General features: G+C 41.9%; 5 protein-coding genes, 1 long non-coding RNA gene and 2 pseudogenes across 7 annotated transcripts in view; 4 read left to right on the top strand and 4 right to left on the bottom strand.

Annotated features, from left to right (window-relative positions):
* The window catches only part of TUB (TUB bipartite transcription factor), an 87,631-nt gene extending 81,519 nt beyond the window's left edge, over nucleotides 1–6,112 (bottom strand). For both annotated transcript variants that reach the window (XM_032240654.1, XM_032240656.1), the window contains exon 1: nucleotides 5,931–6,112. In XM_032240654.1, the coding sequence (XP_032096545.1) occupies nucleotides 5,931–6,097 (167 nt within the window). In that variant the 5' untranslated portion in view covers nucleotides 6,098–6,112. The remainder of the gene's footprint in view (nucleotides 1–5,930) is intronic.
* A 20,758-nt stretch (nucleotides 6,113–26,870) lies between these two features.
* Nucleotides 26,871–37,283, bottom strand: EIF3F (eukaryotic translation initiation factor 3 subunit F). The gene is made up of 8 exons (XM_032240657.1): nucleotides 36,759–37,283; nucleotides 31,745–31,815; nucleotides 31,425–31,504; nucleotides 30,575–30,712; nucleotides 28,891–28,982; nucleotides 28,154–28,290; nucleotides 27,906–28,019; nucleotides 26,871–27,336 (listed from the first exon to the last, which is right to left on the bottom strand). Exons 1-8 carry the CDS (start codon nucleotides 37,216–37,218, stop codon nucleotides 27,259–27,261), a joined length of 1,170 nt encoding a protein of 389 aa, XP_032096548.1. The 5' UTR covers nucleotides 37,219–37,283; the 3' UTR covers nucleotides 26,871–27,258.
* Nucleotides 37,284–47,389: 10,106 nt separating this feature from the next.
* Nucleotides 47,390–64,282, bottom strand: LOC116525088. Its single transcript, XR_004257573.1, has 3 exons — nucleotides 64,271–64,282; nucleotides 53,524–53,530; nucleotides 47,390–47,500 (listed from the first exon to the last, which is right to left on the bottom strand). It is a non-coding gene; the product is annotated as an uncharacterized LOC116525088 (long non-coding RNA).
* On the top strand, nucleotides 52,534–56,689 carry NLRP10 (NLR family pyrin domain containing 10). The gene is made up of 2 exons (XM_032240652.1): nucleotides 52,534–53,062; nucleotides 54,607–56,689. The coding sequence occupies exons 1-2, from the start codon at nucleotides 52,786–52,788 to the stop codon at nucleotides 56,397–56,399; spliced, it is 2,070 nt and encodes a 689-aa protein (XP_032096543.1). The 5' UTR covers nucleotides 52,534–52,785; the 3' UTR covers nucleotides 56,400–56,689.
* Nucleotides 64,283–78,642: 14,360 nt separating the features above from the next.
* LOC116525358 (olfactory receptor 10A3) lies at nucleotides 78,643–79,737 on the top strand. The gene has a single exon (XM_032241162.1). It carries the CDS (start codon nucleotides 78,709–78,711, stop codon nucleotides 79,651–79,653), a length of 945 nt encoding a protein of 314 aa, XP_032097053.1. The 5' UTR covers nucleotides 78,643–78,708; the 3' UTR covers nucleotides 79,654–79,737.
* A 13,963-nt stretch (nucleotides 79,738–93,700) lies between these two features.
* On the top strand, nucleotides 93,701–94,709 carry LOC116525357 (olfactory receptor 10A6). Its single transcript, XM_032241161.1, has one exon. It carries the CDS (start codon nucleotides 93,747–93,749, stop codon nucleotides 94,707–94,709), a length of 963 nt encoding a protein of 320 aa, XP_032097052.1. The 5' UTR covers nucleotides 93,701–93,746.
* A 6,477-nt stretch (nucleotides 94,710–101,186) lies between these two features.
* On the bottom strand, nucleotides 101,187–102,044 carry LOC116525356 (annotated as a pseudogene).
* An 18,678-nt stretch (nucleotides 102,045–120,722) lies between these two features.
* On the top strand, nucleotides 120,723–120,816 carry LOC116525383 (annotated as a pseudogene).
* Nucleotides 120,817–131,625: the final 10,809 nt, after the last annotated feature.

Genomic DNA, 131,625 nt, shown 5'->3' with positions numbered 1-131,625 from the left:
ACACACACACACACACACACATATATATATATATATATATATATTTCTTGTATCTCCCCCAACTAGATAGTAAGAACTATGAGACCATGGACTTTGTTTCATCCACTGTTCTGTCCCCAGTGCCTGAAACGTTGCCTGGCATTTAGAAGGTGCTCAGCAAATGCATATTGAGTGAATGGACCCACCTTAAGAGGTAGGTACCATTATTATTGTCTATTTGTTGATGGAGGTTAAGTCACTTGACTAAAGTCATATAAGCAATAATTGAAGGACCTGGGCTCCAAAGCCAGGTCACTTTGACACCAAAATCCAAGTTCTAAGCCCTGATGCTATTTTGTCTCAGAGTCTAAGAGGCCTCTCTCTCTCTCTGTCTCTCTCTCTCTCTCTCTCTCTCTCTCTCACACACACACACACACACCTCTCTCACACACATACACACACACACACTCATAATTGTAAAACAATGCAGTCAAAGTAGCTGCCTGTGGGAAAAGAAATCAATTCACTCCTTCTGGGGGACAATCGACAGTAGCCAAAATTGGAAACTAACAATCCTTCTTCAGGAGTTTAATTGAATAAACAGGCATGAGGGGGAAATGTCACAAAAACAAGGATGCTTAACACAAAATTATTTATAATAGTAAAGAACTGGAAAGAACAACAAAGTCCCCACAAGGGAGTGACTGAAGTAGAGCAGAAATGAAGTGGAGTCAGGAAGTGACAGAAGATGATGCCTGATGTGATCAATTTTTCGCAAAGGAGCAGGAGGCAGGGCCATTTACTTAACACATGGGGCTGTGGATAAGGGACAAGCAGAGAGAGGTCTTGAGAGTGAGGAAGGTTTGGAAGGGCTATTGTGGGCAATGGGAGTGAAGCTCATCACGGAGAAGCAGAAAGACTGAGCGATTGTGTTGGCGGCCTGACTGAAGATGAAGACCATGAAAGTGGTGACATCTTGCACAGGCATGCCATTTTTGTTGTAGGATTCTAGTGTCATAAGAAGAAAGGGGATGGAGATTCTAACACATTGATCCATGCCAGGCTGGAGTTGTGCTGAGCATATGTGAGGGAATTAAAAAGTGCTGGAGTGAGCGATTGAAAATAATCTATCATGTGATACAAGCTGGGAAGAGAAGAAGAGAGGCCGGGAAAAGTGTGGTAGGCCAGGAGAAAATGCAGAGACGAAGGCAGACACCTTTGTGGTGTGGCAGGAGCAATGTATAAGGAACATGCCTGAGGTCAGAGAGTCAGCAATTTGTGTGTATGAGATTAGAAGTGAAGCAATTCCAGCTGTCATCATCTAGGAATTTATCTTGTGAATAACTGAAGAAAAGTGTCTAGAATGGGAAGGTCCAGAAATTGTGAGTAAAGTGTGGTAGTTGGGTCACTGATACGGGCACTGAAGCCTTTGTGGATAATGACTAAAGCTTGAGTGGAGACAAAAAGGTTAATGGGTGCCAAGCTGTGGAAAACAATGGGCTTGATAATACCGACTTTGTGCCGGTCATTTTACATAGATCCTTTCCTTTTACCTTCATAACAATCGGTGGTATAGATAAGGAGATTTGGAGAGTTCAAGGTCAATGTCCAAGTTTTGAGGAGTCCATTTGGCTGTGGATGCTGACTAGAGAACACGATGAGGCCGGGCGCAGTGGCTCACACCTATAATCCCAGCACTTTGGGAGGCCAACGTAGGTGGATCACTAGGTCGAGAGATCGAGACCATCCTGGTCAACATGGTGAAACCCCGTCTCTACTAAAAATACAAAAATTAGCTGGGCATGGTGGTGCAGCCTGTAGTCCCAGCTACTCGGGAGGCTGAGGTAGGAGAATTGCTTGAACCCAGGAGGCAGAGGTTGCGGTGAGCCGAGATCGCGCCATTACACTCCAGCCTGGGTAATAAGAGCGAAACTCCATCTCAAAAAAAAAAAAAAAAAAGAATACTATGATCAGTGAAGGGTCTGATTTTGAACCTGTTGAATTAAAGCTGTTGGCTGAATATCTAGGTGGAGACGTCTACAGGCATTTAGACATGTAGGGCTAAGTCTTGGCAAAAAGGCTGGAGTTGAAAGTATAGATTTCTGTGTTAAATGCATTGCGTTGATAACTGGGACCAGGGAGTAGCCTGAGAATGGAATGGAATGGGACGGAACAGAATGGAACAGAATGGAATGGAACGGAAAAGAGGAGCACTTTGGCATATGCTCAAATGTGGACAGTGGGGACCCAAGAAAAGCCAGAAATTTTTTAAATGTAGGCAATCATATTTTGGTAGATTGGAAAAGTGGCCATAGATTTTCAGCTCCTGTCTTCAAGAGTTAAGGACTATTTCCCACTCCTGAAATGTGGGCTGGCATTTTGACTTACTTTGACCAACACAAGGTGGCAGAATGATGTGCAAGTTCCTAACCTAGGCCTCAAGAAACCCTGCAGCTTCTGCTCCCTCACTGGAATCCCTTCCACCACCATGTGTGCAAACTTGAGTGAGCCTGCTGGAAGATGAGAGAGCACGTGGAGAGAGGGCCCAGCTGCTCTAGCCTTCCCAGCAGGGGCACCAGATACATGAGCAAGCCCAGCCCAGAAAAGCTGAGCCTGGCCCAGACCACAAAACCGGCCAGCTGAGCCCAGCCCAAACTGCTGATCCACAGAATCTTGTGCTAACTCACACAGTTGTTATTTTAAGCCACTAAGTTTAGGAGTGACTTGTTACATGGCAATAGATAACTGAAACACACATGGCCCAGAATCAAGGGGGACAACAGCTTAGACAAATACACAGAAAAGAGGTCAACTTATAGGAGTACTTGAAGGAGAGGTGTTTCCCAGGTTCAAAGATGTGATGGGGGCAGAAATCAGAGACCAGTGCTGGAAAGTGAAAGTTAACTATTAACAGTGGTTCCTTACAGAGTTGGGATGGGATGAGGTCCTGCGTACCCAATGTATGAGTTGCTTGAATAATGGTTGTAACAGCTTTATTGAGGATCGTGTAAATTTTTGAATAATTCAATATTTATGTTTTAAAAAACAAGTACTGATTAGAACATACAGGAGGCGATGTGGACTAATGGTTCAGGAGAGTAGGTAAACCAGCTGCATCACAATCAGCCAGAAAGTTTTATACAAACATTGAGCCCAGAGTCCCACCCCTGGATAGTATGATTCAGTTAGTGTGGACAAGGGCCAGGTGAGTTGTGTTCTTCACATAGTTCCCCAGGTATTGAGGTTGTCAGGGTGAGGAGAAAAGAGTTCTGAAGACAGAACCCCAGAAAATGTCTTTACTTAGGGTTCTGAAAGGAGAAAAATGATTTTCAAACTAAGCTTCTGTGGAAGACTAGAGTTCCAGAAACATTTACAATATGCATTTATAAAACAGCAATTTATACCACTTATTGCATGATTACTAAGTCCCAGGCAATATGATAAGCCCTTTATGTTTATTACCTCATTTATTTATTTATTTATTTATTTGAGACAGAGTCTAGCTCTGTCATCTAGGCTGGAGTACAGTGGCACAATCTTGGCTCACTGCAACCTCCACCTCCTGGGCTCAAGCGATCCTCCTGCCTCAGCCTCCCAAGTAGCTGGGATTACAGGTGTGTGCCTCCATGCCCAGGTAATTTTTTTTTTTTTTTGTATTTTTAGTACAAATGGGGTTTTACCATGTTGGCCAGGTTAGTCTCAAACTCCTGATCTCAAGTAACCTGCCCACCTTGGCTTCCCAAAGTACTGAGATTACAGGTAATAGTTGCCAGGCCTATTACCTTATTTAATATTCATAACACTCCCCCAATAAACTGTGGCCAGGGAGGAGAAGTAGTTTGTCCAAAGTTAGCTAAGCGGAGTCAGAATTTGAATGCAGGTCATCTAATTCCAAAGTCTTTCTGCTTTTGTATGTTTGCTTTTACAGGGGAAAATTATTTATTTATTTATTTGTTTGTTTGTTTTTGAGACGGAGTTTCACTCATGTTACCCAGGCTGGAGTGCAATGGCACGATCTCGGCTCACCGCAACCTCCGCCTCCTGGGTTCAGGCAATTCTCCTGCCTCAGCCTCCTGAGTAGCTGGGATTACAGGCACGCACCACCATGCCCAGCTAATTTTTTGTATTTTTAGTAGAGACGGGGTTTCACCATGTTGACCAGGATGGTCTCAATCTCTTGACCTCGTGATCCACCCGCCTCGGCCTCCCAAAGTGCTGGGATTACAGGCTTGAGCCACCGTGCCCGGCCGAAAATTATTTATTATATGGAATTAGCTCAACTTTAAGTTTTTATCCCATATATGTATTAGACCTTTGGAATATAACACTGTTTATTTCTAATGGAATCTAGACTGTGAGCTCATCTCTGGGAGGAAATTGTCTTTTCATCGCCTTATCTCCAGGGCCCAGGATGTAGTTCACACTCAATACATGTTTGTTGAATAAGAAAATGAATGTGTGGATTTGGGATCTGAAACAAAGTTAGTAGGTTTTGTTATTTTAAGTTTAATATTCCAATAATGTTAGCATTCTTCTCCACGGAGAGCACTACTCTTAAAAAGGCAGGTGCACTGGAGTCATGAGGTGGACAGCAGATTTTCTGGGGCTGTGCAAGGCAAGGTTGATGAAGAAACATAATTAACCAATTCAGACAATTTATTTCCCCGAAGAGGGCAATGAAAGGAAAAAAAAAAGAGGTGGATTCAGTTGCACCCATCTCCAGCAGGGAGACAGGACAAACTTGAATAGGTTTTACAGGCTGAAAAGAGATCACCAGTAGAGGCGAAGATGCAGATGGAGGAGACAGGTGGGATTAATAGAGGGCGAGACCCAGGGAAGGTGAGGAGAGGTCCTACGGGAACTGGTCTTGGGTAGGAGGGACACCTGTTCCTCTGAATCTAGGCAAACAAGGGCTATCAAAGATGCAGGGAGGTTTTTGGCAGAGTGAAGGGAAGGAGAGCACAGGAAGCAGGACTTCACGGAGATGAGAGTAGCCCAGTAAATGAAGTTTCTCTTCCAGCCCTCACCATCTAGGGTCATGGGTCAGGACATTTAACTCCAGAATTCTGCAGATCGATATGGGGTTATGAAACTTAAAAAAAAAAAAAAAACTACTATGTACGATCATAATAGTTTCATTTCAAAAGAGGGGTGGCATTTAACACACCAACCAAAGGTACAACGGGCATAACCTAGGAATAAATCTACTCAGCTTTATGACCAACTCATTCTGCTCTTTTTTTTTTTTTTTTCCATCTCGCCAGGGAGAATGACTCCTTCCTCCAGGACGAGTGCGTGGGGAGCGCGGCTCCAAACCGCCCACGCTGGCAGCAGCTCGCCATCCCCGCGGGGCGGGCGCGGAGCCTGGCAACACGAGGGCGCCGCTCCTGCGCCCAGACAACCGGCCCGGGCTGCCGTCCCGCTCCGCGGAGCAGGCAGCGACTCGCGGGGTCCGGGGCAGCCAGCGGGGCACTCCGCCCGGGGCCAGCCTCTGTCCCCGCCGAGGGCCAGCTGGGAGCAGACCCCGGTGGGCGCATGCCGGAGCCGAGGGCGCCCCTCCTCGCCCCGCCCGCCGGGGGCCCACCCCGGCCCCTGCCCCGCCCCTCCCGGCGCCTCCTCCGCGCCTTTTCTCGGGGTCCCCCCGCGGAGCGACCCTGGCGGGGCAGCTGGGGTGGGGGAGGGGTGGGGCAGAGGTGACAGCTCGCTGGCCCCAGTGCCCGGGTGCCCTCCTCACAGCTCTGCCCGGTGGATGTGGGGACACCACCCTCGCTCGAGCTCCAGTGCGCGTACCCGAGGCTCTGGGTCGCAGATGCCCGAGGGTCCCCGGGTGCCCGAACCCACCCTGGGGGTCGGGACGCTGGCGCCGGTCCTCGCCCCCGGAGGCCCGCTTCTCCCGCAGGAGAGCGAGGGTCAGCAGGCGCTCTCGCAGGGCCACCCTTCGGGCGCCCTACCTGTCGTAGCTCCAACGGCTGTAGGACAGGGTCCGGTGGCTGCTGACTCCCTCCATCGCCGCCTCCGGCTCCACTCGGGGCTCAGCGGGCGGCGGCGGCGGCGCTGGGCTCGGGGCTGGCTCGCTAGCTGCGGGCCGGGCCGGGGCGCGGGCGGAGGACTGTACCATTCGCCCCCCGGGGGGTGACCCCCCCCACCCTCCGGCTCTGCCAGTGGCGGGGACTCGCGACTGCGGGGACCCGGGCCCGTGAGGCCCCCTCCCCCGCGCTCGGGTCCCGCGGGGGCGCGGCTGCGGCAGCCTTGGGCGGCTTATTTATTTATTTCTGAGGTGTGCTCCGCGTCGCCATGACAACCGCTCCATCTTTTCCGGCGTCACTAGGGCACCGCCGCTTTCAAACCTTCCCGGGACTGGGGTTGCTAAGAGGCTGCTCCGGCTTCTGCTCGCCTGGGAGTCCCGGATCTGCTCTCGCCACTCAGGGCCCTTCTGCAGAGGCGACCTCCTTTCCGGCGTGGGAGTCTTCAGCTAACCTCCCACAATCAAGTCCCCCCCCTGCTCGGGAATGGGAATAGCCATCCCCCAATTTCCTAGATTTCCGCCATCTCCCCGCCCCTTCTTCCCCAGGGTGGAAGTCTTGAAACCACCGTCCCTTCCTCTCTTCAAACTGCCTCCCTCCTTACAGAGAATGGAAATCCACTCCTCCCTCCCTCTCTCCCGGGTGGATTCCCTCGGCTCTGCTATCTGGTCTATTATGGCCCTCTTGGGTTCCGAAGACCAAGCTCTGTAAACACTCCCATTTCTAGGCCACCTCGTTCTGTTTATGTCCCTTTGTGCTTTCTCTCCATTACTACTCAAAATCCTTTGGAAAAAGTCCGGGTGTCTTGGCTCAGCCAGGGGAGACTTAGTCTGACAGTGACCCAGGGAAGACTATGGCAAGAAGGCCCGCCTGGGTGGGGCGGTTGGGGCAGGGAGAGCTGGCGGGCGCCTTCTTGTCTGCCTGGCCTCCATTCCTTTCCCTTCCCCCACCTTAGGCTGATGGCTTTAGGGATTTACAGGTATAATCTTCTTGCAGAGGTCACAAGAGCCTAAGAAGGACCTTTCCGGCGGTTGCTGTGGGGTGGCTGGCTAACTTCACGCTAGGGTCAGGGTCGGGGTGGAGGTGCTGACGTTCCCAGGAGGAGTGGAGGGGGAAGTAGGATTTGTGCCACACTAATCCAAGGATCCTGACAACTCCTGTGAACTGGAGTTAACCCTGTGGGTTACAGAGGTTGCAACTGGCAGTGCACCTGTTGCATCCAGCCCACAATCACAGGGGAAAAATGCTTTTCATTGAATAAACTGACAACACTTAAAAATTGGGAGATTTAATTAATATATCTAGCTTTCTTGAAAACTGAGACTATTTGGCAGTGCTGGGCCAGTCTTCAGCATGGCAGGCATAAAGCACAGAAGTGGCTGTCCTCTGCCCCGGGAGCAGGGAATCTGTTGTTCTATAGGCCTCTGGCCCTAGCCGGCCAGCTTTTCTTACTTACATAACTTGCTTGGTCCTTATAGCTTTTAAGCTTGCCACTTGTGTGCAATACAGTCATCTCTATAGCCCTTGAAGTGCCCAACTTGCTCACAGAGCTACCCAAATGCATCATTAACCAATATTTACCAAGGGCTAGGTACTGAGCAAAATGCTTTATGTACCAGGCAGACACTGTTACTGCCCCTTGTGGAGTTTACAGACTGATGTGCAAGGACTGACTTCCCCAAAAAGCCAGTGTTGCTGAACCACATCTGGACGGTGAGGCTCTTGGCACACCCATGACCTTGGCAGTAGGGGACTGGAACTCCAGAATCAACTTGTTGCAACTGTGTGAAGCCTTATTTCATTGTTTAGGGGTAGAGGTCAGAGGCGAGCTTCCCTCTCTGGAGAAGGTGCAGGAGTTGTGGGCTCTCCCACAGAAACTGCAGGACCAGAGGCTACTGCTCCTGACTTGTCATAAGACAAGTCCTAAGGATGTCCCTTCTCCAGAGGACAGGCTCCATCCAGCAGCATTACCCCAGCCCAATCCTGCTGGCTCAGACCAGCAGTCACAGAGCCCTCCTGAGACTGACATTTGGCACTGGCTGCCAGGTGCCTGCAGCCTGCCTTGGTGAGGCCACTGCAGCTGCAAAAGCCAGTAAACCTGCTACTGGCTCTTAGAGCCTCCAACTCCAAATCCTGAAACCCTCTAGAAGTGCAAGCAAGAAGCCCAAGGCTGAAAGCTGTAGAGAAGCTATACCCCAGACATCCCAAGGAGAACTCTGGGCTAGGCAGTTGGAGGAGCCCAAACAAAGCCCCTATGTGTCATAGCTCCAGTGGCTGCAGGACAGGGGCCAGTGGCTGCAGGACAGGGGCCAGTGGCTGCTGACTCCTTTCATCACCGCCTCTGGCTCCACTCATGACGGGGGAAGGCTATGGCAAGACCTTTTGAGGTAGGACCTGTTGACCCTTATCAATGCCAGGAGCTGTGCATCAGCAATCTGTAGGAGGAGGACGTGTGGCAATGTTAAAGCATGGCCACAACATCTTTGCCATTCCTCTCGTTGAGAAGCAAGGTCTATGTTACCTCCCCTTTAATCTGGATGCTATGTAACTTCTGAGGTTAAATGATGAAAGGCCCTTCAACATCCCCTGTTCACTGGACCCCTGAGCTGACATGTTAGAAGTCTGACTACTGTGAAGCTGCCATGCTGTGAGAAAGCCCAAGCTACAAGGAAAGGTCATATGTGGGTGCTTCAATTGACAGTCCCGGCTGAGACCAGCCTTCAAGTCCCGGCAGCCATTCACCAGACATAGGACTGAAGAAGCCTTCAGATGATTACAGCCCCTAGCCCTTTAAGTCATCCCAGCTGCTTGAGCCTTCCAGCTGAGCCCCAGGCATCACAAAGGAGAGACAAGTCATCCTTGCTCTGCCCTGACCTGACCCAGAGAATCTGTGAACACTATGAAACAGTTGTTGTTTTACACCATAGATAACCAGGCAGGCAGAATTCTTCTCAGAGGAGCTGGTTCTTTTTCCTTGAAAGCTGATTCATGGGCCTTTGGTTATGACAGAGGGGGTCCCAGTTCGTCTGCAGAGAAGAGCTGCAACAAGGAAACTGTGGATTGTTCTGAAGAGCAATAGGAATTCAGGAGTTGTCCTTCGGTAGCTAGATGATGAGAGGTAGGGGTAAGACTGGAACTGGGAGAAGAGAGGACACAGGAGAAAAGCCTGAATAGAAAGAAGGTGAAATGGCAGAAAGCTAGACTCTAAGAAGTAACTGGTGAGAAATTCTGAGGGTAGGGATGGCCGAAGAACTTGAGGAATGGAGATGTCTGATGTTCTATTTTACGTTGGTTCCTACTCCTTGGTGCTGCTCTATGACCTCCAAACTTTCAGAAAAAATCTGATATGTATATGCCATCACCTCCTATGAATGATGCTTAGGGAATGCAGAAGGTGGGGCACTGTCTGCAGTGGGACACTTTGTGGGACAAAGTGGAGTAGGAGGACAGCAACCCTGGCAGCTTATTGGAGACTGAGAAGTTAGGAGCAGGAATGCAATGCAGAGGAGACTAGGAGGGCATGCCCCTTCTTAAGAATCTCTGGGAAGGGATCTTGGGAAGAATCAGAGAGAGTACTAGGCTTGCCCAGATAAAAGGAGACAGACTAGAGATCATCTAGGATTTTAAAGGAAAGCGTAAACATAGAAGGCTGGAAGCTTCACACCATGAAGATGTGTGCCCAGTGGTCCTGGAACTAGGGGTCTGGCTACTCTGCAGTGGCAAACAAGCAATGAAGAAGCCCAAAACCAGGGCCTAGGACCAAGGGCTCATCATGGCAAAATGAGGAACAAGGATCTGGGCGTCTATATCCTCAAAGAATAAAAACTGGAAGGAAAAATCCCTCGTTGCAGCAGAGATGGAGAGTTACAAAGAAAAACTGCTTCCCAGGCTGAAACATGGTCTATACTCTTCAGAGTAAAGCTCTGGGGAAAAAAATCTGCTAGCTAGAGCCAATGTGCTCCTAAGACCCACCCTTTGCCCTTAGTTTCCATTCCCACTGCTGCCACCATGTTTTACCCCAAGGATCAGTGGTTTCCCTTTAACATTCTGTGTTTAACATCCCTTATCACAATCCCTATGTTCCTCTAGGGAAGCTAGGAAGGGCTAGCTTCATTAACTTTAGAGGAAAGACACAGGAAAATACAGAGAGTTATCACATGAAATGCATAAATACAGGGTCCAGGACCCTGCACCATGCCACTGGTCATCTGCAGATATCTATACTCTGATTCCAAAAGATAGACTTGCCTATGGGATTTCCTTCCTAGACATCCTGACAGTACCCAAAGTCAAGAAGTGAAGAGGCTCATTTCTGTTCTGAGAGACAGGCTGCATGTCCAGATGACTAGCACCTTGAATGCCCTCACCAGCTGATGGTTTCTCCCTACTCTCACACTCACAGAGGGTGGCTTCATCTTCACCAGCCCAGCTGAATAACCGCATTGCAATCTAATCGTTCCTGCTATGGACTGAATATTTGTGTCTCCTCCAGATTCGTAGGCTGAAACCTAACTCCCAAAGTGATAGTATTAGGAGGTGGGGCCTGTGGGAGGTGATTAGGTAATGAGGGTGGAAATGGGATTAGTGCCCTTTATAAAAGAAGCCCGAGAAAGCCCCTTCCACCATGTGAGGATACAGTGAGAAGACCAACATCTATGAACCGGGAAGCAGGCCCTCACCAGACACTGAATGCTGCTGACACCTTCATCTTGAACTTCGCTGCCTCCATACTGTGAGAAGTAAATTGCTGGTGTTTTTGTTGTTGTTGTTGTTTTGTTTTTTAGGCACAGTTTCGCTCTTGTCACCCAGGCTGGAGTGCAGTGGTGCTATCTCAGCTCACTGCAACCTCCGCCTCCTGGGTTCAAGCAGTTCTCCTGCTTCTGCCTCCCTAGCAGCTGGGATTACAGGCACCCACCACCACGCCTGGCTAATTTTTATATTATTAGTAGAGATGGGGTTTCACCATGTTGGCCAGGATGGTCTCGAACTCCTGAGCTCAGGTGATCTGCCCACCTCGGCCTCCCAAAGTGCTGGGATTACAGGCGTTTCTGTTGTTTGTAAACCAGCCAGGTTATGGTATTTTTGTTTTAACAGCCCACCTAGACTGAGATAACCCCCACCCCTTGCCTCTCCCGCTTCTGCAAGTGAAGAAAGGAAAGGAGACAGGGATCTGAGAAGTTCACATAAAGTGACAGGTAACTTTTCTTAACACTCCTCACTCTGCTGCCTGAGGAAGGGGCAGGCCTTCATATCTCCGTAGGTATGTGCCGTATGTGATCACTCCAGCTCTCAGTGAGTGGTGGAGATGCCTGCTGTGGGCTATTTGGAAGCCTGAGCAAGGGGCAGGTGGGGCTGGCAGCTGCATGGGCAGCTGATAGACATCAGTGTGAGTGTTTAGCCATTTGTTCTCAAGGTGGGACGGGGTGGAGGGAGCTCTGAAAATTCATGGTAGAGTCAATCGTTTTGAAAGCCATAGATTTTAAGGACAATTGCAAGACTGGGACTGTTTATGCAGTGAAAAGGTTTGTTGAGTATCAGGGGTTAAGGTTCTGGCATTAAAAACAATTTGGAAAGGATTTACTTATATGCTTTCTGTTGTTGTTCTGTTATTTTTTTTCTACTATCGACAGGAGAGACAGAAACTATAAACTATAATTTGGTTTCAATTCAGGTCACTAAATGCCACTTCTGGCATCCCTGAATTTGTAAATGACCAATGATCATATGATCATGTGGGTTACTATTATCTCTAACCTGTGTACAATAGCCACAGCATGAATTAGGTAGGTCATTTAGATCTATTATTAATATTGAAATATTTGCTCTCAAATATTGGCAAGCATATTTTAGGTAGAATTTGGAGGAAAAAAAATGCCTCATGTGTTTTGTAAGTTTGGAATCTACCATATCTGTTTATAATTGCATGACTGTATGCTGCAATCTATATAATCGTGAGAGCTTTTAATTATGTATCAATTGTTAAACATTTTCCGACAGTTAAATCTGAAAACAGAGAGGCAGTTAATTCAAGTAAGTATTAAGAAGGAGTTACCCAGGTAACTTTAGAAAGAACATCACATTCTTTCCGAAGCCACAAATATTTATACTGATGTAAATAATAAAAGGCCGCATATAGGAAGAGCTGGGAGAAGAGAAGCCCCAGTGGAGGTTGTGGGAACCCTGTGGGTGCTCTGCTTCCAGCATGGACCCCGAGGTGGGCCCGTCAACGAAGGCTAATGGTCCTAAAGGCAGGGCCCTCACAGCATTTCATTTCCTTAGCTTGGTGTCAGAAAATGCCATAGAAAGTTCTGGGCCCCCCAGGAGGCAGTTAAAGGCTAAAAGGACAAGTGGACCCAAATGCTTCAATGTTTGGGTGAGGAAGATGCAAAGCACCAGGTGAGTAGACAGATGATGCTGGGATGGCAAACATGACAGAGGTAACTGGTTGCAAATCAGGACCAGGTGGGACAACGTAGGTAGTTCTTTTTCTTTTTTTTTTTTTTTTGAGATGGAGTCTCACTCTGTTGCCCAGGCTCTAGTGCCGTGGTGCAATCTTAGCTCACTGCAACCTTCTGCCTCTTGGGCTCAGGCAATTCTCCTGCCCCAGCCTCCTGAGTAGCTGGGATTACAGGAGTGCGTCACTACACCCAGCTAATTTTTGTATTTTTAGTAGAGACGGGGTTTCACCGTGTTGGTCAGGCTGGTCTCAAACTCCTGACTTCGTGGTCCACCCGCCTCGGCCTCCCAAAGTGTTGGGATTACAGGCATGAGCCACCATGCCCAGCTGAGACAAGGTAGTTCTTATGGAGGAGATGATCATGGATCAGATACTTTCCTTTCTCTAGGTAGCAGGATGACACAAAAATCCCTCTTTCTCAGGAGTTTAGGAAAGAAAGCGTCAGGAGTCTCCCAAACCATCTTTAGGTTTGATGATTCACTAGGAGCACTCACAGGGCTCAGCACAGAGTCATATTCATGACTGTGAGTTATTGTGGCAAAAGGATTCTGTGTCAGTGTCTCTAAGACCAAGCTCAGCCTCTATGATTCACTAGAATAACTCACAGGTCTCAGAAGCAGCTGTTATACTCACCATTATCTCTTATTACAGTGAAAGGATACAGAGTAAAGTCAGTTTTGGGGTAAAGCCAGGAGAAACCACACGCATTCGTACAGGTGACCCCGCCTGGTGGGGCTGCATGAGGACTCACTTCATTCTTCCAGCAACAGTGTGTGATCATACATGGTGGTGTTGCCAATTGGTGAAGCTCACCCAAGCCTTGGTGTCCAAAGCTCTTAATGTGGAGTCAGTCATCGAGACGTGAAAAGCCCGTATAACTGGCCTCAGCTGCCCCAACAACTCCCTCTTCCCCCATCCCCAGAGCAAAACTAAGAGTTCATCATAAGTCATTTAATTAGGATAAACTTATCTCGTCAAACTGATACAGCTTCTCCCAAGGCCCCCAGCACACAAAAACACTCATCAGGCAGAATATTCCAAAGGGCCCCCAAAACCCAAGGACCTGCACCTCTTCTCTAAGGACCGCCTTCACACAGCCGGAACCACTTTGCTCATCTTTAAAAAGAGCCATGATAGGTACCTAGGATCTGCGTCCACCCTGGGATGGCCCTTGCCTAAGCCTGACAGATGCAGGAGCGAGAGAGTGCCGCATTCTTGCCTTGCATGTAGATAACACTGAGATGTAGCTTGTACTCCAGAGTTTCCCTGTAGGATAGTGTTGACTGTAACCTCTATGAGACTTTGCCTGAAATCACTCTCTTGCTTGGCTTCTTTTTTTTCTTGTCCTCCGACACCTGGTCCTTTTCTTATCTCCCTAGCTGTGTTTCAGTGGTGTGCTGACACTGGCTAGTCCCAAGAGCTGACTGTTATCAACTCTTCCCAACTCCATGCTCACAGACGTCCTGTTGGTAGCTTCAGATTGGTTGTGGTGGATGTGCTCACTATAGGGTATTTGGGGAAATTGTTGAATGCTTGATGTATAAATCAAACTTATTTATTTTCTTTCCAGAGAGCCACTTGCTACTCTTTTACTATCACACCAACTAAGCAGTCCTTTAGTAAATCACTTGAATATGAATATTTGTCTCAGTGTCTGCTTCTGCAAACCCAATCTAAGAAAGTAACTACCTTGGAGGTTTTTTGAGAGTCAGGAGGCTCAGAGATGTCGGTTAAAATATATTTATTATATGAGGCCAGATGACCCACTATTTAAGTTCTAAGTGGACTAAGGCAAGAAAGGAATCTTCAGTGGGTTGAAACTGAGGTGCCGGCTGCTCCAACTCTTGGGTTTGATGACCTGAAAGTCCAATAGTGCCAGAGGTATCTGTTAGATAAGAGCCCTGTGTCGGGTCTCAGGAAAGTCATGTGGAGCTTTTAGGTTTGGGGTTGGGCCCTGCCTTCTGCAGCAGAGAACTCATATTTGCAAGGAGAGAGCTCACAGTGTGCACCTGGGCCCTAATAGAGCTTGAATACCTGATGTAGGACATCAGGACACTATATGACTAGATCTGCCCTACTGCTCTTGGACACCAGTCATAAATGCATCCAGGCATGGACTGGGTGTTTTATGTTTGCCAGTTCACCAGTTAGAAATTAGCAATTCATTGAATGATGACAATGATTTCGCGTTGGATCCAGATAGGTACAGAAGGCACAAGTAAATTATGTGAAGACACAATTCGAACTCGATGTCATCTATCCCTTTTGCACCAACCTCCTTCCTGTGGAAGTGTCCCATGCCACCAACTGTTGTAGGAGGAAAAAATCTGAGCCTGATGCATGGCTGAATACGGTGGTATGAACCAAAAATGAATTCCAGCCGTTCTACACACCCACTTAGGAGAGATTCTTAAGCTGAGTGTAGGGGACATCCTCCCAGGGGGAAGAAACTTGGGCAGTAAGCTGGGCCATCCACTTTGCATGTCGGAGGCATGGCCTGAGGCGACAGTACACGTGGACCTCTGGGCACCAGAGAACAACTCACTTGGGAGGTCACAGGCCTGGATGAAGCAACACTGGAGAAGGAAGTATAGGGGAGATGCATGTGGATGGACGGATGGAGTAGGACCAGAATGTGCAGAGCTTTATGCCTCCTGTCAATGCCCATTAGAGAGCATCTGCTGTGCAGAGGGCACTCAATGACCAGGTATGGAGAAGTATTTGTCTGGTGAATATCAGTTGGTTTCAATCCTCAACTAAGAGCTTGAGCCCATGAAGGCAGTGGGAACAAGGCAGAGATGAAAGCTCTGTACAGGCCCAACCACAGGGACTCCCTCTCACCAAGGCTTATTTACCTGCCACTGCTGCTGAATGCAGCAGACAGCCTGGATCCTGGCTATGGTGCATTCCTTCATGGGACTGCCCCAGCACCTGGTGGAAAGTTAATGAAGTCAGATTCCTTCCACCCTGAGGGGGCAGCAGTCTGTCCTTATTGACAAAGAAAAGATGGACACCTCTTCTGATTTATCTTCCTTTCTTGTTGTGCTTCACCAGTGGTTTACAGAGTATCTAGTTTATCACCATGGGATCCTGCATAATGAAGTCTCAGCTCAAGTGTCTGTTTTATGATAAAGGATCATGACAGTGGTCTTGTTAAAAAAAAAAAATGGGTCGGCCAGGCACAGTGGCTCATACCTGTAATCCCAGCGCTTTGGGAGGCCAAGGCAGGTGGATCATGAGGTCAGGAGTTCAAGACCAGCCTGGCCAAGGTGGTGAAACCCCATCTCTACTAAAAATATAAAAATTAGCCAGGTGTGGTGGTGGGTGCTTCTAATCCCAGCTACTCGGGAGGCTGAGGCAGAGGATTGCTTGAACCTGGGAGGCAGAGGTTGTAGTGATCCGAGATCATGCGACTGTACTCCAGCCTAGGGGACAGAGTGAGACTTCATCTCAAAAAAAAAAAAAAAAGAGTTTTCTAATATACTGGATTACTTGGAAACAAGGGGTAGAAATTGTGAGTGGCCTATTAAAGTCCAGGGAAGGAACCAGCTTTGGGATGACTCCCTGTGGATTGGGTCACTGTCCTCCAAGATGTAGTATATGCACTAAACTATCGGATGATGTGTAGCGCTGTGTTGGGACACACAGGGCCAGAGTAACCAACAGGTAGAAATAGGACTGGCCCCTTTCAGCATCACTCCAGCCAGCTCCTTGCAGAAACTGTGCTTTGTATTTCTGCAGCAGGCTTCATTGCATCAGAGGTTCTGATTCTCAGGGGGAAATGTTCCATTGATTAACATGAGAAGTTTCCATCGACTCTATTGCTGGGTCACTTTGCACTCCTCCTGCCAGTGGACCATCAGGTAAGAAGAGTGACCATATTGGAGCTGACAATCAACCCCCATCCTGAGAAGCTAAGGTGGCTGTTGTGTAATGAGGCAGGGAGGATTAATCTGAAACTTGGGCGCTGGAGTGTCTCTTGGTGCCTTCAGGCAGAGTGATAACGGTGCATAGGCAATCACAGCCAGCAAAGTAGGGTAACGGCGAGACAGTCAGGGGCCCAGGCTCTCAGGAAGAGCGGCCCAGACCAGCTTTAGTGTTGAACAGGCATGAGAGAAATCTGGAATTGGTGGGTTGGGGAGGGCGCAGGGAGATGATGAATATTAATTGTGGCTGAGGACCAGCTGCCACGGGGGACTATGGTTGATTCCACTAATCCTACTCTTGAAAGTCCCTTTTCTTTTTTTAAGAGCTTTCATACTCTTGAAGAATCCACACTCTAAAAGAGTCGGTGATAGTGTGGACTTGCTGTGTGGCAGGAGCAGATCTGAGCAGAGTAAGGGGGGTGCCCTCTCTAACACTGGGGTGCCGCCTTCTTTTCAGCACTGTGGTGGCGGACAGTCCCAAACGCAGGGTTTGCATCTCACCTCAAGCTCTCTTAAGTGGCTAGTGGGGGAAGCAGCTCTGTTATGGTTGTAGCCTCTAAGTATGAGGAAGTTAGCCAGCCTTCTAGGAGAATTCTTCAGCCAATGGGGGAACTGGCTAAATGCCCCAGCCTTCCAGTTCCTTAGTGGGAGAATTCTAAGGGCTAGGTCACACAGCTCCTTAGAGGTTCCTCAGTGGGACTCAGTCCCTGTTGCTGCAGAAATAACCAGCTTAATACCTTAGGTTGCGCTAACTTCTTCCCATCCTTGTCTCCATTTGCTTTCACTTCTAAGATCATATTATGGATGAATTTTGTCCCCCTCAAAAGATATGTTGAAGTCCTGGCTGGGTGCGGTGGCTCATGCCTGTAATCCTAGCACTTTGGGAGGCAGAAGAGGGAGGATCATGAGGTCAGGAGATTGAGACCATCTGGCCAACATGTTGAAACTCCATCTCTACTAAAAATACAAAAATTAGTTGAGCATGATGGTGCATGCCTGTAATACCAGCTACTTGGGAGGCTGAGGTGCAAGAATCACTTGGACCCAGGAGACGGAGGTGGCAGTGAGCTGATATTGCACCATTGTACTCCAGCCTGGCAACAGAACAATACTCTGTCTCCAAAGAAAAAAAAAATCCTAACCCTTGGTGCCTGTGAAACCTTATTTGGAATCAAGGTAAAATGGGCTCATTAGGGTGGGCCATAACCTAAAATAACAAGTGATCTTATAAGAAGAGGGACATTTGGACTTGGATGCAAAAGAATACCACGTGACCACAGAGACCTAAATGCTGTAGCTGAAAGCCAAGGAAAGCCTGGAGCTACCAGAAGCTGGGAGAGGCAAGGTAGGATCCTCTTCTAAAGGCTTTGGGGGCTGGGTGGTGGCTCACGCCTGTAATCCTAGCACTTTGACAGGCCAAGGTGGGCGAATTACTTGAGGTCAGGAGTTCGAGACCAGCCTGGCCAACATGGTGAAACCCCATATCTACTAAAAATACAAAATTAGCTGGGCAGGTAGCTCATGCCTGTAATCCCAGCTACTCAGGAGGCTGAGGCAGGAGAGTCACTTGAACCCAGGAGGCAGAGGTTGCAATGAGCTGAGATCCTGCCATTGCACTCCAGCCTGGGTGACCGAGTCAGTCTCTGCCTTAAAAAAATAAAAATAAAATAAAATAAAGGCTTTGGGGCAGCAAAGATCTTTCCTTGATCTCAGACTTCTAGCCTCCAAGACCGTGAAAAAATAGGTTTCTGTTGTCTTAAGCTACCAAGTTTATGCTACAACAGTGCCCTCTTCTTCATGGTTTATCCACGGTTTTGCTTTCTGCAGTTGCAGTTACACGCAGTACAGTACAGTAAGGTATTTTGAGAGGGAGAGGGGTAGGGAGAGAGAGACACCACATTCATATGACTTTTATTACAGTATATTGTTGTAAGTGTACTGTTTTATGTTAGTTATTGTTGCTAATCTCTTACTGTGCCTAATTTATAAATTAAACTTTATCATAGGCATATATGTTTAGGAAAAAGCACAGTATATAGAGTTTGGCACCAAGCATGGCTTCAGGTATCCACTGGGGGTCTTGGAGTGGATCCCGCATGGATAAGGGTGGAATGTTGTACTTATTATGGTAACCATAGGAGTTGCATGCAAATCACCTCACACATAAACTATTTTCCCCCGAGTCTTTGTCAGACATTCTGTTGCAATGGGACCCAAACTATGTTCTGCCTCCAGATGAATTTTTAGATCTAAATCTGGGGCTCTGTCTATCCCTTGCACTTCTAATCAATAAAGTGATTTTAGTGGGACAGTTGGACAGGACCCTATCTTATATCTCTCACTTCTCTAACCTCCAGAATTTGGCAAGAGTCCCTCACTTCCCTTTCCAGAACTCTAGTACCATGTGGAAAGCACGGGTTCACTTACAAGCATCACCCTCTCCCTGAAAGGAAAGCTCCAGAAACCTCATTTTGGTTGTCAGGTCCTGGGCTAGGGCTTCTCCTGGGCAACAGCAGCTCCAGAATTTCTGTATAGAGGGGTTTGTAGATTAGAATCAGATTGGAAGGGGAGTGGGCCCTAGTAGATTTACTTGAAACTGTGTTATCAAACCACATTTAGAAATATTATGTGTTTATTTGGAGTGATTTTGGGGGGTGGGGTTAGAGGAAGATGCATTGATTTCATCACTCTAGGGCTCAAAGGTGGCCAAGAGAGGCAGTTCCGAAAACTCTGGTCACTTTTTTTTTTTTTTTTTTGCATCATCCTGGCATCTCCAAAGTGGAAGGTGCTTTTTCTGGGCAGGCCCTCAGAAAACAGCTCAGGAACTATGGGAATGCCACGGGCAACCTTTGGCCTTTAAGTGGTGTAAGGGTGTCCTCTAGTGGCCATGACTCAGAAAGCCTCTGGCATAGAGCAATGCTCCTGAGACGGGTGGCCTTTACCATCGTTGGGACCAACACTGTGGGACAGAGACTTACAAAACTGATGACCATCAGCATGGGACAGAAACATAAGCAAAGGGCTGGAAGACCCTAATGAGACAGAAAACACCTTCACAGGCGTGGCAGAGAAGATGGATCAGACAAACTAACGTGGGACAAACATCTAATTCACAGCTGAGATCATTGTCACAGGCAACTGCTTGCCTTCTGGGAGACATCGCTGGTGATAAGGGAGACAACCGGAATTTTGTCAGCTTGCAAGGACTTGAATTACTGAGTATGCATGGATTCCTAGACTTTGCAACGAGAAGCAAGTTAGTGCTGGCAATTAGGTTCCTGTCTTAAACAATGTGGGTTTTCTTTGAACACCCCTGAAAATGCTGACTATCTAGTATGTGGGGAAAATGCCAGTTTCTTCATCAGATATGCTCAGAACCTGGAGTCATAGTTTCAGGCTGCACCAAGTAAATTTTCAGTTAGAACTGATTCCTCGACGTTCTAAGGAGAGTGGAGTGAAGTTTGGTGGGGTTGAGTCTGGCAGTTGTTGGGAGCTCTGTGGGTGCTGGGAGGGAAAGTGGTTTCTCTATCTGGGATGGGTGGGCTGGAACAAGGCCAGATGCCAATGCCCTGCTGAAGCCCTTGTCTCATTACACTGTCCTGTCTCCGGGAGGGGAAGACTCAGTTTACCTGTTTAATCCTTCTTGTCGGAGCAAGAATCCAGTAAAATCCCCGCACGTGCTTCCCTTCACAGATCTCTGTGGACCACATTCTTCCCAGCTTTACAGCTTTCTGGTCCTTGCTAGAGACCCTCTGTACTGGCTTCCCAGGACCCTCCTGGCCCTCGAGGGACAAAACCCTAAGATAATTCTCTCTCTCAGGATTCCAGCAGAGGTCAAGGCCTTACTTGCCTTCAACCAGCCCTCAGGCTCAGGACGGGCCATAGATTGTGGGTGGGAAAAGGGAACAGCGATCAGATTCCCATGTCCCTAGAATCTCATTTGCTCTTCAAAAGTTGATTTGATTGGGTTCATTTTCATGAGGGCTCTGGCTCTGGCAATGGAGGAGTGGGGAGGTTTACAGTATGGGCTTTGGAGGCCAAAAAAGTGGGGTAACATTGTCTCTGGCCCCTGTCATCTTGCCATGCCCTGCCTCCACAGTGTCTGAATCCTGTGGAAAGGTGGCATGCAGAGCCAAAGGTGGATTTTCATGATGGTCTCCTTCAAACCCGGAGGTTGAGCAGCACGACGTGGGCATCCCACGTCACAAAGTATGACACAGAGAAAGGGAGAGAGATTGACCCAAAGAAGCAGAAACTCAGACATTCATGTTTGTACATAGTTGTTGACCATGGAAGATACCTATTAGCACAAAATCAGAAAGAACTCATATGCCCAACACTGGAAAATCACTTAAGTAAATCATAGTTTACCCATATCGTAGGAACCCATAAAACTATTTAATATAAGGTTTTTGAAGATTTAATGACTTGGATAATGATCATTCTAAAATGTTTAGCTTAAAAAAAGACAAAATGCAAAATTCAAAACATTGTTTTAAAAAAAGTTATTTGCAGAGAAAAGGGATTGGTAGGACAAGTTAACAACAATGATCGTTGAGGGCAAATTTGAATTATTTCAGTTTTCTTCTTTTTTTCTATATTTTCTAATCCTTGAAAATAAATGTTACTCATAACAATAAAAATATCATTGTTCAAAAAAGGAGATTGAGATTTTGTGAGCTGATTTGCCCTCCCTGTCTGGCCCTACACACCAAGGTCATTGTAAGGTCACAAATATCCCTTGTCTCTTGTTAAGGTGGTGAAAATACAGTGCAGTCCTCCAGTAGACCAACTTGGCAACAGGAACAGGGGGTCCTGTCCCCACCCTCTGCAGAGAGCAAAGAGACAGGCTCACTGTGTGTGCTTCACCTGATCCAGATGGAACCACAGACCCTGGGATCCCTCCTGAGCTCGCTAAGAGGAAAGGGGCCTCAAACCCTCCTTCCTCCCACCAGCTCAAGATAGACACAGTCTCCAAAACTGCCTGTTTCCCCTTTTCCTCTATCCCCCAGTTATCATAATTTATTCATTCAATGCTAACAATATTTGGCAAATAATGAAGCCCAGTGAAAGCTAAATGAATAAATAATGCTTATAGAGCAAATGCTGTTAGTGTACCTGGGGTCAGTGGGCCAGTGAGATGCTGCAGTGACTCATGGCCACCTGAGATTAATCTGCTTGCTGGTCGAGGGCCCACAGAGGCAGAGTTCTTACAGAGCCAGTATGCACAGAGAGTCAGTGTTCCTGGGAACGATATGTTCCCTTGGGGTTGACATGTTCCCTTCTGAGTCAAGTGATCAAGATGGCCGAGGTTGCGGTTCCATGGGATCAATGCATCCATGGGCTTAGTGTCATGTTGTCCACTGGATAAGGATTCCCCTAAGGTAAAAATGCTCATGATCTCAGTGTAAATTGAAGCCCGTCGGGAAGGTACAGGAACATACCATTTATGCCTATAAAGCTAATGTTCTCTGTCAAAGCAACCATCAGAACAAAGTTCATTGCCACTGGGTAACTGATGCTGAGCAGATTCTCTGGGGAATAGAGAGTGAGAAGTTGTGGGGTGGTGGGCCCATGGCTTAGTAGGGCAGGGTGGTTGGCATGGTATGCAGGACTGGTTGAAAGGATCAATTAATTTAAGTGGCTCAGATCAGTGGAAAGATGTGATAAAATTTTGGGAATAAAATGGATTAATAATTTGAGGGTTCTAGTCAGGAAAATGATTGGCTAGGTAGTTCTTGGGAAGCTCTCTGAAGGGCTGGATAGGAAGAGATTTGGGTAAAATTGTTGACAGCCTTGAAAAGGGAGATGACTGTGGTAGGGTGGACAGGCAGCTGGGGGCAGGAAGCCTAACGGCTTTGGAATAATACCTTAGTTATAGGTGTTGTGGGCTTGTCCTAATTTTCTGTATACTGTGGAAATTCCATTTGAGCCAAAACTTCCCAACTGCTCTCAATGGTCACTGCTTCCACTTCCTGCTCAGCGTGTACTCCAGGTGGGGAAGGTGTTGGGAGAGCCTATCTCAGGAAGGCTGGGCCACTGTTTCTCTTGAGTGTTTCTGTCTCTCCATTTCCTGGGCCTCATCCCGCTCTAGGACACCTTTACTGCTCATTTGGATGACTCCAATTCATCTTTCAGACTGCCAGTGGTGTGATCACCCTGAAAGGCACCCCTGCCCTCTCTTCCGAAGCTTCTGGGTGCTCCTTCAGCTATCTGGGCACCAACGTGCCTTCACAGACCATTCTCTTAGTCTCTTCACTGTGTCTGGACCACAGCTTACCTCTGCCTTGTTCAGCCTAGTCTCACTTCCAGGTATGCCTCCTGGCCGTCCTGTAAGCTCTATTCCAGGGCTTTGCTTCCATTTCCTCAGTGAAATTCTTCCTCCATGCCTTCTCTAGGCTCCTGTAGCAGTCTACAATCTCAGTTCCAGGAAAGAGGGCCTGCTTTTGGCTGTCTTTGGCTTGAACAAGTTAAGCTTCTTGAGAGGTGGTCAGAGTCTCAGTTCTTCTGTCCTCCACTTCTCAGAAGAGGGTCAAAGACTCCAGGCTCTGAGCAGCCTCTAAGGAAAGAAGGCAGGCATGGATTTTGCACTTGGACCCTGAAGTGTTACTCAGGAGGTTGAACAGGGAGTGGAGGAGGCAGAAGAGCTGTGAAGGGGTTGAGGCATGGGGGTAGCCCCGTGATGGAGCACGGGGCACTCTGGAAACAAAGATGAGTTGGGTAACTTTCAGTTCTTGTTCATTTCTGAGCCATTTCACATACAAATGAAAACCCATGTGGAGGCCTAATTTTCTGGACACATGGTAAGTTAGTATGTACATCTTCCCAAGGTAAAGGTCGATTCTCTAATTTTTAATGAAATATTATGTTTCCAGAAAATTATAAATAACGTTAACAAGTACTTCTTCTGTTGATGGACACTGAGGTTGATGAATTGGCTATTGTGAATGATGCTGCAGTGAATGTGGAAGTATCTCTTCAACATAATGATTTCATTTCCTTTGGACACATGCCCAGAAGTGGGACTGCTGGATCATGATAGTTCTATTGTTATTGAGGAAACTCTATACTGTTTTCTACAATGTCTGTACTAACTTACATTCACACCAAGTGTATAAGGGTTCCCTTTTCTCTATATCCTCATCAACACTTGCATTTTCAATCTACTGAACTGTTTGGTTTTATGTTCTTTTATGAACCATATTGCTTTAATTACATAGTTACATAATATATTTTACTATCTGGAAGGGCTAGTTTCTCTCTGCAGGGACTTTTTGGAGACATTTTTATTTTTCCCTACATATTTAGAAACAGCTTGCCCAGTTCCAAAATAGCTCTTTGTATTTTATTGTAATGATGACAAATATGTAGTTTAACTGGGAAAACTGACCCTTTAAAATGAATCTTCTTATTCACAACATGATATACCTTCAAGTGATTACATCTCGTTTCTCATGAGCATTTTAAAGTTTTCTTCAAACAAATTAATGCGGTAGTACTAATTTAAAACAAAAAACCTCCTCCTTTGCACTTTCTTTTTTCTTGAGACAGGGTCTTGCTCTGTCGCGCAGGCTGAAGTGCAGTAGTGCGATCTTGGCCCACTGCATCCTCCACATCTGGGTTTAAGCAATTCTCCAGCCTCAGGCTCCCAAGTAGCTGGGACTACAGGTGCGTGCCACCATGCTGGCTAATTTTTGCATTTTTGATTTTTTCCAGTAGAGATGGGGTTTCACAATGTTGGCTAGGCTGGTCCTGAACTCCTGGCCTCAAGTGATTCACCCATCTTGGCCTCCCAAAGTGTGAGCCACCACCATGCCCAGCCCCACTTTATTTTCAGTATCTGTATCTATTTTCTCTTGTTTAAATGCAATAGCTATTAGGTCTAGAACAAAGCTAAGTAATGATAACACCACACTATGGTCATTAGTTCAGGTTGGGCTATTTATAATATAATCAATACCCATGATGAAGCCACTGCCCAACCTCAAACTAGATCATTGCCAATAACAATATTTATTTTACTTGCCTGCCTCTTCTCACCACCAAAGTAAACATTACTGAGAATTTTTACTTACTTTTGCTTTTTGGTTTACACACACACACACACACACACACACACAGAGTCAATTCTCATTTCTTTGCAGATTTCGTATTTGTGAATTTACCTCTGGCTAAAATTTATTCCTAACTCCAGTATCAGTACTTGCTGGGCTTTTGCAGTCACTTGCGGACATGGAGCATGTAGAAAACTTTGAATTCCCTGCTCTCCATGTTCCCAGCTGAGGTGGAACAAGGCCTTCTTGTTTCAGCTCTCATAAACAAGTATCTTTTCAGTCTATTTAGGGCGTCTTTTGCATTTTTATGGATTTTGCTGCTTAAAGTGGCCCCCAAGCACAGCACCAAGTGTTCCTAACTGCAAGAAGACTGTGAGGTGCCTCCTGGAGAAACTGAGGTAAGCTTCATTCAGGAATGTTAGGTTGCCTAAGTTCAATGTTCATGGGTCAACCATATATATACTAAGTTGTCTTCAAACACAAAAACATGTAACAAGTTTACGTACTGATTGGTTGATGAAAACGTGACCAGAGGCTCATAGGAACCCCACCCTGTATTTCCCTCGGGAATGGTTCAGTACTCTCGAATTCAGTGTTCATAGTAAATTATAGTACTATAGATAACAAGAACAGACTGTACATACATATACACAGTCACCTCTTAGTATCCATGGGGGATTTGGTTCCAGAACCTCCCACAGATACCAAAATCCTAATATACAGCATTTGCACATAACCTGTACATGCCTTCTCATATACTTCTAAGTCATCTCTAGATTACTTATAATACCTAATACAATGTAAACACTAATACTTGTTGTATTGTTTAGGGAAAAATGTCTCTACAGGCTTAGTCCAGAGACAATTTTCCCCTCAATATTTTCTTTTAAATTTTTTTATTTTTTTTTAAAGACGGGGTTTCACCATGTTGGTTAGGCTGGTTGTGAACTCCCGGCCTCAGGTGATACGCCTGCCTTGGCCTCCAAAGTGCTTGGATTACAGGCGTGAGCCACCACACCTGGCCTCCCCTCAATATTTTCAACCTGCGGTTGGTTGAGTCCATAGATGTGGAACCCACATATGCAGATGGCCAACTGTATGTCTAAACAAGTTTCACCTGTTTTTGAACTTTAGGAGTATCATGTCTTCCAAGACCAGCTTTTTGCATTCAACCTTTTATTCACATTCACCTATATTGTTATTCACAGCTGCAGGGTAACTTTATGTCCTTGTTTTAGATGTGTCTCCTATAAATAGCATGATTGGCATTTGTTTTAATATTCAATGTTCCCCCCTTGGGCTAGTTTAATACTTTTACATTTATTGTAATTACTGATGTATTTGGACTTGTTTTGGCATCTTATTTTGTTTTATCCACCTTTTCTATGCTTATTTCTCAAATTTAAAATTTTGTTTCTTCCCTACTATTCCATGATCTCTCATCACTATTCATTTAGAGATTATATATACTTCTCGTAACTAACCATGGAATTTTATCATGTATACTTAAAAAGACTAAGTTGATATTAACTGGCTCCTCCCAAAAATATAAGAATACTGAAATACTTTGATTAACCTTCTTCCCACCATGCTTTCTACTTTTAACCTCACAATTTGGCCCGTCATTAATTATCATTTTGCAGATAACCTCTGTTTACATTTCCCTACCTATAAGAAAGTATCATTACTATTCACACTTTATGATTCCCATAACTTGTATTTCCTAAGGTTACGCATCTCAGAACTGAGTTCCAGGATGGGGTTCATGTTGCTTATTACTTTCAAACTGTTCAGCTTCAGACATCATAATATCTACCACCTATGTGTGCTTACTACATACCAGGAACTATTCTCTGCAAGTGTTGATTAACCTGACATTTATTAATTAATTGAATCCTCCAAATACCCTAATGGGCTATGTTAATGATGCACATTTTTAACTCTTATAATTTATCTTTCCTAAGGCTACACATAACTCAGAACTAGGATCCAGGCCTTTTTAATTCCCCATTGCCTTTATTCACCTTTCCACTCCAGTATGTAATTTCCTCAGTCCTTGAATAGTGATTTCTTTCTAAGACATAGAGTGGCAAGGTGGAACTTCAGGATACCAGATGAAAGGGATGTCTGAAGTTACACAGGCAAGTACTCTAGCATACAAGGTCCCTGGGAAATGCCATCTAGTCTTTGCTTAAATTGAGCCACTAGCAGACCTCAATATAACCCAACACTGCACTCTCAAGTTACAGACAGCACCTAAGAATTTTCTGAAGTTTTGGGGAAATCTCTTTCATCTTTAACCCACAGATCTTAATTCTGCCTCCCTGAACAAAAGTGGCAAACAGCTCCATCTAGCTATTAATGTATTTTAAGATAGTAACTACACACTCTACTCTTTCAGTTCAGATTAAGCATCCAATTTTCTCAGGTATTTTTTCTCCATGGATTCTTATTTTCATTTCCTGTAGAAATCACATGAATCTTCAAAAAAAGATTCAGTTTTGCCAAAGGACACCTTTCCATATTGAAAACCAAAAGAACAGTTTGGTAAAGCACTAACATGCCAAACACATAACCAGCTTCTCCACCTATAATAGTTACTTCCTGGTTTCTGTGTGATCTAAAACATTTTCCTCCCTTCCACCCGGCAATAAACTCACGTAAGATGAAACTAACTTACAAAAGGTAGGCTATGTTTATTAGAGTCACAGGTAGTTGACTGCCTCAGTGTGACTCAAGACCACAAAAAACCCATTTTCCTTCACTTCTGAGTCCTGGGGTTGAGACCCAGACCGGCAGGTATACTGCCTGGGGCCCATTCACAGGTTTACAAGTTTCTCATTGAGGGCAATCTGTGACTGTGTGAGGTTGGCCAGGTAGGTCACCATCAGCAGGTCCTGGAAGACAAAGAATACAAAATGAGCGAGGGGTTGGATGGAAAGGGAGCACAAAGGCTGGCTTTGGCCAGCTCCATGGTGGACACTGTGAGGACAGTCATGAATAAATGACAGCTAGGATATACTGAGTAAGAGTCAAAAAGGTAGAAGACAGAAAGGCAATGCTTGAGAAGACTTTCTTATCTCTACTGATACACTTATAGACTAGGGGTGCCTTAGCTGAGACCCATGGATGGAATACAGCGGGTCTGTGAACTCAAACGAGGAAAATAATTGCATTTTCATTAACCTTTGAATTTTAGTTTTTCTTTCCATCACAAATTTAGACAGTAAGTCACAGTAGTATCAGCAGTAACTGAGACAATGGAATCAAGGGAGGAGAAGGAAGGAAATCTTCAACCATGCGTACCACAGCTCTTCCTTCCTCCCAACTTGGACTTCATAGGGGTTATATAAGTGAAGCCCTGTATTGTACTCCAGGACGCCTCGCCCAACTCTCTTCACATTTGAGTGTACATGCTGAGGCAGGGAAGAAACCAGGCAAGCAAGGGCTCGGGAAGGGCACTCACATTGATGTTGCTGTTGAGCATGGTCTCAAAGTCATCAGGAACTATTTTGGGTACTTGGTTAACCAGGCTCATCAGGAATCGGCCCACAGTATTGTCAGCTGACACCTTTCCAGACTGATCATCAAAACAAAGACTCAATGAGGCAGTTAATTATAACCACTGGGCACTACCATTTCATCAGCATGTGCCTCAGTGATTCCAGGATGGAGACCTATGTCCTCCCCTTTGTTTTTTCTTTCCCCTCTCACCAGTACATCCTCTGCGTATTGCAACACCGTGCTCAGTGCATCCTGGATGCGAGCTGATGCTCCTCCTACTTGCTGCAAGTCACTTGAGAGTCCAATCACTCGGTTGGGGCTAAAGCACGTCTTCATAATCAGGTCAACTGTGGAAGTTGGTTGGCAGGATGGCAGTGGCAGTGGTGGGCAGTTAGAGACAGAGAGAATTCAGTCATCCCACTAGGAAAGAGATGGTCCTAACATCCTGCTAACTCTGCTTCCTTAGAGACATAGAGAATTCAGTTATCCCACTAAGAAAGAGATGGTCCTAACATCCTGCTAACTCTGTTTCCTTAGAGACAGAGAGAATTCAGTCATCCCACTAGGAAAGAGATGGTCCTAACATCCTGCTAACTCTGCTTCCTACCTCCCCTTAGACTCAGTCTGCTCAGTCACACTCCTTGCAGTGCCCTTATCAGTTTTTGTTCCTCCTAACAAAGCTCAACTCCTTTCACCTGATATGCTCACCAATGGTTCTGGTCTCATGTGAATGGTCATGTGGCCTCTAGTACTGATAATTTCCCTTTAATCGTTTTTTAAATAATTCCTTAAATTCATTTATACAAGAGATGACTGTGACTTCTACAAAGCTTAGATTAATAGTCCCTTTTTAAACCACCCAAGGTCTCCCTCCTTGTTACAGAACAGCAGCCCCCTTCCTGGAAAATTCCTAAGATGTCCAAAGAGTGTATGGAAAACTTACTCACCTCCAATTCGTTCAGTGTCATAGTATGCATATTTCACTGTCAGAGGTGTGAACATCACTCCCATGGTCCTCCCGGGGACACCCATTAAAGTGCTGAGGAAGGAGAAGCCGAGGTAAACAGATGGCCTTGGGAGAGGGTTTCCATGTCTATTCTGGGCTGGGAAAGCAGACACAGCAGGAATATGGCTCCCAAGGTTCTGAGACAGGAAGGGTGGGACCAACTGACCCCAGAGGTCTCATAGGAGCAAAAGTTACTTTCTCCCTTTAGCTTGTCCCACATACCAAACCCTTGGCCTGTAAGAGGGGACTCAACCTTTGGACTTGGCCTGGTCCTTTCAGAGGATTACTTCACACACTGTGCATTATCAGTGATCAGAGGACAGAACTCAATTACTCCGTGGAGCTGGCTGTCTAGATATCTGCTCACCGTGGAAAGAAGACAGAGACAAGTCTTTTCTGGGACTAAGCCCTTCATCAGCATTGAAAAAGGAAACCAACTCCTGTCCGCCAAATTAGATTGGGTGCTGTAAGTAATCTCACTAAAGGTGTTGTCTTTACTATGTCAGTCACATACCCAGATCTATACTTTAGTATGTCAACTATATATATCTGCATCTATCTACATATAGATATATATAGTTGGATCTTTTTTTTTTTTTTTTAGATGGGGTCTTGCTACATTGCCCAGGCTGGAATGCAGTGGCTATTCACAGGTGCGATCCCACTACTCATAAGCATAGGAGTTTTGACCTGCTCCATTTCCGACCTAGGCTGGTTTACCCCTCCTTAGGCAACCTGGTAGTCCCCTGCTCCCGGGATATAGTTGGAACACACACACACACACTGTATATACTGGACGGACGGACACACACACACACACACACACACACACACACACACACACACACACACACACAATCTTGAGGAGTCTGAAATACCTGGAAAGGCTAAGAAGTCAGGCAATGGCTAGTGCTCAGTGGTATGCCAACTGGCTCATAAAGACTTGGCATCCACCATCTTTGTCTTACCGCCTAAGAGTAAACTGGCTATATCAGCGTCAGACACAGAACCAGCACAATGCCAACAGCGTAACAGATGCCTTCAGCATGCCACCAGGGCCTTTCCCAGCATCCCCCCATAACTGGCATTTTAACCACCTGCAAGCTCAATGTGTTAACTGTAATGTTATTGTCATTAAAACTGCACTCAATCCTGGGTTAATAAATGTGTTCAAAATAAGGACAGTCATCCTTTAATCGGTATTACCCTGAGTACTGTGCTGAGTTCTAGAGATAATGATATACTAATGGGTAACTTAGAAAAATAATGAATGTGGTGAAGGATTATGACAAGAATACCATATGATGACTGGCTGTAAGAACTATGGATAGTTGAGTTCTATAGAAGATGACTTGATTGCTTGCTCGAATACTTAAAAGGGCTGTCATTTGAGACTGGTTAAGAGCAATGAGTAGAAACTGGAGTATAAGTAGGATCAGCAGATACAAATTATAGGAACAGATTTTGTTTCAGAGTAAAACTTTTTGAGTAACTGTTGAAAGAGAGGAATAGGCTTCTTAAGGACACAGCAAGTTCCACACAGAAGGAATTAACCTTGCTTGGGGTGGGGGAGGGATGGCATCTAGGCATGGTTTTATGCCCTTGTGGCCCAAGACTGTGGTCACCTGACATAGGCTTTGATGCTCATGCGGCCGTTCTGGAGACTTGTGTCCACAGTGAGGTGGATGGGGTTGGGGGCCTCCCGGCTGTAGTACTCATGGATCAGCACAGAGTGCTCTGTGATGTCATGGCCTGTAGCGTACCTGCAAAATGGAAGACAGTTGTCGACAGTTGTCTATATGTAACACCAATATCAAACACAACAGTGGCAAGGGTGTCTTCAGGGTACCTGATATCGCTGTGGAAGGGATACCTAGTGATACCAAATGCCAAGAACAATATACACGTAGAAAACTATGTGAAATCAAATCAAAGGCTGAGTGCTTTTGAAAAATTTCAAGTCTCTTCCAAGGTGATTCAAAATAAATATCCTGGCCCAACAGGATCGAACTGCCAGCAAAACCCACTCAATTCACAGCTCCTACAGGTAACACTTTTAACATTTTTTTTTTTTTTTTTTTTGAGGCAGGGTCTCAATCTGTCACTCAGGCTGGAGTGCTGCAGCATAATCATAGGTCACTGCAGCTTCAAATTCCTGGCCTCAAGTGATCCTCTAGCCTCAGCCTCCTAAGTAGCTAGGACTAGAGGTGTGTGTCACCATGCCTGGCTAAGCTTTTAAAAAATGTTTTTGTAGAGACAGGGTCTCACTACTTTGCTCAGGCTGGGCTCAAGTGATCCTCCTGCCTCAGCCTCCCAGTTGGGATTACAGGCACCAAGCCACTGCTTTCAGCCAGTAATACACTTGCAATACTCTGTCTCCAAAAGGAAGAGGATAAGATCCAGTCTGGTGGCAAAAGACACTGGCAATCATGGAGAGACCTTCCATTTGCCCTAGTCCCCACCTCCACAACTTACCAGCCCAAGATGAGTTCATTTGGAGAAACTTTTTTATGCAGTTCATACATGTTCTTAGCAAATTCCATGTCAACAGCCACCTAATAAGGCAGAAAAGCAAGCTAAGAAGCTGGAAGTCCAAAGAAAAACTGGTTAAAAGGGACAAGAAGCCACCACCCCCAATAACCAGAAGAGGCCCAGGAAGTAACGTACAAATAGGAAGCTCCTTGGCTATAGGAGCTCTAGTTATGAGTCAATATATAGTGTAGGAGGGGCCATGAGGGGAACCTAGCAAATGAACAGCTAAAAACAGCAGAGGGACAGCTTGGATTCCCACTCACTTCATCTTCTGACTCATTGTGCGGCACTGAAAAGCAATTGGTGACCTCCACCGAGTGTTTGTCGACTGTTCCTGTGAAAGAGAGAATTGTCCACGTGTTATATAATACTAGGGCTCCCAACAACCTCCAGCTACTTTTGAAATGCGTTTGATGCTTTCGTCAATGTCAATAAACACCTAACTGAACTCATTAGCTCTAAGTTTAGTCCAGTGCATCAATGGGACCAGAGTTCTCCAGGGAATTAAAACTCTCGCATGCTCGCCAACTTCTCCCTGTAAACATCACCATATAGGGTTTATTCTTCCTTTACAAGGTCTCCTTTTGCCTGTTATTTTCCACTACTAACCTATTTCAGACTTTCACTCTATGACCTTTGTTTTTCGGCCTCTAGACTTTCACCCTGTAATTTAATATGCAGAGCTACCTGGAAGATTTTAATGGCTACACAGACTGCTGATACAGTGGCCAAGTTTCAGACATTGAGATGCTGCGAGCTTCATCTGTACCTTCCTTTAGCCATCTGGTCCCATGGTCATTGCCTTAACCTTACCATCATCCAGAAACCTATCTGCGAACCTGAGATGTGAGTATATCAGTCTTTTACCACACACTTTTCTAGTTCTGATACCTTTATTCCCACTACATTTCTTTTTTTTCTGAGACGGAGTCTTGCTCTGTCACCCAGGCTGGAGTGCAGTAGTATGATTTTGGCTCACTGCAACCTCTGCCTCCTGGGTTCAAGCAGTTCTCCTGCCTTAGCTTCCCGAGTAGCTGGGACTACAGGTACATGCCACCGTGCCTGGCTAATTTTTGTACTTTTAGAAGACATAGTGTTTCACCATGTTGGCCAGGCTGGTCTTGAACTCCTGACCTCAAGTGATCTGCCTGCCTCAGCCTCCCAAAGTGCTGGGATTACAGGCGTGAGCCACTGCGCCCAGCCTATATTTTTTTGGTTTGTTTTTACTTTTATTACTACATTTGTTTCTTGACCTCACTAAGACCACTAAGTTGGCTTTTCCATTCTCTTTTAATCTATTGGAACCTTCCACCCCAGGATTCAAGGGTTTCCCTCTCCACCAAAAACCACAATGTTGTCTGTATCTACCAGTGTTTGTCTAATTCCAATTCACTATGGCTTCTGCTCCCTTTGCTGAAACTATGTTCCTAAACCAAATGCACATATATCCTTTATCTTATTTGACCTCTTATCAGCACTGAACAGACTTGACCACTTACTTCCCCCATCTTAAAACTTTCCTCCCCACCTTTCTAATCTTTTTTGTTGACTACTCCTTCCGCTGACTTTTCAAGTTTTTGGGGTTTTGTCTTTCTTCTTCTATATTTTCACTCAATGTTCCTCTTCAAGGCCAGGCCCTGATCTAGAAATGTTTTTTGTGAATAAAGTTTACAATGCCAATCTTTTTTAAAGGCTGTTTTCTTGCTACAAAGGCAGAATTAAGTAGTTGCGATAGAGACTGCACACAAAGCCTAAAATATTTACTGTCTGGCCCTTTATCGAAAGTTTGCCAATCCCTGCTTTAAGTGATCTCATCCAATTTTATGGGTTCAATTACCTCCTATATTCCAATGACATAATTCCTAAACTGACATACTTGCCTACATCTCTTTTGTACTCCAGATCTTTATATTCAATTTTATACTTGACAACTCCACCAGAATGCTCATTGGGCATCTAAAAACAAATATATCCCAGACTGAAGTCAACTTCTACCTTCCCTTTCTTCCTCCACATTTAACCAAAGATATAGAAGTCATGCTTGATACTTACTACTAATTGCTCACTTTTGATCACACCAAGTCCTATTAACTGTATTTCCTATCTCTCAACTCACCCACTTCCTATCTATCCCTATTTCTCAAGTGCTTCCCTATTACTAGAATAGCTGCTATCTGGTGCCCATGCCCAGCTCACGACTGTCTCTTATCCATGCTCTACAAAGCAGCCAGAGTGACTTTTTTTTTTTTTTTTGAGATGAAGTTTCGCTCTGTTGCCCAGGCTGGAGGGCAGTGGTGCAATCTCAGCTCACTGCAACCTCCCTTCCAGGTTCTTGCAATTCTCCTGCTTCAGCCTCCCCAGTAGCTGGGACTACAGGTGCACACCGCCATGCCTGGCTTTTTCCTTTTTTATATTTTAGTAGAGACAGGGTTTCACCATGTTGCCTAGGCTGGTCTTGAACTCCTGAGCTCAGGCAATCTGCCCGCTTCAGCCTCCCAAAGTCAGAGTGATTTCTAATTTCTATTCAGTGTTAGCTGAAATGCTCAGGATCCTCCCCAAAGAGCTTCAAATGAGGTTACACTTCCATTTTGTCTTCTCAGAGACCCAGGTAATTCTCCTTCACAGCACTTTACACTTGTAATTATTCAATACTTCTTAGGGCTCTGCCCACTGCTAGCTTCATTTCCTGCTCTACTTCCTGTCACCTACATTCCTGTAATACTGAATGTTTCAGATAGTGGACTTACCAGGCCCTTTTTAACTTCCTGTAGTTGCTTTAATGCCCAGCTCAAACACCATCTTTTTTGTGAACTTTTCCCTAGCCTTCTGAAATAGTTAAATCTTCCGTAGTTCCATGCCACCATAACACCCTTCTATTAGAACATTTATTATATTACATTCTAGTTATTTGCATTTAAGAGTATATTTCTTTTTTTTTTTTTTTTTTTGACGGAGGTTCTCTCTTGTTTCCCAGGCTGGAGTGCAATGGCGCGATCTCGGCTCACCGCAACCTCCGCCTCCTGGGTTCAGGCAATTCTCCTGCCTCAGCCTCCCGAGTAGCTGGGATTACAGGCACGCGCCACCATGCCCAGCTAATTTTTTTGTAGTTTTAGTAGAGACGTGGTTTCACCGTGTTGACCAGGATGGTCTCGATCTCTTGACCTCGTGATCCACCCGCCTCGGCCTCCCAAAGTGCTGGGATTACAGGCTTGAGCCACCGCGCCCGGCCTAAGAGGATATTTCTATCTTGAGTTTAAGGTTACAGGACAGCTCACCTTATTACATTTTGAATTCTAAATACCTAACAGTTTTATGGTACAAAAAAGCACCAATGACTTCATTTAGACAAATGAAATGCTTTGTGAATTAATATCTAAGGAAACTATAGGTTCATAGCAAGCAGAATCTATTCTTTATTCTTCTGGAAGCACTGCCTCTATTAACACCCATAGCACTGTACCATGATTGCAGTCTGAAAGATCTCAAGCTCTGGACTAGATTATGGCTGGTCTGATTGGATCACTGGAACATTTGGGGTGCTAAAGCATAAACTGTGGGTAGCGAATTGTCTCTTTAAATAGCTCTAGTGAGCTTGGAAAATTAGACAGTGCAGCCAAAAGAGTATTTGCTGAGTGCCAGGTCAGTGAGGCAAAAATAATTTATTATAGAAGCTCAAAGCAGGGCGCAGTTACAGAACACCATCATGCTGTGAAAGGTTAAGAATGGAGTGAGGGTCCAGGTATGGGATGGAGGACTGGCACTTAATGCTGTTCCTGGGAACCTAGGAGATAGGCAGAAGTTAAACAAATGAGGGACAGACAGCAAGGAAGGCACCTGTGCAAAGAGAACACAAAGGCTTGGTGTGAGAAAAGACAGGCAATGTTCAAAAGATATGAATTTAAGTTTCTGTAAAATGCTATACTGTCAAAGATAGATTAAGGAGAGAAAATGTGTTTTGGTATGTATTGGGTCAGTCCGGGCCTGATGTGGTGAATGGCAACTAATAGCCATACCTAATGTGTACTAGCATAGTCAGAAGTTTTTAATTCAGTTCTCACAAAGACTAAGTCTAAAGTAGCTCCTGACAGAACAGATTTTAGGTAATTTGTCCCAAGGCACATGGCTAAAGTTGTGTGGAGTCTGCTTACAAATCTTGTCTGCTTTGCAATAGACCAATTGTCTTTTATGGTGTACATGTTCAAGAGTATGAAAGAGAAAGGATGCTTGTAAGTAAAGTGGATTCACAAAGCTATTTAAAATCTGGAGCTGGCCAGGTGCAGTGGCTCACACCTATAATTCCAGCGCTCTGTGAGGCCGAGGTAGGCAGATCACCTGAGGTTGGGAGTTCGAGACCAGCCTGGCTAGCATGGAGAAACCCTGTCTCTACTAAAAAAAATAAAAATAAATAAATAAAAAATCTGGGACTAAGATGGAATGGAGATGAATTTCATGGGACCAGTATAGTCTCCAGAGAGGAATTATCAACAATCCCTCTTTCGTGCTTTTCCATTTAAACTACTTTAACATAGAGTATCTATTCCCCAAATTTGGAACACAAGCAGAGAATGGGTTATTCTTCGACCTGAAGGTTAAGGGCAGAGATATAAGCAGATAATACAATTGTTTGTGTCCAAATGGAAAATGGGAGAACAGGGTTTCTCACATTAGGTACTAATATTAAGGAACACTGAGAGTCAGAGAATGAGGCTCAAAAGTTTAGGACAGTAGAATACTATAAAATCCCAAATGGGTTCCAGCCAAACCGGTTTACTTGTTGGGAGGAATGCCTTTTTACAAATGACCCCAGTCCTTTGCCAACTGGTTACAAAACTCTTTGTTGATACCTGGAAAACAATGACATTTAGTCGGTGGATAAGGCAGAAACACGTGGTAACTGTACTTAGGGAGTCAAGGGTTCCTGACTTCCCACTCGGCATGTGCACTCATTTTTGGCAGATGGAGCTCATCATATTTGCCATATACTGCTGTGGGGAACATTAAAAAATGTAAACCACTGGCATAAAATATTCAGTAAGTGACACAACTACTCCTTGTGTATTTTATGTCGCTCAAAGTGACAGCAATCCGGCAGGAGAGAGAAGAGAGGTGCAAATCACTTGAGAAGTCACAGCAGAAAGTGGGACGGAAAAATAGATTAAGAGGTCATTGGGGATGGGAGGAAAGAACGCCAAGAATGAAAGAATTAATGAGACAGGGAAGTGAGATAAATGAAAAGTGGGAGGAAGCAAAGAATGTTAACTTTCAATGACCACTCACCCAGCAGGGTCCCGATAACTCGGGCAGCACCCTCGTTGCGTCGCTCGTAGCTGTCCACAATGGAGGCCAAAATGACTGGGTGCAGCCTGACCACGCGGCCGCCGGGGAAGGGCCCTGGGAGAGCGGGACCAGGCAGAGCGAGCGCTGGGGTCTGCGCCGGAGCTTGCGCTGAGGCCGAGGTCTGGCCAGGCGCCGCAGTAGTAGCCGCTCCTGCCGCAGGGTCTGAGGATGAGGCTGGAGTCCCAGCGGAAGGCGGAGCCGCAGCTGGTGCTGGCGTTGGCGCTTGGGCTGGGACCGAGGTTGGGGCCGAGACTGGGGCCGCCGCCGGGGCCGGAGCTGGAGTGGCAGGAGGAGCACTTGCCGATACCGCCGGCGTGGCCATCTTGTCGAGAAAGAAGGCCACAAGAGCGGAAATGAGCGCATTCAGGAATATCAGGAGCTTGATAGGCTGAATATACATCACGTGAACTAGAGCTTTTTGTTTATTGGTTACTGTTGTTACTGCCGGAGCACTAAAATGGTCCCGCTGTTGGTAATTTCTTCCGAAATTTGTGCTCTTTGCTTTTGGCCCGAGGAGCACTCAGAGAAACCTAGGCTAAGTAGTTCCGGGTAAACTTGGGACGGCGTTTGAAGAGAAACAGTTTGTGCAGCTGCCACCAGGTGGAACCAGAAAGCAACGCAGAGGTGGATATTCGTGTTTTAGACTTAAATGAGATCATGGAAGTCAAAGTGCCTTCAAAAATGATGAGTTCGTGTCCTTTGTAGGGACGTGGATGAACCTGGAAACCATCATTCTCAGCAAACTGACACAAGAGCAGAAAATCAAACACGACATGTTCTCACTCATAGGCGGGTGTTGAACAATTAGAACACAGGGACACAGGGAAGGGAGCACTACACACTGGGGTCTGTTGGGGGGAAACAGGGGAGGGACAGTGGTGGGTGGGGAGTTGGGGAGAGATAGCATGGGGAGAAATGCCAGATATAGGTTAAGGGGAGGAAGGCAGCAAATCACACTGCATGTGTGTACCTATGCAACTGTCTTGCATGTTCTTCAAATGTACCCCAAAACCTAAAATGCAATAAAAAAAAAAAAAAATAGAACACTAGCAACAGCTTACATTCAGTGGTATGCTAGTAAATGTTTAACAACCAGCCTCTTGGTTTCAGTATTTGCCAATTTCCATGGTGTAAATACTCCCACCATGGCTGATTTCAAGCTACCAATGGTTTAACAATGGGCTCTCAAAAGTCTTAAAAATTTAACAATTGGCTTTTGAGACAATATGTTATATCCACAAATATTTCACTGCCTTACTGCCCCCCCTTAGAAATAACTACTTACCTGAATTTTGTGTCTCTCATTTGCATAAAAATGAGTTTTATTTCAAATATATATGCATGACTAAACAATACATTGCTGAATTTTGCTAGTTTTTGAGCTCAATAAAAAGTGTATCACACTGAAAGTAGTAGTCTTTTGGACTTTCTTTTTTCTTCTCAACCTTAGTTTACTGATGTGTATTCATGTTGTTGCATAGAGCGGCAGCTCATTCTTCATTTTCACAGATGTATAATAGTATTTTATATAAATATACCAAAATTTATTTTCCATTTTATTGTTGGTGGACATATGGCTTTTTCAAATTTGTTGATATTATGAAAATTGGTGCTTTAAACATCCTTTTATGTATGTGTTCTTGGGCACCTGGGAGTTAGTGGTATGGGTTGAATTTTGTCCCCCCATAATTCTGTGTGGAGTTCTAACCCTCAGTATGACTGTATCTGAGATAGGGTCTTTAGGAGTAGATTAAGGTTAAATGAGGTTGTTAAGAGTGGGGCCCTAATCCAATAAGCCTGTTGCCTTGTAGGAAGAGTCTTTCTCTGAGTCTCATGTGAGGATATGATGAGAAGGTGACCATGTGCAAGGCAGGAACTGAGTCCTCATTGAACCTGACCATGCTGTCACCTGCTGTCAGACTTCCAATTACCAAAACTGTGGGAAAATAAATTTCTGTTGTTTAAACATCCCAGTCAGTGATATTTTGTGTCTCATTTCAGTGTGTCAGTCTGAGCAGACTAAGACAGCTGGGTTGTAAGACATAAGAATATTCATACTTAGAAGATAATGCAAACTTGTTTTCCAAAGAGGCTGTTCCAATTTACATGCCAACAGCATATAAAAATTCCCATTGATGAATAAACTCTGTCATGTTTTAGTTTTTCCAAGTTGAATGGACAGGTAATAGTATCTATTTGTGTATTTAATTTGCATTTTCCTGATTACTAATTAGGTTGAAATTTCTTCATATGTTTAGTGGCCATATATATTTGAATCCTGTTTAAAAAAATATCTCTGTTCCTTCAGCACTTCTTGGAAATATATAGGAATTAAAAAAATATATATCTTTATGTTTTACTATTAGGTTGTTTTCTGCTAGGTTCTATACATTGTTTTCTATTATTTATTTTTGAGAGGGACTTCTTTATTTTTTTAAAAGGACTTCAGTATGGCTGGGCACAGTGGCTCACGCCTGTAATCCCAGAACTTTGGGAGGCCAACGTGGGCGGATTACGAGGTCAAGAGATCAAGACCATCCTGGCCAACATGGTGAAACCCCATCTCTACTAAAAATACAAAAATTAGCTGGACGTGGTAGTGCATGCCTGTAATCCCAGCTCCTCAGGAAGCTGAGGCAGGACAATCACTTGAACCAGGGAGTCAGAGATTGCAATGAGCTGAGAATGTGCCACTGTACTCCAGCCTGGACAACAGAGCGAGACTCTGTCTCAAAAAAAAAAAAAATCCCTTATCAGTCATAAATGTTACAAATATATGCTCTAACTTTTCAGCTTTTCCTTTCACTTTCCTTAAGGTGTCTTTTGAAGAACAGATCTTAATTTTAATGCAGTTACATTTTTCAATACTTTATCTTATGGCTAGGACTTTTTTGGGTCTTGTGTAAGAAATTCTTCCTATTTGAATATCAGAGACAGACATTTTATCTACATATTTTTGATGTTTTTTAAAGTATTATTTTGATCCTTCAATCTATGTGGAATTTTTAAACTCTATTTTTTGAATTGTCATTCCTTTCCCTATTAATCTACCATGCCATTAAAAGAAAAATACAATTGTTCACCACATGGTGATGTTTAGGTCAATGATGTTTAGGTCAATGATATATAGACAGTGGTGCCATAAGATTATACTGGACCTGAAAAATTCCTATTGCCTAGTGGTGTTGTGGTCATGGTAACATCGTGATGCAATGCATTACTCACATGTTCGTGGTGATGCTAGTGTAAACAAACGTACTGTGCTGTGAGTTGTATAAAAGCACAGCACATCCAGTTAGGTATAGTACATAACACTTGATGATAATAATAAACAACAATGTTTCTAGTTTATGTATTTACTATACTTTTCATCATTATTTTTTAAATAAAATATTCCTTTTACTTATATAAAATAAATTGAACGGTAAAACAGCCACAGGCAGGTCCTTCAGGAGGTATTCCAGCAGATGGGATTGTTATCCAAGGAGACGACAGCTCCATGAACATTACTGCTCCTGAAGACCTTCCAGACGGACAGGATGTAGAGGTGGAAGGCAGTGATACTGAGGCTCCTAACCCTGAGTAGGTTTAGGTTAATGTGTTTGTGTCTTAAACAAAGAAGTTTATTTATTTATTTATTTATTTTGAGATGGAGTTTCGCTCTTGTTACCCAGGCTGGAGTGCAATGGCGCGATCTCGGCTCACCACAACTTCTGCCTCCTGGGTTCAGGCAATTCTCCTGCCTCAGCCTCCTGAGTAGCTGGGATTACAGGCACGTGCCACCAGGCCCAGCTGATTTTTTGTATTTTTAGTAGAGACGGGGTTTCACCATGTTGACCAGGATGGTCTCGATCTCTTGACCTTGTGATTGATCCACCTCAGCCTCCCAAAGTGCTGGGATTACAGGCGTGAGCCACTGTGCCCGGCAACAAAGAAGTTTAAAAAGTAAAAAAAAAAAAAAAATTTAAAATTTAAAAATAGAAAAGAGCTTATTGAATAAGGATATAAATAAATATTTTTGTACAGTTGTACAATGTGTGTTTTAAGGTAAGTATTTCTATAAAAGAGTCAAAAAGTTAAAAAATTATTAAAAAGTTGGCCGGGCGCGGTGGCTCAAGCCTGTAATCCCAGCACTTTGGGAGGCTGAGGCAGGTGGATCACGAGGTCAAGAGATCGAGACCATCCTGGTCAACATGGTGAAACCCCGTCTCTACTAAAACTACAAAACATTAGCTGGGCATGGTGGCGCGTGCCTGTAATCCCAGCTACTCAGGAGGCTGAGGCAGGAGAATTGCCTGAACCCAAGAGGCGGAGGTTGCGGTGAGCCGAGATCGTGCCATTGTACTCCAGCCTGGGTAACATGAGTGAAACTCTGTCTCAAAAAAAAAAAAAAAAAAAAATTATAAAAAGTTTATAAAGTAAAAACATTATAGTAAGCTAAGGCTAATTTATTATTGAAGAAAGAAAATAAAACAAAAATAAATGTAGCCTGGCCTAAGTATACAGTATTTATAAAGTCTACAGTAGTATACCATAATGTTCTAGCTCTTTACCTTCATTCACCACTCACTTACTGACTCACTCAGAGCAATTTCCAGTCCTGCAAGCTTCACTCATGGTAAGTGTCCTGTACAAGTGCACCATTTTTAGTAGTAGTCAGGTATAGTAGTGTATATCTGTAGACCCACCTCCTCAGAGGCTGAGGTGGAAGGAGGGCTTGAGTCTCGGTGTTTGAGGCTGCAGTGAGCTATGATTGCATCATTGCACTCCAGCCTGGGCAACAGGGCTACCCTGTCTTGAAAACTGGCTAGCCATATGCAGAAAACTGAAACTGGACCCCTTCCTTACACCTTATGCAAAAATTAACTCAAGAAGGATTAAAGACTTAAACTTAAGACATAAAACCATAGAAACCCTAGAAGAAAACCTAGGCAGTATCATTCAGGATATAGGTATGGGCAGAGTCTTCATGACTAAAACACCAAAAGCAATAGCAACAAAAGCCAAAATTGACAAATGGGATCCAATTAAACTAAAGGGCTTCTGCATGGCAAAAGAAACTATCATCAGAGTGAACAGGCAACCTACAGAATGGGAGAAAATTTTTGCAATTTATCCATCTGACAAAGGGCTAATATCCAGTATCTACAAAGGACTTAAACAAGTTTACAAGAGAAAAAACAAACAACCCCATCAAAAAGTGGGCGAAAGATATGAACAGACACTTTTCAAAAGAAGACATTTATGTGGTCAGCAAACATATGAAAGAAAGCTAATCATCACTGGTCATTAGAGAAATGCAAATCAAAACCACAATGAGATACCATCTCATACCAGTTAGAATGGCAATCATTAAAAAGTCAGGAAACAACAGATGCTGGAGAGGATGTGGAGAAATAGGAATGCTTTTTCACTGTTGGTGGGAGTGTAAATTAGTTCAACCATTGTGGAAGACAGTGTGGAGATTTCTCAAGGATCTAGAACCAGAAATACCATTTGACCCAGCAAGTCCATTGCTGGGTATATATCCAAAAGATTATAAATCATTCTACTATAAAGACTCATGCACACGTATGTTTATTGCAGCACTGTTCACAATAGCAAAGACTTGGAACCAATCCAAATGCCCACCAATGACAGACTGGATAAAGAAAATGTGGCACATATATGTGGCACATATAACCATGGAATACTATGCAGCCATAAAAAAGGATGAGTTAATGTCCTTTGCAAGGACACGGATGAAGCTGAAAACCATCATTCTCAGCAAACTAACACAAGAACAGAAAACCAAACACCAAATGTTCTCGCTCATAAGTGGGAGTTGAACAATGAGAACACATGGACACAGGGAGGGGAACATCACACACTGGGGTCTGTTGAGGGGGTGGAGGGTTAGGGGAGGAATGGCATTAGGAGAAATACCTATTGTAGATGACGGGTTGATGGGTACAGCAAACCATCATAGCACATGTATACCTATGTCATAAACCTGTACGTTCTGCACATATATCACAGAACGTAAAGTATAATAAGAAAAAAAAGAAAAATAAATAAATATAGACTGGTTATGCTTCAGGACTATATTTTCTGCGTAAAATGTGAATGTCCTCTTTTGTCTGCTTCTGAAGTGGAATAAATGATCAGTTTCTTTGTTTGTTATCCTTACTAAACTCTACATATTTTCAGGCATGGATCTCATTGTTTTCATATTTGACCTTCTAGTACCTACCTCATAGTTATTTACTTAAAAACGAATTAATAAAAATATTTATAGCTATACTAGATTTCCCTTGATTAGCATTTTCTCACATATATTTTCCTCATTTTTTTGCTTTCAACACTTTCAACCAGACTCCATTTCAAAAAAAAAAATAAGAGTTTATAGTTTAGTGAGTTTTGAGAAAGTCTTGGCCTATGTATCCACCACCACAGTCAAGACATGGAATATTTCCTCACTCTAAAAGTGCCATGGGCCCCTTTGTAATCCCCCATTCATTTCACACCTGGCCATGGGCAACCAGTGCTCTGCATTATTACAGACTAGCTTTCCCATTGTAGAATTTCATATAAATGGAATAATACAATTTGAATTCTTCTTCTTTTTTTTTTATAACTAGCAGCTAAGAAATAACTTGAATTCTTTGTGTCTGCTGCTGTCATACAGTACAACTGTAAAATTTATCAATGCATTGTGTGTATTGATGGTTAGTTGCTGAGTACTATTTTATTGCATGGATGTACTATAACTTGTTTGTTCACTCAGTTGTTGATGGATACTTGACTTGTTTCAGATTTTTGACTATTGTGAATAATGCTCTTTGGAACATTTGTATAGAAGTCTTTGTGTAAACATATGTTTTCTTTCTTCTTGGGTAAATACCTAGGAGTGGAATGGCTAAGTCTTGGGTAGAGAGTGCTTAATATTACAAGAAACTGTCTAACCAATTAGCTGGATGTGATGGTGCACACCTGTAGTTTCAGCTACTTGGGAAGCTGAAGCAGGAATATGGCTTGAGCCAAGGAGTTGGAAGCTACAGTGAGCTATGATTGCACCACTGCACTCCACCCTGAGCAACACGGCAACACTCTGTCTCTAAAATAATAATAATAATAATAATAATAAACTGTTAGACTGGTTGTAATATTTTACATTCTCACCAAAAGTGAATGAGAATTCTGTACAGAACTCTCAGGTTGAAAGGCATCTGAACATGCTACACCAAAATATGTCACTTAAGCATGTTGATTATTTTGATCTGAAGGCAACTGAAAAACAGCAGATTCAGAAAGAGCTATCTTCCCATTTCTACCTAAAAGCAGGGCATAAATTTCCCATAAGAAAGGCTTTCCCAGGAAGGAGAGAACATTCCTATCACTGGAGATGGGAAGTCAATGCTGAGATAAGTTTGCCAAGCAAACCTTCCTAAAGTAATCCTGATTTTTCATTAGTTTTTCCCATATACTCCCCAGTCACGTTCCCACAACTTGCTAGCCCTAGAATTCCATACCCTTTTCCTTTGCCTTGTCACTTCTCCAAAAATTTACAGCCCTTGGTTAAAATGGTATATAAGCCGTTGGGTCTAGCCACTTCTTTGGGGTTTTAACTTCTTGTCTGTGAAGTCCCTGATGCCATGTAAAATTGTTAACATCAAATAAAATTGTATGATTTCTCCTGTTAATCTGTTTTTTGTCAATATAATTTGCAGGTCTCAGTTAAAGAATCTAAGAGGGTAGAGGAGAAGTTTTCCTTTCCCTACAAGGTAAAAAAATTAGGAAAAAAAAAAAAAGGTTAGAGAATGATGGCTTTTGCCATGATTGTCACAAGAAGAATACTGGGCTGGAAAGGTGATACGGTGTCTGGAATCACAGTGCTGTATAGTATTCCTTTATCTCTCACTCCCGTTGGGCCAGCCCCCAAGGTTTAATTACCATGGGGCTTCTTGCTCATGTGTACTGTGCGCTTGGACACAACCATTCACTTACAGCCTTACATCACAATGTGGCTCTGATGGATCCTAGCCAACACTTCCTAATCTCTGCTTTCTATCCCTGGGGAAACTTACTTATTTTCTTCCAACTTTAATTCCATTTCTCATTTATAGATGTTGACTTTCATGTCAGAATCTTGCTTTAACCTGCAGCTTCTCTGACCAGATTTCATGCTCTTCTTTCTATATTTGGCCTCTTTGGGTAATCCCTCCCTGGTTTCATCTCACTGTAGGCCCTTTTATCTCAGTGCAGGCTGCACCCTCATCAAATTTCCCTCAGTCCTGTGAGCCCGCTTGTGATTTCATCTCCACCCCAACCAATCAGCAGCAAGCACCTGTTACCTGGCCACCCCCACTCCTTCCCCAAAAATGCCTTTGAAAAACCTCTAACCTTACAAGGTTTGAATGAGCTGATTTGAGTGCAAACTTCATCTCTCACATGGCATGGCTGGCCATGTGTCTATTAAACTCTTTTTCTACTACAGAGCTGTGGTCTTTCTTTATGCAGTGGGCAGGAAGAACCCCTCAGGAAGTTACTAAAGAATGTCTCTGGGACTTTCTGGTAGTCCCAGAGCCCCAAGGAACACAAGGAGAGGAATTCACCCAATTAATACAGATATTTGCAGGCAGAGGCTAGGCTTAAGGCTTTAAAGTCGAATCTGAGATTCCTTATGGAATAAAGTTCCAGCAATGCCAATTAAAGAAAAAAGAGGTGCCTATATGGCAAATAATTATTCCTGATGAAAATACCCAGCCAAGTATAACAAGACTAAATTTTATTTTGCAAATGAATTTGTCTTATGACTTGTCTTTAGTGAAAACAGGACTGGAGAGAGAAAAATTACGTTTCAAAATAAACTATAGTACACTTGTTAGAGTCTAGTCTTGCCTAATGTTCTTCATTTTTTATTATTTTCTACAGTTTGGATTGTGTCAGGTCTTTTAGGCTGACTGATAGTGCCATGGACGCCATGTTAACCTTGGTGACCTGCATGGAAACTCCAGATGAGTTCCTGGAAAGTCTAAAGTAACTGGAAGACCATGAAAAGGGGAAGAAATGATCAACCCCTGCAGCGCCTACTTAACTTTGAGACATTCTGAATTGTTTCTTATTCCGGCCTCAATCGACAAGGCTATTGGACTTCATAACTGACCTTGGCCAACCTTGTGATGTCACACCCTACAAAACCACCCTAAACTGTAACGTTCCACTTGCCCACCCCAAACCTATAAAACCAACTCGTATCCCACTGCCCTTCACTGACGCCCTTTTCGGCCTCAGCCCACCTGCACCCGGGTGAATAAACAGCCATGTTGCTCCCACAAAGCTGTTTGGGGGCCTCTTCATTCAGAGCACACATTTTAACTGACTGAATTCTAAAATTTTTCCTGACTACAAGTCTCCAACATAATGTTTTCAATATTTTTTCTTCTTTTTTTCCTGATTTGAAATTACTGAAAATTAAGCCATGCTTTCTTTTTTTTTTTTTTTGAGACGGAGTTTCACTCTTTTTACCCAGGCTGGAGTGCAATGGCGCGATCTCGGCTCACCGCAACCTCCGCCTCCTGGGTTCAGGCAATTCTCCTGCCTCAGCCTCCTGAGTAGCTGGGATTACAGGCACGCGCCACCATGCCCAGCTAATGTTTTGTATTTTTAGTAGAGACGGGGTTTCACCATGTTGACCAGGATGGTCTCGATCTCTTGACCTCGTGATCCACCTGCCTTGGCCTCCCAAAGTGCTGGGATTACAGGCGTGAGCCACCGCGCCCGGCTAAGCCATGCTTTCTTAAAGCCCTGTGAACAACTTAAACTTCAGAAGAAAATAATGGCAGCCTATTTACATACCTAAACCACTTTCATACCTGCCTACTGATGTATGGACTTCAGAGTAATATGGCCTATATCAATTTTCCAGGATTGTTCTTCATTGTTTGTTGTTGTTTTTCTACCTTCCTCCCCCATGTCCCCTTCATAGGAGGTGTGACCTTACAACCTGATAAAAATGAGTTCCTAATACTGTGGGACCTACCCTAAACCATCCCAGCCATGAGAGATCAGACAAAACCTGAGACCAAACACCATTTTCCTTTAAAATGCTTTCCATGAAAGATTTTTAAAAAGAAAAGTGAGGGAATGTGAAAGAAAAATCATCTCAGTTCCTCCAAATCACTGAGCCAAAGGGAAAAGTCAAACTGGGTACTGTGGGCAAACCTGCCTCCCAGTCTATTCCTACAAAAGCTACATACCTCCATCACAGTTTTCCCACAGGACAATTCCTTGTGGACAAAAAACAGAACTCAAAGTCATCCCTCTGTTCACATGGTATAAATGCATATCTGATTGCTTTCCTTGCCCCATTATTTCACTAAGCTAGACTAAGATATAAATGACTATTCCTGTAAATTGTGTATTCAGTGAAAGGCTGATCAGAAGCTAAAATAATGCAACCGTTTGCGTCTTACCTACCTGCGACCTGGCAACTCTCCCCTGCTTGGAGCTGTCCCACTTTTCTGGACTGAACCAACGTACTTCTTACATATGTTGGTTGATGTCTTATGTCTCCCTAAGATGTTTGCCCTGACCACCCCAGGCATATGTCATCAGGACCCCCTGTGGCTGTGTCATGGGCACGTCCTTAACCTTGGCAAAATACACTTTCTGAATTGATTGAGATCTGTCTCAGATACTTTCTGATTTACAAAGGCCTTGTGACAATACTCTTGAGAAAAGACAGCCTCCAGCAGCAGAGATAGATACCTCCAAAATGGCCACAGGGGTCCCTGTCTTAAGAGGACCTTTAAGCTTACCAACTCCATGTACTAACTCCATCAAAACTGACCAAAGTGTCAAGGAGAAGATGGTGACCCTTATGGGAGCCTGGGGATCATCTCAAAGAGCCCTTACAGGATGGACTGCGGTTGGGGCTCCTGCCTTTGTCAAAAAGAAGGCCTGGAAGCAGGAGGATGAAGAGGTGTGCTCAATTTTGCCTTGGGATCTGCCTCCATGGGTAGGGAAAGAGTATAATGAACATGGGGAACACTGCAGCTTGATTGAGAAACTCCAATTGCTTCATATGTTTTTCTCATTGCCCTTGTTTCTTAAGAGTTTGCTGTGAAGAAACACTGTGTATAGAGTGAGTGTATAAGTATATGTGTGTGTGAATGAGAGAGAGACTTATATCTACCAGCTGGCTTCATCTCTCTCTCACTCTCATTGACTTTCTATTTTGTCTGCTCATTTTTCTGATATCTCTCTATATCTCTTCTCTGACTCTTTATTCTTTTGATCTCTTGCTGTTCCCACCCTTGGTTTCTATTTCTTTTGCCTCCACCCCTTCTTTTTTGGGACTCAGATCCTCAGTTGCAATTGTCCGTGTTGCCTGTAGCCAGGCCAGGGTCGACAGGCAGGAAGGACTCATTTCATCTCTTGCCTCCACCTTCCAATTAGTTGGTTCCATGCATCTCATTCCTCCTTCCTTCAGGTGTGATTCTGAATCTCTTACACAGTGATCTCCAGACCTGGTGCCTTTGCAGTAAGTGGCCTTTCTGCTCTCTGTCATGCTCACTACGGAACTGTGTCTCACTCTTTTATTCTCCTATCTTGGTCTCTGGGTCCTGGCTCTTGGCAGTCTTGTTTTTGTCTCTAGCCTCAGCTTGGTCAAGGCACTGGGAAAGGCCAGTCCCGTGACTGCCTGTTCCCCTGCACTCTGGGATACTCCCTGATTATTGGGCACAAGAGGCCTTGGCAGAGGAGGCGCGGTACACAGGAGGAAAGGCTTGCAGCAGCCTCCTCAAGGTGTCTCCCCTCCTCAGCCACCCTGCCCTTTCACTCCTCAGAGATATTCTTGCACGTACTTCACAGAGCATATTGAGACTTAGATGTGGCCACATTTATCTTCTGACCACAAAACCCACACACCTGCCTTTCTCTGCCAAGCAACCTCTCTCACTTTCTTCAGGAATGAATGGATGCTGTTCCTTCCAGCCTCCTGTCAAAGGCCAATCTTTTGCCTTGGCTTCGAATCCCATTCCAATCCCCATTCTCCATTCCCTGCTCTGGTGCTTGCCTTTCTTCTGCATTTCTAACCTGAGCGCTCTGTGGGAGGTTTTGTGTCAGCATCAGGTACTTCCGCCCTTTCCCATGTTAAAGCAAACAGAGAAGGTTCTGTTTGCTTTAAAACAGAACCTTCTCTGTTTGCTTTAACATGGGAAAGTGGCGCAAGTACCTGATGCACGTTTCCCACATGACCTCAGGACCTTTCTCATAACTTTTGTTGCCAAGCTTCCAGAGAGATTTGTCTATACATGTTACCTCCATTTCTTTACCTCTTACTGTTTCTTTGCTAAGTTAATTTTTATCTTGTCAGAGTAATACATGATATAGTTCTAAAGTCAATTGGCATTAAAAGGCTTATGCCCTGGAGCAGTCGTCCATTCCTCTCCTGATGCCCTGTCTCTCTTCTCTGAAACAACTATTAATACATTAGCTTTTAACTATTTCTTCTTACATCTTGCATTTTGAAATAATATGTGTACTGCATATCACTACCTTTTTATTCAACATTTTAGGCATTATCTATTGACTTCCTCTTCCAGGACACTCCACCATTCTCCTTTCAATATTATTATAAAATAAATTTTAGTTAGAGCAATATTTGGTGGTTACATTATGATTTCTATGCAAACATTATTCACATCCGAGTGTTGTAGTTTAATATTATATTTTCTATTTAATTTTTTGTTTCTCCTCTTGCTAATCATTTTATTTTACTTTCGTTTATCTGGTTTTCTTGGAAGTTACTGCTAGCTTTTTCCACCTTCTAATAGCCTTCCAGTAGACTCTTTTAGAAGACCAATAGCATCAGCAAATCGAACAACTCTTTTTTCTTGGAGGCTTTCTTTTTGGAGAAACCTATTCTCTTTCTGTCAGGGTTTTTGGGGATCCTCAGCTCTAGGCCTGAGGACCAGTTCCCTTATGGGAATTTGTTTTCTTTTTTTTTTTTTTTGAGATGAAGTCTTGCTTGGTTGCCCAGGTTGGAATGCAGTGGTGCAATCACAGCTCGCTACAACCTCTGCCTCCCGGGTTCAAGCGATTCTCCTGCCTCAGCTTCCCAAGTAGCTGAGATTACAGGCATGCACCACCACTCCTGGCTAATTTGTGTATTTTTAGTAGAGACGAGGTTTCACCATGTTGACCAGGCTGGTCTCAAACTGCTGACATCAAATGATCCACCTGCCTCGGCCTCTTGAAGCGCTGGGATTACAGGTGTGAGCCACCGTGCCTGGCCTGTTTTTCTCCTTGTTTGAATTCCTATTTCATGGATCTCCTATCTTCTTTCTTTTTTATTCTCCAGTGGTTTCAATAACTTAGAGAAATGGTGCACTGGTGGAGGAAATGGTGGTGACAGTGCTTCAATTCTTTTGTCTCTCTAGTCAAACTGCCCCAGCCTAGGCTGGGGTTAAGTGGTAGTGGAGGTGTATGGGTTTCAGGGAGGGACATGGGAAGTCTCCTGGGCTCTTTATCTCTTGGTGACAGAATAGTTCATGCCTTCCGCCTCTCCCTTGTTTCTCAACTTCAATGTTTAAAAGAATGAAGTCAAGTTTCCCACTGGTGAGCAATTGTTCATCCCATTTACAGCCAGAGGCAATGTGTGGGTGGTTCTGCTTCACAGAGGCCTGGGGCAGGTGGGGAGGGACACTTTCGTTCCAGGCCTAAATATACTAGGAACTATTAGGTATCAAGCAGTAGCTGGCATGTACCACCACCACCAAACAGAAGTGAACTAGTGAGTATGGGCTAAGAGGGCCCAGACTTGGACCTGTAGAGCTGTCTGACCAGGACAGGGAATCTGTTTCATTTCAGGCCCAGGCCTTGCTTACTGGGATCCCAAGTCTGAACTGTGGTGAGCAGCCTAGGCTGGACATCTTTTTGGCAGGTTCTAGTGTTGTCTTTTCTTTCCTAAATTATTAAATAGCTTTGCCAACATCAGAAATTTGCAGGGAAGCCATGAGTCTTCCTATGTAGCCTGAAGCTTTGCTGTAAATTGCTCCTGTTTTCACAGGCCTGCTTTTCCAAACTGGCCTATGACTCACAGCCAAAGTCCCATGTATCCTAACATGTTCCAAACACTTTCTTTCTCTGTCAGTATGTAGTCAAAATGTTGGTATTTGAATCACAACAACTCTCTGTGTTCCCAAATTTTCTTTCGAACACTCTCAATGATGAGTGTGACATTGTACTACGGAGATGGATTCCCTATGGGCTTTAGGTCACAGGTATATTTCTGGATTCTGAAAGCTTTCTATTCATTTTTGCTTTTATTTTCCAATGATTACCACCTGGCCTACATTTTAGTTCTGTATTAGAAACACAACTCAAAATCCTGCTCTTCGTTCCTGGCTACTTTAGTATTTATAAATGTCTCCAGTTTCTGGTAACATTTAGCCTAATTTCCTTGTTCCTGACTCTGTCTTCTACTTCTTTATCTTTTGAGGAGGTTTTTTTCTGTCTCTTTCCTCTTCCCAGGACATAGACCACAGTTAAAATCCTGCCTCTTTGCCCAGTGGCCTACTCTGGAAAACTCTAAAAAACCATTTTTCTCTAACTGCCAAATTTCTCATGTGGAGTGGTACTCAAGATGATTTCTGAGATGATCAAAAAGGATATGCAGATTACCTGGCACCAAGTCAGCACTTACAGTTGGCGTTTCCTCTTCATATCATTATCTGGACTTGTCTCTTTATCTGAATTAGGAGATTTCTAGCTTTGCAATCCATGTGTGACTGAGGCCAGGAGGCTGACATATGAGGCCAGTGGGTTGAGTGTAGAAAGTGTAGATTTTCTTGCCATACCACAGCAGTTCCAGCAAATGTGCTCCAGCTCTCTATAGGTTCATGCAGACAGGGACAGGCTCACTTTTTTTTTCTCTTGAGATGGAATCTCACTCTGTTGCCAAGCTGGAGTGCAGTGGCAAGATCTGGCTCACTACAACCTCCATCTCCCATGTTCAAATGATTCTCCTGCCTCAGCCTCCTGAGTAACTGGAACTACAGGCACGCGCCACCACACTCAGCTAATTTTTTTTTTTTTAATTTTTAGTAGAGATGGGGTTTCACCATGTTGGCCAGGATGATCTCGATCTCTTGACCTCGTGATCTGCCCGCCTCAGACTCCCAAAGTGCTGGGATTAGAGGTGTGAGCCACCGTGCCCGGCCAACAGATCCACTTTTAAAACTTAAAACTTGGCCAGGCATGGTAGCTCATGTCTGTAATCCCAGCTTTTTGGGAGGCCAAAGTGGGCGGATCATCTGGGGTCAGGAGTTTGAGACTACCCTGGCCAACATAGTGAAACCCCATCTCTATTAAAAATACAAAAATGAGCTGGGCATGGTGGTAGGCACCTGAAATTCCAGCTGCTTGTGAGGCTGAGGTAGAATTGTTTGAACCTGGGAGATGGATTCTGCAGTGAGCTGAGATTGTGCCACTATACCCCAGCCTGGGCAACAGAGCGAGACTCTGTCTCCAAAAAATAAATAAATAAATGACTTAAAGTTTTATTTCTCCATCCATCTGTCTAAGGAGGCATACAGAGCCTAACAAAGAATGTATGTGAGAGGGAAAGAGGAAGGGAGGAGTGAGAGAGAGAGAGGCAGAGACAGAGGTTGGGGGAGAGAGAGAGAGAGAGATTGAGAGATTAACACACCCACACACCTCCCTACCCATTTACAAACACAGTCACATGTCACCTGACAAAGAGGCAGAGGGGAATAACTAGGAAAATTCCCCTGCTATCTCATCTGCTCACCTTTCTTGGAGCTTTGTCGGAATATCTCGTCTCCCTGGCCTCTACTCTGCAGCTTGACAAGACCCAGAAAGCAGGGCGGGCCTCTCAGCAGTGGATCTCTCCTTTTGCCTCCTTCTCCAGGTCACTGGTCTGCTGGTGTGGACTCGATCCTTCCCCCAGATCACCATAGCCATGGCCAGAAACCCCCGGAAGGCATTGCTCTGGGCCTTGAGTGACCTTGAGGAGAAAGATTTCAAGAAGTTAAAGTTTTACTTACGGGATATGACCCTGTCTGAGGGCCAGGCCCCACTGGCCAGAGGGGAGTTGGAGGGCCTGATTGCAGTGGACCTGGCAGAATTATTGATTTCAAAGTATGGAGAAAAGGAGGCTGTGAAAGTTGTGTTTGAGATCTTGAAGGCCATGAACCTGTTGGAACTTGTGGACCAGCTCAGGCACATTTGTCTGCATGGTGAGTGTGGAAGGGGAAGGGGAGGGCAGGATGGCACTGGGACTCCCCTTGCCCCATGGCATTTCCCGTAGCCTGTAACTTATGCCTTCTGTCACCTTGCCCTCTAGTCCTCAATGCCCCAGAGTCCTTGATGGTCTCCACCTGAGAGTTCTAACAACTGTCAGGAGGGGGCTTGAGCCAAAGCTGGGGATTTATTAAAGAAAAACACTAGTCTTTCTTCCCCACCTCCTACCTCCAGCTGCAGTGGCAGAGAAGGGGAGAGTCTGAAGAAAGGGGCTCAGGTGTTGGTGAAAAGAGGGTATTGGTGAAGGGATTTCCACTAACCAGAAGAAATGGCATCAGGATGTAGGTCAGACCTGTCCCTAGCTGTTTCCTGACAGGCAGCTCAGGCCGCTTCCAAGTCTTCCGTGCCCCGATCTCTCAAGGATCCACATTACAGAATGGGTAGGTGTGGAGCCCACTGGTCTCCTGGTCCTTCTTATGGGTGCCTGTGGGGAGGGAGGGATCTTTCAGTGCCTGTGCTCCCTCCCATAGGCTGCTTTCATGCCTGAAAGCTCCTCTGCTACAAACAAATGGGAGCGTTTCATGGACCCAGAGTCATGGCTCTTGCTGAGAAGCTGGTTTATCTTTAGCATTGACTTGTTCTTTCCCAAGAACAGGCTTGTCTTAGTTGCTTTTGTGTTGCTATAAAGGAATACCTGAGAACTGGGTAATTTATAAAGAAAAGAGGTTTATTTGGCTCATGGTTCGGCAGGTGGTACAAGAGTCATAGTGTCAACATCTGCTTCTGGTGAGGCTTCAGGAAGCTTTCAGTTATGGAAGGAGGTGAGGGCAGAGCTGGTGTGTCTCATGGCAACAGAGGGAGGAAGAAAGAGGGGAGGATGTGCCAGCTGTTAACCAGCTCTTGTGTAGCTAATAGAGTAAGAACTCACTCATTACTACGGGAAGGGCTCCAAGACATTCAGGAGGGATTTGCCCTCATGACCAAAACATCTCCCACTAGGGCCCCACCTCCAACATTGGGGATTATTTTCAACCTGAAATTTGGAGGGGACAAACATCCAAACTGTATCAAGCCTCTTATCACTTCCTCATTTTCAGGCTTCTCTTTCCTTTCTCTTCTCTCTGTCCTCACCTCTTCACATGGAGACATTTCATATGAACATTCATTCATGCATTCTCAGACAGGCATTTTGCATTTACATGTATTCTTACAGACACACACTTGCAGATGCACCCTGACATGCCTTCCCTGCACTACAGTATGTGAATGTCCATGAGCACATTCCGTGGGCGCATGTGGATACCAGCACTCGTGCACAAATATACACACACACACACAACCCACCTTTGCACACTCATACAGATATGCATGTGCCTACTGCGCCTGCAAACACACGGTCATGCACACATACAGTGGCCCCTCCCATGAAGCCAGTACTGTAATCTCAGGGAGATCCAATTTGGAGAGCATAGAAGACTAAAGAACAGAGTCAGTTTGGAGTAGCCATTTTACCATGTAACATCCCATTTGTTTGGCTCAGATTACAGAGAAATATACCGAGAACATGTGCGCTACCTAGAGGAGTGGCAGGAAGTGGGAGTCAACGGCAGATACAACCAGGTGCTCCTGGTGGCCAAGCCCAGCTCAGAGAGCCCAGAGTCACCTGCCTGTCCCATCACCCTGGAGCAGGAGCTGGACTCTGTCATGGTGGAGGCTCTATTTGATTCGGGGGAAAAGCCCTCCCTGGCCCCATCCTTAGTTGTGCTAGAGGGATCTGCTGGCAGTGGAAAGACAACTCTCTCCAGAAAAATTGTGTTGGACTGGGCCGCCGGTACTATGTACCCAGGCCGTTTTGATTATGTCTTTTATGTAAGCTGCAAAGAAGTGGTCCTGCTGCTGGAGAGCAAACTGAATGAACTCCTTTTCTGGTGCTGCGGGGACAATCAAGCCCCCGTCACAGAGATTCTGGGGCAGCCAGAGCGGCTCCTCTTCATCCTGGATGGCTTTGATGAGCTGCAGAGGCCCTTTGAAGAAAAGTTGAAGAAGAGGGGTTCCAGTCCCAAGGAGGGCATCCTGCACCTTCTAATTAGGAGACGTACACTCCCCACATGCTCCCTTCTCATCACCACCCGGTCCCTGGCTTTGAGGAATCTGGGACCCTTGCTGAAACAAGCACGCCATGTCCATATCCTAGGCTTCTCTGAGGAGGAGAGGGGGAGGTACTTCAGCTCCTATTTCATGGATGAGAAGCAAACTGACCGTGCCTTCAAAATTGTACAAAAAAATGACATTCTCTACAAAGCATGTCAGGTTCCAGGGATTTGCTGGATGGTCTGCTCCTGGCTGAAGCAGCAGATGGAGAAAGGTGAAGCTGTCTTAGAGACACCCAGAAACAGCACTGACATCTTCATGGCCTATGTCTCCACCTTCCTGCTGCCCGATGACGATGGGGGCTGCTCTGAGTCTTCCCGGCACAGGGTCCTGATGAGTCTGTGCTCCCTGGCTGCTGAAGGGATTCAGCACCAGAGGTTCCTATTTGAAGAAGCTGAGCTCAGGAAACATAATTTAGATGGCCCCAGGCTCGCCGCTTTCCTGAGTAGCAATGACTACCAGTTGGGACTTGCCATCAAGAAGTTCTATAGCTTCCGCCACATCAGCTTCCAGGAGTTTTTTTATGCCATGTCCTTCCTGATGAAAGAGGACCAAAGCTGGCTGGGGAAAGAGTCCCGCAGAGAAGTGCAAAGGCTGCTGGAGGTAAAAAAGCAGGAAGGAAATGATGAGATGACCCTCACTATGCAGTTTTTATTGGACATATCGAAAAAAGACAGCGTCTCCAACTTGGAGCTCAAGTTCTGCTTCAGAATATCTCCCTGTATAGCACAGGATCTGAAGCATTTTAAAAAGCAATTGGAATCTATAAAGCAGAAGAGGCCCTGGGATTTGGAATTCTCCATGTGTGAAGCTAAAATAAAGAATCTGGTAAAAGGTATTCAGATGAATGATGTATCATTCAAGATAGCACATTCAAATGAAAAGAAATCCCAGAGCCAGAATTCATTTTCTGTTAAAACCAGATTGAGTCATGGACAGAAAGAGAAGCAAAAATGTCCTCTTGTGGGCAAAGATAATATAGCAGGAACACAAAAGGAGTCTTCTACTGGAAAAGGCAGAGGGACTGAGGAACCAGACGAAGAGGTTAGGTGCAGTGGGATGGGAAGCAGAGAAATGGGGACAATTGTGCTGAAAGGTTGGAGGAATGAATGGGTGAAGGGTCAGGAAGATGGGGAAAGACAGACAGACTTAAAAAGGTTGGAGAGAGGAGAATCAGACTAATGGGTACTAGAAGGAGTGAAGGACAAAGGAACGAATAGAAAAGAGAATTAGATTAGAGAGGATCGGATGACATTAACATAGGACCTGGGTAAATGTGCAATGAGTTCTTAGGAACAGCCCCATGTACTACCAAGGTCTCAAGTGCCCTCCCCAGAGGCTGTTTATAACTTCCTACAGTATAGAGTACAGTTTCCATAGCTCCTCATTATCATTAACATGTTAATGTTAATGACCAACCATTTGGTTCTGACATTTGACACTTTCCTATTCAATAAACTATTTCCTGCTTATTTCAGAGAGGGCTTCTGGAAACATTCCACAAATTGCTTTTACAGCCTAAAGCTACAGGGATACAGACATGTAAGAAAGGCAAGGGTTATGCATTTTGAATTCATCATGATATGTCCAGACCTGTGCAAAATCCTGGCATACAATAGTGTGTAGTAAAGGTTTATTGAATGTATAAATGTTTAGGGACCTCTTTGTCCTCAATCTGAAATGAAGGTAACTTTATATGATTAAAGATTTTGATACATGGATGTTGGTAATTGGGAGAGGGAAAGGATAAATTTGGAGTGACACACCAAGGCCCCACCAGATGAAAATAGTGCCTGACTGTGGATTTCACGGGCAACAAAAGCAGATGTAACACAGTAACTTGTATTAGTGTTATAAGCATGTCGAAATTATGCAAGAAATAACGTAACCCTTTTATGGGCTAGAATAATAAATATAAGTTACTTATAGTCATTATTGCTAGTTGAATATGCATAAAATATCATTGATGTGAGAATCACGGTGGTTTACCAGAAAGATTAGGAACACTGGTTCTAATAAACCTGGTTCTAAATATTGGATCTAAACACTGGATCTGCCATTTTCTAGCTATATACCTTTGCCCAACTTATCTTTTCCAAGTGTTAGTTTTAAAAAATTCATAAAATGAAAATTGTAATATTCATAATTTAGGGAAATTATAAGGATTAGACCTACTACTGCTACCGCTACTAGAGTGGCACAAACAATGACAATAATAAAAGCTAACACGTTTTAGAGCTCTTGTGTGCCAGGTTTTGGGCAAGCATTTACACACATAACAGTTTAGTTTCGTCTCATAAATGTTCTATTGTGTCTTGGCCTCTTTCCCTCAAAATCTAGTTTTTATATGTTAAACATAATGTTGCTATAATCATTTCAAATGTCTTTTTCTGCACGTATATACTCATTTGTGTTGATATACCTAGAACTGGAATTTCTTGGTCAAAGTGTATATATATTTTCAGCTACAGAAGATAAAAGTCAACAATTTTTCAAAGTGGTTGCATTAATCTTCTCTAATAAATAATAAGAGCTCCCATTATTCCAAATCCTAACTGACACTTAGCACTGTCAATCTTTTCACTTTAGTTATTCTTGTGGGTATGTAATGGCCTCTAATCATGGTTTTAATTTGCATTTTTCCTATGAGTAATGAGGTGGTTTATAAATACCTTAATTGGCTATTTAGATACACCTTTCGGTGAATTGACTATTTATGTTGGTTTTTTTTTAGCATTAAAAAAATTTTTTTTTATTGCATTTTAGGTTTTGGGGTACATGTGAAGAACATGCAAGATTGTTGCATAGGTATACAGATGGCAGCGTGATTTGCTGCCTTCCTCCTCATCACCTATATCTGGCATTTCTCCCCATGCTATCTCTCCCCAACTCCCCACCCTCCACTGTCCCTCCCCTATTTCCCCCCAACAGACCCCAATGAGTAGTGCTCCCCTCCCTGTGTCCATGTATTTATGTTTTTTATTCATTTAAAAATGTTGTTGACAATATCTCTCATGAATGTATATGCAAAAATCCTCAACCAAATATGAGCAAATTGAATCCAACAGTGTATAAAAAGAATTATATATTATGACCAAATGGGATTTATTTCAGGTATGTAAGGCTAGATCAACATTTAAAAGTTAATGTAATTTATCACATCAACAGACTAAAGAAGTAAAATCATATGATCATATCAATAGATGCAGAAAAACATTTCCAACATCTATTTATGATAAAAACCCTCAATAAATTAGGAATAGAGGGGAACTTCCTCAGTTTGATAAACAACATCTACAAAAGCCCTATGGCTAAAATTACACTTGTCAGAAAGTGGATGTTTTCTCCATAAGATCAGGAACAAGGCAAGGATGCCTCTTCTGACCACTCCTATTCAAATTTGTGCTGGACATCCTAGCAATGCAAAAAGGAAGAAAGGATGCAGTCATAAAAAAGAATGAGATCATGTCCTTTGCAGGGACATGAATAGAGCTGGAGGCCATTATTCTTAGCAGATTAACGCAGGAACAGGCAACTAAATACCACATATTCTCACTTATAAGTAGGAGTTAAGTGATGAGAACACATGGACACATAGAGGGGAACAACACACACTGGGGCCTATCAAAGGCTGAAGGGTGGGAGCATCAGGAAAAATAACTAATGGATAGTAGCTTCAATACCTGGCTGATGAAATAATCTGTACAACAAACCCCTTGACACAAGTCCACCTATGTAACAAACCTGCACATATGCCCCTGAATTTAAAAAAAGAAGAAAAGGAAGCAGATATAGGGATTAGGAGGGAAAAAATAACCTGTCTTTGTTCACAGATGACAAAATTGTCTGTGTAGAAAATGTCGAAGAATTGATTTAAAAAACCCTCTGGAACTAGTAAGTAATTATAGTAAGGTTGAAGGATACAAGGCTAATATGCAAAATTCTATTGCTTTCTTATATACCAGCAATGAGCACAATGCCATTTACCTTAGCACCAAAAAAATACTTACATATAAACCTAATTAATGTGTACAAGATCTCTATGAGGAAAATGATGACACTCTGAGGAAAGAAATCAAAGAAGCTGTAAATGAATGGGAAGATTTTCCATGTTCATGCATAGGAAGACTCAATATTGTTAAACATGTCAGTTTTCCCCAACTTGATCTATAGATTCAATGCAATCCCAATCAAGAGCTCAGCAAATAACTTTGTGGACATTGATAAACTGACTCTGCTTATGTGGAAAGGCAAAGGACTCAGAATCGCTAATAAAATTTTGAAGAGAATGAAGTAGGAGGACTGCTGCTATCCAGCTTCTTCCTACTATAAAGCTACAGTAAGACAGTGGTATTGCTAAAATAATAGAAAAATCACTGGAAGAGAATAGAGAACCAGAAATAAACTTACACAAATATAGTCAATTGATTTTAGACAAAAGAGCAAAAGCAATTTAATATGGAAAAAGTATACTCTTTTCAACAAATGATCCTGAAACAACTGGACATTCACATGCAAAACATGAATCTAGATGTAAAATACAAAAGTACTAATATAAACTGCTAGAAGATAATATAGGAGAAAATTTAGGTGATCTTGAGTTTGGTGATGACTTTTTAGATAACATCAAAAGCATCATTCATGAAAAAAAATTAACTAGTTGGCTTCATTAAAATAAAAAACTTCTTCTCTGTGAAAGACACTGTAAAAAGAATGAAAAGATAAGCCAAAGACTGGGAGAAAATATTGGCAAACACACATCTGATAAAAGACTTGTGTAAAAAAATATACAAATAGCTCTTAAAACTCAATAATAAGAAAACAGTCTACTTAAAAAGTGAGTAAAAAGATCTGAACAGACAGCTTATTAAAGAAGATACACAGATGGCAAATAAACATTTGAAAAGACATTCAACTTCATATGTCATTAGGGAATTGCAAATTAAAACCACAATAAGATACCATTACACTACTGTTACAATGGCTAACATCCCAAATCCTGGCAACAGTAAATGTTCGTTAGGATGTGTAGTAATGGGAGCTTTATTCATTGCTAGTCAGGATGCAAAATGGTACAGCCACTTTAAAAGACAATTTGGCAGTTTCTTACAAAACTATACATAGTTTTACCATATGTAAGATCTAACAATCATGCTCCTAGATATTTACCCAAGTGAGTTGGAAACTTAGGTCCATATAAAAATCTACACATTAATATTTCTAACAGCTATATTCATAATTGTCCAAATTTCGAAGCAACCAAGATGTTCTTCAATAGATGATGGATAAGAAAACTGTGATGCATTCACATAATGGAATATTACTCAGTGATAAAAAGAAATGAGCAATTAAGACATGAAAAGATATAGAGGAGACTTAAATGCAACTACTAAGTGAAAGAAGCCAGTCTGAAAAGACTACATGCTGTATAAATACAAATATGTGATATTATAAAAAAGGTAAAACTGTGGTGACAGTAAAAAAATCAGTGGTTACCAGAGGTTCAAGGAGAGTCGGAGAGGGATAACTAGGTGGAGGCACAGGCACTTTAGGATAGTAAAACTATTCTGTTTGATATTATAATGATGGAGTCATAAGTTTTCAAAACCCATAGAGCTGTACAATGCAAAGAGTGAATCCTAATGTAAACTATGGCATGTAGTTAATAATAGTGTATCAAAATTGGTTCATCAATTATCACAAATGTTAATAAGGCAAAGTGTGAGGAGGTGGTCGTGGTGGAGAGGCTATACAGCAACTTTCTGTACTTTAAAAAAAACAGTTTATTGATGTATGATTAGTTGAATTAATACAATAAATTGTGCAAATTTAATGTATAAAATTTGATGAATTTGTACATATGCGTACATCTGTGAAACCATCAACACAATCAAGATAATAGACATCACAATCACCTCCAAAAGTTTTCCTGTGTCCTTTTTTTCCTTTTTTTGTGACAAGAACACAAGATGAAATTTAACCTCTTATAATTTTTAAGCACATAATACAGTATTGTTGATTATATGTGGAATTCTGTATTTTCTGCTCAATTTTTCTTTAAACCTAAAATTGCTCTTAAAAAACTAAGGAAATCTGAATAAAGTATGAACTAAGTTAATAAAAATATGATTAACTTTATCAGTTATATGTGTTAGACATATCTCTTTTAATTTTTTTGGCTTTTTTTCAGTCTTTTGATGCCTTTTGATATAAAGGAGTTCTTAATTTATTCGTTTTTTTCTTTTATGGTCAATAATTTTATTTTCTGTTTAAGACATTTTTGTATCCTAAGACTATAAAAGAATCTTCTATATAAGCTTCCAGAAACCTTATTGCATTACTTAATATATTTAGTCTTGTAAACCACTAGAAATTAATTTTTGTGTATGGTATGAGATGGATAAAGTTTTATTTTTTCCCAATAATGATAATCAGGTGATCTAATACTATTTATTCAAGAGATCAACCTTTCTCCACAGTTCTGCAGTATCATCTTCATCATAAATCAGGTGTACATAAGTCTGTTCTGATCTATTCTTTTCCATTGATTTATTTGTATATTCTCATGGCAAGCACCATGCAGTTTTATTATAGTAGCTTTGTAATAAGTGTTGCCACCTGGTAGTGGAAGAACAACTACTTTTCTTCTGGATTTTTGTGGCTATTTTAGGTCCTTTGCATCTACACTTAAATTTTAGAAGCAATCTGTCAATTTCTAAGAAAAACATTAGAATTTTAGAATTTTGATTAAAATTGCATGCAATCTATAGGTCAAATTTAGGAGGCTCAACAATTTTATAATATTGATCCTTCTAATCCATGCACATTGATTGCATATAGCTCTACTTTTTATATACATTTGATGTCTCACAGCAATATTTTGTAGTTCATATATTTTTATGGTATTTAATACAATGCTAAGTGCTATTCATAACTTTTTATTTACTAATTGTTTTTACAATTAGCTTTTTATCAATTTAATATAATTTTTTGTACGTTGATCTCATATACTGTGACTTTCTCAAATTTACGTATTTTTTAATGGCTTAAGAGCAGATTTTTTGGATCTTTTATTGACATATTATGCTATCTGCAAATAATGACAGCTTAATTTCTTGTTTTCTAATCACTGTACCTTTAACGTACTTTTTGGTGCAAATTTTGTTTATCTGTAGATTCTAGACTTATAATCTCATCTCACTGCAATCTCTGCCTCCTGGGTTCAAACAATTCTCCTGCTTCAGCCTCCTGAGTAGCTGGAATTACAGGCGCCTGCCACCACGTCCAGCTAATTTTTGTATTTCTTAGTAGAGACCGGGTTTTATTTATCATGTTGTTCAGGCTGGTCTTGAACTCCTCAGCTCAGGTGATTCACTCGCCTCAGCCTCCCAAAGTGCTGGGATTACAAGCATGAGCCACCACGTCTGGCCTTGAATTTTAAAAAATAATTTTGCTGCGTGTGGTGGCATTACATGCCTGTAATTTCAGCACTCTAGAGGCTGAAGTGGCAGGATTACCTGAGTTTAGGAGTTGGAGGACAGCCTGGGCAACATAGCAAGAGCCTGTCTTTAAAACTTAAATGTATGCAGACATATATAATTTTGTATTTCTTCTTCAAAGAGATCAATTATATACATTGGATTTTCTTGGTGTGCTTTCCAAGTCTATAACTTTTCTGTAGTCATTTAAACCTTTTATTTTCTGTTTTATTTTTCTTGATTTTATTTTCTATTTGCCGCTATGTTTTGGCAAACAGGAGTCATTACTAAAATGGTGTCCTATTAAAACCATGAAAGAGAGGAGTGTGCAGGAAATGTAGGTAAGACATCTGTGTCAACCTGTGCATTGTGACCAGCCTATGAGCTTTGCATTTGTATCACCCCTGTATTTGTGTACTTTAACAATTGTGTAAATAATAACTTCATAATTACTTCTAAAAAAAGAACTATGTTCTCCTCTTTAATGATTCTGATAGGGACACCATTGTAGTAATGATTTCATTTATTATTCTATATTTTTTCTGAACTCTGGTAGCTAGTGTTTTATAACTTTCATTTTTTAAACTATATATTTCCTCAATGCTTATATTTATGCTTTGTACACTTGTCTTAGAGGAGCAATTTTTTCAAAAGCATTTAAAATTATTGGCTTTTCTTTTTTGGCCACAATTTTCATTGGCTTCATAGCAACATTTTTATAGTCACTATTCTTAATATGCTATTTCCTCCCTGAAACTTTTTTTTCTTATAGTCTCTGCTTCAATATCATGCTGATTCTCTTTTGATTATTTCTCACATTTGAACAAGTTACGTTCTTTCTGTACCTTTCTTTGCAAAAAGTTTTTTTGGAGGAAGGGCTAGGGGTCACTCAAACCAGCAGGGATTCTCTTGGTCAATGGTAAAGTTCTTTAGAAGTTTGCTACTCAGTATGTGGTTTGTGGACCAGCCACACGGGCGTCATCTGGGGGCTTGCTAAAAATGCAGACTCTCAAGGCCCACTCCAGACCTACTGAATTTTATTCTTCATTTTCAAAAGATCCTCTGGCGATTCATAGGCTCATTAAAGTGTGAGAAGAAAAAGGAGTTTTCTTTTTTGTCTTTAACAATTCTTAATCTTAGGTGAGTGCTGTGACTTTAGTCTCAGGAGTAAGGCCTTTTCAGTGATTTTACTTCTCTCCTAGCAATGGATTTCTTTTGCTTATTACTTGGTGTTTCCTAGACTGATTAGGGGTGGGAAAAGGGGCTTTTTTGGTCATTTTTATGCATTATTAGTCTTAGGCAGGTGCTATGACCCTGAGTCTCAAGAGTAGGGGTCACGTTGACCCTGCTCTAATAATAGGAGACATCTAATGGTATTGGTATGTGATCCTGGGCCCAGAACTCTTTCCTGCCCCTATTCCAGGGGAGAGAAGATAGTTTTTCTTTTACGCTTCCTCAGACTGTAATGTATCTTTACTTGTGCCTTGGGGTGACAGTTATGTATATATTAATATATAATACATAATAAAGTACATATATTTTTATAATGTAAACAATTTAAATTATGGTATAAACACAAAATTTACAATCTTAATCACTTAAGTGTACAGTTCAGTAGTGTTAAGTATATTTGTATTATAATTATTTTTAATTTAAAATTATTGTAGACTCACAGAAAAGTTTCAAAAATACCACAGACAGATCCTGGTACAATATCACATGCCCATAGTCCTAGCTACCAGGAGACTGAGACGAGAGGATCTCTTGAGCCCAAGTATTTGAGTCCAACCTGGACAACATAGTGAGATCCCATCTGTAAAAAACAAAAACAAAAAACTATAAAGAAGTTCCTGTTCCTGTATATGCTTCACCCAGATTCTACTTATGTTAACATCATACATAAACATAGTACAGTTATTAAAACTAAGCAATTGGCACTGGTTTACTGCTATTAGCTTAACTACAGACATTATTTGGATTTCACCAGTTTTACATGAATGTTCCTTTTATGTTCCAGCCTCTAATCCAGGCTCCCACTGTGCATTTAACTGTCATGTCTTCTTAGTCTCCAATCTGTGACAGACATTCCCTTTATCTTTCCTTGTCTTCCTACCTGACCTTGACTCCTTTGAAAAGTACTGGTCAGGTAAACTGCAAAATGCTCCTCAATTTTGATTTGTCTGATGTTTTGAAGTTATGCATTTTTGAGAAAAATGCTACAGAGGTGACATGTCCTTCTCAGTGCATCATATTAGGAGGTACATGATGTTGATATGTGCTCTTATTGGAAACGTTAACTTTGGTCGCTTTGTTAAAGTGGGGTCTGCCAGGCTTCTCCACTGTGAAGTTACTATTTTCCTTTTGTAATTAACACATATTTTGGGGGAGATTCTCTGAGACTATGCAAATGCCCTGATTTTCCTTAAAATTTCTCCCATTAACTTCGGCATTGGTGGGTCTTATTTACAGCAATTATTATTTAGCTAGAATGGTGATTTTTCTATTTTCCTCATTCCTTCTACATTTAGAAGAAATTAATTATAATTTTCTTTGTAAGGAATTCCACCCACATAAATTTTTTTCAAGTGTGATATTCATTGGTAAAGTGTAGAAATCATGAGTGAGCAGTGCGATGACTTTCATAAAGTATGTATTGCTGGTGTCACCATCACTGAGATCAAGAAACAGAACACATTGGAATTCCGGAACCCTTCTCATGCCCTCTACCAGTCACTACTTTTTCTCCTCCCAAAGGTCACCACTATCTGGATTCTAATCTCATAAATGACTTTTGTCTGTTTTTAAGCTTTATATAAGTGGGAATATATAATGCATATTCTTTCGAGTTTGCTTTCTCTACTCTCCGTTATGTTTTTGAGATTTACTCCTATTATTGCAATGATTCATTAATTTTCTTTGTAGTATAGTGTTCTGTCATTTCACCAACCCACAATTTGTCCATTTTACTATTGGTGAACATTTGAATTATTTCCAGTTTTTGGCTCTTAATTATAATGCTATGAACTTTCTTGTGTGTGTCTGTTGGTATATGTATATATGAATTTCTGTTGGATATATGCAGGAATGAAACTGCTGAATCGTAGGGCATGTGACATTCATCTTTAGATGACACTGCCAAATATATGTCCAAAGTGAATGTAATAATTTGCACTGCCATCAGAAATGTATGAGACAAGTGGCTGACCAACATGCAAAAAAATGCTCAATATCACTAATCATCAGAGACATGCAAATCAAAACCACAATGAGATATCATCTCATACCAGTCAGAATGGCTATTACTAAAAAGTTAAAACACAACAGATGCTGGCGAGGCTGTGGTGAAAAGGGATCGCTTATATACGTTGGTGGGAATGTAAATTGGTTCAGCCCCAGTGGAAAGCAGTTTATAGATTTCTCAAAGAAATAAAAATGAACTGCCATTCCACCCAACAATCTCATTTCTGGGTATGTACCCAAAGGAAAATAAATTGTTCTACTGAAAAGACACCTGCACTCATGTGTTTATCAAAGCATTATTCCAATAGCAAAGACATTGAAACAAACTAGGTACCCATCAATTGTGCATTGAAAAAGAAAATGTGGCACATATACACCATGAAATACTACACAGCCGTGAAAAGAATAAAATCATGTCTTTGGCAGTAGCATGAATGCAGCTAGAGGCCATTATCCTGAGCAAATTAACCCAGAAACAAAACCAAATATTGCATGTTCTCACTTATAAGTGGGAGCTAAACCCTGGGTGCACGCAGACACAAAGATGGGTACAATAGACACTGGGATTCCAAAAAGAGGAAAGGAGAGATGGGGGCAAGGGCTGAAAAACTTTCTATTGGGTACTATGCTCACTATCTGGGTGACAGGATCAATAGAAGCCGAAACTTCAGCATCACACAAAATACTCTTATAACAAAGTTGCACACATTTCCCCTGAATCTAAAATTAAAATTTAAAAAGAAATGTATGAGAGTTCCTATTGTTCCACATCTTTGCTAAAAGATGGCAAGATAAGTATCTGGGGGGCACAATCTGCTTCCACTGCCCCAACTTGTATCTGCTGTCACTTTAGTATATATTTGAGGTGGGGAACAAGAAGAATTTGAATAAGGTATAAGGTTGGATTTTTAAAGAGATTAAATTCTTAATAGTAAAATGAAACTAGTCTAACAACTAACTAGCTGAAAACATACATAAGTCTGCCCAAGATGTCATCAAGAGAGATACTACGTAATTGGAAAAGGTTTTTTTTCATGATCTAATTGGTAATAGTTATTGGAACAAACAAAAACACCTCATGTTCCAATGAGTTAGAATTTCTTGGTAAAAATTGCATGTAGTTGTTGAGTCTTCTAAGATCTAGTCTTCTAAGATCTAATCTTTAAGTCTTGCATTTTTTTCCTCATAATTTGTCTTTCTGTGTTGCATTTTGGGGACACAAACTTAATCTTTGCTTTTGTGGCTATAATGAAATTAATGGTCCCTATTGCGAAGTCTCACCAATGCTGGAGCTTATATACATGAAATCTGCATCATTCTGTCTTACGGCTTTTTTCTTACTGAAATTCTTGTCATATATTTGTCTTCTATGGGTACAACCAATATCACTTATTATAAGTGAAATCTGGCTACTCTTTTTATTTATTTATTTTTTTGGTTATTTATTTTTTAAAAAAATCTTAAATCTGGCTACTCTTTAGAAAATAAGAAACTTAAATCTCTGGTCTATTTTCTGCTCATATCTCTGCTGAATCTGTTGAAACAGCTTGAGATCTAAAGGGTACTTGAGAAACTGGAGAAGAAAGTGGTTTTACACACACTGTGGTGTTACTTGGTTGTAGGCCATTGCACACAATTTGCATTTGTACGGATAGGAAGGACTGTGTATTTTGGCAATGCCATATATCATAGATATTTCTCCAGGTTAGTTCATTTGGTCTAATTCATCCTTTTAAGTCACTGCTTAATATTGGATGTTGCACTATTTATACAATACTACAGTATTTGTTGGATATCAGTTTCAATTTTTTGCCACAACAAACTATGCTGCAATAAACAGCTGTATGTGTATATATCCCAAGGGGGAGTGCTGGATCAAGGGGTAAATGTATTGTTAATTTTAACAGATAGAATATTGCTGCATTACTTTCTGAAAAGTTTCTACTTTAGATAAGCCTGAAGATATCCTCAATGCCACCATCTTGGGAAAGCACCCAGACACCACTAAATAAAGACATAGGATTTTCATTTCTGTAGCTAAAAACTTGTCTGTGAATGACTTGGGAAAGTTTGTTCAAGCTTGGGAGGATCAAACTGGGAACCATCAGGTTTGAAATTCCAAATGGGAATACACTTAGCCATTTAAAAAAATACTTCAATTTGCTTCTTATAACCTGAGAATATGTTAAAAAAGAAAATTTTATGGGACATCTTTTTGTTGTCCTTACACTGGATGCTCACTGGAGATCCATTTCACATGAAGTTAAGTCACATAGATACAAATTAATTCAAATTAGTTAATTATACTTAGTTGTTGTTCATTTATATTTCCATTCAATTATTAAATCTACTAACTGCCTAATTTGCCTTCTACCAACACATGATAGGCACAGGGGCTTCAAAACTGAATAACCCCTGCCCTTGAGGGGCTCATAGTCTGTTGTAATCACAGGGTCTGAATGGCCACCGAATCCAAACTTTTACATGTATTTACTTTTACATGTACCTAAGATCAGGCTGATGAAAATAAGATTGAGCTGTCAACATATGTTTGACTACGGGATGATTTAGCAGGTGTATTGATCTGGTCTTGCAGCCAGTCCAGATGGAATGAATTTATGACTCTGCCAGATTGCGTGGGTGGATAGTGTTCTTGACCAGATTGGTTCTAATCACACCTTTTCTCATTAGACCCACTTTTTGTTGAAGCAGCTTGAAGTCAATCTTCCTTCATTTTGAAGATGACATTATCATTTCCATAGGAGTAGGGATAATTATGAGACATTTATTTCAATCCAAATCTATTCATTTTAACACCTAGCACAGTAAAAAAACTAGCAATTTTGAAATAAAACTCTGACATTTGTATCTGTGGAAAATATTGAAAAACCCATTATACTTGGGAAACAAATCCTGATGAACCTACAAGGCTTGCATGTGCACCTCTCCCAGTCATCTCCGCCACTCTCTCCTTCATTCTTTGCTCTTCAGCTTTTGTAATCCATGAAGCCCTTTCTTCTTCATGTTATTTTATCTCCCTTGTTGTCTTTCTTTTGTTGTCACTTTAATGAACAGAAAACTGAAACAGAACAGCATTCTAGAAGTGGGTATGAGCCGGCTGGACGCGGTGTCTCATGCCTGTAATCCCAGCACTTTGGGAAGCCGAGGCGGGCAGATCATGAGGTCAAGAGATTGAGACCATCTAGGCCAACATGGTGAAACCCCGTCTCTACTAAAATATACAAAAAACTAGCTGGGCGTGGTGGCGCGCGCCTGCAGTTCCAGCTACTTGGGAGGCTGAGGCAGGAGAATTGCTTGAACCCAGGAGGTGGAGGTTGCAGTGAGCCGAGATCACGCCACTGCGCTCCAGCCTGGCGCCTGTTGACAGAGTGAGGCTCTGTCTAAAAAAAAAAAAAAAAAGAAGTGGTATGAGCCTAAAGAGTCTTAAGCTAATTCCTCTGCTTTTGTAGATAAGGGAACTAAGGCACAGGAACTTCAGCTGTACTTCAAGGTGGTGCTATATTTGGTGAGAGAGGTGCTTCTGGGGTTTCAGTGGTTATGTTTAAAGCAAAGGTGCAGAATCCCACACCCCGCCTCTGCAGGCTCTTCAGTGCCTGCTGGTGTTGCCAGGACCCAAGTATTCCTATTTTCTAACTAGTGTAGATTAGGTTCTGCAGGAATCAAGTGCTGTGTTAAAGATTAGTGTGCAATGGGATCAACATCTGTGGAAGGGAAGAAAAGTAGGGTAGGATTTAGCAAAGAAAGAGGTTGAGTTGTGAGGCAGACTTCCTGAAGGCTTCAATGGACTGAAGATAGGGATGGTCCTTCAGAGATGTCCTGACCTTCAGAGTGGGGGCCAAGCCCCTTATCCTCTGCCATTGATCAGTTAGTAGATACAGCTGCCCCAGGTGAAGCAGTCCCTTTAGGGGCTGACGGCTCAGGGCTTTCTGCCAACAGCACTCCCCAAATCTTCATTCCTGAAAATTCTTCATTCTTGAAGGTAGATCTAGGCAGTTTATCACATAGGTCACCACACTGAGGCTTTCTTAGAAACTCTATGTCCCCAGGGATGTTAGAGAGATGACCTCCTTCATGAATTGGTTTTCCTGCCCTTTGATGGTAGTCCACTCTCTTAAGACTCTGCCATTAAGCTTCCTTAAAATGAGGACACAGATTGTGCTCAGAATCTCAGTCTTAGTGCCCTGGCCCTGTTCCCATCTTCCCACATCTTCTGGCTCCTCACCATTAGCAATTTTCAAAGCTTTAGCCTTCTGTTTTCTTCTTTCAGGGCTACTGTGTCCCCTGAAGTCTCCTCTGTCATTCAAATAAGTTGTTTCTGAATGTACCAGCTCTGGCAGCTGTCAGTCATGCCCAGACTGGTCTGAATACAAAGGTGAACCAAGCTTAGAACCATCAAAATGTACCCTTTTACTCTGCCTCCCCTTCTGTCACCACAGATAAGTTCTTTGCACTTTTGTTTAAGGCAGAAGAGCTCCAGATCTTATCCCTTTATACCAACTCAAACTATTTCTTCCTTCCTGTTATTTTCCAGCTTTGTTGTGGTATGATTCATGAATAAAAATTGTGAGAGTAGTATATCCTGCTGCCTACTGGACTTTTCTACTTGGTTGACTTCAAACTCACATGTTTCAGATTGAGCTCATCATCCAAACCTCTCTTTGTCTTTTAAGTTTTGCTCAGTGGCTTATGCTAAAACTTAGGTATCAGCTATGACTCTTGCCTTGTTCTCATCTCCCAGATTTCCATCAATCACCAATCCAGTTGCCAATACCACTTAATTTTCTGAAGCTTACCCACTGTTCACCTGGTTAACTTTAACAGCCTCCTCAAATCCACTCTCCCTACTGCTTCCACAATCAAGTTTCTAAAAGGCAAATCTGAGGAAGGAATGAAATAAACTCTGCCCTAAGCATGAAGTTTTGCAAGACCAGGCTGATGCTTAGAGATTACTGGGGATTGGTTCTCCGAGGAGAGGCCCCTGAGGGTCCTTATGGTTTTAGGACTGCTACCTTAGGGACCCTCAATCGTGATGTTTCTGGAGGATTTTTATAACAGAAATTTACATTCTTTTTGGCAGTGATATGTATTTTTTATATTTCTATGCAAAAGGAAAGAGGAACTCTTTCAGAGAATATAAAGTAAAAGCTTCTTTCTTTACCCTGGGGAATAGGAAATATTTAAAGGACATATATAACTATTGGGACTTTCATGTCTGTGATGTGAACTGTTTATGTTTTATACCACTCCTGTTCTTACCCTTACCATCCTGCTCCCTAAAATATAAATCATATTACAGTGTCCAAAGGGAATCCTGAGAGGCAAGAGCATTGGGTATGCCTCTTCCTGGTAGACTACTTCTTCCTCAATTGCTGATTTTAAAAAAATGTTATAAACTTGGATTTTGATGACAGTAAGATAGCCCATTAGAAGTCCATAGTGTTTGTCCTCCGCATCCCCCCACAAAGACAGCCCAAGCAACAAGTAAACCACTATAAACCACTATATTTTGACAAAAATAACTAAAGAAGAGCACCAAAGCTCACTAAAGAAGCCACAGAAACCCTGGGTGGGCACAGAAACTTAGGGCAGCCACATAGAGAACAGAAGGAAACACCTGACCCCCATCACCCATTCACCAGCAGGGATCATCTTGAAACCAGTGAGGACTTCTCCTTGCAGGGAAAAGGTAAGCGAGGTCACCTCAGCAGCCCCCATCAGCACCTTGGACACCTACAGTCCTCACTGCTGTGGACCCCTGCAGTCCTTACAGGCACTAAGCCCAGCTAAGAGAGCTGCCTGAAGTCCATAACTGTACCTGTGCTCCCCTCTGTCCCCGGTGGAGTTAACACTGTGCCCTGTGTCCCAGCCCCTGCCTCAGCCCCTGACTGTGGCCCATGCAGCTACTGTATTACAATGCTGTCCTGAACCTGGGAATACTGCTGGAGTGTGTTTTGCTTTGGGGGTGAATGACCACAGGACCCACTCATCCCTGAGGTTGCAAACTACCCTTACCCAGTGGCCCAACAACCCTAATCAGCAAGCAACTGTGCATACACTTCCCATCTGCTGCTGCACCTCACTCCTTCAGGCTGGAGCTGAAGTTGCATACTCCCTCCCACGGAAAGAGTGCTTTGGCAGACCTGCTGCATCTATCCTTCCCAGTCACTGCTGCACCTTGCCCCTAGGAGCCTGAGCTAAAGCTGCTCACCCACTCCCAAGGAAACGCTGTCTCCATAGAACTGCTCCAAAATCCTCTCCAGTTGCTGTCATGCTCTGCCCTGCAGGACTTTAGCTGAAGCTATGTACCACCTTCCAGAGAAACAGCACTTTGTGGGAGTCATTGCATATACCCTTCCCAGTTGTGGCTGTGTTCTGCCTCTCTGTGGGTGAGCTGAAGCAGTATCTTGCTTCCTGGAAAAACAATACCTTAGTTGCTCAGAGCAGTCATGTGTCCTTGGAGTGTAAGTTGAAGTACAACCTGCATCCCAGGGAAATTGTGCCTGGGCCATCCAGAGTGGTCATGCGCCCAGTCCTTAGTTGAAGTGACACATTGCCCCTGGGGAATTGATGCTAGGTTGAGCAGCTGTACATATCAGGGCATATCTATATTAGTACCCTACAACCCAGGGAAACAGGGCAGTGCCTGAGCTCAGACACTATGCTCTAGAGGCCAAACAACTCGAGTACCCTGCTTCCCTAGAGCTGGACTAGCTCCCTAGGGCATGAGGTACTGAGACACCCCACCATTTCCAGGGAGTAGAGTCATCGCTGTGCTGCTCCTTGTCCCCCAGGGCGCAAACACAGTTGTGCTCCATCATTCTGGACTCTGTGCTGTCACTACACCTGCCTCACAAAGTCTGGGATACTCCCACCTTCCCAAGGTCTAGAGTCACCACAACACAATTTCTCATCCCCTAGGACCTTAGTTGCCACTGAACCTTATTGATTCTGGTTCCCAAGTTGCAGCTGTACCTTGTTCCCTGGTCTCAAACCTCTGAAGCACCCCTTATTCCCCAGAGCTGAGCCAGTGTTATGTCTTAATCTCCAGGGTGAAAGTCATAGATACAACCTGGCACTCTAGGCCTGAGCTGCTAGGGGGTGCCTCAGAGTCACAGATACTGTTGGCAGTCTATATCCAACCCCACCACAGAGGGTGAACCTGCACACCAAGACCCAAGTTGGTCACATAATAGGTTCTTGAGACCCTGCGCTTAGTACTGCAGTTCCACAGATGCTCTGAGCACATGTACCTGGAAGCTAGCACTGTTGCAGCTGCTTGTAGACAATGTCAAACCTGACATCAGGAGGAGACACCTCAGTGACATCTCTCCATTATGGGAAAAATGAGAAAAGGAGGACCTCCAAAGCTCTTGACACTGACCACCTTAACAACCCATGCCACCATTGCCACTGCCGCAAGCTATAGGCCACATCACTGAGGCACCCACAGTTATTGCTGATGTTGACTTTAGTTGAAGACATTGCACAGAGACCACCACTACATCTACTCAGAACTAGAGTCACCACACGTTTCTCGATAGCCATACAAAGATACAACTGCAGTGAAAGTCCTTTTCTATGAAAACTTCTCTATAAAGTCTGGAAGATGCAATTTTTCCACCAGATGCAGAAACATCAATGCAAGAACACAAAAGGCATGAAAAAATAAGGAAATATGACACCACCAAAGGAACACAATGACTCTTCAATAACAGATTCCACAGGAAGAAAAGAAAAAGATCTATAAGTTGCCAGAAAAGGAATTCAAAATAATAATCTTAAGGAAATTCAGTGAAATATAAGAGAGTACATATAGAAGAATCAACAAAATTAGGAAAATAATTCATGATATGAAGGAGAAATTTAACAAAGTTACAGATATCATGAAAAAGAACCAAACAGAAATCCTGCAGCTAAAAAATTCAATGAATGAAATAAAAAATACAACAGAGAGCTTCAACAGCCAGGCTAGATCAAGCAGAAGAAAGAATATCTGAACTTGAAGATAGGTTGTTTGAAATTAGGTGAGTGAAAATAAAAAGAAAAAATTAAAAAGAATGAAAAAGACCTATAGAACTTATGGGACACCATTAAGCAACACATATTTGTATTATGAGAGAACTGGAAGGAGAAGAGATGGGAAAAGTCATAGAAAACCTATTTAACAAAATAATAGTTAAAAACTTTCAAAGTCTTGGGAGAGTTATGAACACCCAGATCCAGTAAGCTCAAAGTCCCCAAATATATTCAACCCCAAAAGATCCTTCCTGATGCAAATTATAGTCAAATTGTTAAAAGTCAAAGATAAAAAGAGAATTCTAAAAACATCAGGAGAAAAGCATCAAGTCACATATAAGGGAATCCTCATTAGACTTACAGCAGGTTTCTCTGCAGAAACTCTACAAGCAAGGAGATGGCAGGGCCATATTTTCAAAGTGCTGAAAGAAAATAATTGGTGCCCAAGAATACTATACCAAGAAAAGCTATCCTTCAGAACTGAAGGAGAAATAGTTTTTCCAGACAAGCAAAAACTGAGGGAATTCATCACCATTAGACTGACCTTTCAAGAAATGCTCAAGGGAGTCCTACATACAATGATAGGTCCAACAATTCCACCATCATAACACCCTCCTCCCCCACTGACCCGTACACACAAATTGTTGCTGATCTCACTGCCTGCTGACAGCACTTACTCTGTTGCTTTGTTCTTAGGTAACAGACTCATAGGAAAGAAGATAATCTCTGTATATTACACTTCCCATTTCCCACTTCAATGTTTTTTTTTTCTTTCTTTCTTTCTTTAGCATGACTCAGGGGACTGAGACATCCGTATAGGCTCATAACAATGCTTTTACAGTCAGGTTCTCAGCTTGTTCAATGAAGGGATTGTCAATTCTGAGAAGACTTATTCATTAGTAGAGTGTGTGACTATTTACTCCTTGACTTATTTTAAGAGGGTAGGTATATCCCTTTTCCCCTCACTCTTGGACTTAGGAACAAGTTGCAAAGGTATGCAAAGCCCTTGAAGTGATTTATTTATGGACTTCCCTGTCCCCATTTCTATTTATTCATCTTCTCTTTCACCAACATTTGAAATCCTGTCTTCTTTACCTAACACATTCATATCCAGGACTATATGTTACTATTTATCCTCTGCAATATATATGATTTTGCTCCATCTATTACATCCTCGTTCTACTTTTGTCCACTTGATCTTGCAATAATAAAGAATACAACTTTATTGTTTCTCAGCTTTCATCTCACCTCCTTCATACAATAATTTAAAGTATACCATGTTTTATGTATGGAGCATTTGTGTGTTGAATCACCATCATTTGTTGACCTCTTTCTCCTATAAACAGTACCTAAATTTCCCTTTGGGGAATTTTTTTTAAGTAAACATTTTCAGGTATGCATAGTTGGAATTGATGCTGTACCTGGTTATAGGATAGAATGCTATGAATATTGCATATTAGGTAGCATTTCTCATCTCATTCACAATCACGGTGTCTGGTTTATAGGTAGATAGTCATGTAATACCACCATAGCAAATAATGTAGGAGGGGTTCTTGGATTAGTTTTTGCAGATGAAAACGCTTTATCCTCAGGATAACTGGTACATTGCCCACTGGATGCAGAGAGGATCTATTCCTAAGTGTTAGCATCCTTACTGCCACTAAAGGGAAAATATTCATTGAGAATAGAACCTACTCTAGAAAAGCAGAGATGAGAAATAGAGAAAAAAAGAAATCCAGGTCCTGGTCACATTATCTGAGTTCTGGATAAAGCCTAGCCTGCAGATTCATTCATCCCTATACTTTGCTGGAACTGAGGTAATAGTCTTATTGATTGCTCGAATCAATGTGAACTTAACTCTGATTGTTACACATACCTTGTGAAGTTAATAACATTATCTTGATTTTATCAAAAAAGTAATAGAGCCAGAGAAGAGACATGAGGCTCAAAATCATGTTAGTTCAGATGTTTTGACTTCAAGTTAAAAAGTTTCGACTACAAAATTATCTGAAAGACTTTCCCCCCAAATTTAGTATTTCCATATTACTACTAGAAAATATAAAGGTTTTGGTATCTCTAGGCCTTCCACAAAGAAACTTCAATTTACTTGCTGTAACACATTTCCTTACCATTGCTCAAGTTGTCTATCTTGTCCAATCAGATTCTCTGTCCAAATCACTCTGCCTTTAGTCATGCTCACATTCTTTTCTCTCTTCTCCATTTGTACCTACTTACTAACATTCATTCAGTCTCTGCTTTCATTTCTTAATGAGGAAGGTCTTGGTGGAATTGGGTCTCTTGTGTGAAGAGGTGTTAATTCCCTATGGAAACCTGGAAGAGTGGTATTCTAGGTTTGTGCAGTGGGGCTTTCTTATCCCCATATAGTAAAGTCCGTATAAATTGTGTGTAAGTTCTCCAGAGAAGATTTCTCTCAGGGCATAAAATTTACTGCGTTGTAATATAAAATCAATTCATTGAATCAGGAGTGTTTTTTAATCAAAGAGGTAAAACATAAGTGGGATGAAAATCAGGGACAGTCAAGGAACTGAAGATTCTGCTTCAGTACCTGTTGGTGGGTTTGCCATCTGTGGTTATACCCACTGATAATTGGAGGTACTTACCAAGTGATAACTCAATGCTCAGGTAAGAAAGTCAGTTGCTGTGCCTTTCATAGTCACATAAAATTTTGGACAGTACTGAGATCTATAAATGGTTTGCTTGTGGAAGTCATCAATTTTTAGAGGTATGTAGTTGAGGGAGTGGGGTGAAGGTGGTCAGAAATAAGTTCAATTGGGTAGAAGGATGAAGCCCTGATGAGTGAGTTATTTGACCGAGATCATATGGTTAGTTAATGCCAGAGCCAGTAGAACGTCAGTGAATTAGCTGAATCAGCATTATGTTATTTCAAGTTAAAGGGAAAAAAGATGGAGCATTTAAGTTCAGCTTAAAAAAAATTACTCATGAAGGCAGCAATTTAGATTTCTTCCATAACTTTTCCATAACTTTTCCTTATCAGCTCCTTAATAGTTGTCTGCTTTTAGTAGGATACTCTAAATTTTCTCATTTTACAAACTTATTTGGTTTTATAGGCCTGGAGCTGAATATGTAGTTTCGTCTATTAGAAACGATATTTAAATTTTTTTCCTGCCAAGTCTGTTTTATTAATTTTAGGAGATGTTTTAAATTTCAAATATTTTGTTATAGTTAATACATATATTTGCTTTTTAATATCACTATGGTCAGACTCAGTGAATCAATTGCCTTTTCCTCTCTGCTAATGTCTTAATGATATGAAATCAAGACATGTCTTCAGCTTGCTGTGTCCTTCTGTCCTTCTGGCTTCCTCTTGTCCCACAGTAAAATTCTGCTAGTTTTTGAAGCATCACACAAAGGCCAGTTTATAGCTCCATTCTAGTACTAAGCTGCCATTGAATGCCTTCTGTTTGAGCAAGGCAGCTTTCCTCCCTATGCTTTTTCTCCTCTGCCTAATGGACCTTCCACCCATGCCATGCCATCTAGTGATTAGGTTTCCCACCCTCACTGTCCATTCAGAAATAATCTTTCCCCCAATTATATTCCTAAAGCAGTTGTTATCACTCTGGTTCCCCTTAAATGCCAGCCTGAGAAGTGAGTATTGTATTCTACTGATAAGGGGAGACCCTGAAGTTTCTGGGAGGGAGAATGACATTGTTTTGTCAGAGATTTGAGGTACAGATTGGAGGAAGAGGTATAAAACATGGAATAGCCAGTTAGGTTTCCGTTTAATGGTAGAGAAGGTGAAGGGAGAGGAAAACATGCAGTGAGGTGGAGCAGTGTCAGCAGGGATGGACTCGTGAGGCCAGGGGGACTCCAGATTTTAAAGACTTGTGGGCCCTGACAGTGAGGGAATATTGGGGGACAGGGATTGTTGATCTGGTTGAGAGCAGGGAAAATAAAGTTGCTTTGCCCTAAGAGGGGCTCTGGAAAGGCAGTTGGATTGGGAGGAAAATGTTCATTTGTGCATGGGACTGGCAGGCCCAAAGGGACTCAGGCGGCATGTATGCTGCCTGTGTGCCCACCCACCACTATTCCATGCTCCCTTCAGCCCAGTTCCTATCTGATTGAAGTTGAGGCCTTGAAGCCTGCAGTTTTCTATCAACCAATTAGAGAAACACCCATGTTAGAGCCAGAAAGGATCATTCTGCTGCTTCCAACGCATATAGATGGGGAACCCAAGTGCAAGGAGAGGCAGAGACCCATCTCGGAGACACTGGCAGAGTTAGGACTGCATCCAAGCTCCAGACAAGCTCCCAATCCAGGTGTAACCACAACGCAGGTTCAGTTGCTCAATGCTTGCAGAATCCAATTAAGGGAAGAGGTACAGGCTCCTGCCTTTAAGGACACTGCTTCACTTTTTGGGCAGAAAGCAAGGGGTTTTAAAACGGAACTTGGCCTTACGAGAGGAGAGAGAGCAATCTACATAACAAAGATGTTGCCAGATAACATTGACTGTTATTTTGTACTTTAAAAACAAGGTTTCTGAACCAAAAATACTTCACTTCTTTATGTCTTAAAGATTCACTATTACAAGTCATTGGCCATTCTTCAAAAGTGCCAACCTGAAGTTCTGTCAAAATGAGCTTGTCATTACATCTGCTGTCAAGAATTCCAGATTCGAACTCGTACTATGGGATTGTGAGTGACTTCATACTCGAAATACCAGATCCATAAAAACAACAGAAGATTCAACTACTGAAATGAAAAGACAAAATCAAAGCTCTGTGGTTGAATTCATCCTCCTGGGCTTTACTAACTTTCCTGAACTCCAGGAGCATCTCTTTGGGGTCTTCTTGGTTATTTATGTGGTGACCCTGATGGGAAATGCCATCATTATAGTAATCATCTCTTTAAACAAGAGTCTCCACGTTCCCATGTACCTGTTCCTGCTGAACTTATCTGTGGTGGAGGTGAGTTTCAGTGCAGTCATTATGCCTGAAATGCTGGTGGTGCTCTCCACTGAGAAAACCATGATTTCTTTTATGGGCTGTTTTGCACAGATGTATTTCATCCTTCTTTTTGGTGGGGCTGAATGTTTTCTCCTGGGAGCAATGGCTTATGACCGATTTGCTGCAATTTGCCATCCTCTGAACTACCCGGTGATTATGAACAGAGGGGTTTTTATGAAATTAGTAATGTTCTCGTGGATCTCAGGGATCATGGTGGCTACTGTGCAGACCACTTGGATATTTAGTTTTCCGTTTTGTGGCCCCAGTGAAATTAATCATCTCTTCTGTGAGACTCCCCCAGTACTAGAACTTGTATGTGCAGACACCTTCTTATTTGAAATCTATGCCTTTACAGGCACCATTTTGATTGTTATGGTTCCTTTCTTGTTGATCCTCTTGTCTTACATTCGAGTCCTGTTTGCCATCCTAAAGATGCCCTCAACTACTGGGAGACAAAAGGCCTTTTCCACCTGTGCCTCTCACCTCACATCTGTGACCCTGTTCTATGGCACAGCCAGTATGACTTATTTACAACCCAAATCTGGCTACTCACCAGAAGCCAAGAAACTGATGTCACTGGCTTACACGTTGCTTACTCCTCTGCTCAATCCGCTCATCTACAGCTTAAGAAACAGTGAGATGAAAAGGGCTTTGATAAAACTATGGCAAAGAAAAGTGGTTTTACACACAGTCTGATTGTGTTGGGAAGCTGTGTAAGATTTGGCCACTGCCTGAGCAAACTCTGTTTAAATTTAATAAAGAGTGAAAACAGGTTGCATTATTTTGTAAATATGTTAAATTTGTTGAGTTTTTAATATTTGAAAATGTGTCTCTTTCAACGAAGAACTGCTATCACTTGTTTTTAGTAGATACGCATGTTTTCATAACATATGATATAACAGTTTATTCATCCATTTCTCTATTACGAACATCCAGGTAGCTACTGGATTGTTGTCATTAAGACGATGCTTCAATAAATGCCTTGTTCCATATGTTCATATGTACCAATGCCTTTGTATCTGTTTGATAGATTTGCTATAGTGAGTCTGATAGAATGAGGAGTATCTGTGTTTATAAATTTTATTAGCTGCTGCAGAATTACTTTTCAAAATGATTATAGTTCTTCAGACTGATCCGAAGGCTCACTGTGCTTTGGTAACAGGGTAGAGCTTCAAGAGGCAAACAAATAGATTGATGAAGTTTTTATTTTTGGATTGAAAATTTGTTCCACAGATAAGTAAAAAAAAAAGTACTTCTATTTTTGGGGGCCCAAAATGGTTCCACTTCATGAAATCACACAAATTATAAACCCAAACTGGATTTCTCTTGGTATCTTTCCAAATATTTATCCAGTGTTGGTGACCAGAGAGCTCATGTGAAGTTTCCTGAATTCTCATTTGACAATATTAGCATCTTTTTCGTTTACAGACCACTGATTTAGAAACTTTATTATAAAGTTTCCATTTGTAGTCTGTGACAGGAAAGTAAAATCTTGGGACCCCAAACTCACTTTGCCAAAAGGAAAAGTTAAGCTTGGAAACTGACTCAGACAAAAAAACTACCTTTCCTTTTGTTCCTAAATAGATAGCTACAGGATAGCAGGTCACCTGTCTCCCCAGGTTACCTCCCTCACCCTGACAATGCAAATTCACAGCTTATTTTCATGGGTACTGTAAGGCTGGTTGCCTCCCCAGGAGCTCGGACACACCCACTCCTCTCGGTGCCCAAAACCGATGTCACATCTCTGCACCTGGCACCAGGCTCTGAACTCAACACCTAGCTCTGCCATGTAGCTCCCCCAGCGTGGCAATGCACCCACCTCTGCACTCAGCACCTAGCCCTGCACCCAGCAGCAGGCTCTGCACTGGACACCTCTCCCTGCTGCGTCTGCCCGCCAACCTGCCAACCAATGGCGGCCCGACCCCGTTTGAATCTCACTCCCCATAACCAATCAGAGCACCCTGCTCCTCCTCGCTCGCTATAGCTATAAGAACCCTATGCCTTAAGAAGTCAGTGCGACTTCTCTGGCCCCTTCCCCGGGACCATGGAACCTCACCGGGAGCTGAATAAATTGACATTTAATTTTCTTATACTGGCCTCAGTTTCCTCATTTTAAACTTGGCAATGACCCTTACAAGTGGTGCTGAAAACCCAGGAGGAGTTGCAAGACCCCTCCTGGGGGCAACTGACTCCTCTACCCGAAGCCGGACCAGGAACAAGTACGGGGAGCCACTCCGCCATTAGGTAAGACTTCTATTACCCATAGCCTCTCCTACAGCTTGCCTCGTGGACTCCCTGCCCGTAATCGCGGCCGCATCAGGGACTCCTTCCTCGCTGCGGGCCAGGCCCCGGCCCTGTTCCGGAGACCTGAGTGTAGAGGAGACGTCCCTACACTCTTGTCTTCTCCCTGTAAGCGGTTTCCCAGGGGACAGGAATCTAAGGGAAACGTCCCCACCCTCCTGATCCCTCCCGCAGTCTCCGGTGGTTGATAGTGCGGTCTGGGACGTTGAGCCGTCCTTCCGATCATCTCCGCAGCAGCCGCGGAGGTTTGGGTAATCAGAAGCCCTGTCTATGAACCCAGGCCCTGCCCAACAGCAGGACCAAACCCCTGGCTTATGCCACTAAAACATCTATCTCAAACCAGCCCTTTGGCATAAAAACTCCCGTTAATTAACTGTACTTTCAGTTTCTCCTTCTAACTGCAGCAGGAGTGAGTGAGCAAGTGAGTTTATGTGTAGTCCCATGGCCTAAGGGCTATGGGGCTTGTGTGGGCCTCAACCCATGGTTCCATGGGGACGTCATAAGGCATAATGGTGATTCACCTCAGAGACCTGAAAGTGACCAGGTCTGGGGGTTATACGGGTACACCTTAGCCAAGACGCCCTGAAACATCCCTTCAGGGACGTGGTTGGGAAGGCATCAGGTTGGTCTCCCCACCCCTTTTATCCCTCAACCTTCTTTGGGGTTTTGTCTCACCCATCAGTTTACCCAATTTGTCCAACTCTTATTAGCCAACATAGCGTGGAGTAAGTCGGTTTCCCTTAAAGTGGAGAATCTCCTCCAGTGGATAACAGATCACCGGCTGCAGGGAGCCTTTACTGAATTCATGCTAATTCTGCCATGTGGCAAATAGCCCTAGCCCTGTCTCTTTTTCACTTCCTCTAATTCTGCCACGTGGCAAGTAGCCCTCGCCCTGTCTCTTTTTATTTTCTTTCTTATTATAATCCTGTAGGTTCTCTCAGCCACCCCCTCTGGGACAGGAGTATTTCTGCCCGTGTTGGATATAATATCTTTTTATAATCCTTCCTCACCACTGACTACCCCACGACAGAGAGTGAACTATGGGGAATCAGGAGTCCCGCCTAGACCCCAAGTCACCATTGGGATGTCTAGTCCAAAATTTACCCAAACTGGGCCTTTCCATAAAAAAGAAAATGCTGCTCTTCCTCTCCACCATGGCCTGGCCACAGTACTCTCTGGACAACCAGTCTAAGTGGCCTCCAGAGGGCACACTCGACTTCAATGCCCTGACAGATTTAGATGACTTTTGCCAAAGAAACGGCAAGTGGTCGGAGGTCTCCTATGTCCAGGCCTTTTGGTGTCTGCACTCCTGACCCGCCCTCTGCTCCTCTTGTTCCTCCTCCCAGGTCCTGTTAGCCAAAACCCTGCCTTTGCCCTCAGCCCCACCCGGCTCTGCGCTCTCCGAAAACCCCGGAAGACCTGTCCTGCCCCGCCCGCTTTATCAACCCTCCTCCTTATGTGGGGCCTCAACTCCCTCCTCCCTCTTCTCCTTCTCCTCCCCAAAGCCCTAATATAACTTCCCCTGTCAGTGCTCGTACCCGCTCTCACAACTGCCCATTCCTCTGCCCTTTGTGTGAGGTAGCCAGGGCCGAGGGAGTTGTGCGAGTGCACGTTCTGTTTTCTCTCTTTGACCTATCGGCTATCGAGAAGCGCCTGGGGTCTTTCTCCACTAACCCAACTGCCTACACCAAAGAGTTCTGCTGTCTTACCCAGGCATATGACCTAACCTGGCATGACACATATGTAATGCTATCCTCCACCCTCACTCCAGACAAGCGGGACCGAATCCCTACAGCAGCCCAGGCACACGCTGATCAGGTACATCTAACCAACAACCAAATGCCGGTGGGGGCAGCGGCAGTCCCCGAGGCCGACCCAAACTGGAACTATCAAACAGGTCAAGATGGCTGCCGCCGCAGAGACCGAATGCTACAATGCCTCCTAGCGGGCATGCAGAGCATGGCTCCAAAAGTGGTTAATTATGATAAGCTGAGGGAAATAACTCAGGGCCCTACTAAAAATCCTGCGGCCTTCCTAGACCAATTAACTAACGCTATGATCCTCCATACTCAATTGGATCCGGCCTCCCTAGTGGGGGATACAGTCTTAGCCACTCACTTCATCTCCCAGTCAGCAGCCGACATTAGGAAAAAACTCGAAAAGGCTGAGAAGGGCCCCCAAACTCCCATATGAGACCTGGTAAACATGGCATTTAAAGTTTTTAATGGCCGAGAGGAAAAGGCTGAAGCCACCTGCCAGGCCCGTCTACAGCAAAAGGTGAGCCTCCAAACCCAAGCTCTTGTAGCAGCCCTGAGGCCGGCAGCCCACCAAGCATCTGGTGGAGGGGGTCCATCAAAACCCTCCCAAAATTCTTCAGGGGTCCTGCCCAGGTCCTGCTTCAAATGTGGCCAAGAGGGACACTGGGCACAACAGTGCCCCTGTCCTCGTCCACCTCCTGGACCCTGCCCAAGCTGCAAACAGGCTGAACACTGGAAAGTTGACTGCCTATCCCGGACTACAGGCTCACTCCCCACACCTCTATGTGGAGGACAGGCCGGTCCGCAGGAGGTGGTCCCATCACTGGAACTTCTTGGCTTGCTGGACAACTAACAAGGCCCAAACTCAAGGACCCCCATCACACTCGCTGAGCCGAGGGTAATACTACAGGTAGCGGGTAAGTCCATTTCCTTCTTAAGTGGACATGGGGCCTTCCTATGCTGTATTGCCTTCCTACTCAGGACCTAGCACACCTTCCCAGGTTTCAGTCATGGGAATTAATGGTAAGCCTTCCTGTCCTAATCAAACCCATCCTTTAGCCTGTGTCCTCGAGGGACACCCCTTTTCCCACTCCTTTTTAATCATACCCTCGTGCCCAGTCCCCCTTTTAGGATGAGACATTTTCCAGACTGTGGGGTGCCACTCTCCAACTCACTGGCACCCCACACTCAAGCCCATCATCCGCCCACCTCCTACTGCCACTCCTAACCGACGCCACGCCCTGTCTTAACTCCTTGCCCCAACCCCCATAATCAATGCTACACAGATTTCCAACCTTTTACAGGCCTTATCATTGCCCAGGGAAGTTGCAGTCATACACTGCCGAGGACACTGGGCCCAGCATGATGCCGTCTCCTGGGGCAATGCGTGGGCAGATACAGCAGCAAGATCTTTAACTAATGCCAAGTTAACCCCTATCCTTGTTCTCTTCCTTACCACGGCAACACAGCCTGTATACCCACCGTCAGAAAAACAGGCCCTTATACTAAAGTGGGGAACAGAATCTAATCAGGGCTGGATCTTCCTAAATAGCAGAATCGCCCTTTCCCAGAAACAGGTCCCTAAAATTATTGCTGAAATCCACCGATCCTTACATATAGGGCCTCTTTTTCTCGCCAGGTCTGCAACAAACAATTGAGCAGGTACACAAGGCATGCATTACTTGCTCTAAGGTCTCGCCTCAGGGAGGCTTAAGGCCACAGTTTCCTACCCACCAAATGCATGGCAACCTGCCGGCCCAAGTCTGGCAAATTGATTTTACTCATATGCCCACTCACAAAAAACTCCGCTACCTCCTAACCTTTGTAGATACCTTTTCTGGATGGATTGAAGCCTTTCCCACCTCCAGGGAAACTGCGGACACAGTGGCCTTTCTCTTAGTTCAAGAAATCATCCCTCGATTCAGCTTGCCTGCAACCAACCAGTCAGACAACGGTCCAGCGTTTACAGCCCAGGTGGTTCAACTGGTCGCCAAGTCTCTCAATATCTCCCGGAAACTACACATCCCCTACGACCCTCAGTCGTCGGGTAAAGTTGAATGGGCTCACGGCATTCTCAAAGACCATTTGGCCAAACTTACCATCGACGTAAAACTCTCCTGGCCCACACTCCTACCTCTTGCTCTGGCCTGGGTCTGGGCCGCCCCATGGGGGCCAATTGGCTTCAGCCCCTTTGAGTTGCTGTACGGCTGGCCTTTCCCGGTCTCCCATAATATCCCGGTGCGACCACCTCCACTGGCCTCCTACCTCCCCTTTCTCTCTCTCCACTGCCACTTACTCAGGGAGCATGCTGACTGCACCCTCCCTGTTGTTCCGGGACTGGAAGACCCCCACCCAGCGACACCTCTCCAACCAGGCGACAGCGTTCTCCTCCGAGAGCTCAAACCAGGATCTTTGCAGCCCAGGAATCCCGGACTGAGGGCCCCCCCACCAGGACCCATTATCTTGCACAGGGAAACTGCCAAACAGGCGGCTGTCAGTCTACTGTCTCCATCCTCATCCCACGCGGTAAAAGTGCCGTACTCGGTCACGATCACGGGTTTCACTTTCGGCACCGGCTGTGTTTTCTGTATGACCAAACCAAGGACTACTGTCGTTGGTGGAACACCACCTACGGGGGTTGCCCATACAGCTCTTGTGTTATTCACAAGCCACAGCCTCCAAGCCGTCCCAACCGCATGCTCACTCGCTTCAGCAATGGTTCCTTAGCTCTCAACATCCGCAACCCCTGGCACAGCTGTTGGGATGCAGGAGTGTCTGGTAAAGTCTATGAAGATTATACCTGGAGCCACCCTAACTAACCAATTCAAACCCTCACATAGCACCTCTCAACCCTTCTCTTGGTTAATTCTAGTACAGCAGGGAGCCAACATGTTAAATTTAACTAAAGCCATGAATATCACCAACTACTTTTTGTGTGCCTTTCTCAGCAACCCCCCTCCTTAGCTGCAGTTCCCCACAGGTCTGAGTTCAATCTGTCACAATCACCTACAGGGCCCACCACCACTCTAACAGATATCCCCTTGTTTAAAGTACACTCGCAAAATCTTTCCCTCTGCTATGGGACGGCCAGCAGCCCCAGCCCCAGCTGCAACACCACAGTAAAAGTAAAATCCTCCCTTTACGCGCCTCCAGGAGGATACTTCTGGTGTAATGGAAACTTAACCAAAGTTATTAATGCCTCCTTTCCCTTCCCTTGTGTGCCTGTCACTTTGGTCCCGCAGTTAGAAGTGTACGGACAGGCCGAACTTCTATCCCTCCCTCCACCTTCTCCTAATCACCGAGACCGACGAGCAGTCTTCCTCCCAGTGGTTCTTGGTCTCTCTCTAGCATCCTCTCTGGTGGCGACCGGGCTAGGAAGCGGCGCCCTAGGCTACAGTGTCATTTCAGCCACTCAACTAGAGGACAAGCTCCATGCAGCTTTGAAGCGTCAGCCACCTCCCTGGCCGCCCTCCAGCGACAAATCACGTCGCTGGCCCAGGTAACTCTCCAGAACCGACGGGCCCTTGACCTGCTAATGGCAGAAAAAGGAGGTACCTGTCTGTTTCTTCAGGAACAGTGCTGCTACTATATCAATGAAACAGGCCTTGTAGAACAGAACGCCAACGCTCTCTATCGCCTTCAAGAAGACCTCCGAAAAAAGCAGAATGCATCAGTCTCACCTCTCAACTGGTGGCAATCCCCCATACTTACCTGGCTGATCCCCGTTATCACTCCCATTATCGTAATTTGTCTCCTGTTAATGCTAGCCCCTTCTTTCCTCCGGTTTTAACAGGCCCGCATGAGGGAAACTTCCAGAGTGGCCGTAAACCAAATGCTGCTTCACCCTATGTCCGGCTCCCAACCGAGGCACCAGCCAACTGATCCCTCTCCTCACTCTGCCCCTATTCAGCAGGAAGTAGCCAGAAAGAAGCGGTGTCCTATATCATCAAAAGGGTTGGAATGTAAGGCCAGTTGCGTCGCCAGGAGCTTGGACACACCCACCCCTCTCGGAGCCCAAAACCGACGTCACATCTCTGCGCCCAGCACCAGGCTCTGCACTCAACACCTACCTCTGCCACGTAGCTCCCCTAGCGTGGCAATGCACCCACCTCTGCACTCGACATCTAGCCCTGCCGTGTCCACCGCCAACCCGCCAACCAATGGCGGCCCGACTCCATTTGAATCTCGCTCCCCATAACCAATCAGAGCACCCTGCTCCTCCTCCTCCTCCTCGCTCTCTATAGCTATAAAAACCCTAGGCCTTAGGAGGTCAGTGCGACTTCTCTGGCCTCTTCCCCGGGACCATGGAACCTCCCCCAGGAGCTGAATAAATTGGCATTTAATTTTTTTATACTGGCCTCAATTTCCTCATTTTAAACTCGGCAATGACGCTTACAGGTACCAGGCAGAAGGAGATGAGAAATTGTCCCTCTGCCCACCCTGAGACAAATGTGTATTTGACTTCTTCCTCTACTCTGTTTACTTCATCTTATGTAAAATGCAGATATACTGAGCACAACACAAGTGCATGGCTGACTGTTCTTCTATGCCCTCCATTTCACATGCAACATGTGGATTCAATGAGTGCTAATCAAAGCCTTCAAATATAACCACTAGCTTCACATGTCTGCCCTCCCCTGTTTTTTTACTTTCCTCCTTCCCCTCCCACCTGCTTTTTCCCTTTAATATTGAAGTCCGCCGGGTGTGGTGGTTCACGCCACTAATCCCAGCACTTTGGGAGGCTGAGGTGGGTAGATCACAAGGTCAGGAGATCGAGACCATACTGGCTAAGATAGTAAAATACCATCTCTACTAAAAATACAAAAAGAAATTAGATGGGCATGGTGGCACACACCTGTAGTCCCAGCGACCCGGGAGACTGAAGCAGGAGAATTGCTTGAACCCAGGAGGCGGCGGTTGCAGTGAGCCGAGATTGTGCCACTGCACTCCAGTCTGGGTGACAGGGTGAGAATCTGTCTCAAAAATAAATAAATAAATAAAAATTAAAAAATTGAAGCCCTCAGAAGTCTCTCTGGAAAAAGTGCAGGACACAAATTCTACTGTGGCTTGTGTCTCTTTTTCTCAGGTATGTCCTCAATCTTGGTAAAAGAAATCTCTAAATTGATTGAGACCTGTCTCAGACACATTTTTAGTTTACAAGGCCAAAATGACCCTGGATACTTTGTTTATAAACAATGAATGACTCCTGTTTTATTGTGGGAAACAAATGTAAATGATTGTAATGTCCTTGAATGACATCACTAATTGTGTGGCTTTTCTGAGTGAATCATTTTACATGTTGCAAAACATGGATCATTTCATGCTTGCTTTCTCTTTTAATGTTGCTATTAGAGAATCATGAGAACCCGTTATTGAATCTATATCACATACAATTTTACTGTCCTTAATTTCTGCTCCAGGAATGGCAAGAAAGGGGTAAAATACTGATACTGTGATGTTAATTAAGATTAGGTATACATATTCTGCTAAATGAAGGGGTGTCATTATAACTTGTGTATATTATTTGGGGATAGACAATACATATATATATATATATCCATGTGATATTTAAACTGTTTTTAGGTTTATAATTGTTAAACACCTACTGATTTTTTTGTGGTCTTTATTACATATGAAATTTGACATAAATATCTGAATTGTTAGTATTATTTCAAATAATATAGAGTTGATTGAATTTGTGTTTAAGGAATTCCAATATGAAATCAGATCACATTAATTCTAAATGCATATGGGTATATTTGTATATGGTCTATGCACTGATTTGTAAGTTTTTAAAGGAGATACACTCTATTACTAGTAAATCTGGTTGGTCTTGGTAAATGAGCTCCATGTTGCTTGGGCGTTTGCTCTGCTTCACCTGAACTGCCCCTTCAGCGTTCCTTCTGCAGGACACACGCTTTCTTTTGACTGTGTCTGGCAGTGCTTTCCCATATTGTAACTTCGGTTAAGATTGTGTCCTTTTTCTATTTTTATTTTTAAATATAAAGGTTAGTCTAGGATGCAGTGGCTCATGCCTGTAATCCCAGCACTTTGGGAGGCCAAGGTGGGCAAATTACTTGAGGCCAAGAGTTCAAGATCAGCCTGGCCAACATGGTGAAACCCTATCTCTACTAAAAATACAAATATATATATATATATATATATATATTTTAGCCGGGCATGGTGGCACGCCCCTGTAATCCCAGCCACTCAGGAGGCTGAGGCAGGAGAATCCCTTGAACCTGGGAGGTGGAGGTTGCAGTGAGCTGAAATTGGGCCACTGTACTCCAGCCTGGATGACAGAGTGAGACTCCATGTAAAAAAACAAAAACCATATATAGATGGATTAGGTTTATTTTTCTTATAATTTTTTAGATTTATTTTTCTCATTAATATTGCAGTTTGGCAGTAATTTCTTTAAGGACAGTGCCGTCTTTACCCTGCTATTTAAAAATCTGACTTCATTTTCTATTTTTAAAACTCTTGCTTTTATTTATTACAAAATTAATTTATTTCTTTTAAATTCAAGCAGTAGTAGATGTATAAAGTAAAAATACAAAAGTACCTCTGTTTTCATCCCCCAACTCCATCATTGCTAAAAGTAACCATCTAAATTATGTCAATATTTTTTCTGATTCTTCCTATATATGTAAAACACTGATGTGTATATATATGTATATAATTTTTATAAAATGAGAATAAGAGTTCTTACATCTAGTTTTTTAAAGCATGTCTTTAGCTTGTTTCTAAGACTATTTTTTCTCTTTCATTTTGGACTTTTTTGCAGTTTTATCGCAAAGAATGATGTATGTATATGACTGACAAGATTTTGGAATTTATTGAGATTTTTCTCTTTGATAAAACATATAGTCAATTTTTGTAACTATTCTATAGATATTTTGGGATAAAAATATAGAGTGAATGAGGTAAAAGTGTACTTCTGTCTCATATTTATTCTCATTTCCATCTGCTAAATCAATACTTTGTTCTTCAAATCTTTCCCTTTTGTATTTTTTTTGTTGTTGTCTGCTCTCTCAAACTTCGAGAAAGGTGTGTTAAAATCTCCACATTTTGATTATTGTTATATCAATGACATATTAGATTTAGAGATTAACATTAATATTATTCCCCACCTATACTTTTAAATATGTGTCTGAATTGTTTTTTCATACACTTTTTTGTTGTTGTTGTTGGTTCATTTATTTTTATTTTTATTTTTTATTTTATTTTTTTTCTCTTTTTTTTCCCCATTTATTTTATTGCATTTTAGGTTTTGGGGTTCATGTGAAGAACATGCAAGATTGTTGCATAGGTACACACGTGGCAGTGTGATTTGCTGCCTTCCTCCCCATCACCTACATCTGGCATCTCTCCCCTTGCTATCTCTCCCCAGCTCCCCACCCCCCACCATCCCTCCCCTATTTCCCCCCGACTGAACCCAGTGTGTAGTACTCCCCTCCCTGTGTCCATGTATTGAAATCAAAAATATGTGATGTGTACAATTCATGGCTCTACATCTTGATGACTTCTCACAAATTGTACATCCTATGGCCTCCTTTATTTCTCAAGCCAGTTTAGACTAAGCCCTGAGTCTTCTGATTTCCATATATACCCTATGAGATTAATATTGTTACATTTATTTTACAGAGAAAGTAATAGAACCAGAAAGTTGAATGACGTGCTCAAAGTTATACAAGCCAGTCAGGATATTTTCACTCCAAGCTAAAAAGTTCTTGTGTGTGTGGTAGGGGGTGAGGGGGAATCCAGGCTTTCTACAAAGCATCTTTAATCTGCTTGCCATGTCTTTCACCATTGCACAAACTGTGCATCGTATCCATGTGAATCCTCTAGCCCTAGGTCACCTGCCTTTGCTTACAGCCTCACTTCACCCCTCCCTTCTTTCCCTATTGATGACATTCATTCAGCCTTTGCTCCCGCCTCCTACTGGGAGGTGTCTTGGTGGAATTGAGTCTCTTGTGGGAAGAGGTGCTCATTCCCCATAGACATATGAAGGAGTGATGCTCCACGTTTGTGCTCTTGAGCTTTCTCAACTGAGAGGCCAAATTTAAGCCTCTTTAGTTATCACAGAAAAATACAGGAAGGTCTCTATGAAGTGATTTCATGTTCTCCAGGGAGGTATTCTCCAGGGCATATAATTCTATGCCATAAAATGTTATGGAATAAATATGCTGAATCACTTTGTTGTATTTATGAATAGGTGGCTTTTGACTACAGGGTAATCTTCTGATTAAGTAGTATGAAAGAGACAGAGTCAACAGATTGGAAAGTGCAGATTCTGCTCCTGTGCCTTTTGGTGGGTCTTGTGTTTATAGTTATCCTCATTGATAGTTGGAGATGTTGTTGAAGGGATGGCTCAGTGCTTAGGAGTCACTAGGCTCAGCTGAAACATTTGGATCAGTAGACTTTTTTGGTCTGATGCTAGTCAATTTCTTTTCATTTTCAGAGAAAAGTTCAGGCAATAAGTAGAAGTGTAAGTGCTTTGCATGCGTAAATCATCATACTCTGGAAGTTTGCAACTAGAAGACAGCTTGGTCAGTGAGTCCAACAGTTACCTCTTTCCACTGACAGGCTGAAGCCTTGGGAAGGGAATGATCTACGTAAATATTACTTGTCAGTGATTTATCCAGGACGCCATGAAGGTCTTCTAAGGTATAAACATTTTCTATTTTTTATAGCATTCTCTAAATTTTCTAATTTTTAAAACCAATCTACTTTAACAGAGTTGGAACTGAATACATGTTGTTTTTTTGCCATGAGAAATGTATTTTAAATATTTGGCCTTGTAGAATCTGTTTTAATAATTGCAGGAGGTTTTTTGACATCCACAATACAATACAATTATTGTTGTTATAGACAGTCATTTGATTTTAATACATGATGATGGACGAATTCAGATGTAAAGCAACTTGTCTTCTCCAATCTGCTAGTGTCCTACAGATCTACACTCAAGACAACATTGTATGTCTTCAACTTGCTGTGTCCATCTGTCTTCCCGGCTTCCTCATCTCTTACAGTGAATTTCCTCTGGTTTTCAAAACATCACACAAAGGGCAGTAGGCCTCCATCCTAGTTTTATGGTGTCATCAAGTGCCTTCTGACGAGTGAGTCAGTCTTCCTCCTCCTGCCATCTTCCTCCCACGGAATGGGCTTCCATTCATGACATCCTGTGATTATGTTTGTTCATCCTCCCTCCCCTTTCAAATGTCATCATTCCCTCACTTAAATTTCTACAGCACATGTTATTAATTCCCAATTGTGTTGTGTGCTGACTTCTTTTAGGCACTCTATTTCTTAAACATAGAGTCTAGATTTTTCTAATTTTAAAATACATTTATTCTAGAAATGTTGGTTTAACGCCTATTGTGAACCAGGGAGTGTTGCAGGCACTGTGTATAGACCACAGAAGCTAAAAAAATTTTTGCCTTCTGGGAGCTAAGCTCTAGTGAGGGGTGTGTGTGTGTGTGTGTGTGTGTGTGTGTGTATGTATATATGTAAAATACATAAAGTATTATATAAAATATATAAAATAGTAACCTATTTATATTTATATAAATCTATATAATATATTTTATACATATTCCTTTAAAAAGGATATATAGATAATATATTATATTCTATGCCATATAATGTTATGAAATCAATATGCTGAATCACTCACATGTGTATATGTGTGTGCATATCTGTATATACATCTATATCTATATGCAGTTTATGCAGCATACTAGTTAAGGGGTTAGAAGCTATTTTATGTGCTGTGCTTAGCTCTCTGTTGAGCTCTGGATTCACATGTATTCCTGAGGATGCAGAGTCTAGAAAATGGTAGCTGGTTAATTAATGATCATTGAATAATTAATGATTAAATGAATTTTTTCTTTTCATGACAAGTATAGTGGGAAGAGAGAAGAGAGGAAGGAGAGAGAGTGAAGTTTTTTAAGTTACACAATTACTCCTCAGATGGTTTTTTTCTTAAGTCATCATGGTCAGAAGGATGGACCTTGGAGATCTGGCCCCAAAAGTTTCACATCCAGGTAAATCCCAATATAATTGACAAGATCCCGGATGGGCAGAAATTTGTAAGCATTAAGCCAATTCACATAGTCTATAGGTCACCTAATATGGTTGCATTGAAAATGCAATCCCCCTCTGTGTTTCTACAGAACATTTTTATCTTTATCCAAGTCATATATAGGCACTTTGAATCTAATTAATATTTTAAATAAGTTTATATCAAATTTGCTGTAACACTGGATTATTAAGTTATTATCAAATTTGTTGGGATATCTTTTTTAATCTATGACTTTTTATATTTTGTTTTTGTGGTCTTAAGTTTTGAATTTATGTAAAATTCAGTAAAATGAAAAACACTTGTAGCAATGCTATAGGATTGGGACCTAAGGTATAAAGTATTTATATTTCCTTTAAGGCTATGTTTAATTTTCAAATTACATGGTGTACAGTTGAAATAGAACTTTGATATTATTTTGTACTTTTCAGACAAGGTCTCTGAGCCAGAACTCTTCATTTCTATTTTTGTATTTGGAATATAATTCAAGTATTTGGTCATTGCCTAAAATTGCCAAAGAAAATGTCTGTCAGGATAGGCTCCTCTTTTCATCTTCTGCCAGAATTTCTGAGGTGAATGCATACTGGAACTTTTAGTTAATGGACTGTGGCTTTATTCTTTGTATACTATGTTCATAAAATCAATGTATGACTTCACTACTGAAAATGAAAAGACAAAATCAAAGCTCTGTGGTTGAATTCATTCTCTTGGGCTTTTCTAACTTTCCTGAGCTCCAGGGGCAGCTCTTTGGGGTTTTCCTGATTATCTACCTGGTGACCCTGATGGGAAATGCCATCATTACAGTCATCATCTCCCTGGACCACAGCCTCCACGTTCCCATGTACCTGTTTCTCCTGAACTTATCTGTGGTGGACCTGAGTTTCAGTGCAGTCATTATGCCTGAAATGCTGGTGGTCCTCTCTACTGAGAAAACCATGATTTCTTTTGTGGGCTGTTTTGCACAGATGTATTTCATCCTTCTTTTTGGTGGGGCTGAATGTTTTCTCCTGGGAGCAATGGCTTATGACCGATTTGCTGCAATTTGCCATCCTCTCAACTACCCAATGATTATGAATAAAAGAGTTTTTATGAAATTAGTTGTATTTTCATGGGCCTTAGGTTTTATGTTAGGTACTGTACAAACATCATGGGTATCTAGTTTTCCCTTTTGTGGCCTTAATGAAATCAACCACATATCTTGTGAAACCCCAGCAGTGTTAGAACTTGCATGTGCAGACACGTTTTTGTTTGAAATCTATGCATTCACAGGCACCTTTTTGATTATTTTGGTTCCTTTCTTGTTGATCCTCTTGTCTTACATTCGAGTCCTGTTTGCCATCCTGAAGATGCCCTCAACTATTGGGAGACAAAAGGCCTTTTCCACCTGTGCCTCTCACCTCACATCTGTGACCCTCTTCTATGGCACAGCCAGTATGACTTATTTACAACCCAAATCCGGCTACTCACCAGAAACCAAGAAACTGATGTCACTGTCATACTCACTTCTGACACCTCTGCTGAATCCGCTTATCTACAGCTTGCGAAATAGTGAGATGAAGAGGGCTTTGATGAAGTTATGGCGAAGGCGAGTGGTTTTACACACGGTCTGACTGTTGAGAAGTCATGTAAGATTTAGTCACTGCCTGACTGTACTCAATCTAAATTTAATAAATGGTGAAAAAGTTTGCATTTTTTTTGGCATAAGTTTGACTAAGTTGTTGAGTTCTCCAAGTTTGATTATACATCAGGAGCATCTTCATATGTTAATAGTTTTAGTTTTTTTCACAGATGCATAATATTCCTTCATATTGAGTATAATACAGTTTCAACAATTTGTTTGCAATAGACCTACTAATGATTATATTTTTGTCACAAAAGAGAATAGTAAAACAAATAATCTGTTTTTATATACTCATAAATTCTGGTGATTTAATTTCTACAGAATAGCTTTCACAAAGTAGGTTTGAAGGGTCAAAGCAAATGTGAGCTTGCAAGTTTTCATAAATATTACTGAGTTGCTTTTCTAAATGATTTTAATGACTTCAGACTGACCTGAGAACCCATCCTACCCCACTGACTAGGTTGAATGCCAAGAAGCCTACAATGAAGAGATGAGATTTTTTTGCTTCTGTAGTGAAAATCTTCCACAAATAAGTAGAAAAGAGAAGTTATTTATTGAGAGGAACACAGTGTCTCTCCTCAGGGACCCAGAGAGAGTATAATTCAAAACTAGATTTCTTCTGGTTAATTTAGAATATATATTCAGTGGTTTGAGTAGAGAACATCATGTGATCATTTTTAAAAGTCATTTACTGTATGGCTATCCTTTCCACTTATAAACTATTTTTTTTTGGAAACTTGGTCAATATGATGACCTCCTTATGCCTATTTTCTATTATCCTCAAGTCATATCAATATTTGTGTGCACCTTACCCACATAAAATAATCATATAATAGTCTTTCTACCTATTCATAAAGATGAATAATTAGACACATTGTAACATTGAAATGTAACATTTCATTCTTGCTTCCTATTTTAATATTTCTACAAGAAATATAAAGGGTTCTACTCATTAAATCTATATCAAAGGAGTTGACAACACCCTTCATTTCTGCTCTGAGGGTGGTGGTAGGGATAATAAAGTAGTTAGAACACTTTCTATGAAGCAATCATTTATTTGATGAAAAACCCTTTTTTTCTTCATGTGTACTTCTGCCAAAAATGAAGGTGAAGGTGCAAATCTATTGGCGTTTCAAAAAGAGAGACATTTCAGGAGAAGAAGGCTGAAACCTTGTGGGTAATGATGCAGGACTTTTCTTCCCAGTCGCTTTGGAAACTGGCTGGCAATACCCCACTTGGGCCTCACTCAGCCATGCTGGCATGCCCCAGCTCACCTGTGTTATAGCTTGCACCTGCATTCATCAGTTTCTAGGCTTTTGTACCATGCCCAAGAAGAATAAGGAGACGATGGACACTGAATGTTGAGGATGGTGGAGAAGAATTTTATTGAGGGACAGAACAACTGTCAACAGAGAGGGGTTATAAGGGATGATTCCCCTACTCGAAGGCAGGAAAGCCACCTATGGTGGCTCAGTCTAGGGCCTTTTATGGACTCAGAATGAGAAGTGCATGCTGGTTTGTGAATATGCAAAAAAGGTTAAAGCAAAGACACCACTCAAAGGTGGGCATGACAGTGTAGAAAAACCAATTAAGAAAGGGTAGATTTATGTAAAATAGGTAAAGGGTGGGGACCAATCAGAGGAAGGCATGCCAAATGGCAAGACAAGTTCTCAATCTGGTCCGAGGGTTTAACTTGTATCTTTGCTTTCAGGCTTTAAATTGCCTCCTGTTTAGAGGTGGGTTTCACCGGTGACCCACCCCTATCTGCCTAGGCATTTGGCTGCCTCCTGTCACTATCAGTAATATCTGAATGCTGTATAATATTGTTTTCATTTGGGCATCAAACAGCCATCAGCAAAAGCCTTTGATTGGATCCCATCTCTTGATATCCTGAAATTTCCTTCTGATAGCTCTTAAAAGAACCAATTAAGTAAGGCTTATGTAAAACGAACAAATCAGCAAAGAAGCAAACAAAGGAAGCCAAATACAGAATGTCCTTTTAACCAGTCTCTAGTTGATTTTGTTCATTCATTGATTCTGTAAACCAATTTTTCTTAAGAAAAATTCTTTATAAAAATGTCTTAAGAGAGATAAATCTCAATGAAATAGTCTCTGCTCTTGAAGGATTTACAGTATATTGGTCATTAGATGCTAGAAGGTCACTATATTCAACCCTTTCCTCTTTTATTGCCTTTGTGCTAAACAAAATCCTGCATTTGCAAGATGTTTATGAAATTACAACAAGAAATTAGGTCTCATTAATCCTAAATTTGTATGTGTGTGTGTGTGTCTGTGTGTGTGTGTGTGAACCCAAGTAAATGCTGGGAATTTATACATTTGTGATGTTATGTGAGGAGATAGAAATAATCACTAGTAAATTTAATCATAGTTTAAAATTTTTATGTCATTCTGATGAATAGAAATTGTTAGTATGCTTCACACATAATAGCCTAATCATATCATTTCTGAGTCATACTCTCCATGGTGATTTTTAGTTAGAGTCATCATGGCTACTACGGCTGACAGTTGCCTAGTTTATGCCCATTCTTCTTTTCCTTTAGTAGAAAAAAAGCCCCAATTTTCTTAAGGGCAGTAATGTATCCAGTTAAAAAATCAATTTCCCAGTTTCTCTTTTGAATAAAGGTGGCTTGTGCCACACTGTTCTGACTAGTGACATGTAGGTAGACATCCTTGAGTAGGCTTTCTGTGAAAACTCTTTAAAAATGTGACTTAGTTAATAAAGACTTTTTGCTCTTCAGTGTCCTCCTTCCTTCTACCTAAAACCAGCCATGAGGCTAGAGAGGGAGCAGCTGTCTTGCAATTAAAGTTATAGCATGACTAGAAAAGCCAGGCCCTATGGAGGCCAAGCGGAAAGCTAGAGGGTGCCTGGGTCGCTGATGGCAATGTCTAGCGACCTTAACATTCCTCTCTTGGCCTATTTCTTTTCTGACTGCTACTTCAGAGAAGTAAACCTTGTCTTTGTTTAAGCCAATATTTTTTAGGTTTTCTACTACAGCATAACCCAATCCATATCCATGTAGTGGATAATTTGGCATTTTTCTCCACAACATATTTAAGCTTAGTGTTAGAAAATGTTAAATTATTTTTTTTTCTGTTTAGATCTGAAAAAGAAATTATGGAACTGTAATAATGGTGGCCATGAGTAACGTTTGACAAGAAAAATAATATCCTACAAGTAAAATAGAGTTATGATTTCCCTCCAGAAAATCCAGGCAAACAGCAACAAATAATATGAACAAATTTAAAAGTTTAATAACCCCCCTCACCAAAGAAGCTTAGAGATGGCTGATGTTGCAAGTAAACTTGAAATGGAAAGCAAATCACATATACAGCTTGTTTCAAATATAAAAGTTAATACTTTTTTTCTAATATATGCTTCTCAAAGAAAATAAGCAGAAAAAAAAGTGTCTATCATGAAAAGCTGCACATAATTTTGTTGAGTTTCAAGTGTTTTTTTTTCTTGAAGATTTTATCTTGAAGTTTTTTATCTTGCTTTTCATATAACTCGGATCATAAGATTATTCAAATGTGTATTTTATTTGTTTCATTTAAGTTAGTGACTTACTGTTTATGTTATCACAAAAATTTCATAAACAATTTTTCATCAGAACATGAAAAATAATTTAGTTGGACATTCCCTATTTTTAGATATTTAAGGTGTTTTGAATTTTATCAAGACATAAAAAGCACTGCTATTTATATGCACAGCATTTTTCCTGCAGAAAATATTATTTAAAAATTTTACTGCAGTAAAATTATTTAACTGTTTACAATTATTTCCGTTAGACTAGACTTTAGTAAAAGCATTGTTGGGTTGGAGGTTTTGAACATTGTTTAGAAGCTTCATGCATGTTGTCAAATTGCCAATAAGGAAGTCCGTACGGGTTGACCTACTCCCCTGCAGCATTCCAGAATGTGTCTTGTGATCTGTGATCTAGTATTATTTACTTTTTCTTTTTTAACATTTGCATCTTTTTGGTTTTTCACTAAACAAAAGAAAGCTAGAAATATTATTATTAATTTTAGAGACGGAGTTTTGCTCTGTCACCCAGGCTGGAGTGCGGTGGCGCAATTTTGGCTTACTGCAACCTCCACCTTCTGGGTTCTAGCAATTCTCCTGCGTCAACCTCCGAGTAGCTGGGACTGCTGGTGCACGCTGCTACGCCCAGCTAATTTTTTGTATTTCTAGTAAAGACGGGGTTTCACCATGTTGCTGAGGCGAATCTCAAACTCCTGAGCTCAGTTAATACACCGGCCTACGCCTGCCAAAGTGCTAGGATTACAGGCGTGGGCCACTGCACCCAGCCAATATTATTTTTAAAGAAAATACTGCTAATTATATATTTTAAAATGCTATTATGCTATATTACTTTACTATTTATTTTAATTTACTTTAAATATTTATGATGTTTTAATCACAAAAGTGATACATATTCTTAAACTTTACATAAATACAAAAATAAGTAAAAGAGCTATTTTTCCAAATACCAGCCTTCAATGCAATCAAAAGCCTAACAATATTCAAAACTGTTCAGTATGTGGCACACAGAGATAAGTAAACAAGAAGGCATTTGGGGATGTTTTTGTGATAAAAAAGTATTTTATTTTATATGCCATAATTATAAGAAAGATTAAAAAAGTATTAAATATGACATGAAATATTACTTTTGTATATTTCTAATAAAGTGTTTTCAGAAATTAGGAGAAGGAATTTGAGGTTATTTCTATAAGTAAGTGAAGTTTTCTAATATCAATTTCTATCCTTGAAACTTCAACATGCAATTTCTGATCAAGACATCTTAGGGATGTTCCATTCACATTTTTGATAGTAGTCATTAATAGAAAACTGGCCGGGCATGATGGCTCATGCCTATAATCCCAGCACTTTGGGATGCTATTATACATTGTTCTTTGTATCACAAACTCCAGGAACATGAAGATAACGGGCAAGGCAGCTAGTCAGGAACAAAATGTCTTTAACTCCAGGAACATGAAGATAATGGGCAAGGCAGCTAGTCAGGAACAAAATGTCTTTAAACAGTTGCCCCTGAGTCTGGGTGTGAGAGGTGTGACTGAGGTCCCACAGCCATACTTACACCTTCCTATGGGCCTGGCACATTTTGCATGCTTCTCATAACTCAGACAGCTCTGAGCAATTTTTTTTTTATTTCCCACCTGTTGATCAAAAATCTTTCCATTGAAGCATGAATGATCAATTTCTGCTTAGATTAGAGTGATACATAACCTTCCTCCTTCAGTTTGAGAAGGCTCATGATGGGATTGTCCCGCATGGGAAGGGGAAGTAAGGAAATATTTCAATGAGGAATTTTAAGAGTGCCAAAGCCAAATTGGGATGGCATCATAGGTGGCAAAAATGACACCTCAGTCAAGTATGTAGTTGCTATTGCTTGTTAAATCATTGGTAGTCTTCAAAGTATCATGAGTTTAGTCTTTCTGGAAGAAGTAAAACAAGAGATATATGTAGTATATAGGAGTTATAATTAAAAAAAAATTTGTATATTAGAACAATAACAACAAAACCTATTCTACTGGGGAGTCAACTAAAAATATCATGAAGGAAATTAAATCCACTTTCTTCTTTACAGGATTGTTGGAGCTGGGAAATTATTCAGAATTCAGTCTAAATTGTAGGAAAATGATAAAAACTAAAAAACAGTGATCAGGGCTAGAATCTTATCAGATGTATGGTATAGTTTTCTTCTAAAACAATTTTCTCTGTCCCCGGTTCCCCATTTCTACCAAATATAAATCTTAGTAGGACCAATTTATTGATTAAATAAATGTCAGTATTATATTTGCCCTGATTATTTGCAAAATGTGCAACAAGAAGAATGATTGGCCATATAGGCTCTTTTACATTGGCTTTGAAGAAATTTTTCATAAGGAATCTCAGATTACACGTTTAAAAACCTCTCAAGACTAGTAAGCCAATCCAAAGATTCACCATGGGACTGCTTGTAACACATGTATAAACTAGGTGAATTCCATCTTCTCAAGGTCCCAAAATATCTTGTGGTTTCTGGGTGTATCATGACAGTCTACTTATTACAAGCTGAAGAACCTTGTAAGGGAACTGTGTGGGCAGGGTGTGAGGCCAGTCTTTTCTATGTCTATTGGCTTTATAAAGTCAGCCTCAATTTCTCAAAGCAGTTTGGTCAAATTAGAAAATGTAACATTCTAGTCAAAGCCTTGGTAAAACAACCAGTGTATCCACAGTGTTCTGTTACAAAAGAAAACAGATTCTTATTGATCTTATGCAAATAACTATATTGCCATAAAATACAAATACTCATAAATAGTTCCCAATTTTTAGAGAAATCAGGTAGAGAGAAAGGCAGGTGTTTTAATTTTGCTCACAAAAGTTTACCCAGTTGCTGTAAGCTATAATTCACTGAAAAATTAGCTAAAAAAGAAAGACATTTTCTTTTTTTTTTTTTTTTTGCATTAATTATTTTTATTTAAAGAAAACAGTATACAGTTAACCCAGTTTCGTGGCAAGTTCTTTAGCCTTTGCCTTTTCTAGCTGGGCGATGCGAGCCACAGACTTGGGACCCAGGACATTGCCTCCCCAGTGACGCCGGATCTCATCGTATCTGTCATTGTAATTGGTGCGGATAGCTTCCACCAGCTTAGCCAAAGCACCTTTGTCTTCCGGATTAATGTGTGTGAAGGCGACAGTGGTGCAGGTCTTCCTATGTACTAGACGTCCCAGTCTTGCCTTCTCCTTGATGATGCAGTAAGGGACTCCCATTTTACGACAGAGGGCAGGCAAGAAGACAACGAGCTCAATGGGATCCACATCATGAGCAATCACCACCAGCTGCGCTTTCTTGTTCTCCACCAAGGTGGAGAACAAGATGCTCGGAGGACAGGTGGTCTCTTACTGGGGACGTCCCCTTTGCCAGCCGCTTTCTTCTCGGGCCGGGCCAACAGCCTCCGCTGCTTCTCTTGCTTCGTCTCTGATCTGTACTTGTGGGCCAGCTTAAGCAGCTGAGTAGCTGTTTGGCGGTCCAGGGCTTGGGTGAACTGGTTAATTGCAGGAGGCACTTTCAGCCGCTTATAGAGGATGGCTCTCTGCTGCTGCAACCTGACATAGCGGGTCCATTTTACAAAGCGGGTGAGGTCTCTTTTGGGCTGGATGTCTTGTCCAATGCCAAATTTTTTAGGTCTTTTCTCAAATAGTGGATTTACCACTTTCTTGGCCTCCTGCTTCTTGACGACAGCAGGGGCCGGAGCCACCTTCTTCCCCTTGGCCTTCTTTCCTTTTGGCATCTTCGGCGGTAGGAAGAGAGAAAGGTAAGGGAACTGTGGCGAAAGACATTTTCTTGACTCTAGAAAACGAAACATAAAAGAATCAGCAATGTTTTGGATAGAAAAGTTAAAGAAAGCAGTTCCATCCTTTGTCAGGCTAGCCCCATATATTTAATTATTATTCAGCTGGATGTAAGGTCAGCAATCTTCATGAATGCATTCATTTTAAAAATTAGAGTTCTGAATGTTTTCACTTAGTCCAATGATATGATGGGTGGAATCTAGCCACTGGGAGCATTTCCTTTCTGTGTGTGCTGCCAGTAGATGGAAGTGCAGCAGGAGCCTGGCTGCCTCCCAGCACCCCTGACAGAGCTGCCTGGGCTTCTGAGTGACAGTCAAGTCTCACTTTTAGTCAAGCTCTGCATTATGGGCTGAACTGCGTCCCCTGATATTCATATGTTTAAGTCCTAGCTTTCAGAATGTGACTATATTTAGAGATTGCGCCTTTAAAGTGGCAATTAAGATAAAATAAGGTCACTAGGGCTCGCCTTAATCCAAAAAATATAGTGTCCTTAAAAGAAGAGGAGATTAGAACACAGACAGTGCACAGACTGAAGGACGGCCTGTAAGGACACAGTGAGAAGGTGACCATCTGCTAGCCAAGGAAGAAAAGTAGCTCACAGGGGTCTGAAGAATGGGATGTATGCCAAATTTCTCAGGCCCAGATAGACATGAGTGAGTCTTCAGATATGCCCCTCACACCCATGTCCAGAGTTAATCCTTTAAAGACAGGTTATCATTGTTGGCAATAAATGTCTTTGCCACACTGCTCTTAATTGCAGATAAGGAAACAGGTTCAGCCACATTAAGTAAATTCTTCAAGGCCACATAATTTACTAATGGTATATGAAACTTATTGTTTGTCATAATTATTTCCAAACAAGATGAACACTTTTTCTTTGTTTGAATGTCTCATGTGGTAAAAAACCAGCAAGGATGTCTCCAGTGCTTATCCTAATGAAATGTGATCAGAATGGAGGACTAACAAGATGGCTCCCAAGAACTTCTTAAGGACGGAAAGATTGCCATTTGAGAGTTTAACTAATTAAATCCATACTTTGTAAATTAATAACTTGACCATAGAGTATACACTGGTGTGATTTCCATTGCCACTGACCTAACATCTCTATTAGAGACCCCCCTCCCATCCCTGCTCCTACGATTAAACTCTGTAGGTCATGTCTTTATTTTGAAAATATAGCATACATACAAAAATGCATATGAAAACGTGTATGTATAACTTAAGGAACAATAATTAATATTCATGTACCCACTAATGGACCAAGTGTTTGAACTTTACATACCTGAGAATTCCTGGATACATTCTTGCTGGCTCACATGACTGTCATTCATTTCCAGAAGAAATTACTACCCCAAACTTGTGTTAATAACTCCCTTAGTTTTCTTTATTGTTTTTAGCACCTAGTGACATGTCCCTAAATAATAGAGTGCTTAGTTTTGCCTGTTTTTAATCTTTATATAAAGGCATTTATTCTGTATGTGCTTTTTCCTTGGATTGTTTTTTAGTTTAGCATTGTTTTTGAGATTCATCCATATGGATGTATGTAACTGTCGTTTAATTTTCATTGCTTTGTAGTATTCCATTTTATGAATGCACTAATACTTATTAATAAATTATACCTTGAGAGAAAAAAAAGAGAGGGTTATGTGCTTATCAATGAAACAACCCCAGAGGAGTGAATGAGAATGTTACAAGTTTTACAATGTGATCCTCACCCATTATCTTCATGTTTCTGAAATTTATGATGCAAAGAACAATGTGGAGTCAATTATTACCTTATGTTTGTTTAACACAAAGTTTTAGTAAACAACTTGGGACTTGTCTCTTCTTTTTTCCTTTAAAAACCATTGTATAGGGCCAGGCATGGTGGCTTATGCCTGTAAGCCCAGCACTTTGGGAGGCCGAAGTTGGAGGATCTCTTCAGGCCAGGAGTTTGAGATGAGACTGTGTAACACAGGGAGATCTCGTTTCTCCAAAAACAAGCAAGAAGCAAACCAAGAAAAAACTCCACATATGACTGCTGCTAACCAGAGCACATACATGCAGGGCAACTTGAATCTGTGCTTTTTGGCTTGCAGTCCTGAAACTTGGCCCCAATAAACTCTCTGCTTATATTTACCTTGCCTCAGTTTCTTCCTTTAGGTCAACAAAGCCAATGAGAAAGTCCTCAGGAGAAACAAAATCTATGACCTTAATCTCGGGCTTCTAACATCTGGAACTGTGAGAAATAAATTTCTGTTTAAGCCACCAGTCTGTGATATTTTGCTATGGCAGCCATAGCAAACTAATATAGCCTGTGACATGTGAAGTCTGGGGTCCAACTCTGCAGCCAACTTCTTCGCACAAGAAGCCTTTTGGGTTTCTGAAGTCCCTTGATTTGCTCACTGCCAACCCCTCACAGGCCTGTCCTTTCCCTTGCATAGTTACAACTGGTCATGCTCTCAGTATCTGTTTTCTTTTTCTTTTTTATTTGAGAGAGAGTCTGACCCTGTTGCCCAGGCTGGAGTGCAGTGGCACCATCCCAGCTCACTGCAGCCTTGACCTCCCAGGCTCAAGCAGTCCTCTTACATCGCTGGAACTACAGGTGTATGCCACCACGCCCAGCTGTTTTTCTATTTTTTGAAGAGACAGAGTCTCCCTGTGTTGCCCAAGTTGGTCGTGAACTCCTGGGCTCAAGCAATCCTTCCACCTTGGCTTCCTAAAGTGCTAGGATTACAGGTGTAAGCCACCATGCCTGTCCCTAGTATCTATTATTATACTTTTATATCTTCCTGGGAATAGGAGCATCTGAAAGAGGTCACAATTAATTAAGCAAAGGCATTACTTGCCATTTTTTCACTGGGCCAAAAATTTCCACCTATTTTCCAACTCAAATCACATATAAACATGTTATTTAAACTAACTCACCAAAAGCTTGTCCAATAAGGATAACAGCACAGGTAGCTCAAACAATACAGTGCAGAAATAGAGAAATTTCTTCATTTTTAAACAACAGGAAAGCTTTGATGAAGATGCCCTTCAACATTCCCCTCAGCTTGGGTAAGCTTAAGGCAGGTTTTTTTATTTTTATTTTTCCGGACTATAAGTCCCTGATCTCTTTCTTAAATCATTTACTTTAGAAAACTTGTAATTGCATTTTTTTCCCTGCCTTCTTTGAAATGTAAATCTGCTTAGAAGCCTCTTGCTACTTTTAAATGTAAACAACAAAAGAAATAACTCCTTATCTTCCAGTCTTTATGGGAGGGTTGGAACCTAACTTCAGTAGACATTTTGCTCCAAGTTTTGCAACTACCTGCTGTCATATGCAGATAGAGAAAGTTTGCTTTGGGTAAGGCCAATTAGCGAACACCATAGTCTTATGGTTTTCTATACTCCAGCTGTTAAAATCTCTCCAGGCTTTTGTTTTAGCTAAGTTGAGTTTAATCTCTCTCCTGTGTTGCAATAGTCTTGAATAAATTATCTCTTGCCTGTTCAACTTTGCCCAGTGCAACTTTTATTTTGACAGCTCTTTTAATATTAATTCATATAGAATGAAAACTGTAGGGACCCAAACTACCAAACCCATATAGCGTACTGTCTACATTAACATGACTTTATCATTTCATTGTTTTCATTAACATAACCTTTGCTATTCCAGGAGACTCCTGTCCAGGCTCTAGGCAAATAACTTGGTTGTTCATTACAGTAACTGTTGAGAAGACCTAGCAAGTCTTTAGCAGGGATCATCAATAGAAAATGTATACACAAAGACTCTCCCAACCACTCCTTTTAAAAATGACACATATTGTAGTGAGTGTTTGAATATTCTGGAAGCTGCCAGTCATTCAAGGTCTCATCCAATAAATTGGAGCAATGTCAGTTCCACAGTATTCTTTTGATCAAGTAGGGATGGAATTCTTTTTTGTTAAAGGTTTTTCTAAGGTTTTAACAAAGGATCTTACAACCACTCCTTGATTTTGATCTTTGCCCCAAAACCATTTCTTTCTTTTAAACTCATTCACTGGAAGAGACTGGGAATGAGGGACAGATTCATTTTGAATATAGCAAGTTCTGGATCCTTTATATCTTCTCTATATTCTGTTTTAAAAAAACCTAATGGTTTGTTCTTTTTTTTTTTTTTATACGGAGTCTTGCTCTGTCACCCAGCTGGAGTGCAGTGGCACCGTCTCAGCTCACTGCAACCTCTGCCACCCAAGTTCAAGAGATTCCCCTGCCTCAGCCTCCCGAGTAGCTGGGACTATAGGCATATATCACTATGCCTGGCTAATTTTTTTGTATTTTAGTAGAGACAGAATTTCACCATGTTGGCCAAGACGACCTCAATCTCCTGACCTTGTGATCAGCCTGCCTCAATCTCCCAAAGTGCTGGGATTCCAGGCGTGAGCCACGGTGCCTGGCCCAATAGTTTGTTCTTTAGCTTATTTTTCTCTCCTTGTATTTTATTATATGCAGCTAAAAGAAATCAGCACTTCTGATATTCTGCCTGGAAAGATCCATAGTCAGATTTGCCATTTTATTAGTATTTTTTTAATTTTTATTTTCTACATTGCTGCCGTGATGATTTTGTTAACTGTTTGGCCAAGGCATCTTTTGCGTGTCCTTTAATCCAGCATCTGATAACATTTTCCTCACTGTCTGCAAGTTCTACGTCAATAAACTGCTTGCAGCTCTTCAAACTTTCGTCAGCAGTATCCTCAAGATACTTCCTGATTCTGCCCTTTCTCCCATCCCAAAGCCAATGTCTATTTTTAGTTTTTTCTTATGGTTGCATTGTTGATGTGATATTTGATTTAAGTAGTGGAGGATGAGTGTTATTTGTATAGAGACAATATTTGTGTATATGTCTCTGTGTGCTTGTGTGTGTGTCTGTGTTGGGCTGTTACTTTTTAGCAGTTTGTGCCAAGACACTGTGAGCATGAGAATGGCCAGTTTGAGAAAAATAACAACCATTTAATCTTTGACCAACAATGTTTGTTGAATGGTTTTTATGCATTAGGCACTATGCCAGGTGCTGGGAACACAAAGATAAGCAAGATAGTCTAATGAGAGAGAAGATTATTAGATAAATACCTAATGAAACAATTATAATTGTGATAACTGTTATAAAGAAAAGGCACAAAATACCTTGAGATTATAATAGGAAGACCTTATCTAACCTGGAGGAGCGGCAGGGAGAGGGCTGTGCTGAGGACAAGGAAGGCCTCCCTGAGAAAGTAACATTTAAATGGAGTCTTAAAGGATGATGGGAGCTAGCCAGGTCCAGCTGTGGAGGAGGGAGCAGTCCATCTGGGAGGAATAAAGTGTTTGAAGATATGAATATGAAGGAACTTGATGTCACTTCAGGAATGGGAGAGGGCTGGAGAGGGAGAGGGAGGAGTAGGATGGAGAGATAAGCTGAAGGTAGACTGCAAAGCCTTGTAGGTACAATAAGAACTTTGAATTTTACCTACTAGCAATTGTAGTAACATGGCCATATTTGTATTTTAAAACATTATTCTGGCTGCTGAGATGATAATAGGCAAGGCAGTGGTAATTGCTGTGCCCCAGGTGAGAGTGGGACTTTCACCTTAGCTTAGCCTGGACTAAGCCTTCCCTTCCAGTGTTCCTTATTTCGACAAATGGAACCCCATCCACTCTCTGCTCCAACCAGAAAGGTGGGCTTCTTCCTGAGACCTCTGCAGTGAAAAGGCAGCAATGTGAATGTTTCTACCCATATTTAAGAAATCAAATTGACAGGATTTGGTAAGGATTGCAAGTGGGGAGACGGTACGGTAGGAGAGAGAGGTGTCAGGGATAAGCCCCCAGCAGAGAGTGGATGGGAGTTCTCTTTGTTGAGATATGGATCACTGGAAGGGAAGGCTTTTTGGGGTGAAATCCAGTTTTGAATGAGTAAGGAGTCAGTTGCCTGCATGAAATCAGTCAAGTAGATATAAGTCAGGCTCAAAACGGAAGTCCGAACAGGGGGAACAGAGTTACAAAGCAACAACAAGAGGGAGTTGTCTGATCCAGGGAGATCTTCTTAAGCTGGAGAGATTGCAGAATGTTTGAAGTCCCATGGAAAAAATCCGATAGAGGAGAGAGATTGAATCAGTGTGGCACAGGCTCTGTGCAAATGTGGTTTGTATCTGAGGAAGAGACAGACACAAACGGATGAAGTAGTATGTGCAGAACAGAGGGAAGAGTAGAGACCCATGGTATTACAGGGCTTCCAGGGGCCAAGCAGTTCACATTAAGAGACCAGACGACAAGGTAGCGAGGACAAAGGAAGTGGATCTAGGACGAAGCTTGAGGACGAAGCCTCGGAGCCTTAGTGAATAAAAGCTCCAGGAAATACTTGCTTCTTTATGACAAAAGATAGACTAAATTCTTACTGCCATCTAATGGCTAGAGTGTGTAATTGCTATACTCTCACTGCTGAAAGTCCAGGGAATTAAACTTGCTTATGGCTTACCAACGTTTATTTCAGATCAGCTCACAAAAAGTAATAGTATGAATCACATCAATTCTGGGAACAACAAATTTGGGTGATAAATGTAGTGGAAATTTTCATGTCTCTAATAGGCGTAGGTGTATCTTTTGTTAGGCTTAGGAGCAGAAGGGTCAAGGTGCATCCTTAGTTCCCTTCCCCGCTTTCCCAGTATGCTCTTTTTTCGCCACCACTATCACCACCACCACCACCACCACCACCACTATCACCACCACCAGAACTGCCACCATCACCACCATTACCACTGCCACCATCACCATCACTACCACCACCATCACCACCACCATAATCATAACTGCCATCACCACCACCACCATCACCACTATCACCACCACCAGAACTGTGACCATCACCACCATTACCACTGCCACCATCACCATCACTACCACCACCATCACCATCACCACCACCATCATCATCATCATCACCACCACCATAATCATAACTGCCATCACCACCACCACCACCACCACCACTATCACCGCCACCAGAACTGCCACCATCATCACCATCACCACCGCCACCATCACCATCACTACCACTACCTCCACCACCACTATCACCACCACCAGAACTGCGACCATCACCACCATTACCACCGCCACCATCACCATCACTACCACTACCTCCACCACCACTATCACCACCGCCACCATCGCCATCACCACCACCATAATCATAACTGCCATCACCACCACCACCACCACCACCATCACTATCACCACCACCAGCACTGTCACCATCACCAGGATCGCCGCCACCATGACCATTACTACCACCACTATCACCATCACTATCACCATAATTATAACSGCCACTATCACCACCACCACTGTCACCAATATTACCATCATTACCACCTTAATTATAACTGCCACCATCACCACCATCATTACTCTCACCACTACCACTATCACCACCACCAGGATCACCACCACCACCACCACCACCATTACCACCACCACTATCACCATCACTACCACCATAATTATAACTGCCACCATCACCACCATCATTACCATCACAACTACCACTATCACCACCACCATTACAATCTCTACCATCACGATCATCACCATCACCATAACCATAACTGCCACCATCACCACCACCACCACCAGCACCACCACCACCACCAGCACTGTCACCATCACATCACATCACCATCACTACCACCATCATTAACATCACCACCACCATCACCATCAGCATCACCATCACCACTACCATTACCACTGCCATCAATACCACCACCACCACCACCGATATCAAGACCATGATCATGATTATAAATCCTAAACTCCACATAGTACACATTCACAGTAATGGATTATGTCTGTTATCTCATTTGGTATGTGTTCATAAATTGAAAACCACTTATTGGGTGCCTACCATGTGTCTATTGCTGTGCTAGATGTCAGGCACAAAGATCAGGTGCAATCACTCATTTCTAGGATCTCACAATTGAATGCCTGAAGCAGATACAGAAAGTATTACAACATGTTTTGTGGAGTGTTAAAACTGTCATTAACACTTGTGTTATGAGACTTCCCAAATCGGCCACTTAAGGGTAGGAGTTGAAAGAATTTGGGATAGGAGGCAGAATTAGTTTGCAGCTCCCACTCAGACAGACAGAGCAGCTGTGGAAACTCACACTGTGAACTTTTGCCCCAAGAACTACCACAAGAACATACCAGGAAAGCTGAGATAATCCACAAACCTTTCGAAGGAACTGGATTGCTCCTGCAGGCTCCCTGAGATGCCAGAAAACTCTGAGTCAGCTTGCTTTCTCAGTGGGTAGGTGGTCTGGGGCAAGTTCTCAGTCCTGGTCACTAGCTGCCTGGAAATAGACTTGGTGCTTCTAGCGGGGGCAGGATGGGAGTGAGATCAGCCTTTAGGACTGTGGGTTCCATGGGAGCAGGGTGAGGCCTGTGACTGCTGGCTTTCCCTCACTTCCCTGGCAACCTGTATGGCTCAGCAGAGGCACCTATAATCCCCCTGGGAACATAACTTCATTGGCCTGGAAACCACACCCCCATGCCCCTCAGCAGCCACAGCAAGCCCCACCCATGGAGAGCCTGAGCTCAGACACACCTATCTCTGTCCCCACCTGGTGTTCTTTCTGTACCCACTCTGGTTGCAGAAGACAGAGGACATAATCTCTTAGGAGCTTTATGGCTCTGCTCATAGCTTTAGAAACCTGAACATCTAACCACGAGATCCTATGACAAGTTTGCATCCTTCCTATAGTACAGCAGCTGATGCATTCTTGAAAGTGCCGCCTCCTGGCTGGAGGCCAACCAACACAAAACCAACATGCTAAACAAAAATACAACCAAGGACTCTCACAAAGTCCACTTCACTCCCTTGCTACCTCCACTGGAGCAGGTGCTGGTATCCATGGCTACAAGACTTGAAGATGGATCACATCAGAGGACTCTGCAGGCACTCCCCAGTACCAGCCTGCAGCCCAGTAACTCTGCTGGTGGCTAGACTCAGAAAAGCAAAAACAATCACCAGCCCACAGCCCAGTAACTCTGCTGGTGGCCAGACCCAGAAAAACAAAAACAATCACTGCAGTTTGGCTTTTAGGAAGCCCATCACTAGGGGAAGGGGGCGAGCACCCCATGGGACAAAAGAATCTGCACAGGAGCCCTTGAGTCCCAGATCTTCCCTCTGACATAGTCTACCCAAATAAGAAGTAACCAGAAAAAACATTGTGGTAATATGAGTAATATGACAAAACAAGGTTCTTTAACACCCCCCCACACACCAACTTACCAGCAATGAATCAAAACAAGATGAAATATTCTTAATTGCCAGAAAAAGAATTCAGAAGGTTGATTATTAAGCTAATCAAGGAGGCACCAGAGAAAGGTGAAATCCAACTTAAAAAAGTAAAAAAAAAAATGATAAAGGATATGAAAGGAAAAATCCTCAGTGAAGTAGCATAAATAAAACCAGTCACTACTTCTGGAAATGAAGGACACTTAGAGAAAGCAAAATGTGCTGGAAAGTCCCAGCAATAAAATTGAACAAGCAGATGAAAGAACTTCAGAGCTGAAACACAAGGTTTTAGAATTAATTCCATTTATCAAAAACAAAGAAAAAAGAATTTAAAAAAATGAACAAAGCGTCCAAGAAGTTTGGGACTATGTTCAGCATCCAAACCTAAGAATAACTGGTGTTCTGAGAAAGAAGAGAAATCTAAAAGTTTGGCAAACATATTTGAGGGAATAACCAAGTCAAACTTCACCAGCCTTGCTAAAGATCTAGACATCCAAATACAAGAAGCTCAAAGAACACCTGGGAAATCCGTTGCAAAAAGATCATCGCCTAGGCACATGGTCATCAGGTCATCTAAAGTCAAGATGAACGAAAGAATCTTAAGTACTCTGAGGCAAAAGCATCAGGTAACCTATAAAGGAAAACTTACTAGAGAAACAGCAGATTTCTCAGCAGAAGCCCTACAAGCTAGATGAGATTGAGGTCCTAGTTTTAGCCTCCTTAAGCTAAACAATTATCTGCTAAGAATTTTATATCCAGTGAAATCAAGTTTCATAAATGAAGGAAAGATACAGTCTTTTCCTGACAAACAAATGCTGAGAGAATTGACCACTACCAACCAAGAACTACAAGAACTACTAAAAGAAGCTCTAAATCTTAAAACAAATCCTTGAAATAGATCCAAATAGAACTTCCTTAAAGCATAAATCTCATAGAACAATATATAACAATAATATAATTTAAAAAACCAAGGTATTAAGGCAACAAATAGCATGACAAATAGCATAATACCTCACATCTCAATATTAACATTGAATGTAAATGACCTAAATGCTCCTTTTAAAAGGTACAGAATGGCAGAATGAATAAGAATTCATCAACCAAGTTTCTGCTGTCTTCAGGATACTCAACTACCACATAAAAACTTACATAAACTTAAGGTAAAGGGGTGGAAAAAGATACTCCGTGCAAATAGACACCAAAAGGGAGCAGGAGTAGCTATTCTTATGTCAGACAAAACAAACTTTATAGCAACAGCAATTAAAAAAGACAAACAGGGACATTATAAAACGATAAAAGGACTAGTCCAACAGGAAAATATCACAATCCTAAATATATATGCACCTAACACTGGAGCTCCCAAATTTATAAAACAATTACTACTAGACTTAAGAAATGAGATAGACAGCAATACAATAATAGTGGGGGACTTTAATACTCTACTGACAGAACTAGACAGGTCATCAAGACAGAAAATCAACAAAGAAACGATGGACTTAAACTATACCCTAAAATAAATGTATTTAACAGATATTTATAGAACATTCTACCCAGCAACTGCAAAATATACATTCTATTCATCAGCACATGGAACATTCTCCAAGATAGACCATATAATAGGCCACAAAACAAGTCTCAGTACATTTAAGAAAACTGAAATTATATCAATTATTCTCTCATGCCACAGTGGAATAAAACTGGAAATCAACTCCACAATAAACCCTCAAAACCATGCAAATACATGGAAACTAAATAACCTGCTCCTGAACGATCACTGGGTCAACAATGAAATCAAAGTGGAAATTAAAAAATTCTTTGAACGGAAAAATAATAGTGAAGGAGCCTGTCAAAACCTCTGGGATACAGCAAAAACACTGCTAAAAGGAAAGTTCATAGCATTAAACGCCTCCATCAAAAAGTATGAAAGAACACAAATAGAAAATCTAAGGTTATCGTTCATAGAACTGGAAAAACAACAATCTAAACCCAAACCTAGCAGAAGAAAAGAAATAATTAAGATCAGAGCAGAACTAAATAAAATTGAAACCAAAAAAATACAAAAGATAAATAAAACAAAAAGTTCTATGCAAAGATAAATAAAATTAATAGACCATTAGTGAGATTAACCAAGAAAAGAAGAGAGAAGACCCAAATAAGCTCAATTAGAAACGAAAAGGTAGATATTACTACTGATACCACAGAAATACAAAAGAGTACACAAGGCTACTGCAAACACCTTTATGTGCATAAACTAGAAAACCTAGAGGAGATGGATAAATCCCTGGAAATATACAACCCTCCTAGATTAAACCAGAAGATATAGAAACTCTGAACAGGTCAATAACAAGCAGCAAGATTGAAATAGTAATTAAAAAATTGCCAACAAAAAGAAAAGTCCAGGACCAGACAGATTTATTGCTGAATTCTATCAGACATTCAAAGAATTGGTACCAATCCTATTGATGCTATTCCATAGGACAGAGAAAGAAGGAATCCTCCCTAAATCACTCTATGAAGCCAGTATCATCCTGATACCAAAACCAGAGAAGGACATAACAAAAAAAGAAAATAAGAGACCAATATCCCTGAAGAACATATATTGCAAAAATCCTCAACATAATACCAGCTAACTGAATCCAACAGCGTAGCAAAAAGAAAATCCACCATGATCAAGTGGTTTTCATACGAGGGATGCAGGGATGGTTTAACATCTACAAGTCAATAAATGTGATACACCACATAAACAGAATTAAAAACAAAAATCACATGATCACCTCAATAGATGCAGAAAAAGCATTTGACAGTATCCAGTATCCTTTATGATTAATACCCTTAGCAAAATTGGCATAGAAGGGATATAACTTAAGGTAATAAAAGCCATCTGTGACAAACCCATGGCCAATACTAATGAGTGGGGAAAATTTGAAAGCATTCTTCCTAAGAACTGGAATAAGACAAGGATGTCCACTTTCACCACATCTATTCAACATGGTACTGGAACCTAACCAGAGCAATCAGACAAGAGAAAGAAATAAAGGGCATCCAAATCAGTAAAGAGAAAGTCAAACTGTTGCTGCTTGCTGATAATATGATCATATATCCAGATAACTCTAAAGACTCAACCTAAAACCTCCTAGAACTGGTAAATGAATTCAGCAAAGTGTCAGGATACAAAATTAATGTACGCAAATCAGTAGTTTTGCTATACACCAACAGTGACCAAGCTGATAATCAAATTAAGAACTTAACCCCTTTTACAAGAGCTGTAAAAAATATACTTGGGAATATACTTAACCAGTCAGTGAAAGACTTCTACAAGGGGAACTATTAAACACTGCTGAAAGAAATTATAGATGACACAAACAAATGGAAAAACATCTCATGTCCATGGACAGGAAGAATCAATATTACAAAAATGACCATATTGCCAAAAGCAATCTACAAATTCAATGCAATTCCTATCAAAATATCACCATCATTTTTCATTAAGCCAGAAAAAACAATCCTCCAATTCATATGGAACTAAAAAATAGCCTGCCTAGCCAAAGCAAGACTAAGCAAAGAGAACAAATCTGGAGGCATCACATTACATGACTTTGAGCTATACTGGAAGTCCATAGTCACCAAAACAGCATGGTACTGGTGTAAAGATAGGCTCACAGACCAATGGAACAGAATAGAGAACCCAGAAATAAAGTCAAACATTTACAGTCAACTGATTTTCAACAAAGCAAGCAAAAACATAAAATGGGGAAAGTACACCCTATTCAACAAACGGTGCTGGGATAACTGGCAAGCCACATGTAGAAGAATGAAACTAGGTCTTCATCTCTCACCTTATACAAAAATCAACTCAAGATGAATCAAAGACTTAAATCTAAGACCTAAAACCATAATATTTCTAGAAGACAACATCTGAAAAACACTTCTAGACACTGGCTTAGGCAAAGATTTCAAAACTAAGAACCCAAAAGCAAATGTAACAGAAACAAAGATAAGTAGATGGGACTTAATTAAACTAAAAAGTTTCTCCACAGCAAAGACATAATCAGTAGAGCTAACAGACAACCCACAGAGTGGGAGAAAATCTTCATAACCTGTGTCTGACAAAGGATTAATATTCAGAATCTGCAAAGAACTCAAACAAATCAGCAAGAAAAAAAACAATCAATCCCATTAAAAAGAGGGCTAAGAGGCCGGCATGGTGGCTCACACCTGTAATCCCAGCACTTTGGGAGGCTGAGGTGGGCAGATGACGAGGTCAAGAGATCGAGACCAACCTGGCCAACATGGTGAAACTCCGTCTCTACAAAAAACACAAAAATTAGCTGGGCATGGACAATTGCTTGAACACAGGAGGCGGAGATTGCAGTGAGCTGAGATTGTGCCACTGCACTCCAGCCTGGCACCTGGCAACTGTCTCTGTCTCTGACTCTGTCTCAAAAAAAAAAAAAAGAGGGCTAAGGACACGAATAGGCAATTCTTAAAAGAAGATATACAAATGGCCAACAAATATATGAATAAATACTCAACATCACTAATGATCAGGGCAATAAAAATAAAAACCACAATGCAATACCACCTTACTCCTGCAAGAATGACCATAATAAAAAAAACCAAAAAATAATAGATGCTGATATGGATGTGGTGAAAGGGAATACTTTTACACCATTGGTGGAAATGTAAACTAGTACAACCACTACAAAAAACAGTGTGGAGATTCCTTAAATAATGAAAAGCAGACCTACCATTTGGTCCAGCAATCCCACTACTAGGTATCTACCTAGAGGAAAAAAATTCATTACATGAAAAAGATACTTGCACATGGATGTTTATAGCAGTGCAATTTGCAATTGCAATTGCAAAAATTTAGAACCAGCACAAATGCTCATCAATCAATGAGTGGATACAGAAAATGTGGTATATATATATATATATATATATATATATACACACACACACACACACACACACACACACACACACCATGGAATAAGGAACAAAATAATGGCATTCACGGCAGCCTGGGTGGAATTGGAGACTCTTATTCTGAGTGAAGTAACTCAGGAATGGAAAACCAAACATCACATGTTCTCACTCATAAGAGGGAACTAAGCTATGAAGACGCAAAGGCATAAGAAGGATACAATGGATGTTGGGGACTCAGGGGAGAGGGTGGAGGGGGATGAGGAATGAAAGAATACACACTGGGTACAGTGTATACTGAATGGGTGTTGGGTTCACCAAAATCTCAGAAATCAGCGCTAAAGAATTTATTCATGAAAGCAAACACCACCCGTTCCCCACAACTTACTGAAATATAAAATATTTTCATATTTTTATAAATATAATTTTCATATAAAAATTTTAATAAAAATTTTATATAAAATATAAAAATTTTTATATTTTATATAAAATCCCCAAAACTTATTGAAATATAAAATAAATTTAAAACACACAAAAAAAGACTTTGCCCAAAATAATTTTAAAAAAGGGCAAGAGTCAGGGAAGGTTTCATGATGGGGCAATTATGGTCATAGTTTATAAGAGCAGTAAGGGCTGGTTATATGGGAAAAACAAGAAAGTTCTCTACACTTATGTTAAGGCTGGTGTTTGGAAAGCATGGGGGAGTTTAAGGTCTCTGAGTAGAATTGTGTAGCAGCTGCATACAACACTAGTAGAGATGGGGGTGACAGGAAGTGATGCCACACCACAAGAATGTTATGACTTAAAAGGAGGTTGAACACAATATAAAAAGGCATGGGGAGTCACCAAAGAGTGTAACACACGGGCAAAAGAAAATAAAATTTGCATTTTAATATTAGCTAGTATTGGCTGGGCATAGTGACTCATGCCTGCGATTCCAGTACTTTGGTTGGCTGAGGCAGGAGGATCTCTTGAGTCCAGGAGTTCCAGACCAGCCTGGGCAACATAGGGAGACCCCATCCATTAAAAAATAAAAATAAATAGCTAGTATTTATTGAACGCTCTATACATTACTAAGTCCCTTACATGTATGAACTAATTTAGTCTTCACAACAATACCATTTGACAGAGGAGCTGAAAGGTAGTAAATAATTTGTCCAAATATTCAAAATTATTTTGTGACAGGGTAGGACTTGAACACAGATTTCTTGGACTTCAGAGTTCATGCTTTTGACTAGCAGATGTATTCTACTGCTTCTCATACAATAAAAGAACAGGAACTGAAAATACCCTCAAGTTTGGCTTACGTGCCCCAGGCATGGCGTTAGTAACTGTGCACTGAGATCTTGTCTCCAATATGTAGCCTAGGCTGGAACAGCCTTATGGAGGTGGCCAGATTGGATTGAGCTGTATGCTTGGAATAACAGGTCTTAAGCAGAGATTGTGGGCAGAGTTGTTCAAATCAATACTGGATGTTCTTGGAGGTCCGACATACCGCCTGAGATCATCAGGCGTCCTTGTGCAACTCTTTTAGCCTCCGAAGGATCTCATCAGCGTATGCAATTTGGGCATAAGATACAGTCACTTCTGGGAAGTACACAAGGCAGTTCTTATTAGGAAGTTCATGTTTCCCCTATCTTTTGGCTTCTCAGACAGGCCTTTATAAAGGTGGGGAAAACCAGGCGAAAATTATTTCAGTCTCTGTGATTACTGTTGCCAAATACTACCTGCTTTTTTCTAACATTGTAGCCTTTGCTCAAACACTCTGTGGACTTCTGATACTTAGCAGTTTATAGAATTTCAAGTCACTGTTACAAAACAAAATTGTAGCAAACCTATTTTTGGTGCTAGGGCCAGATATCATTATCAGGATATCTCTACAGGAGACTGGAAGTCCTTGTAGGTCAGGATGGCCAAAAGCAGCAGAAACATGAAGAACAGAGCACAGATGATCCCACCTTCATAACTGCAAACTTGTTTCTTGGTCAATTGCTTTGCTTTATGTTTCATTCGCATAAAGCAATCAATGACTATCTTTCAGTGGAGTTTTGTTTAGAATAGTAGTCTTGAATGTTGGTTTTGGGGCCTCTGGAAGACCCTGAGACCCTTTTATGGGTTCTATGAGATCAAAATTATTTTCATAATAATTTAGAAATGTTATTTGCCTTTTATCTCTCATTCGCCCAAGAATGTACAGTAGAGTTTTCCAGAGGCTACATGATGCATTGTATCAGAATAGATGAATGCAGAAGCAGACAGAATTCAGTTCTAAGCCAGATACTAAAGAAATTTGCAAAAATGTAAAACAACAACACCCTTTCAAATATTTTCTATCAAAATTGTTATTTCTGTTAACAGGTAATAGGGTTATTATTTTTGAACGAGTTAAATAAATGTTTTTAAAAGTCTTAGTTTGAATATTGAATATAGTAAATATGAGTTTCTATAATCTACGTAAACAAAAGCTCTTTGGGGTTCTCTATAAATTGTAGAAATACAAAAGGGGTCTTGAGACCAAAAAAGTTTCCGAATGCTGGCTTGGAGAATTCACTGTAGTCAATTTCTCAGTGACTTTGACAGGAAGGGTGTATGTCCTGATTCCCCCACCTCAGGAAATAAGAGGCAGCAGGAAATACATGTGTTTACAGGTCCCTGGTCTCCCTGTGTCAAACGTTGCTCTCTGCACGGTTGATCTGTTTCCTTGGTAACGTAACTGTAGCTGCCACCTGTGGCCTATTAACAACCTCCCTGGCCAGTTGGATTCTACAGGGCAATGACTGGGAATAATTAGGAAACTTAGTAAGGAAGTTTCCTGGAACAGGAAATTGGTTCCTCTGGAACTTGTTAAGCATTAACTCTATATCCAAGACCATGAAAACATTTACTGAAATTAGTACCAGTGTGCAGATCCTCTAGGAGCACTTAGGGCAAATGGAGTCAGGAATCAGGGACTATGAGTTTATTCTTAAAGGCTTAGGTGTCACTTTAAGCTATGATAAGGGAGCAATTAGGTTAAAATGACTCCTGAGTTTCTAACGAAGTCATAGTTTTAAGCCTCTCCCTGGGGTTAAACACTGGTCTAGAGCAGAGGTGTGAGATGTAAATAAAGTCTACTTTAAATCCAGATGTTTCCCTTCACTGAGCCCCTTTGCCACCATAGACTTCAGTAATAGTTACAAAAGCCTGCTGATCCTAGAGAAGTTGACCAAACTTAAGACAGCCTCAGCCAAGCATGAAGTTCTGACGGCTTGATTAGTCTCAACTCAATAAAAAGCAATACATTTTTCCCCAGATAACACTTGGAGGCTTTAAGATTTGTCCAATATAAGCACATGAATATGAAGTAAAAAACAAAAACAAAAACAAAACAACTTATAAGAAAAAACAGTTATGTTTTCCCTGAAGAAAAATAAAAGCCAAGGATTCAATAGAGTGAAAAGAAAGAACCAGGGGCCCAACCCAAAGGTCTCCATCTCGGGCGGGTTTCCTGCTCGGGGCTACAGCTTGCGGAGCCCAGGTCTGTGCCAGGCTAACACAGTCCATCATAGAAAGTGGTACATTGGACAGATAAACGGCAGCGCCATCAGTTCCTCCTATCATTCAAATGCTCTACAGATGGCCTGAAAGGGAAAGCAGTTTCAGTTCCACTCAAAAGATCAACACATTACAGTCAGAAGAGCATGAGCAGAGGGAAAGAACATTTCAATGTGAAAATTTTGTAACAAAAGAAGAAAAATACAAAAGTTTGAAAATATAATGAATAATGACTTGAGTGCCTAACACGAGCTGGGAACTCTGCTGAGCTCTTTGTGCTTTCTCATTTAATGCTCTTAACAGTCCTGTAGCGTGGGCACAACTATTACCTTCATTTTACTCATGAAGAAACCTAGCTGGGAGAGCTTAAATACACTGTCCAAAGCTAAGTGGCAGAAGAGGCAATAGAATACCTTTCTCTTTAACTCCAATTCTCAGTTTTGACCATATCCCAGGCACAGCATGCCACATTTTCTTCTTCATTCAACTCACACTTACCAAGGGGTCACTCCATGCTAGACCTGAAAATAAGGAACCAAAACAGACATTGTTTCTGCCCATATGGGGCTTATAGTAAACAGCGAAATACATACATAAAATAATTACATAAATCAGCACATCATCACAAGCCAAGATAAGTGTTTGAAGGATTATGTAATGCAAACCAATGAGACTATGTATCTATGTATCTATGTAACTATCTTCTATCCATTGATCTATCTATCTTAAATAGGAATTAACTAGGGAGTTTGTAGAGAGTAGGTGACAGAGAAAGCCATGGGCAGAAACAACAAAAGCTCTGTGGCAAAAAGAAATCTCAGGCAAAGAACTCAAAGAAGTATGAGAGTATTAATGTTATCACTGAGTAGGTCCCAGGTTTAGACATATAATGCTTGCTTCAGCAGCACACGTACTAAAACTGAATACAGAGAAGATTAGTATAGCCCATGTGCAAGGATTAGACGTAGAAAACTTTAATACTTCATTAAGGATGCAATTGAAAAATCTATGTTGCTATATTTTTATTTTTTGTTTGTTTTGAACTGTTTGGCTGTTTGTCTTATGTGAGAAACGTTTCATATATAGATGACAGAGAATAATGCAATAAATATTCATGTAACTACTACTAACTTAAATATACTACAATAGGATAATGCTGTTAAGTAATATGACCTCGATTATAATTGAAGTTTCTTGCATATACCTAATGACATCAAAAAGTTTTAAGCCGAGAGCAGACATGAACAGATTTGCATTTTGAAAAGATCTTTGAGAAGTTGCAGTGTAGGCGATGGGAAACAGACATTGATAGGGGGATTCCATCAGCTGACTACTGAGGTGGTCTGAAACTTACTGTGGGAGGAATCTGGATTTGTGCCTCCATAACATTCCATCCTTGCCACTCAATGGGACTTTTAAATCTGAAAACTTTTGTGTTTCTCAAGCTGTGTGAAATGTTCTTAAAGTTATCTTTGACTGTTTTCTCTCTTCCATTTTCTCTGTTTTCTCCTTTTGGAACTCTATTTAAATAAATAGGGATTGAGTTTCTGAATATATTTTTTGCATGTCCACTTTTTGGTTTTCCAAATCTTTTCTTTTGATCTGCTTTTAGGAGGTAAAACGAAGTTTAGTTTTCTAGTCCATCAGTCCCTTCTTCAATCATGTCTATTTCCTCTTTCAGCCCATTCTTTTATCTAATAAGTTTCAAATATTTTTTCAGTCATCACAATTTAGAGTATTTAAAGTAACTTTCAGCCCATTCTTTTACCTTTCAGCCCATTCTTTAATAAGTTTCAATTATTTTTTCAGTCATCACAATTTAGAGTATTTAAAGTACATAATGAAATCATCTTCTTAATAATTGAAGTAATTTTAACTTTTTTTTGTTTTGTGATCTGTTTAATTAGGTATTATCTCCTGTTAATGAAATTAAGTTTCTCTTTTTCTTTCTTTCTTTTTTTTTTTGAGGCAGGGTCTTGCTCCGTCACTCAGGCTAGGGTGCAGTGGTGAAATCGTGGTCCATTGCATCCTCGACCTGTTGGGCCAAGAGATCTTCCTGCTTCAGCCTTCTGAGTAGCCAAGGCTCGCACCACCATGCCTAGTTAATTAAAAAAAATTTTTTTTGTAGAGACAGAGTCTCGTGTTTCCCAGGCTGGTCTGGAACTCCTGGGCTCAAGTGTTCCTGCCTTGGCTTCCCAGAGTTTTGAGATTACAGGAATGGGCCATTGCTCCTGTCCAGTTTCTTTCTTTAAGGCATCGAATTTCCTCAAATGCTTGATTGCTATCTCACCTTTGGATTGATAATTTCTATTTTCTATTATCAATTTTCAGTTTTAATTTATTTCCATAAACACTGGGCTCTATATAACTTCTATCTTTGGAAATTTATTAAAAACTTCTTTGCAGCCAAGTCTATGGTCAATTTGTGTAAATGTGTCATAAGCATTTGAAAGGCACATGTGTTTCTATTGGGATCTAAAGTTTAGCACACACTCACCCACGTGCATCCACACACACACACATCTAGAGTTTTCTGCTTCATTTTAATGTCCATGAATCAGTTCATTGATCATTTAGCTGTTGCCACCTGCTGGCCCAGTGGATCTCAGAAGCCCCTGTCCCAGTGCAGCTCTTCAGGCAGCCTGTCTGCTCATCTTGGCTGACTCATGCGTTGCTGCCATGGCAAAGAGGCATTGACTGCTGTTGACCCTAGACAGTCTGGGCAGTCAAAGCAAAAATGGAGTCAGATGGAGAGTTTAAAGAAATGTCAGAATTGCTCACTTAGTGACTGATAGGTCATGGTGATGGCAGCAGCCCGGAGGCATTGCCAGGGATGCATGCTCCATGGAGCCGGCGGGAGCCTTGGACAAGTGGAATCTCTGCCTGATCCGAGTTGGAGTGGGACCTCCCAGGGTGCCCCTGCAGCCGACCAAACTGCAGCCTGTAGATCCGGGCCTCCGGCACCATGGAGCAGGCAGGAGCTCCGCCCTCCCGGGTACAGCTGCAGCTGGATCTGTGGCTACAGGTCCTGGCTTCCCACTTCATGGAGCAAGAGCAGTAGCCAGAACCTCTCCCTTTCCCGGTATCCCTGAAGTCTTCGGGCCTGGGAAGGCCCCCCTGCCCTTGCAGGCTCAGAAGTGCCTGCTCCCACTGCCTGGCTTCTCTTGGCTGTTGGTGCCCGTTCAGATCTCAGAGAAGTCTGAGTGAGCCTTAGCACCATGAATGGCAGTAGGAGGCAAACAGGTTCCTGGGCAGAAGGGGGTGGTCCTGGTAAGGCCCCACCTTCAGACCAGGGAGGGCCTGAAGGCTGGGGGCTGGGCTGCCAGCCCCACAATCCAGAGTGGGGGCTTGTGGGGCCTTTTCCAGGACCTGCCACTCATGGATGCCCATGGACCAATCAGCATACACTTCCCCCCCTTTGAGGTTCATAAAAGCCACGGGCGCCGGGCACGGTGGCTGAAGCCTGTAATCCCAGCACTTTGGGAGGCAGAGGCGGGTGGATCATGAGGTCAAGAGATCGAGACCATCCTGGTCAACATGGTGAAACCCCGTCTCTACTAAAAATACAAAACATTAGCTGGGCATGGTGGCGCGTGCCTGTAATCCCAGCTACTCAGGAGGCTGAGGCAGGAGAATTGCCTGAACCCAGGAGGCGGAGGTTGCGGTGAGCCGAGATCGCGCCATTGCACTTCAGCCTGGGTAACAAGAGTGAAACTCAGTCTCAAAAAAAAAAAAAAAAAAAAAAAAAAAAAGAAAGGGCTCAGCCAGAGCAGGGAGAGGATGGGGAGAGGACTGGGTGATCAGCTGCACAGAGGAGCTACCCACTCTGCTGAGAGCTGTAGAGATCACAGGATGACCTGCCAGCCGCGAGGAGCCACCCTCTCCATGACCTCCTCTCTGCTGAGAGCTGAACATTTGACAGGACTACCTGCCTACAGAGAGGAGCCACCCTCTGTGGGTCTCCTCTGAGCTGTTGTAACACTCAATAAAGCTCCTCTTCATCTTGTTCAACTTCCACTTGTTTGCATACTTCATTCTTTCTGGACATAGGACAGGAACTCGTGTAAAGGCATCACTGGCCAGCCACAGAGGTTTCGGCCAGAAAAGTGGCACCCCAAAGATCCTGTTACAATGGGACATTAGGAAGAGGGAACAATCAAGAATAAAAAATAATGACAAATATGGAACCAGCCAGCTATGGAAAAATTACTTATACACAGTATTCCTTTTAGCTGATTTTCTTGGGCTTCGCAAGCATCACCAGGAAGTAATGATAACTTATCTGTTTTGTTCCAACATTTACAGTCTCATAAGTGTGATGGTAGCTAAAATTTCAGAGCCTTTTCTAGGTCTCAAGGAGTTAGAAAAGCCTGCTGAAATCTGGGTTATAACAACAAGCCCCCACGGCTTCCAGTGCATTGGCATCATAGAGAATTACAAGAGTTTAATGTCATCCAGATAAAGCTGGAACTCAGTGACCCACTTCCTCTGAGTTCACCTAAAGGAGCTATAAATAGGGACATGTGTCATCTTAATGGGGATCATTCTGCTTAGGCATAAAATCTTACTAAGCCAACTTAGAGGAGGTTGCAGTTCCTTGTCAATTTTTGATAGCCTTGTGTTTATCCACTTTCTCAGACAAGGACTACAGGAAATGAAGGGAAACGTGTGGGGATTTTGGAGAGAATTTAATGAAGAGGCTGTTTACCAAGGTGTGGGCAGAGTCACAGGGAATCATAAGGGATGTTGAGGCACTCAGAGACTAGTAATATTAACTAAACATAAAGCCATTAACATGCCTAGGGTTGAAATGGTAATAAGGAATTAGTGTCACCAGAGCTGTGGACATGTGGCAGGGGGTTGCTTGGTGAGAGCACTAATGGTAGAGGGACCAGACACTGCCAGAACCACAGTCAAGGGGAAGCAGGGAGGAAGCCAGAGAATACATGCCCTGACTTCTCATCCCATATCCCACACTTCAACCTTCTGCTGGTGCCTGCAATCAGCTAGACCCAACAAGAATGCAGAGATCTAAGAGCCTGGGTGGTGCAGTGTGTGTGTGTGTGTGTGTGTGTGTGTGTGTGTGCATGAGTTTGTGCAATTCACTGGGGCACAGAGCAGAGTTGATCAGAGAAGGGCAAGTAAAGATTATTACTCAAGAAGGAGATGTTAAGGCACTTTATATTTAAAAAAAAAAAAAAAGAAAAGATTATTACGAGGTCAGAAAAAGAATAACCAGAGCGTACACTGGTGCTTGTTCCAGTCAGTTGGGGCCAGGACACAGGGTGTGTTTTACATGCAATATATTGAAAATTGTAGTACCTGCGGCAGAAGAATTAACCCAGGATTGCTGTTCTCTGATGTGGACTGTGTATATGAAAAACACTAGCCAATAGAGATATAATCATAGCTACATTTTTATTCTGTGAAAACTCTTTATATATTAAGAGCATTTGTCTTTGCACACAGAACATGTTATTTATTTATTTATTTATTGAGACAGGATCTCTCTCTGTCTCCAAGGCTGGACTGCAGTAGTGCAATCAGGGCTCACTGCAGCCTTGACCTCCTGGGCTCAAGCACTCTTCCTGCCACAGCCTCATGAGTAACTGGGACCACAGGCATGTGCCACCATGACTGGCCAATTCTTTATTTTTTGTAGAGATAGGTCTCGCTATATTGCCAAGCTGGTCTCAAATTCTTGGGCTCAAGCAGTCTTCCTGACTTGGCCTCCCAAAGTGCTGGAACTGCACAATAAGCCACTGTGTCCAGCCGTAGAACATTTTAAATTGTGCTGTTAAATCTGTTTTACCTTCATGATTCTGCCTTTGATACCATCCTTAGAAAGCATTTTCCTACCCTTAAGGATTTATAGATGTCACCCAAATTTCAGGTACTTTGTTACTTTTCCAAAACTCCCCACATTTATCGTGCAATTTATTGAAATAGTCGCATATTTAAAAATAGATTCATATATATGAGTTTATAAATATTTATACCATATTTCTTTTCCTTTATGTGCTTATTATTCTCCTGGGCCAGTGCACCACACTGTTTTAGTTATTACTTTGTTATTGTTAGGATACATTTTAAATCTAGCAAAGAAAAGTTTCTTTCTTTGTTCATTTTCTTATTTAAAATTTTTATTTTTCAAAGTTAACAGAGAAATAAATGCTTTAAAAGGCTAGAAAATACAGACAAGCAATAAAAACATGGAGAATACCCATACTCCCACCAACTTAGAGAAATATCGATAATATCCAGTTGTACACTCTCCCAATTTCCTTTTTTCTGTTTATAGTCCTTCCAAATTTTAGACATATATATTTTTACTTATAGAAATTAAATTATCTCATATATACTGTTTTGAATCTTTTATTTGTAATTTAATAGAAGACCATGGGCATTTTTTCTATGCAAGTACAGATAGTATCCCATGATATGAATGGTCCTGGATTTACTTACACATCCTTCTTTTGATGAGCAATTAAGTGGTTTCTGATTTTTTCCATTATTATACAGAATACTAAAATGTATATCCTTGCACTTACATGATTTTTTTTCTTAGAATAAATTCTTAGAAGTGCAATTCTTTGTAAAAAAGAAAATTACATTTTTAACCTCTATAAATGTTGCCAGGTTTTCCTACAGAAACACTTCATTCCTACTACGTATGAAATTTCCCTTTCCTCCTTAGCCTTACTAGCATGGGAGCTTTTATGCTTACATTTTAACTCTTGACTAACCTCATAGGTAAAAATTAATATATCACTATTATTTTGTTTACATTATTTTGATCATGAATAACATTGAGCCTTTTATCTTATATGTAGTTTATTTTTAATGAATTTATATATACATACACAATTTAAATATGTATCCTATATCTATATTATATAATATATAATATTCATATATATTTTAAATTGGATGCTTTTTTTGGTTTGTGAGTACTTTTTATATAATGTAAATATTAGACGGAATTGAATAGACTTCAACTATTTTTTAGTTGCCTTACAGTTTCTTTCCAATATCTCACCCATATATTTAAAACATGTATGGGATCAAATATGTCATTTTCATTTTGAATCCTGGTCTTGGTGTCATCTGAAGAAAAATCTGTCCAACTTAAAGTTCATTAAAACACATTTTCCAACTTTTTCCACAGACACATTTACATTTGGCTATGGTATGAGCTAGATATCTAGTATTTGTTTTCCAAAAGAATAGTCTAGTTTTATACCAATTTTGAATAACATTTTTTCTGTCATAACTTGAAATACTTTTAAAATCTTATTTTTAGCTCCCAGCTATACTTTTGTCTGTTGTTTGAGTCTGTTCTGTTACTTGATCTATTTTTCTATTTCTTGGTGACTTCCATAAAAAGTTGTTTTTTGAGGCAGTTCACTGGCGAGGCAGAAATCCTAAAACACAAACCTATTCTGATTGGTTAGTTAATTAGGATACTCCCAGCTTAGAGACGCTGAAGGGCTGCAGACACTGAATTCAGTTATTATCTAAGTCAATTGGAACATCCTGTAATCCTTTAGCAGGTGTGAGTGCAACCTCTTGCAATCTCCTGTCTCCACTTTAAAGCCTAGCCTTAATTACTTCATTTTCTTTCACGTAGTGAGATTTTTTTTTTTTTTGAGAGAGAGAGAGAGAAATAGGAGGAGAGAGAAAGAAACAGCTAACTCTCATGCTGAGTGAGAGAATCCAGAAGATGGAATCCAGGAGAGGAAAGCAACTTCCACACTGAGTGGAAAGGATTAGAGAGAGATGGAGTTTAGGAGGGGAAGACAGGCTTCCACAAGAGAGTGTGGAAGGGAACCCCAGAGGGAAAATCGAGGAAAGAGAAAGATGGCTTCCATGAGAGTGTTTGTGGAAGGAGACCCAAACATGGAGTCCCCATAGTGGGAATTTTATAGTGCCTTGCCCTAGCTCCTGTAATACCCTATCCTTCCCGTAAAGAAACCTCATGGCAATGATGGAGATTTGCACAAGCCCTAAGAGCCATTGATAATATCATTTTTTGGCACCCTGTCATTACAAATCTCCGTACCTTCCTGACTTTCATCCCCATAGAGAGTAAAATTTTCAGTGATAGACATTTGTAGTGCCATTTTTGTTGTTGTTGTTGAGATGGAGTCTTGCCCTGTTGCCCAGGCTGAAGTGCAGTGACGTGGTCTTGGCTCACTGCAACCTTTGCCTCCCAGGTTCAAGTGATTCTCCTATTTCACCATCCCAAGTAGCTAGGATTGCAGGCACATGCCACCATGCCTGGCTGATTTTTCTGTATTTTAGTAGAGACAGGGTTTCACCATGTTGCCCAGGCTGGTCTTGAACTCCTGAACTCAGGCAATTCACTCACTTCAGCCTTCCAAAGTGCTAAGATTACAGGCATGAGCCACAGCACCCAGCCTGTAGTGCTTTTTAAAGGCACTAAAATTGACACTGAGAGTCAATTTTTATTTACTGCATGTGGAAAGGACAACAATATATCTGGACAAAAATGCTTCGAGAATGTACTGAAGGCCCCTCTCACTTTTCACAGGTACTGAAGGCAGATTTAACGTTTATTTCCCCAAAGGGTCAGCCCTCTTAAAGTATGTTGATAACGTTCTTCATTCTCCTTGTAAAGAGGCTTGTGAACATGATAGTGTTTATATCCTTAAAATTCTAGCAGACAAAGGCTGTAAAATTTCCAGAGAAAATTCCAATTTACCAAGGCCTGTCAAATACTTCAGACGCTTGATATTAAACCAAGGACCTCTCTTGGATCCTGATCAGGGACACAAAGCTTATATTGTTTGGATCTGAGTCTCCACTAAATCTAATGTCAAATTGCAATTCCAAATGTTGCAGGTAGGGCCTGGTGTGAGGTGATTGGGTAATGGGGGTGGATTTCTCATGTGTGGTTTATCACCATCCTCTTGATACCGTCCTTAGGATAGGGAGTCTTCATGAGCTCTAGTTGTTTAAAAAAGTGTGTAGTGCCTCCCTGTGCCCTGCCTCTCTTCCTCCTGCTCTGGGCAGGTTACCTGCTTACTTCCTCTTTGCTTTCGCCCATAATTGTAAGTTTCCTGAGGCCTCTCCAGAAGCCAAGCAGTTGCATTAGGGGTTCTTAACTGAAAACATGGAGATCAACACAGACCCCTTGGCTGTTATAGCCAGCAATTAGATTCAGTGGCTAAGGGACTCCCTTTCCGCATGGCACCTATGTCAGGCACTGTGGCTTTAACCAAATCTATGTTCCTCATGCTGTAGAAGCTTTCATCAGTTCTCCTAATACTCAATATCTTTCTGTGAGTCACTTTTTATGAGATCTTGCTGTTGAATTCTTCTCATATTCTTCTTTCTCATTTCAATAAGTCATAATCCAGCAACTTGCCTTCTCTTACTCAATGATGAGACACCACATAACTGCCTAAATCTAACTGACCAGCTACTAAAATCTAGAGCTGATTTACAAGAAACCCCTATACCAAATGCAGGATTTTCATAGTTTACTGATGGATTGTACATGCCAGTTAATGAAGGAAAATATGTTGCTCGATGTACTGTTATCACCCTTTTTAAGTGACTGAAGCGGCCTCATTGTCAGTGGCTGCTTCAGCCCAGCAAGCAGAACTTTGTCCCTTACCCAGGGCTTGTATCCTGGTGAAAGGTAAACCTGCAGGTATTCACAGAGTCAGCTGTTAGGTCTTGGGGTTGTTCAAAATTTTGTTATGCTTCAGAAGTAAAGAGAATTTCTAACTTCTGGGGTGAACCAAATAAAAAATGGAGCTTTTTTTCAAAATTTTATAAATTCAACTTCTCTTGGCTTTGGCCATAATCACAATTCTTGGGCACTCAAAATTGGAATCTGTTGAGGCTAAAGGAAACAACGTGGCTGCTCATGCACCACCACAAATGGCTACGTTGAGTTCCACTACGACTGAAAACCTTATTTATAGCTAATATTAATTATTTTCCCCAAAATAATCTAAATTATGTTGTTAAAGTGGCTCAGTCTCAAGTCACACATAAATAAAATCATTTCTGTGCTGAAAACGATTGCATTGTTTGCCTAACAATGAATTTATAATATGGTCCAATGATAAACCAGTATGATGAGAATCTATAAAAGATTCCTACTTGAAATGGCACATCAGATGACTTACTGGACAACTGATAGACTTACAAGTTTTATGAAACTGTATTGGTGGGGAAACATTTCAGGACCGCCAAAGAGGTACAACTGTCTTGTACTGCTTTGGCAAAATTCAATCCAGGAAAAGCAGTTCAGAGTTCCAGGCCATTTTGACCTGCCTAATTGACCCTTGTTTCTTTAGAAAATGGATTTCATCCATCTGCCTCCCTCTCAAGGTTATAAATATGTTCTTTCTATAATTTGTATGTTTTCTCACTGGGTAGAAACATTTCCTTGCCAACCTGCCACTACCTCAGCTGTTGCAAAACAGTTATTAGAAAAGATTATTCCTACATGGGGTATACCCTTACAGTTACATAGTGACTGAGAAACTCACTTCATTGGCCATATTACAAAACAAATTTGCAAAATGTGGCCCATATTACAACACTTAACATTGGGTCTACCATCCTCAGTCTTTCAGATTGGTGGAAGAAACAAATGCCATTATCAAAACTTAACTGGCACAATTTGTGGAAACATTAAAATTGCCCTGGCCAAAGGCAGTTTATCTGGTCCTATTGAATTTAAGGTCTCACCTTTTATAAAATATAAGTTGCTGCCTTTTGAAATTGTCACTGGATGATTGGTGCATTTAGCCCTCTCTGCTTTTGATATTCGGTTGACTAAAGGAGACATTCTCCAATATTACAAAGAAATAGTTAAGGCTGTAGACAAAAAATCATACTCTGGTAGACAATCTTCCCACACTGTGCTTCTGGGATGTGAAAATACCAAACCTCACAACCTTTAGTCTGGTGATTTTTGTCTATTGGAAGAGATATTTACAAAAGAATTTCCTTCATTCTTGGTGGAAAGGTCCATATCAGGTACTCCTTACCAGTCCCCATCCTGCCAAACTAAAAGATGTTGACCCTTAGATTCATGTTCTCATTTAAAGGATGCTGTTACCTCCTGCTGGAATTCAGAAACAATCAAAGACTTGAGGTTAAAAATGACCCAGAAGTGCAGCATATGACAGCTGAAGTTGACTAATCATCCAAGACCACTCAGACTAGACCTGTACATGATTAAGCTCCCTGCAACATTTAGCTACTTGTACGTTGCCTCCTCTATATTCTTGTTTTTTGCCTTCTACCGTCTTGCACAACAGAGTTACCTCATCACCAAGCAGAGGTTTTTTTCACTGGTGCCAATACCTACTGTTACACTTGAACAAATGCTTCTAACAAAGTAGAAACTGAGGTAAAATCTATGAACATGATAATTAGCTAAATGGAATGTCCACCATTAAAATGTTTGGCATTTTGATCTATACAGCTGACTACCCTTTATAGTCAAAATTTGGCTAAAATTCCATCTTCAACTTTTTAAACTCACTGTTGTGGTTATTGTTGCTGTAATATTTACATTTCTTACTTTGTTCCTTATCCATGTTAGCTTAGAAAAAAAAGTTTAACCAAAGTGATTGTCACTTAGAAGCTCAGCATGGTCTATCAAGCCTATGATTCAGAAAAGACATCTTATTTGATAACTTTTTTTGGACCAAACCCAGCTTGATAACTCTCTTCTCAAAATCTCTTTGTCACTGAAATGTGGCCGGGTATAGCCATACACTTCTTAGAACTTGCATCTCCCAATAA

The sequence above is a fragment of the Sapajus apella genome, unplaced genomic scaffold, assembly GCF_009761245.1.
Source record: "Sapajus apella isolate SASKATOON/1434 unplaced genomic scaffold, GSC_monkey_1.0 scaffold47, whole genome shotgun sequence".
Lineage (NCBI taxonomy): Eukaryota > Metazoa > Chordata > Mammalia > Primates > Cebidae > Sapajus > Sapajus apella.
This window is presented reverse-complemented; position numbering and strand designations above follow the sequence as displayed.

Coding starts and splice junctions, on each gene's coding strand:
- LOC116525358 (XM_032241162.1), top strand. CDS start 78,709: ATGAAAAGACAAAATCAAAGCTCTGTGGTTGAATTCATCCTCCTGGGC.
- EIF3F (XM_032240657.1), bottom strand. CDS start 37,218: ATGTATATTCAGCCTATCAAGCTCCTGATATTCCTGAATGCGCTCATT. Junction 31,816..36,758: donor AGTTATCGGGACCCTGCTGG/GTGAGTGGTCAT, acceptor TCTCTTTCACAG/GAACAGTCGACAAACACTCG. Junction 28,020..28,153: donor AATACGCAGAGGATGTACTG/GTGAGAGGGGAA, acceptor TTTGATGATCAG/TCTGGAAAGGTGTCAGCTGA.
- NLRP10 (XM_032240652.1), top strand. CDS start 52,786: ATGGCCAGAAACCCCCGGAAGGCATTGCTCTGGGCCTTGAGTGACCTT. Junction 53,063..54,606: donor CAGGCACATTTGTCTGCATG/GTGAGTGTGGAA, acceptor TGTTTGGCTCAG/ATTACAGAGAAATATACCGA.
- LOC116525357 (XM_032241161.1), top strand. CDS start 93,747: ATGACTTCACTACTGAAAATGAAAAGACAAAATCAAAGCTCTGTGGTT.